Here is a 128,358-nt window from a genome sequence, read left to right as displayed (position 1 = left end):
ATACAGTTAAACCAAAATCTTGACTTGATGCCGAGTTTTCGGACACTGCCCCAGGAAAATCAACCATCAAGGATTGGTATGCTAAGTTTAGACGTGGTGAAATGAACACCGAAAACGGTGAACGCAGTGGACGCCCAAAAGGGGTTGTTATCGACGAAAATATTTTAAAAAATCCACAAAATGATTTTGAATGACCGTAAATTAAAATCGAATGAAAAAGCAGACAATCTAAAGATATCAACTGAACATGTACATCATATCATTCACGAATATTTGGAAATGAGAAAGCTCTATGCCACTTTTGACCAAAAACAACGACGAGTTAATGATTCGGAGCACTGTTTGAAGACGATCAAGCGTAATAAAACCAAGTTTTTGCGTCTATATATGACAATAGATGAAACATGGCTCCATCATTTCGCTCCAGTCTAATCGACAGTCATTCGAATGGACGCAACAGTCGGCTGGCAAGGTTATGGCGTCTGTATTTTGGGATGCGTATGGAATAATTTTCACTGACTACCTTGAAAAAGGCAGGACTATCAACAGTGACTATTACATAGCATTATTGGACCGTTTGAAGGACGAAATCGCTGAAAAATGGACCTATTTAAAGAAAAAGAAAGTACTGCTTCACCAAGACAATGCACCGTGTCAAAAATCGATAAATTGGGCTTTGAATTGCTTCCTCATCCACTGTATTCTCCTGATCTGGCCCCCGGCGACTATTTCCTGTTTTTTCGAAACAAATTTCATCGAATGAGGAGGTGATCGCCGAAACTGAGACCTATTTTGAAGCAAAGGCCAAATCGTACTACAAAAATGGTATCAAAAAGTTGGAGGGTCGCTATAATCAGTGTATCACCCTTTAACAGAATTATGTTGAATAAAAAAAATTGCCAAAAAAATGTGTTTTACTATGGTAGGCCGGGGACTTTTCAATTGACCTGTTATGTCATAGCCAAAATAAATTAAAAGTCAAAGTTGATTGCGGCAATATAGCGACTTTGTTAGGTCATACATTTCGATGACATAAATTCGCTGTTATTTTGATAGGATTATATAAATAGTTGAACATTCTTTTGGACATTTGTATCGACAAATATCATACATGAGTAAATCCATTACGCCAATGATAATAACACAATAACAAACTTGACCTCCTGAAAAACCAACGCATGTGATTACATTTACAATTTATAGTACGATCAATTTATAAACAAGACGTACTACTCGACAAAAATGCCGTGAAAGTACTCAATTGATCGCGGCCATGACAGTGACCAGATAAATAAGGTCGACCACTTATCAATACTGGATGGCGCCCATGGTTTTAAATCACTTTTTTATGTTAAATGAAATAAACAAATGTAGAACAATGTTTTCATCGTAACATAGGTTAAACCACATAGTAAATTAAATCAAGGTAATAATAGCATCCATTAAAAAAAAATGCAATAGGAAAAAGTGACGAAATACAAAAAATACATAAATTAACGTATACGTAAAGTTATTTGCGGTATAACTCATCTGGGGTTGGTAAAGCTTGCCCCAGAAAAGCAGATTTCTACTTAATCATCTACAGAATTAAAATAAACAACTTGTGAAAGCACTTTTTCGGTCAAACCAACGGAACAAAAAATACACAGATTTTGAATGAATTTAATTAATTACTATGTCATTCCATTAACATTTTCTAGATATAAATGATGTTTTTTCACCTGATTATAAAGTCACGTGATGGCCGGTGACTCATATTTGACATTTTCGAAATGTTAAATAAAACTGTTTTAATTTATTGGTATTAAAACACTGAAAAAGCGTCTATACTTGTTATATTATTTAGATGTGTTTTAATTTTTGTTTTAATACGGTCGGTTTTCAGTCACGTCTACCTCTTGGGTTTTTTGGTCGTTGCTTAACTTAGCAGCTTACTAACTGATGTATCTTGATCCAAAACTTCGCTGGAATGAACTTGTAAAAAAAAGAAAGAATTGGAGTTGAAATATAGGACAATATATTTATGTCCAATGTATTGGAACAAAATCACAATTATTAGTACATAATAAATTGCTAATATACATGCAAACATTCAAACTGATATCGACATACATAAAAATAATACAAGTTAACACAAATTTTTCAAAATCAAGATGTATTGTAGGTGCACCCAAATACTATAGGACCAATTATATACACCAAGACCAAGAAGAAGAATTATATACACATAAACTATCACTCAGGAAGTCAAGAGAATTGCAAGGAGACGTAGAAAAGACTCCAATCTCCTGTCAATATCAAAGTAACACAACTCTTGGATAATACCAGAACAGGACATAGACTCAAAAGAATCAGACGATTTGATCTGTAATTCTGTAATGTAGTGAGATGCATATACTGGAAAAATAGCTGTTTTAGTAAATAAATATTATTACTATAGACTAAGATGGGGCCTTCTAGATATATACCTAGATTTAAGTTATTGTAAAGACCTATTTTAGCTCAGTCGCCAACCACTAGAACAATTACAAGTTACAATTGGAAACCAAACTCATAGAGTAATATAGAATATGAACTCTGTCGATGACACTGGGCTAGGGATACCGAAGAAATATAATTGACCGATATATCTATATATCGATATTTTGGTTCGCCGATATTTTGCGATAGTTACAAAAAAATAGATATTTCTTAAGCATTTTAAAAACATTTTAATTGATACTTAATTTTAAGCGTTCATATCAAAATGAACCATCATTTAAAATATCGATAATTTCTCTAGTTATTTTTAAAACAGAAAAAATATCTTATTATTATTTTCCTAAACTAATGTACCTATTTGCATCTAAACATCTATTAGCCGGCTTGGTGGCACAGTGGTAAAGGCGACAGGACAGTCTACATACTGTTGCGATAGTCGCGGGTACGAACCCTGCTGGGGCATGGTCGTAAATTTATGTTTGTGATTGTTTAATATTTGTGATTGGCCTAAGCAAGAGTGAAAATCCGACAAGAAAAATGATCCCAGACACGCCAATAACCAGGCCGGTTAAGACCGGATGTCTTCTGGCATTTCTAAGCTGGTAACTCGCCAGTCAGTAGGCTTAATACCGAGGATCGTGTTTCGAAGCCCACGTTAAACTGTAGGTCCTGTCCAGATAAACCTCTAGTTGGTAAAATGAGACTAATATATATATTTAAAAAAAAACTTCTTTTAACACCTATCTTATGATCCAATTAGCTCTATAAAATCAGTGAAAAATGGTTGGTCTACGGAGCCATAATAAGATATAAACAAAAATTACTTTTTCCAATAATTATCTCAAACAAACTTGTTGAAGAACGAAGATACGTATGGTCTATCCAAAGTTTTTTTGTACATACATCAAGATGTTTAATGTATTGCCTGGCACAATTTGTATATTCGTTTTCCTTCTCATTTTATTCTAGTTAAAAAGAGACACAATGCTGTCTGATATATTCGATAAGATAAGAGATTATAAACCGGCAAACGCTATTTTAATTCTTTGCCTGTTTTGATATATTTCAAATCGTCCGGTTGATCAAATATATGAAATGTGTAGAAACAGTGAGTTTTTCAATATAAACATAATTTAATATGATTAAGTATCGAAGAGATTATTTCAAACATAGATATTTCAGAATGGGACCAATATACCCAACGGTTATTATGACAACAAAAGTTGATGGAAAAAGGTAAATGTTGGAATAAAAACTGTTTAGGTTTTATTAGATATTACTTTTATTAATAATTCATTGCAGATATATTGTACTTCATGCTGGAAGTAGGAATGGTTAATAACATCTTCGATTGAAAAATTTACATATTCACTTGAATGAAACTTTCTGAATATGATGTGATTCAATGCTGATAATTTCTAAGACAGGGTGATGGAAATAAAAGGTGAGTATATAATTAATATATAATAAATGTAGAAGATATTTTTGTAGAGTGTAAAATATTTATGTGCACAGATATGTATGTAATGTTCAGAATATACTCATGTATGATGTAAATGCTCATGCAATTAGTTAAAATGTGTCAGTAGAGAAAGAATAGTAACTGTTTAGCAGATATGGCAAATGCATTAAGGATAATGCAGCGATTAAATCTAGTTTTATCAAGAAAGATGTATACAGGTATTAACAGAACAAACGAAGGAGAAATACAGTGATATCAAAATGTCTTTACAAGATAACACTGTACCGAAGGACACAAGAACTAAGCGTAAAAGGTAAATATTCTCTCTAATAAAAATAAAATATATTACTTGGATATACAATTGTTAATTAGGTGGATTAGGCCTCCAGGGGATACAATTACAAACGCGCCTAGAATTCTAACTCATAGGTGGTGTGGAAAAGAGTTATATGTAAATATGATTATAGAATGTAAATATCATCAAACACAACCCTAACTTACCTAGTTTGTAAACTATTATAACTGTGTACATAATTGTAATTTTAAGTCCTTCGATAATATATGCATTAGATTTACTATAATGTTAAAATAACAGTATTTTTGTTTAACTAATTTATTTATTAGAATTTTAAGATTGGAATTTTGTAGTATGTCAAAGCCAAAGTTAACTAAAATTCAAAGTTGATATGGCAACATTGCGACGTTTTGACGTCACAAATTTAGATGACATATGTACAAAATAACCTTGGACTGACTGTACATACAAATTGAATCCATACTTGGTATATTATTCGGTTAACGTTAAAATTAATTGATCTCTTAATTGATGGTGTTTTAAAAAACTTCGTCTTAATTTGACTACCTATCTTAGTATGTTCTGGGCGCCACCAACACCATTTATTCGGTAATTTAACGTTAAAATAATTGATATCTTAATTGACGGCGTTTTAAAAAACTTCGTCTTAATTTGACAATGTCTTTTTTAATGTTTGGATATACGCCGGATACACAACACTTCAAATCGTTGAAACCACAACCGAATTGAATATAATCGAGCGACATCATTGTTAATTTTTAAAAGTATTTGATGGACTACTACGGCAGCAGTTCTCTTTAAATCAAACTAACAGTAATGAATATCAAAAATGCAATTTTGAGCTCCCCATCGTTGGTAATATATATGTTATTAAGCCATCGTAGAATAACTCAATAATAAAGAATGGAAAACTATTATTTTACATAGACAAATATCAATATCATGGAATATAACAGTTAGAACAGATTGTTAATTTGATCAATATACATGCATCAATTAATACTTCAAAGCTATGCTATAAATTTTAACAAATAATAGACATTTTGTGTTTTATTGACTAATTACTGGTATATCTTCAACAATGCATATATAATAATAAATATTGTTTTATTTATTCAAAATGTCAAAAATAAATAAATAGTGTAGTGTAAATATTGTTTTTAAATGCTTGAATCATAATCACGTGCTGTTCGAGAAAATTCCCAGAACAACATTAATATACAAAAAAAAATGTAAATAAATTAACGTTGTATTCGATTATATTCATTCAAAATGCGTAATGAATGCTTTCGCGAAATCGTTATTTTAATTTATTAAATTGATTCGTTCTTTTTCGTTTAACATTAATCTTTATAGGATATTTCTGTGTCGTTATCGTATCCTATTCAATTATGTAAATAGAATTGTGGCCAAATTATATTGTCCGACAAAAAAGAGACTGTTGATTATCTGAATTATATTAAAATAAGTTATTTATAATGAAATAAATACATAACAGTTGGCAATTTAGACAGTTAGCTGATAAATATTCATGCCTCCTTTAGACACTTTCGATATGTTCCATAAAAATTATAATTCTCATATAAAAATATTATAAACGGATAATGTAAACGACCTTTAATATATCTGTCTGCCAAAAATAACCTTGAGGTATTAGCGATTTTGTATCAGAATACGAGCTTAATGCTCAATCAGCATAATTTGCCAAGAACGTTTCTTTTAGTTGTGTCAGTTTGGCTTCAAAAATTTTGCAGATTGAAGACCAGGAGCAGATCAACTTTAAACCCAAATGACATTGCATAGATTATATTTTCATTACGTCAGATCCCATAGGAACGTATTAGATGTGGAAAGCGTGCGATTATAATTTTTATAAATTTTCGTTTTGCTTTCAACTGGACCCTAACTTTGGACATCTTTAGGGAAGCTGAACATATTACGTTGAAATTTATATCTGCTTTAGGCATCTTACGATGGATCGGTTAACTATGCCCGAGTGTGAAATGATTTTTCAAATTCATTTAACATCCCAGCCGACGTCCGCCAAGGAGATGTTATCTCTCCACTCCTCTTCGACATAGTATTGGATGCAACAGACATGGCTTCCCAAAAAATTGGAAACATGCGATTGTCGTTTTTATTCTAAAGAAAAAAGGCAAGTCAAATCCATCTGACTCTAGGCTCATCAGCCTGTTTAGTTCACTCTCCAAACTTGCCGAAAAAGCGATATTACACGCTCTCAATATTTTCACTTACGCACACCATATAATCCCGAACGAACAATTCGGTTTCCGTGACCTCAAGCCTCCATCAAGCTGCTCAAGTCGCAGCAACCGTTCATCAGGCACTTATAAAAGGTCGCAAAGCTCTAGCCATCTTTTTAAACGTATCCAAAGATTTCGATCAAGTATGGCACAACGGTCTAGTCTTTAAAATAAACCAGCTAGGTTTACCGAATAACCTAATTTCTCTGGTCTACTCATATTTGGATGATAGATCCTTTCAAGTAAAGATCAAGGGGTGCTAATTTTGTTCCTATTGAATCAGCGTTTCGGAATTTTTTATGTATTAAACAAGTAATTCAACATGGTCCTTCCAGGCGAATAGAAATAGCTATTCGGCTGGATTCAACATAGTCTCTCGAGCGGGATAGACGTAGCAAGTGACTCAACAGGTAATATTTAGTATTTTTGGTGTTGGTTCTATCTGGTTCTTACCAGCATGAAATTTCCAAAGAGCGGAGAAATTTTAAATTTTCAAACCTCTCAATTTACTTCCTTTGAAAAATATATTTATATACTATATATTTATATATATATTATAGTAAATGACGTACTATTAAAATCGCTTTTATCGCACAATTAAAAGTGGCATCTTGGTTAAGTAAAGATATTCCATATTATTCCATCATATCATCTTGTCTGTTCTGTTCAAAACCGTTTCTGCTCTAGAGCAGAATACTTACATTGTACCATCACATCCTGAAAAATAATACTTATATTATGATTTTGTACTTAAACAAATAATATTTACCTTAAATGCTACAAATACTACGTCATCACAAAAAATGTTCTTACAATTATACACAAAAGGGAAAAACAAATATAGCCTGTCACAAAGATGCCATAAAAATTCAAATCGAAGAAAGAAAAGAAACCTATAATGTTTTTACTTCTAGTGATTCCGACGGGCAAAATATGGTTCCGGTATGCTCATTTAAGTTCCCATTCGATATTTCTATGTTTTGTGCATCCAACTATCCTAAACGTCAATTTGGCCATCAGAATCTGAAGGAAATACCTGAAGGAGATCTTATTTGTATAATTTTTATAAATAGTTTTCCAACTACTGGTTGGATCCTTATTTTCTGGTAGATTTTCAATCTTGACTATCATATATTTTCAAATTTAATTCATAATTAAGGAATCTGTTTCTGCGTTGCCTCAATATTAATGTTGATTTAGTATCCAGGTCTACAACCAGTCATAATCAAAGTTAATCAAAATAAAATCAAACAATATTGAGTTACTACATTTTGAATATTTCCGTAGTGACTGGCGTTTTAAATAATGTTGTAATTGTTGTATAGGAATGGAGAATATTTAAACTAATAAGTTTATTTGAAGCTTTAATATCCAGTAAGAGGATAAGAAAACGAATCGCCACTAACCAGCCTAGTATCTCTCTTTATACAGATATTTGCAATAAGGTCTCTTAGGAATTACAGTTTCTTTTCTTCTTCTCGAACAATGTATCTGTATGGACAATATATTGACACAACAAATAAAGAAAGGATATACAGGAAGACATTTCCAGTTTGATTCCCCCTTTCACATCACTCGTACTCACTGAAGCAGATCAATCTCTCACCGGAGTCGTGAGAAAGTTAGTCATAAGTATCTACTGTTGAAAATCAAGTACTAAATTTAGTGCTTTTAATATTTCTTTTCTGTATCATAACTCTATTATCGAATTTGACTTCAATGGCCTAACACTGGTTATTTTGAAATCAATAACAAAAAATCACCTAGAGAAATAATACAATTTTGCAGAGCCCAAACTCTCAAACAACTTTCAGATAGGTTAATGCCAAATGGAGCGAAAATGGCTACCATGTGAACTGCCAATGATGACCGCTGCCAAACAAAATCGTTTTTTATCAAAGTATCATCATAAAGATTAGGAAAGGTTGCGGAAAATTATTGAAAATATTCTAATTTACATATCATTATGTATCATTTTTTCTCAATAAATGCCGATATTCAGGATTTTTTAAAGTTATTACTGATTTAAATTTTTAAAGTAAAATAATTATAACAATAACTGCAAACACCTAATATTTTCTATAAAGTAATTGAAATAATATGCTTAATATATTTATATATTTATATGCAAATATATCGAGAAATAACCTTATAATGTAGATAGTATATAAGAAAAAGATCTCGTGAGGTATTAGAGCATTAAATATTTATATCAAGACTCGTTCCCAGTCTTTCGGTTAGAACTTTAATTAACATATTATAATATTTGATTCAAAAATATAAAAAAGACGTTTTAAGGTAAAAACATTTAAAACAAACAAACTCATTTTATATACATTGTACCTAAGTTATTATGTCAAACAAAATTCGCCAAAACATGGCACCAATCGATTTAACACGGGTTTAATAACAGAACAAATTGATTTAACTTCTTTCGTTTGCAAAAAATGCTTTTCTAAGTGCACGTCCTTATAATAAACGGCAATTATTCAAGCAAAAAATAAACACGTGATTTGCATATTACATTTAATACTGTTGCATTTGTTGCATGTAACAAATATTGTAAACGTGAATTGGTTACGTAATCAAGATTTTTTTGTATCTTGTACGTTGATTCTAAATGTCTAAATTGTGTAAATGTATTTAAGGATATTTTGATTTTTGTTAAAGAATTTTCTAATATTCACTGTTGTGACCTATTTGGTATGTAGCGCCATTCTACTAGAATTACGTGTCATCCACCTCCTTATTAATCAGTTTGGACCAAAAGAGGAATAGGCAACTTTCTGCATCCTCTCTCTCTATATATATATCTCAAGATGATGATGATATTATGACTGTCAGATATCATTCGATCCAATGCTATTTTGAACATTTTTAGTTCTTGGGTAAGAACACAATGCCTATAAATAACCACATTCGGATGACATCTGTGAGTGCTAATGGTACCTCTAATAAATAATACACTTACCCTTATACCTGCAACTGTTAAAGATTTTGTAAACTTATTTCTGAGGCAAATTTCAAAACCGAAAAACTTTTATTGTATAATACCTTGAAAATGAAAGAAACAACATTTAGAAACAACTATTATATTTTGACTGTTAGCCAAGAAGTGGTTAGAATAATTTTCCATCACAAAAACCAATGCGCGATAGCGAATGCGGCAATTTTAGAAACTTTTAGTAGCCTCTGGATATGCTCGATATGCATAACATATTTTTCCTTTTTTTCATTCCAAATCCTAAAACAATCCATGTCAAAAAATAGCTTATCGCATATAATCGTTTCATAGCGCTGAGCATTTTTGGAATGGAGAAGTACAGATCAATGACGCCGGCCACTCTAAATCCATATTAAGCTTGACGAATCTTATGTAGATTGATGCTTTTTCACATAAGACAGCTATGGTTGTCACTAAAGATGCTTTTTCGATCAAAATGAAGCTTCCAAATAGTCCAATAGTAGTAAATTGAGCTTTGAGTCAACCAACAAACGGTCTCGTACATGTTCGTTAACTTTGATCGCCTAGGTCAGCTAAACGTTGTATAGATAAAGACCCAAGGCCTAACGCCAAATTTAACAAGTTAAAACCTACGAAAGGTCAAGTTTTTATGTGTGATATCTTACCTGTGTTCATTCACATAAAGAGACCTTCGAATGCTGCAAATGTCGACCCGTCCCAATAAAAAGAAGCCTTATGTTATGTTATATAATGCAACTGATAGGATCGTGGGTCTTCATAAGAAAAACGATGTGTTATTAAAATTTTTCGTGAATCTATAAGCTCACAAAAAGTAAATTGAAGGTGCTCAATGTTCCCTAGCCATAAACTAATGGTTAGAGATAAATAGGCTTTGAAAAGCGACCGCAAGTCAATAGCTTTCTGGCAAGTATGGCATTTCAGAAGGCAAAGCCAACAAAAGTGGACTGAAGTTACTATGAACTTCAGACCTAGTCTACTGGAAATTGGGCAGAATCTTACAGTTCAGGGTATACGGCCATCAAGGACGGATTTCAGTAGCTCAGTGATTCAATCAAAGACTATTGGAATTTTGAGTATCCAAAACAAACAGGCCAAAGAAATTTGGGTAAAAAACAGTGAAGTTCAAATGATCAAAGACAAGTAGGTGAAGATACAGTCCAATAACCTTATTACAAATATAAGCTGTGCGAAACAACAGTTCCTCCAAATACATTTTCTTGATCTTTTCTTTAACAAGGAAGTATAGGTAACTGGTGGCCCTGGTTATAGAAGAAGGTTAATTAGAATAAAATGATTCATTATATATATATATATATATATATATATATATATATATATATATATATATATATATATATTAAAATATTATTTGATGTAGTACTCTATGTATAGTCATTAAAGTCGCAATCAAATTAGAGTTTTTACTTTAAGCTTTATATTTTTCACAAATTATATAGTTGTTGACAACGTTGGAAGGAGCCTATGAAAAATAAAATAATAGATATCGAATTAAAATACCAAAAAATATATTGATTATTTGGAAAAAAATCTAAAATATCCATACATAATAAGTTACTGCTATACAAGCAGATATTTACACCTACATGGACCTATGCAGTTCAGTTATGGGGGTGTTCTATGAGAAGAAATATGAACATCATACAAGTATTTCAGAATAAAGTCCTGAGAAGTATGTTATTGTGGATGCGTCCATATGCTATAGGATCTGGGGAAAGACTCAACTCCCACATAAACACCAAAGTGGTCCTACTTTTGGACAACACTGTGTGTAGTTGTGTAATGCAATGCACTAAATGATAAAAACAGTGAAATATTCATTTAACTTTTCTTTTATCAGAGACTATGTAAGAGCCAATGGGTCTTCCTAAATAACTACCCAGACCAATTTTTAATTAGTCGGCAACGACTAGTAATATATTAATAAATAAAAAGAAAATGCAAATCGAAACATTTTTCGTTGAACTCGTAATACGACCTCTAGTTTAATAATGTTGCAAATTTCTTATTAGATATTTTGGGTAGGTTATTATTTTAAACGAAATTCGCCAAAATAGCATAAAAATCAATTTGAAATGGATTCAATAACAGAACCGATCATTTTCTGGGTCTTTGATTTTGCGAAAAAAAGGTTTTTCGTTAAAGTATAAATATACAATCCTTGAAGCTTTGTAATTGCAACAATTACAGAGATTAATATTTTTTACATGACTAGATCGAATACGCGATTGTTAAAAAGGATCTATTGAAATGCAAATTATTTCAATTATTAAGTTAGTCGTGTTAACTAGTCAGTGTAATTTCATATCGTATAATCATAATTTTTAGTTGTTATGAAACTTAAAAATAGATGTTTATTGATTTATTGGACAGGAGAAGAACATGTGTTAGGTGATTTTGATTCTCTGAAAACAGGATTTGTAAAAAAACAGGACTGCCGTTCAAAAGCTTGGAAGAATGTCAACTGACAAAGAAAGATTTACTAAAAGTTTTAGGTATTTCACATGACGCAATATTTTAACTACAGTTATGGATTTTCAAAATTTGCGTACACAGGGGATATCATTTAAAATATTTATACATTGTTCCATCACTATGAATAAGGCTTGAATTTACCACCATATTTCTGTATTAATTATATTAAATGTGCTTAGTACAATCTTAATTTACAAATAAATTTATTACTATTGTTCTGTTATAATTGTACCAAAACGCAAGCACGAGATAATATCAGTGTGTATGTCTCAAAATATTCCTTAATGAAATTAAGTCGCTAATGAATAATATAAAACCAATATTTCATTTGGTTTATATCTAGAAATTATCCAAGAAGTTGTTAAAGTAAGCGATTTAGAAGGCAAAATGAATTTTATTGGGGGTGTTATCTCTAACTGACAAAAAAAATATATAAAACATTATTAAATCGATTAGATAGAGAAATTTGTGATAAACAGGCCCAGTTAACAGAAGAAATATCAAATATCTATCAAAACAACTTCACTAAGACCTGCTTACCTAGGTTCAAAAAAACATCACTAAAGTCAATGAGCTAAAATAAAAATTGTTGCAAATCCTACGTTATTCACCAAATTTAGCTAGTTGGAATAAATGTATTGAAGTTAATAAAAGCATTATTTTTATAACTACAATTATTTATTTCCTTTCGCTGAGCTTATCGCACATCCCCTTTTAGCTTTTAATAGTACACAACATGGAGTATTCTCAGCAAAAGAGGTACCGATTCATCTATTCTTTGGATGAGGTTTCAAAACGAATGAATGATATGAAATGAAAAAAATTAATTAAATGAAAATAAAAACCATATAATATTGATATTATAAGTAATTTTGAATTATCCAAATATAATAAATCAAAACGGTACAGTTGACTTATGTATCATTGATTGATGTTTCAAATTTATACGAATATAATTGTTTTCTCAGTTCATATGATATGATATAATAAAATAATAAAAGACAGAAAATAATCGGGACAAGTAATAATTGGAAGTGACAATATCTGATGACTACAGTCGGTAGAAAGTACTACCTATATTATATATATATGTAACATAGGTTTTTCCAGATTCGAAAACGATTGTAACTTAAATTAATTACTATAATATTCATAGTATGCCTCAGGATCTCATAACTTACCGAAACTGTTGCGTAACACATTTGTTACTTAATGTTTTATTTTAATGAAATTACTGAAATTGTCGCTTCATACTCTAACAACCTTCATTGTCGGATCTGGGAAAAAGTTCGTGACTTTTTACTATTGACTGATTTGCCATGTATGTCCTTCCATTTCTAGACTAAGGTCATAACGACATATATGATAAATTGCTGCGATTTCTGGAAAACGAACTAGTAGGTGATATTGTATTATATATATATTGATATAGTATATATATATATATATATATATTGATCAGCGGTATCCATTGGTGAAAATGCTAAGTTTCAATGTAAACAAGTATTAAACGACTAAACATGACTGAAAATTTTAATGATATTAACATTTCTGTACATAAAGTAACAATTTTCCTTTCACTTCTTTTTATATTTACTATTACTGAGTTACTCAATGTATATAGATGCTAATCATCGAATACTCAAATTGTATTTTTGCTATTCATTATCTATGTTCTTTGATTTAAAGGAAGCTATTGCCCTAGCTATTGCCTAAAAACAGTCTGAAGGACCGATCAAGCTAGAGCATAATTCCCAAGCACAAAAAGTCATGAGTTATTTCAGTAGAATCATTCACATCTACAAGAAAGTGGAATACTCATGGGGAGCAAATTTGTCATTAAAATAACGTAAAATATATAGTAAAAAACTTTTTATCCACTAAACCTAGATACAATATAATCAAAATTTGAACTTAAACTATAAAATTTGAAATTTTAAAGACTCTAAATAAAACATCAAGTTATATCAAAATAAATATTTATTCAAACTTTGTAAATATAAAATATATCACAGCCCCTTTGAATAAAACATAATTAATGATCTATTTCCTAACAATAATAATTCCATAAATATTTACATCAAACTTTTCATCGATCAGATTCGTCAAATTGTCTCTTTATGGCACATTTTCATTCACTAAAATTAAATATACATATACTCTACGCTAAACGGTCTTAAATTCTCCATATATTGTGACGATAATACTTTAAACTGAGAGCCCATTTTCATTATCATCATTTTCGTTCTTCGCGTTTCCTTTTAGTTCTTGCTGGATCACTTCCAATGTTTTTCCTTTCGTTTCTGGCAAAACGAAATAGAAGAACAGGACGCTGACAAACGTGGTAAACGCAAAGATATAAAATGGTACCGCCAATCCGACGTAATCAGCTGTCAGTTGGTACATCTTCGTGCTTATGATCATCACGATGGCAAAATTCAAACTGCCCAAAGACATAGCTTTCGCTTTAATGCTGGTGGAGTATATTTCGCTAATGAATATGTTAGTGACCACACCCAATCCACCTCTGAATGATAGATAATTGATTATCATTATTAGAAGTGGCAGCCAAGAGACAGAGGAGAGATCCAGAGCAGTGTAGTCGCGTAAAGATAAAAACAGTGCTTGAGCTAACAAGCTCAATGCTGTGGTAAGCGCAGAAACTATTAGCGTCGGTCTTCTTCCAAATTTGTCCACGTACATTGACGATGTTAGTACCATTATCGCTCCAGCTACAATCAGAACTGTCGATCCAGTCACTGGCGATAACTCAGTCGCTTGAGATATCATTATTTGCACGTACGACATCAGTGCGATACTGCCCGTGAATACTTGAAAGATCCTAGTGGCGGAAACCAGCAAGAATGCCTTTCTGTTCGACTTAATCAGGAACAGATCCTTGTACGTCCCTTTCTCGGACATTTGACGATCTACATCAGCTGATAACTGAATAACTTCCTTGTCGACGTTATTTTTTCTCCTCAGCATCTGCAACGCTCGTCTGGCCCCATCTACGTCCTTTTTCATCAAGCAATAGTACGGACTTTCTGGCATATGGGCGAATGTCAACCAAAACACCACCGGAAATATTATACATATCATCGCGGTGTCGTGGATAGTCAGGAACGAGCCCACCGTGTTGATAAACAGTTGACCGAAAAGAAGAAGCAGATTGACGAAGGTCCCGAGGGTTCCCCGAACCGATGGGTCAGCAACCTCCGCTATGTAGCACGGCAGAAGTGCAAGAGAAGCTCCTTCGCCGATTCCACCAAGGATCCGTGCGATATAAAGCAAGTACACGGTATGGTACGAGAAATATATCAGAAGAAATGATATAACCTGAAAACAAGAAACATATCATTAGAAGGACGATGACACAATCAACAATATGGACTGTTTATCGCACGAAGAAAAAAATGGTAAAGATTTTTTAATATTCTATAATGCATTCAAGAATTACCATAAAGTTATAAAAACAAACGTTTTATTATAAATATCTTCGATTTATGGGTTTTTACTTCGGCATTCTGTCTTTTATTTCGAACATAACAAATTAACTCGAAAGATTATTTAAGATGTAAAAATGTTGTCAATATGTAAAATGTCAAATTTGACAAGTAAAGTAGATATAGAAATCCGCAAAAAAATCCTATTAATCCTTTAAAAAATCGCACTTAAATGAGTTTTCTTTCATTGCAATTGTTGACTATAAAAATGGTAGTTAAGGAATCAGTTCCTTATAGTTAACAAAAAATAATTAACTTTTTTCTAACAGATACATTCGTCATTATTTACAATTATTTATATTATTTACCCTTCAATTAAAATTTTAATAAGTACGACTGCATTTTAATTATCTAAGAGCTCAGCTAGTTGTTATAATGTGATTTGGTGAAAATGGTAGACGATTAATTAAAATTTAAATGCAAAAATACTTTATCCTCTTTCATTCGAAATGCAACGAGATTCATATTTTGATGAAATGGTAGCATTTTTTATAAATTTTAAGTAAAGCAGTTTTATGTATTCTAAGAACCATTAGATATTTCATGTAATTCTATAAATTTTAATTAGCATTAAATAAAGCTAAAGTGGTATAGAAAATTGTATTTTTGAAATAAAATGACAACATTACAACATTTTTTTTCAAAAAAAAATTATTTCTTCTCAGTTTTGAAGCTCTTAATTTTTCCTTCTGCAGTCCCACTGCAGAGAAACTGGTATAGTAGATTGCTAACTCATCAATAAAAAAAATTGCAGTTAACAATAATGTATTACATGGATAGAATGCATCTTAATCGAGTATTTTATAAATAATCTCTAAAATGAGCGTTTTCAGTACATATTGTTTCAATGTCCAGCTTATTTGATCTATTTAGATCCCTCTGACTTTTCACTTTTTCACACCTCGACCAATTATTTCACTGAACACTCTATTCAGGTAATATCTAAGGTAGAATGATATTAAATAGCAGTTACCGAAAAGCACTACAGTGGTATAATTTATAAAAGCAAAATCATTTTTACAGTAATAATATATTTTATTATTTTGTTTCTGATATTTCAATGTTTCTACGAACTTGTATAATAAATTTTTAATATTATATATTATAAATAAATATTTTTATATTTATATTTATAAATTTTATTATTATATATTAAATATTAAATAACCACGTATATATTATATAAACCCAAATAAAAATAATATAATATATGGTATATATTCCCTAACATATTTCTGAAATATTCAAAAAAATTTTAAAAAAATTAATAAAGATCCATAATTACTAAGAATTGTAACAAGATATTTATATTAGAAAATGGTATTTGGCGATAATTTAAAATAATTAACAACTGTAGCAAGTGAAACCTCAAATTCAATAATTAAAAATTGCCTTTATATATTGCCGTTCAATCACCAGAACATTTAAGTTGATATAAAGAAAAAATATAAAAGAGAATTGTCAATACTACATAACACATAACAAATTGATTTTCTATGCTTTCAATACAAAACTGTTATAGTTCTTTGACCATTGTGAATTAAAAAATATTCATTCGATACCTAAAATTTCTCTGTTATTATATATATATATATATATATATATATATATATATATATATATATATATATATATCTGTCAATACTTTAAAATAATTTTAAGAAATATAATGAATCATTGATGGCAGTTTAGAGTTAGTAAAAATAGGGCATTATAAAAATATACGATGTTAAATAATATAAATTTAAATAAAGTTAAAAAAAAATAAATTTAATATAAAGTTAAATAATAATATTTCAAAAATAATTAAAATTAAAGAAAATAATTGAAATATACAAAACTCAAAACAAGATCATATGTTAAGGGCAAAACCTAATGACCATGCACAGCCAAAAAAAATTGTTTATTGAATTATTGAAAAATAAATGGATATTGATTTTTAGCTAAATTGCAGCTTGATAATTTCATTAATCATCAAAAATTTCTGAAATGAATGTGAATGTGAAAATCATTTGAGAGATGACCACTTCCTCAAGTACATGCCTTGGCATCCTTTTCGGTGATCAAAATATACAAAATTAGTCATTAGACGGAACATTTCTTCCAACTTCAAGTCAATAATAAAACCTACTTGGACTTAAATGATGAGACTATGGATTTAAAATGAGACGCTGTTAAAATAAAGTTCTTTGATTAATTATCAATGTTTATTACCACGCAACCAATGAAGAACTACAGGAGTACCTCCAGATCGAGTGGATCTACAAATTTATCCAAGATTTCACCATAAAATATGAAATAAGGTTACTAAATCACACCAAAGTAGAAACAGTACAGTTACAAGACAAACACAGGTAATCAGAACATTGAAGCGAACCGATTAAAACTAACTTGTATAAAGTGTTACTATTGACTTTAGTTTTACTAATAGAAAATGTTGTATTAAAAAATATCTTGGTCATGTTTTCAACCAGTCTCTAAGATCATATGATATAGCACTACTAGATTTCCTATTGTAGAATCTATGCCAACCAGATCAACACAACTACTAGTTTATTAAAAGAAACGATTCAATGAAACATCATCAAAGTACAACCACATTTGTGATTCCAGACGTAAACCGATACTGTATACTTTATGCCTCAATTAAAAATATATATAAAAAGAATAACTAACTATTTAATTTAAATCTTGCGTACCTTTTGGAATAGGCTGTAGTATTTTACAGCAATTCAAAGAAGATGAACTCAAGTCAAACCTCACTTCAGTCATTCAGACACACTACAATATATTCTTCAATATGTTTATAAACAAAACTTGTGATAAATTTTAATTTTTCGGTTTAGATCATACCAAATCCTTAGGCCATTGAGCATTATTGAAAGACTGTTCAACAAAAACAGTTTCAAGAAAATAGACTATTAAACTAAAAAAATATTATCTATTTGCATTTAGAAAGTTTAAATCTAGCCCTAAAAAAAGAGTGGTATCTTTCAAGACTTGATGATTACATCAAGTTTAAAATAAACCAGAAATAAGAACAACCAGACACGATGATGTAATTATCCAAACTATTCTATTCCATTTTTAAACAAATTCCATAAATTATTACATGAATTTGTTATAGGCTCCAAATACATGATATTTTCTCGCCACAGAACGTAAATGTTTACCCGAAAAATAGGAATTAATAGTACCTAGCATTGTACAACACTTTTTCAGTGTTCCCATTTTATCAATTCAGTGCACTATCTTTAAAATTTGTAAAATTTAATAAGAATAGTAAATATTGTACCTGTGGAATTCCAATGGATAACACTGTATTTTTTCGCCCTATATAATCAGCCAGATAAGAAGCCGAAAAACCTCCAATCACATGGCCTACCGGACCAATAATTGTAATATAAGAAGCCTCCTCCGCTGTTACATCAATCGGATACTCTTCGGAGAGGATCTTTAATAACGACGGTCCAGCCCATCCTTGATATATACCAGCAGTAAATAAAGTTATAGTAGCTACAATGACAAAAAAAACAAAATGTAGACATTTTACGGAAGGGTAACCTCCACAATCATCCAAACTCACCGGTTATCACAACTAAATATTGAGTCACCTTGCTACCATCTTCCTTCGTAAGAAATCTCTGAATTATATTGATCTTCATCGCTGGTCGTTATCGGAATCGGTCACGATCCGTCACCTCACTGGTCAATATTCGATTGTCGTTGCTCGGCTAGTCGTCACTCCCCAATGATATCCATCAACAGGTAAAGTACGAATTTTATACGATCCAAGTTCCGAATTTCCTGTTTATCTAACCGTTTGACAAAAAAATAATTAAATTTGTTTGCAAACCGATTAAGAAGAAGCGAGATAAAACAGCGTCTCGCTTTTCTCTTCTTCCGCTATCACGGCTCGAAATTGTGGTTTTTTAATGTTTGCGATGCTTTTTTTTCTATCTCGTTGTGTGTCGAAGGAATCTCGTAGCGAAATACAGGACGAGCTACGGTCGCGAAAATTTGGTTCGCGTTAGAACGAATCTCGCGCTTCTGTTAGAAATAAATAGCAGCGTTCGAGAAGGAGAACGAAAAGATACACATACACACAACAAACGATTTAACGGTTAGCGTTGATTTTAAATTTTAATTCGGCAGGTTTTGGGAACTGGTTCTCGATGCACTCGAAAGGTTCAGTATTTCCTCGTATTCGCGAAGATTCCTGATATTATTTTTATTTACATTTAACCTGTTTGGTTTTAATAAGTTTTAAGTACCAAATGTATACATGAAATATTGTTATTTATGTTTTAGTGCTAGCGCCTTATTGATATTGCTTTAAATGTTTCGAAATATATGAATAAAATGGAAATTACTAGCGTTGGAAAGATCGACTGAAAACTGTCGAAACAGTCGATAGTCCGCTAAACAGTCGATAGTCAAAAAACTAGCGACTGAATATAGTAATTACTATTTTCAGTCAAATGCACGGTTCGACTGTTTTTTTTTATTCGTGATGTCAGACGAAGGTATATGAATCCTTTCCTGTATAAATAGTGAGAGAAGAAAGGACGTAGATAATTGCTTAGGATAGTTAAATTTAATGGTTATATTTTCCAACGGTAGTATAAGCGAGATGGAGATGTATAAACTGCTTCATGAAGTAACTTCAAAAAAGAAAAGGAAAAAAATAATTACTGAATATTATAATAATAATAATACAAAACATGCAATTTATAATTTAATTTTAAACGAAGTAGAATTACTTTTATATTTGAATGTTCTGTAGATCTGTAAAAAGGAATGGACTTTTTCTATGGAATGGGATAATACCCCACAAATGTTTTATTGTATTTTAATATGTTAATTGCTATTTTTAAATAATATACTATAATAAATATAGACAATACAATAGAGCTTAAACAAAACCTAAAAACTAAAGATGTACAATAACCATAAATACTATATAAAACTAATCCATGACATAATTACAAATGATCTGAATGAAGTGATATGAATGCTTTATTTATTATTGATGGAAATATTTTTTAACAAAAATCGAGGGAGTAACCGAAATATTACCTATTATTGTCATAAAAACAATAAAAATACTTTACTATTTATCATTCCCAATTTTAATCTTTTTACCCTATTACATTAACATTCTTAATGCAAAGTGCTATAATATTAATATACAATACATTGTTAATTTACAAGCAAACTACGAAAAAATCATAAAACTACATATATTACATATAAATCTATGTAAGCATAAATTAGGACGACCGAGCCAGAACGTTAAAAACCAGTGGAATTAAACAAGTAGAACCAAAAATAGTAACTAAAAGTACGACTGAAACAGTCCATAGTAAATAGTAACAAAATCAGTTGGACCGAAAATAGCGACTGAAAACCGACTGGTAGAAAGTCGTAAAATCAGTCGAATCAAAAATAGCGACTGAAACAGTCGATAGTAAAAAACAGTCAATAACTAAACAGTCGATAGTTCCCAACATTAAAAATTACTTTTATTTGAAAATTATTATATATTGCTACATGTGTTCTGATAATATAGAAATTTATTGGTGACATTTTTTTACAATTTTTTTCCATTTTTCCGACAACTTGGCCATACCGACCCAATCATCGGTCAATTTTCGCATTTCTTCGTCATTTCAAGTAGTGTGCTAATAAAGTATCTATCTGAACAAAAAGTAATCAGAAGGCGCTAAGTCCGGCGAGTACGCTGGGTTCTGCAGAATTTTCCATTCAAGCTGCAACAGTATATCCGTCACAAATCTTGCCGAGTATAGCCGAGCGTTGTCATGTAAGAGGACGACTTTCTGTAATGTGACTTGGATTATACGATTATATGGATGGAGAAACTTTAGAATCACGAATATACCACTTCGGCGTTGATGCAGATGACTATCCTGAACTAACTCATGACTCATGATATGTAAAGCAAATATTTTTGCTATGAATATATTTCTTAGGTATCGATGTAGATGGTTCTCTTGAACTAACCCATGATTATTCTCTTTTTGACTAGCTAATAATTAAATGTTAAAATGCTATGTTGTTAAAATGGTTCGAAATGTAATTCTCAGTCAATGAGACTGAGATGAAGAGTCAATGACCTTGAGGTGTTGAGCTGCTTTTCATTCAACAAGTCAAATTTTTATGGTCCTCCAAAGCTGTTATCTGTCATTGACATCAAAATCATCACCTTTAAATCGTTGAAACTGAAACCGACAATTGGGACAGAGTGACAAAATGGCAATAGTGACGGAACAGCATCTTAATCCACAAGCATAAAAGAAGGACACAAATAAGTACAACTATTCAGTTTTAATAGATGGAGGTCAAATTCTAATAAACATTATACAAATATATCATATATAAATCAATATCAATCAGATCGGGGAATCATTGACAGAACAGACTTCTCTTCGTATCTTAAACATGTATTTTCTCAGTTCGATATCTGTCTAGATATTTAGATATTGCATCACAGTAAATTTATGATTCAGATATTATGAACTTCTCAATTGACAGTAAATTGACATTCGTATGACGGTGATAACCTGGAATCAACTGGTTTGGTAGCCACAGCTTAGTAAATAACAGGTTAATTGAAAAGTCCCCGGCCTACCATAATGAAACACATTTCTTTGGCAAAATTAGTTTAATTTATTCAACATAATTCCCTTCACGGTTAATGTTTCCCTTTCCATCAGGCCTCCGTTTCGGCGATCCCCTCTTCATTCGACGAAAATTTCTTCCCAGCGAGCATTATTTTGGATCTGAGAACATCGAAGCCCAATTCATGGATTTTTGACACGGTGCATTGTCTTGATGAAGCAGCACTTCCTTTTTCTTCAAATGGGACCATTTTCAGCGATTTCGTCCTTCAAACGGTCCAATAACTCTATGTAATAGTCGCTGTTGATGGTCCTTCCTTACAAATAATACAGACGCCATAATCTTGCCAGCCGACTGTTGCGTTTTCCCACGCTTTGGAGCGGGTTCATCGGGTGCAGTCCACTCTGATGACTGCCGATTGAACTTCGGAGTGAAATGATGGAGCCATGTTTCATCCATTATCATATATCGACGCAAAATTTCGGGTTTATTAAGCTTGATCATCTTCAAACACTGCTCCGAATCATCAACTCGTCGTTGTTTTTGGTCAAAAGTGAGCTCACGCGGCAACCACTTTGCACAGAGCTTTCTCACACCCAAATATTCCTGAATGATATGATGTACACGTTCAGTTGAGATGTTTTAAGATATATGAGAGTGTCTACTATTTCGTTCAATTTCAATTAACAGTCATTCAAAATCAATTTGTGGATTGTTTAAATGTTTTCGTCGGTAACAACCTCTTTTGGGCGTCCACTGCGTTCACCGTCTTCGGTGCTCATTTCACCACGTCTATACTGAGCATACCAATCCTTGATGGTGATTGATTGACATGATTTTCCTGGGGCAGTGTCCGGAAACTGGACATCAAACCAAGTTTTTGCTTCAACTGTATTTTTCCCTTCAAAAATCAATATTTCATCAACACGCGAAATTCCTTTTTATCCATTTTTTCACAGTAACAAAAGTTGCTTCACTCAAAGTGCTATAATTCACAAACTAATGATACGGCAGCTTTCAAATTTATACACGCATCTTTTGGGGGTTAGGACTAACTAAAAACATATGGATTTAATTCCAGTCGCGCCATCTATGTCTCAGGCCGGGGACTTTTCAATTGACCTGTTATAATCAGTAAAACTTTCTATTCTTGAAATAGCAATTTAATTAATTTTCTCTTCACAGACATTCTTCAAATTTTACTTCCAGTGATTTCAGAATCTACCATAGATACTATTCCTAGAATAATCCAGTGCTATTTGAGGAATCAGTTTTTAAAGTCATTATTTATGTAATTATTATCCGTATATGCACTTAATCGTTCTGGTACCCATTCGAATGATGGTGTAAAAGATCTGTTTTCAATAAAAAGAGCCGATTCTTGTAGTTTTTGTAGTGCTGTAACTTTTCATCACATGTCTTTAAACTAAAATTATTTCGCGCATTTTGAATCGTCGATCACTTGAAATATCTTTTCTTCACTCTATGAGATGTAAACCACTATAAGAAATAATATATTCATTTCATTAAAGTTCAGCAACCACAGTTTTCTCTATGTTCAAATTTTGAAGCTGACTTTGTAAAATATACTGCCATCTTATTGAAATATTAGACACTTTTAGAAAGCATTAACTGGCAATTGAAGAGACGTAGTTTTTATTTGATCATAACTAATTTAAAAAAACAATACAATACTACAATTTACATACAAGTCTGTTCAATCTTTGAATACATTATTTTAGTTTCTTTCATCCTTCAATTAAAAATATCCGGCTAGTAAAAATATTTAGTACCATAAAAATTATCTTGAGTTATCTATACCAAAATTAGGATATATTTTCCTTAAATCTTAAAATAGAATGTATTATTTCAATAATATAATATTAAATTATATTAAAAACAATTATAATTCGATTTAAACTTGAAACCCAATAACTCAAATGACTCTCATTTATCAAAAAATATGTTTAGAGCTGTTACATATCATCGCTTTATTAAAAACACTTATTTATTGAATAATTCTTAAAAAATATATATATGCAATTTAACATTTTTATCATCAGATTTTATGATTAAGTAATCTTAATCTTGTAAATTCTGTTCGTATATTTTCCCAGGCATATATATTTCTCAATTCTTGTTAATTAATAGCTTTCAAACTAGACGCATTAGATTTGCATCATGACGAATATATAAATATATTTATATGCTTTTTAGATCTTTGTGTCTTCAGGTTTTAATTGGACTTCGAACTATGACGATCGACTATAAATTAATTTTCAATCAGTATATTGCTGTGGATTAATAATTAATATTATATTTTAATTATCTTGAAACCCTCGGTTTCTGTCTGTCGCGGGATACTGTAGAAAAATAGAAAATTTCCAACAAAAGCAAGAAAACTGACAAAGACACACAAAAATGAACTGAATTTATACAACAAGGAAGAGAAAACAAACACTAAACATAACACACCTATAGTTTATTCAAAGTTTTTTTTGTACATACGTCATCAAAATGTTTAATGTATTGCCTGCCGCAATTTGTAAATTCTTTTTATAATGAGACAATATTTTCCTTGTCATCTTATTCTAGTTAAAAAGAGAGACAATGCTGTCTGATTAGTTGGAACACGTAAGGGAATGAGTCTGTCAAAGTCGTCCGGTTGTCACATGTATACAACATTCTTGAAAGCAATAGTGATAAGAGATTATAAACTATTAAAGAAAAATGGGTTAGGAATATAAACTAACCTATAAACTATTGTGGCTGTATAATTAACTGTAGTTTTTAAATGTACTATAATGTTAAAATAAATTATATTTGATAACATTTTTTCAATTATTTTATTTAGAATTTTGTTGTATATTAAAGCCAAACTGAAATAAAACTCAGTGTTGATGTGGCGACATTGCGACGTTTCGACGTCACAAATTTAGATGACGTATGTACAAAATAACTTTGAATAGACCATATACTACTTAATGGACAAAAGATATTTTACTCATTTTGTTCAGGGTCATCTTGGAATAAAATTAAATGAATACGTGACATATTTATTTATTAATAAGGTATTGAGCCACAAAATTCTTTAAACAGTTACGATTATTCGCGGAATAGATTCGTGGAGTATCTGAACAACTTTCAAGGATTGTTGTCCCATTCCAATACCAATTGTTTCAGTGATGTTGGAGATGGAAATCTATTTCTCATACCCTACTCTAAAACCTCTGTCATTAGGACAGAGGTTTTTTCGTGATAACGATTCTAAAAATATTCATATTTATGAAATAACAGGTCACTTGAAAAGTCCCCGGCCTGACACATAGATGGCGCTACTACAATTAAATCCATATATTTTTTAGTTAGCCCTAACCCTCAAATGATACGTGTATAAATTTGACAGCTATCTGATCATTGGTTTGTGAATTATAGTATTTTAAGTGAAGCAACTTTTGTTATTGTGAAAAAAAAAAAATATATATATATATATATATATATATATATATATATAAACATAAAGCCAATTTACTTTTCTCCATATTTATTTTTATTATTACATTGTTACTTTATCTATTACAAATCTAGTTGTGTGCCAAATAGAATTAAATTTACATTACATCATTATTAACATTTAAAACGCAATATTTAAGCTAATTTAAGTTTCTTCAGTTAATTTTTTATTGTAAAAAATGCAAGGTACTTCAAAATGTGATTAGTAAAATATTAAATGTCACTATAATTAGTGCCAGACAGGGGTGTGTAACTCCAATGATAAGTAGTGGGGCAAAATTTTGCTTAATTCAATTATTAGCGGCGCTAACAACGTGAATTTGATTGGTTAGTTTAAAATAGTTATGTAGAAACCTGAAGGAAAATCCTTTGCTTTGATTGGTCCGCTATTTCGCCTGATTACCTTGTGACGTCATATTTATTGAAATCGATTTTAATTTTTAAAATTAATTTATTAAAATAAAATCCTATAAAAATATACATAAGTGTACATAATATATATAAACAAAAAGCAAAAACAACAATTATGAAATCTATTCTAGGCAAAATTAAAATATCTATAATTCTTCTATAAAGCCTTCCCATATTTGTTTAGTGCCATCAATTTTATCGGATCTATTAGAGTTCTAACTTATCTTGATATACTGACGATAAACTTTAAATCATTCCCTGTTGATATCGCATTAACTTCATTAAACCAAAAATACAATCAGACTTCATAATAACTTTTAAAATTTGGTCTTGAAAATCATTATGAATTGGACAGTTAAAACACTAAAAATGTATCTGTTTTTTAAAGATATTTAGATTTTAGAGCATTTAATCTGTGGAACTACTTAATATAGAATATAGACAAATATTGCATGTTGTCTCTTTTTCAGAAGTTTTGTTGAATAGCCTGAAATAAGACTAAAATACAATATTAGACTCTTGTTTTTCACAGAGCAAAGTTCTCTGGAACTGAAAATATAGACTCAACTGGTGATTTAACAACTTCAAGTGATACTAGATCTCCCGTTAAAAAAGAATATCTAACATGTTCATTTTCTTCACAATTTTCTTCGCGAGAATTATGTGAAAAAATTGAAGTGATATGCCCTTTTAAATATTTCTAGAACATATTAGGTGAAGGATGCTGTTTCTACCTTCATGACCTCTAATAGATCCGACAAAATTCTTTAAACAATCTTGGTTAAGATTTGTTAAACAAATGTAGTTATTTATAAATTTAAACAAAATAGATAGGTAATAAATCCTTTAAGAGTAGCAATTAAATTTTTAATTGATGGCACCGTAACAAATATTTTCTTAACAAGGAAATCAAATTTAAATATACAATAGCTCTACTATAAAATTATTGAACACTGATTTTTCTGAAAAGTTAAAGTATTACAAATATTTTAGGGATATTTTACAATTAAAAGTTGTATTTATTACTAGAGACATCACACTGACAGCATACGAACCACTTGGTAGATTAATTGAATTTTATTACTACTAACATCTTCATAAGTAGTTATTCTAATTCTAAAAGTAATTCTTTACCTCACTTGAGAAACTCATGAGTGATATTTAAAAACTATCTTGGTAAAAACAACTGTTCTAGCTTATTTTAAATTGCATATTACATAAGTTACTTTTATTGTTTGATTTGTAGAAGTTTTCTCATCAAATACATCAAATAGAAATTATGAATATATCCCAATTTTTGTTTGAACGATTTAGAAGTGGTGATTTTGATACCAATGATGAAGAACGGTCTAAAGGATGAATTGCAAGATTTATTGAATGAAAACTAAGCTAAAACTTTAAATCTGCTTCTCGTACAACTTATAAAATGAGATGCAGATGCGTATTCGAAGCTCTTGATATTCAAATGAATGAAAATCTGTACTACCAGAAGAAAGAAAGAAACATCATCTACGCAGGAGAGGGTTCTTAGTAGTCTTAGCAAAAAATGATATATGTTATCGCATGGTCAATAATGCAACAAAAATATTATTAGTACTCCATCAAATTCAAGATTGGATCATAATTATGTATATATCATAAATATATATCATATATATCATAAATATATATCATGGCCAAGTCAAACAACGTTAAGTTATATAGTACTGCCATGGAAGAAATTTTAATGTTTCACCATTCTCAATTCTCATCTAATTTATTTAAAATTTTAACCGTAGTTTTTCGAAGAGGTTGTTGAAAGACAAATATATAGTTATGTGTCCGTACATCATAAGACACACAGTACGTCCGTAAGACATGCACATCAAAGCTATTTAAACCTATTGAGTAGTTTTCGCGAAAAAAAATCCATAAAATGTATTTTTTCCTTAAACCCTTGAAAATCTATAATAAAAAATTAATGACATTAAAAACACATTAAATTTCAATTACTTTTTTAGTTAATGCACGTATCATCCTGTAGGAAAATGATAAAACATTGTCACGCTTTGTCCACACAGTTTTTAGGTCGTATGCAAACAGAACATGTGAAAATCCCCCTTTATTAATCATTAATGTGAAAATATTAACCTTCTTACGTCAGAGTATTGTCTAAAACTCGAGACTGTTTGCACTATATTTTAAAGAAAACGGGTCTCCAACAATATTATATTATAAATGGTCATAAATATTAGAATCACGTCTAAGAATCTCAACAAAATCTGGGTAAATTCTCATAATTCTTCAAAAATGAAAACACATAAACAAATAATAAATATATTAAATGTAATATAAATTTATAAATATTTAACACACATAATTAACAATAAATATAAATCGGAATTGGCTGCTACATCTCGGTACAGCTCAGGTCACTATCAATCTTGTTTCCCACCATCACAGCTTCCAAAAGAGTTAAGGAATTTTTATAAATCACTCCTAGAACTTTCCTAGGTTTTGGGTGATATTTAATTGGTAACTCCAATTCGAATAGTTTGCTGGCTTGCATTTTGATAGATGATCGATGTTTAAATCCTTCAACACCTAGGAATATAGAATTAATATAGAATTATAAAGCAACAATTGATGGCTACAACTATAAGTACGCAGAACACCATCTACTTGTCAACGGTAGAATTAAGTATTGTAATCGGTAGCATCTCAATATTTTACTTTCTCTAAGAAAAAAGGCCGTTTAAAATTTGATGTCATATTATTTGATTTAAATAATCTGTTGCCGAAGCCCATCCAACACTTTGTGATAGTGATGCTGCTCCGCCATATTCTAATTGTTTGTTTTTTTTTCAACTATTTAAAAATGACGACATCACTCACAAAGTACGACCCAGAGGATTAAAAATGTTGCAAGAGCAAACTGCAAGAGTTATTGGACGAAAATCCATCTCATACTCTGAAAGTAATAGCGAGAAACTGATGCAAAATCATTCTATTATATGACAACACTCGACCACGTATTGCAAAAGTTTAAAGAATATACTGTAGCAGCTCGAATGGGAAATGCGACTGCATCTAGCGTACTCACCAGAAGTAGCGATTTCTGATTATCATATACTCTGTATATTCTAAAAAACTTTCCGAAAACCTACAACGAGAATAGACCCTTATCTAGGAGAATCACCACGATAAGCATAAAAACTTTAGTAAAGAAAAACGAGGTAATTTTTCACAAACTTACTGAACAAATAAGTAAAGAATTCCTATTATCTAATGGAATTCAGAAATAATTTTTTAACAAAATATGTTGTTTCCTTTAAATTATTTATTAATTGGATTGAATTAGGCAATTGTGAATTGTTAATTCATATTAAAGGATTTGAAATAGATGAAGTTACTTGTTATGTAATATTGAACGCTTCCCCAACTACATTCACATTAATACTGTAAAACTTTACATTTACATTTTATTAAAAATAATATAAATTTTTGAATATAGTTCGGTTTTTAAGAAAAAAAATTCATCATTAGCAAATTAAACCGTTCGAAGTACAGCTTCCTATTGTATGGTCGAACATTTATCAATAATATAATAACATTCAAATATTAATGATTTGAGTCAGCATATTGTTTTCTTTAAATGTTGAGCCAAATTTCTTTTCTTAGAAGCTTGTGGTGATACCGGCTGAATATAGAGCAAACATAAAAAAGACGCAGAATTTAAATGTTAAAATCTTCATGAGAGATTAATAAACTCGACAGAATAAGGTAAAATTGATATGTTTCAATTAAAAGGTGAGAAAAAGCGGCAGAATTCCTAGAAATCTATATAAAAATTCTTAAATGGAAATCCCTACCCCACTCATGGCATTTATCACAAAACACCTATGTCAAAATTGATGATTTAGAAAATTTAGAGATGTTTATTTATCTATTGAAAACCACTGAAAGCTGTAAGAATTTTACAGCCAAAATATTCAATCCATAAAATTGTGTGAATATCAATCAAACCAAAGGAAACCGCTTTGGAAACTTACTATCAATTTATCTAAATGTAAACCTCATTTTGCAACTTAATAACCTTAAGAGACATATAGCAAATTAAATAAACAATAGGATTAAATAGAACGTATATTCACTATATTCACCAAACAGTGAATACAAACTTTTTAGTAATACTTATTCTGATAGAGGCTACATGATTTGATTGACTTAATTCAATACATTTATAGCATTTTCAGAAATAATGTGGTTATAACGGAGAAATGGGAAAAAATTGATGGCAAGTGATGGAAAATAATTTAAAAAAATTAAATTTACAAAACACTCCAAAATTATTTTGCACAGATCTGGGAGATCAGGCAATACTGTATGGGTTTTAAAAGGGGATCGAGGTGTACAAATATATAAAGTAAAATATAATATTTCAATTTGGAAGCCAAAAATTATCATTGAACAAAACACAACTGGGTTACTTATTTCTCCAACTGTACTTCGTCCCATTCGAAACATACACAAAGAACCGCGTGAAAGAACATGTCCACCAATTAAAATCAATAGTTTCCAACTCCACCAGACAGAAAATGTTAAATATCTTGACATGAATCATGAGCGGCGAACAAGATAATACTTAACGAAAATGACTTGAGCTCAAATTAAACCAAATGTCTATAAATGGCTATGGTATTGCTGTACAAATCACTAGTTAGGCCCATTTAGTCTTCCGAAATCCACTTATGGGGCACCGTGAATAAATTTAATATAATCCTCATTCAACAGTTCAAAACCACATTGCTGGGTGTCATCCTTGATGCTCTATGCTACGTCCCTGAAGTGCTACCGCACCATATCCCCCGCCATAATCCATAACGAATGTAATTCAAAGTGTTAGTGTTCAAGTAATTTCGAAAGAGTGCATCCCAATGTACTCAGATAATCTACAAATTATGCGTGATAATAATGAAGTGCATATACTAAAATATTCACTGCCATCTAATTAACAGACAGATATAGATTTTATACTGGAGACTGAGTATGATAAGATATACTTATTGTCTTTCTTCTAAATTTATTCTTTTAAACCACTAAGTGTAATAAAAAAAATGAACCCACTCAAAGTAAACTACCTTGAATACAACATGTTTATACCAACGTTTTATCCAGTTTGAAAAACAATCGTTGTAGGCAATTTCTGAAATGGGCTTCAATGAAACTTCGATCCTATTTTAATATGGACAACCGGTTCAAAATTATGCCCTAGAAGCCATTTGATAAATTTAGGAAAGAGCTAAAAATCCAACAGAGCAAAATCAAACGAATAAGGCAGTTGTGAAATGGTATTAATGTACAAGAGACCCCATTTTATCCAGTGAAAATAATTCATGATAGATAACACCATAATTTTTACGTATTACTATTTTTACTGATACCACAGTAATAGTTCTTACTCAATCTATGCTGAGTTAAAATGAAATTTTATAAAAAAGAATTTCTTGAATTGTGGAGAGAAGACACCAGATAACTGGTGGATTTGGAAAATTCCCTTTAAAATTAACTCACGCTTTATAAACTTTAATAAAAGGGTGTACGTGATTGTAAAGCCAGACAACAATGCTTCAAAATATTTGAGGTTGTTCGAAATAAAAATATACTTGATATTCTTGATCACTAGTACTTTAAACTCATCGCCCCACCATTAATTCATTCTACCAATCAAATATTTAAATAACATTTATGAATTAAAATATGTGATTAAGTATTATTTAATGTATTAAAAAGAAAAATTAAGAGCACTAAATCTATGTTAAATATCAACACAATATTTAAATTTGCGTTTCGAAGTGTGTTCAAGTATAACGTTCACCCAAACAATCTTCAAAATATGTTTGGATAAGCTTAAGATAACAAATTATTCCTTGCCAACATGTCCTGTAAACAGAAATATTGGAATTCCGATTGTTTAGTTAATATTTGTACTTAAATTATCGCAAGATTATTTGTTAAAAAACAATGAAACTTGAGAAAATAAATTCACAGGAAATGTAAATAAACAACCATGTGATTATTCCAGAATAAAATATCATAAAAACACACTAGGTTGAACATGTCGAATAATTATCCACAAAATATAGAAACATAGAATGGTAAGTTAAAAAAGCGCACTTGTATGTTATATATTTATATTGTTTTTCCTGTTATTGTGTACAATATTAAGGAAATTTGTTGTTACGACTTAAGTTTTTTTAATATTTAAGGTAAAAATTATTTATTTAAATTAAAAAATAAAACAAAAGTGTTAATTTCTGGTATGTGAAGGTTTCTAGGATGTTAATGTGAATGGATTATTTTCCAAATCACTATTGTCTAGAGCAGAAATGGTTTTTAAAACTAAGCAATGATAAACTTAAAGGAATCTCTTTTGAGAACTAACAGGTCAATTGAAAAGTCCCTGGTGGCACATAGGTGCGTGCATAAATTTGACAGCTGTCGGATCATTAGTTTGTGAATTATAGCATTTTGAGTGAAGCAACTTTTGTTATTGCGAAAAAATTGATAAAAATGAATTTCGCGTGTTTATGAAATATTGCTTTTTAAAGGGAAAAAATACAGTTGAAGCAAAAACTCGGCTTGATGCCGAGTTTCCGGACACTGCCCCAGGAAAATCAACCATCATAGATTGCTATGCTAAGTTTAGACGCGGTGAAATGAGCACCGAAGACGGTGAACGCAGTACACGCCCAAAAGAAGTTGTTACCAACGAAAACATTTAAAAAATCCACAGAATGATTTTGAATGACCATACAATTTAATTGAATGAAAAGCAGACACTCTAAAGATATCAACTGTACGTGTACATCATATCATTCACGAATATTTGGGTATGAGGAAACTCTGTGCAAAGTGGGTGTCGCGCGAGCTCACATTTAACCAAAAACAACGAGTTGATGATACGGAGCAGTGTCTCAAGATGATCAAGCGTAATATACCCGAGTTTTTGCGTTGATATATGACAGTGGATGAAACATTGCTGCATCATTTCACTTCGAAGTCCAATCGGCAGTCATCCGAGTGGACTTCATACGATGAACCCGCTCTAAAGTGTAAGAAAACGCAACAGCCGGCTGGCAAGGTTATGGCGTCTGTATTTTGGGATGTGCATGGAATAATTTTCATTAACTACCTTGAAAAAGGAAAGACCATCAACAGCGACTATTACTTGGCGTTATTGGATCATTTGAAGGGCGAAATCGCCGAAAAACGGCCGCATTTGAAGAACAAGAAAGTGCTGCTTCACCAAGACAGTGCACCGTGTCACAAATCAGTGAAAACGATGCCAAAAAAATGTGTTTTACTATAGTAGGTCGAGGACTTTTCAATTGACCTATTACATCAGGCTTCCGCACAGGATTTTTCTGTTTTTGTATACTAGGACAGATAATTATGGACGTAAATCTGAAGAGAATTATTTAACCGACACGCAATTCCTAATTGTAATTTCAATAATAAGTTTTTATGAGTTTATATCCACAATAAAAACACATAATATACCTATATTACAGATTTTCAGGCGATTCTCAGATTCTATCTTGAAAGAACGATGTATCTATTGAGGTTATCCATGATTCGACCCATTTATTGGTATCTTTCGCGCACTGCTTGGCTCAGTAGTATCAATTATAGTCTATAGCGATCCCAACTGTTGATTTCGTTAAGTTTTTGTAGCTTATGATATATCACACCAAGCGGATACCACCAAATAAAAATCTTAGAGCTATAGATATTCGACTACGCTATTGATATTGGTATATGACCAAGTGGCTCCATAACTTTTTTTGCTTTAGATTATCGTAATGGGTCCAATTTTCTTCAACAGCAACAAGACAATGCAAAAAACTTTTCCGATTTTAGGGTTGAAGCGCCATTTTACATATGACCAAAAGCTTTTCAATGTTTCTTGGTTTCAACTTATATGCCAAATATCTAAGCTTTTGAATCATTCCCATATTCTTCAGCCGATTGTAAATAGTTTTTTAGCGACCTTGAGGCGATCTACAAAATACCCATAAATATTATCCCAGATGTTGAATAAGTACGGAGTGCTAGCAGCAACGATCAGTAAACGACAGTGAAGATCTGGTAACCAAAAAATATTTATCTCGGATATTTAAAGAAATGAATTGAAGCATTCAGTCACTGACCAGCATTCAATTCAGATGGGCCAACATCGACTGCTCAAGCGTTTCTTCATGTAACAATGCGCCTTTTTATATCTATATGTATATAATAACTTTTTATAACATGTAACATATAACGGTCATATAATATTACTATCAGTTTTATTTCGTCTTACTCCATTCACTGTGCCATAAATCCCATAATTTCTTCTGTTACTCCCAACAATTTGGCATATTCTTTTTACATTTCACACATCATTATCGAGAACAAACCCTCAAATTTTCGTCTTCATATTTTATTGGTTGCCTTTGACTTGGCCTCGAAACCAAAGCAAAAACATAATGTTCACATGTTAAAATTGATGGAGCATGATTACCATAAGCTAGACACGGCATTGGATAACCTCCGGCGGGATTGTTCTTCAAGTTGAAGTAAAAACCCGCAATTACGATTTACTCGGTACAATTTCAGACATATTCAGTGCACTGAAAAAAATTTTGTTCGCACTACGACGAGCTAACACATACTGAAAAGTTATCATGATTGAATTAATTTGATTACAATCTGTAAAATTAATTTATAGACCGAATATTTAATTACAAATATAATATTTTCATCAAAGGAATTATATTGAGAAGTTCGAAAACTGAAGATTTTAATATGTATTTCTCCACTGATTCCTTTAGAACACAGGAATATACCTTCATCTTTATATTGGAAGTCAGACAACACAATACCAACAAAACTAAGAGCTGTTAATAAGAGCTAAGTGTATATGTAGCAGTCGAAATATTATATAGCTATATATATATATATATATATATATATATATATATATATATATATATATATATATATAGAAAATCGCACTCTATGTTTCTATATTTATGTGTAATTATCAAAAACAAACAATTAACCATATTTTTATCCCTATATGTAACACAGCCAAAATTACTCACCTTTATATTCATAAATGTGTAGTACTTTGTTGTCTTCTATAAATGCCAATAAAGTTTCTCCATTATTGAATTCCATCGAAGTAATGGAACTAGGTTTATAGGCTGATATTTTATCAAACAGTTCGTTTTTAAACGGATCGGAATATATCTATCAAAAAAAAAACCAATGATGATGAACCAAGATATAATTATTGAGAATAGAAAGATTGATACAAATTTTTAATATTTATATTGTAGATATATTTAAATTATTGTTTATAATAATAAACACAACCATTGCATTCTTCCATAGTTAATGATAAAATATATGTTATATGAGACACAATAATCGATATGATTGTGTGTTCTATTAGTTGTTACATGTCAAGTGTCAATAAATAAGTGATAAAAATATACGAAAAAATTGCAGTAATATATTTATTTGGAAAAAATATAGTGAAGAAGGGGAGTTTAGAACAGATGAGAAAAAAAAGGAGAAAGTCATTTAAAAAGTCATGAAGATTTAGGAGCAAATTATTAAAAATCGTCCAAAATCAGTAGTAGACACTAACAAAATCGCAGAACGGGTGTCGAACGGAAAAAAGTATATAAGACCATTTATTGAGTATAGGATAACACTAGTGGAAAAACTTTAACCCCAAAAATAATATCTAGCATTCACTGATTCGGACAATAAATATGAAGGAATGAGATGAAAAACTCTATGGGTTATGTTAAAACAAAGAGGTGTGAGCAATAAAATTGACAACATGAAATCAAAAATCTTCAAGGCAGGACTAAGGAAATTTAGACCAACCCTGTTTATATAATAAATTAATTAATTGAATTAATTGATGAAATAATCAAAAATATGTAAAAATTATAAAAATCTGCTAATATGGAAAAAATAGAAATGTTTGTTAGGACTTTTGCAGATTATGTATAACAGCAACTGATAGACCAGAATACGTAAAAACGTCTTAAACAAATAATATATAATAAAAAGAAATTGCGAAATGATAATGATAAAATAAACAAAAGGAAAATCATGGTATTAGGAGAGCTAGAAATAATATATATCCTAATTGAGAATGTAAAAAAAGAAAAAGCCAGGGGATGAAAATGAATGCCAGATGTGGACAAACCATGAATTTGTACTTCGCTATAAATAGTTAATTCACTAATCAAAGGGAAATTTCAAGTAAATTGTAAGTGTACAAAGTAATTTACAGTCTAAATTTAATATTCGATTACCAGCTGTGGGCATTTTCAAAGAGAGGTACAAAGACACAAGGTAAAATACAAGCAACAGTATTGGAACAATTCAGAGTCAGGAATGAAACAAAGATGGACAGGATGAGTTGATATTGAATAAGTGGAAGACTACATAAAAAAGACAACTCAGTTGGTAGTGACCTAAGCGAACCTAGGGTGAATATATCAAAAAAATACTCTAAGTGAGAAAAAATTATTATATATATCATGTCTCATTTGATACTGATATCACTTATTAAACCTTAAATTTTGACTCTATCATCTCATAGATAATTTGATGTATGAACAAGGTTACCAATCGTCGATTTCAAAAATTCTCTGGAAACAATTCCCTTTCAAATTTCCACTAAAATTTCACAAAAATAAACTAGCAGGTAAAAAATCATTTAATAAACTATTCGCTTTTCGTAATTTGCTAGATGTATCTATTCGCAATAATTATATTTTAACTATCGTATGTAGAAACAACCAAAACTTACCTCCACTAAATCGAGATTTTGTTGGACCTGAGCTGTTTTATGGACTGACACAACGAGCATAGTCTTTGAAGAACTAATGGTTCCAACTTTAGTAACAGTGAGTTCAGCGCCATTTTTACCAGGAATGATGGAATTATAGACTACCGAAACATTTCCTATGATAGGCGCTTCAGTATCGATTCCAAAGTCGTCTTCTACTATAGGATCATTCCTTGTGAGAAATTGAATGATTTGACCGTTTCTCATGGCGAGGCCTGTTTTAAATCCCCTCGGAAAAAATGCCACATTTTCTGAAACATTATTATAATTAGTGTTGGGAACTATCGACTGAAAATAGTCAAAACAGTCTATAGTCGCAAAATAATCTAAACAGTCTATAGCAAAAAAACTAGCGACTGAAAATATTAATTACCATTTTCAGTCAAATGCACGGTTAGATTGTTTTTTTTAGTTGTGTCAGACGAACATGTACAAATTATTTTCTGTATAAATTGTGAGAGAGGAAAGGACGGATATAATTGCTTGGTATCAGCCAGACGGAAATATACATATTCCTTCACGTACTAACTTTAAAAAAGAACAGGAAAGAAATAATTACTGAAAACTATTATCATACTATAAATAATTTCATTTTAAGGAAGTAGAATTTCTTTTATATTTGAACGTTCTATGGATCTGTAAAAAGGAATGGAATAATAACCCCACAAATGTTTTATCGTATTTTAATAACATATTAATTGCTATTTTTAAATAACATACTATAATAAACTCACTATAATGACTATTGATCAAAATCAATATAAATTGTTAATATAAATCAATATAAATATTAAGGAGTCTTCCTCTGAGAAAATTTATTTATTAGAAATATTTAGTATAAATATTGAATATAATTTATCACCTCTTTAACTGCCACTGTAAAAACTTGTTCAAATCGTTTCGAATCGATGCAATTTCTGGAACCTTTTTTAGGCTGGAATCTCTCGAATCTAAATTTAGTTTTTAAGATTTTTAGGGAAGAAGTTATGACAAAAAAGACTTGAATACCAGCTAGCCTCAGAGGCAAATAGTAGCTTGAAATGAATAGATTTATTATCAATAGAAGATTTCAAATGCTTTTTGAAAAAAAAATAACACCTAAGTTTTCAAGTTATTTTTATAACACAATGAAGATGTAGGCTTGCTCGTTTTCAGTCTAGTCTTTATTCAGGTAGTTGATTTGTGTACATTCTGCAGGTCACAATTTTCATCTGAAACACATTTTAAAAAAAAAATTCAATTCTTTTTTAAAGATGTGTAAAATTTTATAACATTGGTTAAAACCTCTAAGAGCTAGAATGTACACAAATAAGAAAAAAAACTTCTGATTTGACACTACTGTCGGGCAAAAATTTTGATTGCAGGCCATCTTGGTTATGTGACATTTAACTCAGTTTTACTTTAATCATTTTGTCGTGTAGACGGCCAAATTTTATTTTGGATAAATATGTGCCACAACATTAGTGACAACATTTATTGAAAATAATCGTTCCATTATGGTATGATAGCGGGACTTTTGCCACATCCTATATAAACAACTTACTAATTAATATTGCAGTGCTTCATATTTCACTATCCGCTTGCTGTTATTCTTTTCGAGCTGTTCGAGGTTCTTTACTGTCCAGAGAGCTGCGTCGATTTTATCGTATTATGCGCCGATTATCAACTTCTTAAGCATAATTTAAGCTTCAATTACCAACGGTAATATTAAACTCGTTCAGAATAGTTAAAATACTTAAAGTTCCATCATTAAATAAGCACGCAGCCAAATATGCCGAGACCTCAACGGTTTTTAAACCAGAATGAAAATGTTTTGGAACCAATAGCCAAACTGTTGAATTGAAGCTTTCGTTCGCATTTTGAATATGACCGCCTAAACATTTATCGGGTAAATCATCTCCCGATGAATCTTCATGTTCACCTTCTTTCTTTTCTTCTTCTTTGACTTTCCCATCTTCTTCATTTTCACTACAGTTATATGAATTCCGTTTTATATACCGATTTCCGTGAAATGATCTTTTACGAGGTCACTAATACGAGATATTTATATTCTGTAATTTTTATCCAAAATCTCCATTCTCAGCCATTAGACAGGAGGACGCTTACTAAAACGCTTATAACTATAAATGGTTTGGAATTTTAATTTGAAATTTTCAGAGTATATTCTTCAATAGTTATGTTATCGATTTAGGAAACAAAAAAGGCATTTTTTGAAGCACCTTAATAAATTAAACTCGAAACCGACCACTGGCCAACCTCTAGTCTCTCCAACATTAACTGTTTTCAGTTAAACTACATACAGTTATTCCTTACCTGACTCAATCTTCCATCTCCTGTAAGGTCGAAGATGCTTCAGACCATTAACGACGACCTTGAATTCTGTTACGGTGGAATGTCGTAATCCGTAGACCGTTAGCGGGATCTCGGACGAGTGTAAAAGTTGCTGATCATCGTAGCTACCTAAAAACTGAATCAAGGAAGAAAATTAAAAGCAGTATCGCCCAATGGTCATCAGGTTTGAAATGATGCCGTTAAATTCATCCGGAACACCCGATATAAAATCGAACAAAAAATTAAATTTAATCTTAATTAATCAAAAAACAGTTCCGTATTTTCAACTCAGTTAATCTACGCTTGATTACTAATTTGAAATTGCTAAAATTAAGAATTCACATATTAATCAACTGACCTTGTACCGATTCATTGTTCGATATTGTAATTCAAATATAATTTAAATATATATTTTTAGAATAACAATTGAAGTAATCAAACCAATAAATAAAATAGATCAATTGAAATGCCATACCAATACTACGAGGGTGGTTCAAATATGACAAATACTCTGACACCTTTATTTACTATTGAAAAAATGTACAGTTTTTCTAGGTATTTCCCCTCACTAGTTACACATTTTTTCCATCTTTCCGGAAGTTTTTTTTGATGCCGGTATCGAAGAATTCCTTGTGCAACTCCTTGTGTTGGTAGTCGCAGGGTGATAAATCCAGACTGTAGGGGGTATGTTCCAGTACCTCCCACACTAATTCCGATATTGTATCGAGCGCGGTATGAGGGCGCGCGTTATCCTGAAGAAGAATCGCACTTCGTGCTGGAATGCTCCTCAGTTTCGAGCAATAAGCGGGTATCACGTGTGTTTTCAGAAAGTTAGAGTAGTATGCAGCATTGACGGTACGATGGGTGCGCAGGAAATCGATGTACAGTACGCCCCGCCGGTCCCAGGACACCGTACATAGAACCTTGCCCACGGTCTTGGTTGTTTTCGCTTTGACTGGCGCCCCTTCCTCCTTCTTCCTCCACTCTTTAGCAGACATCTTGCTTTCAAGAGTGTAATAATGTACCCATGTCTCGTCTGTAGTGAAGATTCGCGTTAAAAACCATCCCCCTCCGCCTCGTATCATATAAGCAATCGGCCACAAACTTTCAAGCGCGTAAATTGTTGCTTGAAGTTCAACAGTTTAGGAACTCATCATGCCGTTATTTTGCGATATTGAAAGTGTTCGTGGATGATAGACTCTACACTACCAATACTGATGCCGAGTTCAACCGAAATGTCTCGAACAGTCATCCTACGATCCTCCAAAATGAATTGTTCTACGCGGCGATGCTGGTTCTCGGTCGACGTTCATGCAGCTCATTCTCGACGGTTTCACGATCCTTGTATGTTTTGGCCCATTTAAACCCGGCAGTCCTACTCAGGCACTCACTACCGAACTGATTTCGCAAGCACAGACAAATTTTCGTCTTTTAACGCCTTCCCACACTAAAAGAACGAATGATAATACGTTGCGCTACGGCGGTCGGCACTTGACGTTCACTCCTGGTCGTAGCTCGCGTGTGAAACATGCGCCCCCGACGAAAACTATGCCACATTGTTCATAAGGGACACAGTTATCACATACTCAAGCCACGACATTTCAAATTGCGCCATCTACAGCGTTTGTCTCCATTATATTTGAACCACCCTCGTATATATCTAAATTATTCCAATGCTATGTACAAAATAGGCACATAGTAATTTCAATTTTTCTTAATAGATGGCCTTAGAATCACACATTTCTAGTTATACTTATTCAATGAATCCATATTATAGCGCGTTTAAAAGATTCACAGAACATATTAAATATTAGGTGCTTGCATGTATTTTGATAAGCGATATGGAAAGGTGTACCGGAAAGTTATTACCGGTTTAACAAAAAACTACATAACCTTCGTGAAAATGGAAAATTTTGTTTATTCAAAGTATTGGCCTTTTGATTCTATTACATCTTGCCTATCTTTCAGACAATTTATGGATGTCATCCCAAAAAAACTGTCATGTTACATGTCAGCAAAAACAATAATCGAGCCATTTTCCAACTTCTTCGAAATTAGCGAAGTGCTGCTCTGGAAGCGTGTGTCCCATTGATGCGAAAAGTCGGACGGAGGAAGATCTGGAGAGTACGGCGGGTGTGATAATATTTCCCATCCAAGTGCTTTCAACGCTTCCTTAATCGGTTTTGGTTTATGAGACGGCGCGTTATCGTGTTGTAAAATGACTTTACCGTGTCTTCGGACCCACAATGGACTTTTTTCAACACACAAAAGAAGAATTTGACGAATGGTGGAATCGTGAAAAAGTTTTAGGTATATTTGAAATTAACAGCTTAGTGACGAAATGAATGTTTCAGAATATGTAATAATAATGCAATGCTGAAAATTACTAAAACAGGATGATAAAAGTGGAAAATAATATAAGTGTGTATATAACTGTCGAAAATTGTATTGTAGGGTGTAAAATATTTGTGTGCATAGATATGTGTGTAATTGTTCTGAATTACACATGAGCATTACCTGTTTTTTAAATATGGTAAATACATTAGGGAGAATGCAGTGATTAAATATAATGTTATCAAGAATAGTGTACACAGGTAGTAACAGAAGAAACTAAAGAGAATTACAGTGATATAAAAATAACTTGACAAGGAAACACAGCATCTAAGGAAACAAAAACTAGACGTAAAATGGTAAATATGCTCTCTAATGAAAAAAAAATACATTACTTGGATATATATTGTTAATTAGGTGGATTAGGACTCCAGTGGGTACCACTACATAAAAAATGCGCCTAGAACCCTCCCTCATGGGTAGTGTGGAAAAGAGTTATATAGTAAATATAATAAAACAACTCAAACCTACAAACTATTGTGGCTGTATAATTAACTGCATTTTAAGTTCTTCGATAATATATGCATTAGATGTACGATAACGTTAAAATAAATTATATTTGATAATATAATTTTTGTCTCATTATTGTTTTACGTTAAAATTTTATTATGCGTCAAAGCCAAACTAAAGTAAAAGAGAATTGAGAGTTGATGCGGCAACATTGCGATGTTTTGACGTCATAAATTTAGACGACATGAGTTCACTGCTATTTTGGATAAAATTTATATTAGTAGTACATATGCTTTTTAAATAAAAGAAATAGTAAAGTTTTATCTTTCATCACGACAACGCCAATTCATGCAAATATTTAGTGATTCGGCAAACATTAGGAAAGATTGGCAGAAAACTTTTGTATCTACCGCATAACCATAATCTGTCTTTCACGATCAGACTACCATGTGTTCCAATCTTAGCAAAGTTCCCTTAATGGTATACACCCGGCTTCAAAATAGAAGATGACTTGGTTCAGTTCCTCTTCCAAAAATATCAGAACCTTTACGATAACAAAATTATGTTTTTACCAGAAAAGCACCATGATGCAACGACCACAACTGCATCTGTGCCATTTATTAGTGTTTGAAACTTATATCAATAAACCAGCTTTGGGGTACATGAAAAAAACCGAAATTATCTTGTCCCCAATCTGTTATTGTTAGTCTCTTTTATAACATTATATAAGCTTACCTCCAATGTTTCATTCAAAAATGTCCACACAACTGTGCTATACCGTATTTTGCAAACTAAATTTTCCCTCTCATCACTTCGAGTGACAATAAACAACCCCTTGTTGCTTTTGATGATTTCTGCTTGGCCAATGCTGCCCGTGTCAGTACGTTCGACCTTATGGTAACCATCATCCGTAAACAAATATAAATCTGTATAACAACTGCCCGCTTCCTGCACGAGCAAGTAATGCTTGGTTTCGTGGTTATAGGGTTTAACGTATTTTATGTTCTGGTTTAAATATATGGTCTGGTATCTTTTGAAATATTTGAACTTGTAGATCTGGTTCTTAGTCTTCTCGTGAATATATGATATATCCGTACATATATTGTTATAATCATCCTAAAAAAATATATTGTTAGAAATGTATGATTGAAAACAAGACTAGGGCGTGTTTAAGTCATATTTTATATATATAAAATGGTTTTACTATAAAGTATAGTAAATATGAACGCAAACGTAAATTAGATTATGAAGACCTAAGACAATAAGTAACACAAGTAGGCAGGGTTTTGGATCAGAGCCACCAAAAGCTTAGCCCTTTATAAGATAAATTGGGCAGCTGAATCCAAATCAGCAGCACATTTTCTAAAAATGGTTCTATTTTGCGAAATATTCAACAAATTTATTATTTTACTATGCTTGTTACGTTATTATTTTACTATTTTACCATTAACCACCATTTATTGAATTAAAAACTATAAATCAGAAATGAATAGAGGTTTAACCGAGTTTTTATTGGGATCTTTTTCAACCATTAGGGTTCAACACTAATAGCTCATCATACTTTCGTCCTAAAATCCTTGGCCTTTAGATTTTCGCCATATCTTGGTGTAGCCCCTCTCCTTGTTTGTCGTTCTTGTCGGCCAAGTTTTGTGAAAAAAATTTTAAATGAATAAAATATTTTAAACATTCAAAGCATTCAAGCTACAATTTTGTGGTAAATTTGCAACAAATTTTCGATTATGTGCTTGTAATCCGGTCATTTGTAGTTGCCGTTAATGTTCAAACAACACTTTGAAATAACTTTCTACTTTTGCCGCTACTTTTTTTAGGCTTTAAATACTTTGTAAACTTTGCGTCATTAGCTTTCGAATATCAGGTCCGACATATATTCGTTTTTGATTATTGCGTATGACAGTTTTACACTTGTACCTGGATAAATTGGCAATAGATCACTGTCCGTTCGAGTAGTAGTTTTTGTATTCATTTCTATGATTTTTTGTTCCCTCCATAATGTTGGCACAGAAAATTAAAGGCATATATTTTCACCAAATGACAACTTTGTTCTGCAAGCGTTACAAGACAATATCGGTACCCATGGCTTTTCAGTGTTTACTACAGCAATAACCGAAGTACTGCAAATATGTATCTTTGAGAGCATTTATCATGATGTTTCTAGGTTTACCGAGCGTATAAGATCTACAAACGTAACATAAACAGTTTGAATCGATTTTACAATGTTGTCTTTGCAATTTCACACGTTCCGAAGCATAAAAACAAGCTCCAAATTATGTTTAATGCAACATCGTCTGATGGTAGCCGTTATAGGAGCGTAGTGCTGCCTCTATGTATGAACTTGAAAACTAGAACCAATCTTGACACGCAGATTGAATGTATAAGTTCAGAACATCAAACAACGTTAAGAATCGTTCTCATTTGCTCGGGTTCAAAAGTTACCTGACCTGAATTTATAAACTTCTGTAATAGGGTGATATAGTAAACACATAGTTAAGGTTTAACACACACAAGGGTTTAAAATAACAGAAATCTTTATTTCACTTTAAATAACTATTTAATTTTATGGAAATAAGAGTCGGCACTTCTTTCATGTTGAACGGTGATACAAAACAATATTGGGAGTAGCTTCAATATCTAAACCTTTCGGTCCTAACTTAAACAAATCGTCTCGCTCCCTTGAATATACAGACCGTATTAGTCGCGCAATGTAACATCTCCTAAAGAAATGAGCAAACAGGTAGTAGTTATCCCATCTAGGCAGCATATAGTTATAATAAAATCATTTGCGAGTATCGATTGTAACAGGTCAATTAAAAAATCTCCGGCCTGACATCCCTGATAGATAGCGCTACTAGAATTAAACCCATTTGTTTTTAGTTGGCCCTAACCTTCAAAAGATGCGTGTATCAATTTGACAGCTGTCGGATTATTATTTTATAAATTATAGCATTTTGAGTGAAGCAACTTTTGTTATTGTGAAAAAAATGGATAAAAAGGAATATCGCGTGTTGATAAATATTGCTTTTTGAAGGGAAAAAATACAGTTTCAAAGAAACAAAAACAGAACAGACTTGGCTAGATAAGGCAAGATACAGAAGCAAAAATTTGGCTAGATGCCGAGTTTCCGGACACTGCCCAGGTAAATCAACCATCAAGGATTCGTCTGCTAAGTTTAGACGTGGTGAAATGAACACCGAAGACGGTGAACGCAATGGACGCCCAAAAAAGTTGTTACCGACGAAAACATTAAAAAAATCCACAAAATGATTTTGAATGACCGTAAATTGAAATTGAATGAAATAGCAGATACTCTGAATATATCAGCTGAACGTGTACATCAGATCATTCACGAATATTTGGATATGAGAAAACTATGTGCAAAGTGGGTGCCGCGCGATTCCACTTTTGACCAAAAACAACGATGAGTTGATGATTCAGAGCAGGCAAAAATCCATGAATTGGGCTTTTTCTGTTCTCAGATCTCAAAAGAATGCTCGCTGGGAAGAAATTTTCGTCGAATGAAGATGTGATCACCGAAACTGAGGCCAATATTGAAGCAAATCGGAGGACAAATCATGGTATCGAAAAGTTGGAGGGTCGCTATAATCAGTGTATCACCCTCGAAGGGAATTATGTTGAATAAAAGAAAATAATTTTGCTAAAAAAATGTGTTTTACTGTGTTGACCCGTTATGTACGTCGACCACCAGCTTGCCTTTACTGATTTTCTCTGAATAGCACTCAATTCCCAACTTTTGGTGACACCAAAATCTAATAGTCTACGGCAACTGAACTACTGCAATCCACCTTGGACAGCCGTACATTCTAAACTGCAAGCTAATGTCCAAATTTCTGCAAACTATGCTAGCTCACATTAATCACAGTCTGCCTTTATTGCTTTTACACTTTGCCTGGGCATTCCACGAACTTTGAAGGTTTTTCAAAACCTATAATATATCCTACTTCTAATAGTTTATAGAAATCCACTTAACTATATGAACTGCTTCGATACAATAAGAAATGATTTCCAATCCAACATTGATCTGTTTTCTTTTCTTGATAAGTAAGTTGATTCCGGTTGACTGAATGAATCAAAAGACAAAGGTCTCGTGACTACCAAGGAATCCAAACCAAACCTCTCAAAATAAAAGGTTGAAAACAATTTTATTTAAACGGAAAGAAGACTTATTGAATATAGACTACAAAGGCCACTACAAACACTAGCATTCATCAAACTGATTTCGTTAAAGTCTTCAATTCATTAAAGTTTCGAACACAGAAGCTCTTCAAATACATAAATATCGAATCGTATAAAAATGGGCATAACATTTTAAATATATGCTTTATATTTATATACAAATGTTCAATTGTCCCTTAGTGTTGTAACGTTTTAATTTATTTCTATTATTCTTTATCTTTATTTTCTAACTGATATTTATCCGTACTATTATGGATATATATTTTACACATAAATTATTATATTAACTTTCTATAATTGTTGAATATATATATTGACGCAAGCTAAAATAATTCCCCACAAGCTGTGATGACTGAGACCTTGCATTGTCATAGTAAAACATAAATAGTTCATGGTGGAAATGCGGCGAGAGCAATATGGTGGAGCATAATCGTTGATCGTAAACAGATAGACGCATACCGCAACTATTGTTTTTTTTTGTTTTAAAGTTTTGCAATTCACGTGAGTTCTGACATCAATAAGATCTAATTATGTTTGTATTTTTCGATAAAAACAGTCTATTCAAAATAACAGTGAATTCACGTCATCAATATATTTAATGTATTGCCTGCTGCAATTTGTAAATTCGTTTTAGAATCAGGCACTATTTTCCTTCTCATTTTATTTTAGACAGAATGCTGTCTGATAAGTTTAAGCATGTAACCGAACCAGACTGCAAAATTCGTTCGGTGTAAAACATTCTTCATTACGTTAGTGATGAGAGGTTATAAGCTGGAAAACTTTGTTTAGACGCTTCGCTTATTTTGATAAATTTCGATTCGCTACTTAATATTTTTGACTATATGGTTAAAAATGCCGAGGCCAAATAATTAGTCAGTCAGAAACAGATTATCTCTCTAATCAATTACTTCGACCATGAATGAGATTATGGCAGCCTGTCCTTGCCAGTAAAACGCGTTAGAGAGGTAAGTATGGATACTATTAAATATGAAGCTGTTGGGGGTTTATTTGAAATATTTTTATTGTATTGCAGCTACACTGAATATTAGTGTAGCCGCTATATCTAAAATATCTCAAATTAACTAAAACTATTATATAATTTTGGATTTACCGAGAAGAAAGTATCTACATACCTTGATGTTAGCTCTATTCAAGATTAAATTATCAGATATTAATTAAGATTAAATTTGGGTGAGTAGTTCTTTCAATATAAACATAAAAGAATAATAACAAATAGAACAAACAATAAAACAATTATTTCAGAGGAAACTATTAATTTGGGAAGTATCCATAGAAAACATAGCAATATGCAGCTCTTTGAGGGATATAAGTCATCATTTCAAACACTGTTAGGAAATATAGGGTTTAAATAGTATAAAGATAACCCAAAGTCATCCAAAATAATCCAGACATTGTTTTTAATCGAATTCATTTTTTAAAAGCATATAATAAACTTCAGGAAGGCTTCTCATTTCAGTTTGTGTATAGAAATAGTTATTTCAAAAGAGAACATTAGGCCACCCTTAACAGGATGCTAATAAAAAGATTCTAAAGAAAATAAAAGTTGATTGAAAAAGGTAATAGTTAGATTTATAAAATTTGATTAGGTGTTATTCTTTATGATAGCTGAAGGCTGAAATTAAGGATCGGCTTGCAATACATCAATTAAATTTTGAAGATACCATGTTAACGAGTGAAGTATTTCAAATTACCACTTAGTGAATATAAATGCAACATTTTATTGTGTCTTATCCAATTTGCTTTTTTAGAAATAGGCCTGAAAAAAGATACACAGTAGGTCATATGGTTGAATAATATGGCTGTAACGTCTTCCTCCCTATCACTGCATATTCAATCAAATCGAATTGTTATGGGATGTGGCAAAAAATAACTACAGTAGATATGCAGGTCGTGAAAGATGTACAAGCAAGAACTGCTTAGATATGTGGAAAGGATTGTCTACAATAACACATTTCAGTTGGAAACAGTTCAAAATGAACTCCATCAGGCACACAGAAGAAGAAATTGACAAATGGTGGAATTGTTAACTAGTGTTTCGAAATTAACAGCTTAGTTATTGAATGGACAGTGAGTGAAACTTTTTGGGTGGGGAACTATGATTCAATGTTGATAATGCCAAGGCAGGATGATGAGAATGAAACAACTAAGGTTAGTATATAATTAATATAGGATAACTATAGAAAATCATATTGTAGAGTATGAAAGATCTGTGTGAATAGATATGTGCGTAATTATTCATTTGGTTAAAATGTACGGGGAGAGAACGAATACTAACTGTTTTACAGATATGATAAACACATTGAGGGAAATGCAGTGATTAATTCTAATTTTATCAAGAAAAATGCACACTGGTAGTAACAGAAAAGACTAAGGAGAGATAATACAGTGATATCAGAATGATTTGACACGAAAGCACAGCAATGAAGGAAACAAGAACTAAACTTAAAAAGGTAAATATGTTCTCTAATGAAAATAAAATTCACTACTTGGATGTACAATTATTAATTATGTGTATTAAACCTCCAGGGGATACCATAGGTGGTTTAAAAAAGGTTTCACTGTAAATATAATAAAATAACTCTAACCCACAAACTATTGTGGCTGTTTAATTAACTGTAGTTTAAGTCCTTCAATAATATATATATTAAATGTACTAAAATGTTAAAATAAATTATATTTGAGATGACGTGAGTTCACCGCTACTTTGTATAGACTATATACTAAATACTTCATAAGAATAGAAAAACTTACAGTTAATCCTTTGACCAACCCAAACCTCCTATTCTCTTTGAAGTTGGCATCGGTAATGAATTGTTTCAAGTTAATCCCGTTTAGGGTACCATTACCTTCCACCACATCGATTAAATTGATGTTCTCGATGATTGTCCAGGGATTCTGAACTATCTCCATTTTGGTTGAGTTCAAAGGGATAAAAGACCGATTCCACTGCACTATGTCTATGCCGTTAATGAGACCATGAATATTCAAATTACTGGCGGTCCAATCTTGAGCGTTGAAGCTATAAATGCCGTTAAGTATTTGATCAGTGTTGGTATAAACGATTTTCGAGGTGGGCTTGTTGTTGATTGCTGGGGTGGTAAGTTTGTTTTCTATTAATACGTTGTTCAGAAACACTATATCGGATGGTATGTCTTGTGGAACGTTAGCCTAAAATATATGATCAAAAAAATTACGAAACATTTGGAAACCATGCATACCAAAAGAGTTCGACTTTTCTCAGTCATGAGATCAATTCCGTTGACTTTATTGGCAACTGATACATTATTAGCAACAATAAGTTCATCAAAGATTAAGTTTTTAATAACCTGAGTTGATTTTAAGGGAACAATAGCATCCATACTGATATTATTAACATATTTGGTGTTCAAATTTTCATGAATAAAGACGTTCTTAAAATTATAAGTACCTTAAAAACAAATGAATTAACGATATTTCTTTATTAAAACACAATGATCCAACCTGTTAAACGTCCCTTAGTAACAAAAACCGCGTCATTTAAATAATCCGTGAGACTTTCGCCAAATAACTTGTTCGTTTCTAATTTCCTATCGATGTTAAAGGTTTTCTGGATACCAACAGGTGATAGAAATTTCACATGGCCTTCTATAATAGCGTCCTTAGTAACAAGAACCATATCATTGGCAAAATCAGAAAGTTTTACTCCATTAATATCGCCACTAATAACCAAGTTCTTGTTGATACTCACCTAAAATATGGTATTGTCTTTTAAATTTTTTAATAATTGCTAAATGAATAACTTACAGAATTTTTAAAAATAGTACTTTTGCTGAGGGTTATGTCTTTATCAGTGTAAACAAGATTATCGAGGAGGTCACTCATGTATATACCATTGATATTTCCGTGTAGTGTTAAATTGTTAACATATACATTCCTTCGAAACATCACTTCACCTAAAATAGTATTTTACAACATAGAAGGGACTTTCAAAACTTAAATCACTTTTTTAACACATTGTTACTAGTCGTTGCCAATTCATATAGGATTTGTTTTGACAATAACTTGAAACTACATATACAGGAGATGGACAAAATAACATAACAATTATATTATTTATTATTATGACAATAACAGGTCAATTGAAAAGTCCCCGACTTGGCACATAGATGGCGCTACTAGAATTTAATCGTTATGTTTTTTAGTTAGCCCTGCCTCTCAAAAAATGCGTGTATAAATTTGACAGCTGTCGTATCATTAGTTTGCGAATTATAGCATTTTGAGTGAAGCAACTTTTGTTATTGTGAAAAAAATGGATAAAAAGGAATTTTACGTGTTGATGAAATATTACCTTTTGAAGTCAAAAAATACAGTTGAAGCAAAAACTTGATTTGATGCCGAGTTTCCGGACATTGCCCCAGAAAAATCAACCATCAAGGATTGGTATGCTAATTTTAGACGTGGTAAAATGAGCACCGAAGGCGATGAACGCAATTGACGCCCAAAAGAGTTTGTTACCGACGAAAACAATAACAAAACCACAAAATGATTTTGAATGACCGTAAGTTGAAATTGAATGAAATAACAGACACTCTAAAAATATTAACTGAACTTGTATCATATCATTCACGAATATTTAGGTATGAGAAAGCTCTGCAAAATGGGTGCCGCGCGAGCCCACTCTTAACCAAAAACAACGACGAGTTGATGATTCAGAGCAGTGTTTGAAGATGATCAAACGTAATAAATCTGACGAGTTATTGCATCGATATGTGACAATGGATGAAACATGGCTCCATCATTTCACAAGTCCAATCGACAGTCATCCGAGTAGACTGCACACGATGAACCCCCTCCAAAGCGTGGGATAACGCAACAGTCGGCTGGCAAGGTTATGGCGTCTGTATTTTGGGATGCACATAGAACGATTTTCATTGACTACCTTGAAAAAGGAAGGACCATCAACAGCGAGTATTACATAGCTTTCTTGGACCGTTTGAAGGACGAAATCGCCGGAAAACGGCCGCATTTGAAGAAAAAGTAAGTTCTGCTTCACCAAGACAATGCACCGTGTCACAAGTCAATGAAAATGATGTCAAAAATCTATTTCTATTTCCTGTTTTCAGATCTCAAAAGAATGCTCCCTGGGAAGAAAATTTCGTCGAATGAAGAGGTGATCGCCGAAACTGAGGACTATTTTGAAGCAAAGGATAAATCATACTACAGAAATGGTATCAAAAAGTTGAAGGGTCACTATAATCAGTGTATCACCCTCGAAGGGAATTATGTTGAATAAAAAAAACTAATTTTGCCAAAATGTGTTTTACTGTGGTAGGCCTGGGACTTTTCAATTTACTTGTTATGTATTTGTTAATAAGGTGTTTAGCCACCATTTGTTCTGAAGGCAGCTGCAATTATTCACGTAATAGATTCGTGGGGTGTCTGAATATAGTTTCAAATGGTATGTTGTTCCATTTTTGTACCTAAACATACACCAATTGCTTCAATATTCTCACCTCACTCTCTGCTGTAAAGCTCCATATAACGAGTCAATTATATTGAGATCTAGAAATTGTTAGATGGTGTCAGTCTTTTCGGCTGTGCGTCATCATCCTGGAATATGGCAGAGTTCAGCAGCAATATTCTAGTAAAAACTAATCTAGTCATAGTAAGAACTTCATTATAGGGGATGTCGAAGTATTCATACGCAATAATCCGGTAGTTGATATGAATGAGAGGGCCAGCTGAATATCAGCATAAGGAATCCTGTGCCATGCTTGACTATAGGAAGCAGTCAGTCCGAATCGTAAGAGTTGTCTTTAAGTTCTCCATACATAAACCCGACTATTTGTAACTTGTTAACTCCCGCCGTACTGTATCAGTAACGTTTATATATGTTAAAACACAATTTTTTGGCAAAACTAGTTTTTTTTATTGAACATAATTGCCTTCAAGGGTGATTATAGCGACCCTCCAACTTTTCGATGCTATATTGTAGTACGACTCACTGACTTATGACACAGTGCATTGTCTTGGTGAAGTAGCACTTTTTTTTTCTTCAAATGCTGCCACTTTCGGCGATTTTGTCCTTCAAACGGTTCAATAACGCTATGTAATAGGCGGTGTTGATGGTCCTTCCTTTTTCAAGGTAATCGATGAAAATTATTTCAAGGGCATCCCAAAATACAGATGCTATAAACTTGCCAACAGACTGCTGTGTTTTCCCACGCTTTAGAGCGGGTTCACCGTGTGCAGTCCATTCGGATGATTCTCGATTGAACTTCGGAGTGAAATGACGGAGCCATGTTTCATCCATTGTCACATATCGACATATCGAAAAACTCGGGTTTATTACACTTGATCACCTTCACACACTGCTCCGAAACATCAACTTGTCGTTGTTTTTGGTCAAAAGCGCGGCACCTACTTTGTACAGAGCTTTCTTATACCCAAATATTCGTAAATGATATGATGTAAACGTTCAGTTGATATCTTTAGAGTATCTAATATTTCATTCAATTTCATTTTATGGTCATTCAAAATCATTTTGTGGATTTTTTTAATGTTTTCGTCGGTAACAACCTCTTTTAGGCGTCCACTGTGTTTACCATCTTCGGTACCCATTTCACCACGCCTAAACTTATCATACCAATCCTTGATAGTTGTTTTTTCCAGGGACAGTGTCCAGAAACTCGGCATCAAGCCAAGTTTTTGCTCCAACTATATTTTTTCCCTTAAAAAATTTGTCATAATTCACAAATGATCCGACAGCTGTCAAATTTATACACGCATCTTTTGAGGGTTAGGGCCATCTATGTGTTAGGCCGGGGAGTTTTCAATTGACCTGTTTTTCTTTTCCTACATTTTACGCAAACTGCAAACAAAGAGTTTTCCGTGGTCTCTAAATATCATTTATCTAGTTTTCGAATTCTTATTAATTTTTATTGGACTTGCATTCAATTGTTAATGCTGGAGGAGCTTACTCTTCTTTTTAACGATCAAAATATATAATTGAGCTCGCTTTGTCCGATATGAATGCCACTTACAACATATAGAAGAGACCTGTTAAGAAAATCTGGCTATTTAATGAGAAAATCTAGATAACGACCTAAGCGAACTTGGGACCAACACAAGAGCAACCCAGGTATCCAAGATTTATTGCAGAAAAGAGGAAAAAGTAAGAATATTAAGCAGAAGCAATAAAGAATGAGGCAAATTTGCATCCGGAACATGAGGCATTAGACATTAAATATGACATATCTACACCACTTAGTGTACCCGTTTTAATTATAACAATAATTACTATACTATAAATTAAACAGTATAGACGGAATCCTTAATATATCGACCTCTTCCGCAAAAAGAAAAATGTTTAGCCTCGAAGACAATTGTGGTTCTCAATATCTTGAATAATGTCTAAAAAGACGAACAACAAATCATTGAAAATGAAGGTTCTGCTTATATTTATAATATTTAATATATTGATTAAAATACATACTGCTAAATAATTTTAAATAATTAGAAATCAAATAATATCTCTTAAGATATTATTTTAAGATTTTTTTAAAGATATCAATCACTACGGCAAATGACTAGTAAGAATATAATTTAAACCATCTACCAACCTTTCATTATTATTGATGACTGGTTAAAATTGATGTTGGTAAAGACCTCATCAACGTTCACATTATTCAACAAGCCACTGATGCTTAAATCATCTTTTATTGATACATCACCCTGGATAAGTGTAGTACCAACAATTTTTTGTTTTCCCTCCTTGCGTAACACATTTTCCAATTTGATATCGTTAATTTCATCAATTTCCAACAATTTCTTAACGTTGATACCTTTCTCGAACACTAAACCATCCTGGATTTTCACACTGTTTTCATTCTTAAAAACAATGTTGTCTACTAATTTGTCGAAATTAACTGATGATAAAGTTCGTATTTTTACTGAATCAAAATAGGCGTCACCCTAAAATATATCACTACATTTTAGATTAACACTACATCTGTAAAAGATAATTAAATATATTAAACATTGTTATAATACGTGAATCAGAAAAATCTGCTCAGATGAATATATTTATATAGTATATCTAAAGTTATTTTGGACATATGTTATCAAGATGTTTAATGTATTGCCTGCCGCTATTTGTAAATTCGTTTTAGAATCACCCAATATGTTCCTCTTGAGTCACAATGCTGTGTGATAAGTACACACGTGTAACTGAACTAGCCTACCAAAGTTAACCGGAAAACTTTGGACAAACGTATGCAAAATTCTTCAAAACAACAGTGATAAGAGATTATAATTCGGCAAACATTATTTTAATGCTCTGCTTGTTTTTAGAAATTTCAAATCGCTGCTTATTATTACTCTGATTGAAAATTTCGAAGCCAAACAGAACAGATTGCCCCTCTAATCAGTTACTTTGAACACGAACGAGATAAGGGAGGCTCGCTCTTGTCAGTAGAATTGGGAAAGGTAAACAAATATACTGTTAAATATTAATTTGCTATTTTTATTATTTTTACTGCTATATTTTTAGCGTGTTGCAGCTGCCCTGAATATTAGTATGGACACGGTCACTGATATATCTCCGGATATTACTTTTAAAAGTATACAATTTTAAAAATCATATAATAAAATGAATGAAGACTTATTCCAATTTACTTCTTTAGATGAGTCATGGATATATCAAAATGGGACAGATACACCCAATGGCCACTGATGGCAAGAAAATAATAAAAATAGTGTTATGACAACAAAAGCTGATGGAAATAGGTAAACGTTGAAATAACAATTGATTAGGTTTTATTAGTCATAACATTTATTAATAATTCATTGCAGATATATTGTACTTCATGCTGAAAACAGGAACGGTTAATAACACCGTCGTTGCAAATAAATAAATTCGAATAAAACGAAACATGCATAAATCAACCATGCATAACCGCCAGATCGGTAATAAAACACATACACAAATATTTAGGCTCTAGCCGATACGCTTTTAATTATATGAACCCTTAAACGGTAGATTATTGGTTGTTTCTGTTGTACGTAAATCAGCCACACTTTTATTCAATCAATCAATTTTAAATTTGAAACTATATTAAAACGGAAAATGAGTGCATTAAACCTTAACAAAAGGAATCGGACGTCCGAATAATCGTCTGTCCTCTTTTTTTACAAGATATTTAGAATTTCGAAATCAATATTTGATTTAATTTGATGTCTGGTGAACAGAAAACAGCTAAGAAAAATTGTTCTTGCTTAAGGACTGATAGTAATTGTTGTTTCTGGAGAGAGCAAATCATTGCACTAAATTAGTGCTCGCTGGGTTCCAAGGTTGATGACCGAAAATCAAAAACAGGTCAGGTCGGAAACCCTTGAACATCCTCCTCATAGCTCTGGCTTCTCACCTTGTGATTATTTTTTGTTTGCGCCCTTGAAAAAACATTTGGACGCAAAAGATTTAATGGCAAGAATCTATCATATTCACTTAATTTAGCTCCCCCTAATTATCTTTTGTTCCAAATTAATTATGTGATCTTAATTGTTATGTATATTAAAAAAATAAAAAATCAATAAAATGCAAAAGCCACAGAAAAATAATACTGTTAAATGTAAGTTAAAGTAACATAGAAAATAATCAAGTAATATATCAAGAGACAAAATTGAAAAGAGGAATGACTCTTCATTGTGAATTCGCAAAAATAAATCAGCAACAAGTACTATACACTCTAAAATAAAGAATAGAAATAAAATATTTTTAACAAACACTTATATTAACTTAGATTTGTTTTGTTGGTAATTTAATTTTTTATATATGTAACAAAATTATATTATTTTTGTATTTTTTGGTCTTGGTACCGACTTCAAAGTGATCAGTTGGTAGTAGTTAAAATAATATTGTAAATAGGGTTAGGTAGATATTAAGCTAAATTATGTGTATATAGTAAAAAATAAAATACCTATAGTAGATAGGTTAAATAAGGTTTTTTATTTTTACTTAGTTATTACAACGATTATTATGTATATATTTTATATTAAATTGTTTTTTTTTGTGTTAAGTTTGATTATTTTTTTAAATTTTAGTGAGTTCTTTATTTATTTTTTGAAGACGGTTCAATTTTTTGTTAAAAATATTTTATTTTTCTCTTTTTAGTGTTAGATATTTACTCAATAAATTAAGCAGTTATTTTATTAACTGTTATAATCGGTAGGCTAAGTATGGGGAAAAATAGGAATAAAGAAACAATGATTGAAAATAAGGAGCGCTTCAGGACTACGCTACTTAGCCTAAGTGATTTGACAAATGTTCTAACTAAAAACAACAAAAAGTTTAGGAGAGAGGTCTTATATGCTATAGTTAGTGCTTAAAAAGTAAACTTAATGGCTTTTGCACTGAACGACTTCCGATTTTCCGTCAGATCAGCTCATAAATAATATTATACACAAATATTTGATTATTTTAGTTAAAACATATGTGAAAACCTTGTACGTGCCTTTAAAATTTAACCACCACCACCAAAATAAAAACTAGAGAGATACAGATCAAGGCTGATAACACTCCAAATCTTTTCATAGGGTATTAACATAATAGTAATTGCGTTTTAAAAACCGATGGCCCTCAAGTTAGATACATTCCTAAAAAGACAGTTGGAGCAGATGGATGCTTTAGATCCGGATTTTTTAGGTTTATGAGTGAGGTTAATAATGCTTGAAGAGGGAGTTCTGGAGTTTGAAGAAACTGCAGAGTTTATTAGCTGGTAGTTAGAATGTCTTCATGGTTATTACAATTCGGGATTTATGTTTTATCAAAGTTCTGATCAAACTGGGAGTTGACGGAGACACAATTGACGGAGAAATCGATTAACATAAATTTAAAAGATATATACAGCCGAACATAGAACCTCCTCCTTTTTCGAAGTCAGTTAAAAAAACAGTGAATGAGATGGAATAAGAAAAAGCGTCAAAATAGAAGGATGTCTTAACAAGCAAAATAAAAACTATAGAGAAACAGATCAAGGCTGATGACACTCCAAATCTCTTCATAGGGTATTAACATAATGGTAAATGCGTTTTAAAAAGGATGGCCCTCGAATTAGATAAATTCCTAAAAAGGACACTTGGGGCAGCTGGATGCTTTAGATCGGGATTTGTTAGGTTTATGAGTGAGGTTAATAATGCTTGAAGAGGGAGTTTTGGAGTTTGAAGAAACTGCAGAGTTTATTAGCTGGTAGTTAGAATGTCTTCATGGTTATTACAATTCGGGATTTATGTTTTATCAAAGTTCTGATCAAACTGGGAGTTGACGGAGACACAATTGACGGAGAAATCGATTAACATAAATTTAAAAGATATATACAGCCGAACATAGAACCTCCTCCTTTTTCGAAGTCAGTTAAAAAAACAGTGAATGAGATGGAATAAGAAAAAGCGTCAAAATAGAAGGATGTCTTAACAAGCAAAATAAAAACTATAGAGAAACAGATCAAGGCTGATGACACTCCAAATCTCTTCATAGGGTATTAACATAATGGTAAATGCGTTTTAAAAAGGATGGCCCTCGAATTAGATAAATTCCTAAAAAGGACACTTGGGGCAGCTGGATGCTTTAGATCGGGATTTGTTAGGTTTATGAGTGAGGTTAATAATGCTTGAAGAGGGAGTTTTGGAGTTTGAAGAAACTGCAGAGTTTATTAGTTGGTAGGTAGAATGTCTTCATGGTTATTACAATTCGGAGTTTATGTTTTATCAAAGTTCTGATCAAAGTGGGAGTTGTCAGAGGTATTTGAGAAGCGATCCGCTAGGATAGAGGCGTTATTTTAGGACCTGGGATTCTTTTCATACGGGAGATTTTGGATTTGGGGAAGACAGTAATACTTACATTGATGGTTAAATCAACAATATTAGAATTACTCCTATACAGCTTCACCCACATATCTTCATTTAAACTGCTTTCGAAGTCGTGGTTATTTATCGAATTGATATATAAATATCCATGCACATATAAATCTATAAACACATAAACATAAATATATCACAACTAAATCATCAACCAAACACTAACTCACCTACAATATTGATATTATCTAAATACATCAAAATATTACTTATGTTTCCTCTCAATGTTTCATAAGACAACAGAGATTTATAATCGAAATCATTTATTCGAGTAATCTCAATATCATCAACAGATAATTTTTCAGTAGAATATAATGCATCGATATCTTGTCTTTCAACATAACTTAAATAATTTTCGAGTTGTTCCACATCAAAATTAACAATATTTCCTAAGAAATCTCCTTCAATCACTAAATCATCAACCTCCACATTATCAATAAGTTCAGTCTCATTGAAATCATCATCAATGTTATCTGTCTCAGTTGCATTCCAGTTAAAATCGTTTAAAATATCGAATGTCATATTTTCAACCACCACTGGTTCTTTAAATATAAATTTCGAATATTTTGTTGGGCCTCTATCACTATTTATAAAATGGTTGTAAATCTGGGTTATATTTTCACCATTTAATAATCCATCAAGTGTTAAGTTCTCGAAATCTACTGTACTCAAGAAGTTGGTTATTTCTAGATATTGTTCAGTATCTTTGGTAATGAACGAACTGATTGGAATGTTATTAATAGTGTTTGAATCAATGTTTAAGTTTTTACGAACAGAAAAGCTTTGAGTGAATTGTTTCTGTCCTTTAATGATAACAGCAGTTTCATCCTGTAAAAAATGACTTTATATAAATAATTTATGTATCAACAGATTCATTACTTGGAAAATGAAATTATTGAAAAAAGAATCGACATCAGTATCGTTGATACTATCTATTATAATGTTGCCCTCTACTTGTAGCTGGTTAAACGAAACGTTTGCAATAATACGTCGAGTATCCTGAAGATCTAAATTCGGTATAAATTTTTCTAACTGATCTCCTTTAATGTCCCCATCAATCTAAAAAGGTTTATTAATTTATATATTATTTTAATTAGTTAAGCCAAAGGCAATGCTTTCTTTTTAAAGTAAATCTATCAAGCAAGAAAAGCAGATTATTATTTTTGTGCTCAATTAAATATTTCAGTTGTAGTATTATTTAAAATATATAGAATTAAATTAATCAAATTTCCAACAATATATATTCACAACAAATAATCTTGTACATAATCGATATAATAACTTGGGAAGGGGGAGATTAATTGAGTCTTTTCATGTCATCCTGAACTAACTTATTCCTGCAATTTTCAAAAACTTGCTTGAAAAAACTTTCGAACTCACTTCCAACTCAACCATCAACCTAAAAACCATTATGAAACCGACCTAAGATGATAAAAACTACTACGCTTATCCAAATAGCAGATTACACGCATGGTATAGATTATTCATTGAAGATACAAATATTAACCAAAGCCATGCCATGCTGATGTATCGACACACATATGATATTTTTTGACCGATATATCGATATTTTAATATATATATATATATATATATATATATATATATATATATATATATATATATATATATATATACATATATATATATATATATATATATATATATATATATATATACATATATATATATATATATATATATATATATATATATATATTTCTAAAACATTATAAAAAACCATTTTATTATTTCTGATAAACTGAGTATTTCAGTACTTATTTTTAAAGATTTAGTAGTTTTTGATACTTAATTGTATGGGTTTATTAAAAATATTAATATATACACAAAAAAGTGTTGATATTTTTCTACAATATATCAATATATTTTTTTGAATAACATCTCTATTAGATATGCTTAGTACAATCTTAATTATAAATTAATTTATTACTATATATCATTTGTATTTGTATTAATTCACAAGTAAGACGAGTACGAAATAAATACATCAATATGCATCCCTCAATTATAAAATTATAATAACTTAAAATAGTTTACACGTTTAAATATTTTTAACATTTTTTGTGATTGGGGAAGGCATCATCTCTGACTTCCTCTTTTTATCCCTTTTGTTTTATACCTCGATCCAATCAAACTGTTCCCTTGCCTCTAATGCTTCGTCTTCATCAGTAGGGTAATCTTCTGTATAATTAGTATGCGCTTTTGGTGTACCTTGCGTGTCACTTTGCATTTGTAAACGGATAACAACCATATTCTTAGTTAGTTGCAACAGTTGTTGGTTCAAGGTTCAGACGCTCGTTATTCGTCCTTAATTCCTTGTTTTCTTTCATTATTAACTTTTTTAGATAGCCCTAACCCTCAAAAGATGTGTGTATAAATTTGACAGCTGTTGGATCGTTAATTTCTGAATTATAGCATTTTAAATGAAGCAACTTTTGTTCTTGTGAAAAAATAGATAAAAAGGAATTTCGCGTGTTGATCAAATATTGCTATTTGAAAGGAAAAAATACAGTTCAAGCAAAAACTCGGCTAGATGCCGAGTTTCTGGACACTGCCCCAGGAAAATCAACCATCAAGGATTGGTATGCTAAGTTTATACGTGGTGAAATGAGCACCGGAGACGGTGAACGCAGTGGACGCCCAATAGAGGTTGTTACCGACGAAAACATTTAAAAATTCACAAAATCACAAAATGATTTTGAATGACCGTAAAAATTGAAACTGAATAAAATAACAGACACTCTAAAGATATCAACTGGACGTGTATATCATCTGATTCACAAATATAACTCACTTTTGACCAACAACAACGACGAGTTGATGACTCGGAGCAGTGTTTGAAGATGATCAAGCGTAATAAACCTGAGTTTTTGCGTCGATATGTGACAATGGATGAAACATGGCTCTATCATTTCACTCCGAAGTCCAATCGACAGGCATCCGAGTGGAGTGCACACGATGAACCCGCCCCAAAGTGTGGGAAAACCCAACAGTCGGCTGGCAAGGTTATGGCATCTGTATTTCGGAATGCGCATGGAATAATTTTCATTGACAATCTTGAAAAAGGAAGGACCGTCAACAGCAACTATTACATAGCGTTATTGGACAGTTTAAAGGACGAAATCGCCGAAAGACGGCCGCATTTGAAGAAAGACAATGCACCGTGTCACAAGTCAGTCATGGCAAAAATCAATGAATTTGGCTTCGAATTGCTTCCTCATACACCCTATTCTTCAGATATGACCCCCCCCCTCGACTATTTCCTGTTCTCACATCTCAAAAAATGCTCGTTGGGAAGAAATTTTCGGCGAATAATGATCGCCGAAACTGAGGCCTATTTTGCCAAAAAAATGTGTTTTGCTATGGTAGGCCGGGGACTTTTCTGTTGACCTGTAACCTCACTTTGGATAGACCGTAATATATCGATATATCGATATTTTTTTAATATCGAAGACGATATATCAATATTTTTAAATTATCGATCCATCGAAATATCGATATATTTCTCGGTGGCTGACCCCCTCAGGAATCCACGCGTTTGAGTCAGTCCTGGCTGTCCCCGATCACTGCACCTAGGCAGTGGCTAATGTATATACTCCCAACCAAGAACAGACGTATTACACCACCAATAGTAGTGATGACTTAAAATTTTAAACTATCACACTAGTCACCCAAAAAAACGGAGGAGGAGATATAACTAAAGAAACTACCAGGATTCGATCTAATCGCTGGAGAAGAGTTAAAATGACTGCCTAAAAAAAAGCCATATTAAAACTCACATTTGTATTTAATGTCGTTTTTAGACCCATACATATATCTACCTAATGGAAAATGGCGCAAGTGATTAGTGACAGACTTATTTCTCTATTGACAATTATGTCGAAATTTTTTGCGAAAATATTAGGAAATAAGATATTAGATATAATATTGGAAATATTTATAGAAAATAAGAGGATGAAGCCATTAATAAAATGTATAACCTAATCTCAACCAATTAGGAATGAAAAACAATAGCAGAAAACCAAATATGGTCTGTGTTTTCCTAAACGTAACACAAGCCTTCAACATGTATTTTAAAAGTAGTCGAAAATTACAAGTATAGACACAGCCATATTGTCTTCTTAAAAAGAAATCAAAAATGTCAATACATAATAAGATTTTCAGGTACGGCCAAATGTTAAAACCAATATGGTTATACGGTATATAACCCTGAAATTGCACCTGAAACACCAACATGAAGAATATTCAAATATTTTAGGACAAGATGCTGTATAACACAGTAAATACACTTACTACGCAACACTACGCAATGAAGGCTTACTACAGCCAAAGTAGAAATCGAAAAGTTCATTGGAAAATACTAAGCCATGTTACACCTGCATAAAAACTTGGAAACTCTTCAGCTACTAGATAAACCAAACATCGTATGTAGTAGACTGAAGGGAACCAAATTATGGGAACCTGTAGATATGAGCAAATTGAGCGTAAAATGGAAGACGTAAAAAAGAAGCCTATAGATTATAGTTGCATGAACTATAGGGTATAGTAAATAATACCTGTTTAATATAATACCAACATAATTCCAAATAATGAAATATATCGATATTTTTAAGAAAGAATAAAAATATTGATATAACGGCAAAAAAATCGATATTCTCACTCGATATTAAACACTTTAAGAAGTAGGCAAATTTTTAATACATTTTTAAAATTAAGTACCAAAGTGTACTGAAGATTTAAAATTAAGTTTATCGTTAAAAATATCGACTAAACAAAAACCTTATTTAATCTATCTACTACATATATTTTATATTCAACTATATACACACAATTTAGCTTAATACCTACCTAAACCTATTTATCTATTTACAATATTATTTTAACTACTACCCCGAACTACTTTGAAGTCATTATATTTTTTATTTTTAGTGAGTACCTCATTTATTTTTTGAAGTCGGTTCAATTTTTTTGTTGAAAATACTTTATTTTTCGGTTTTTAGCTTTAGATATTTACTCAATAAATTACGCAGTTATTTTATGTAATATTACAATAGGTAGGCCAATTAAAGGAGCAATCCATATGAGAATAATTAAGAATAAAGAAACAATTATTGAAAATAAAGAGCGCTTCAGATCCCGAAGTCCGCTACCTAACCTAGGTGATTTGACAAATATTCTAACTAAACAACAACGAAAAGTTAATATCCCTGCCGGGAATCGAACCCGCGACCTCCGCTTCGGAGCTAAACGCTGTAACCATTACAATATAGAAGCAGTTTTATACAATATTTTTACGAGGTCTGCAAGCAAACTGAATGGCTTTTGCACTAAACGACTTTCGATTTTTCCGCACATCAGCTCAGCAATAACATTATTCACAAATATCTGATTATTTTAGATCAAAAATATGTGAAAATTTTGTACGTGCCTTTGAAATTTAAACGTTTCTCTCGGTTTACCCCCGCCCCCTTCCCCCAACAGATGCTGATTTGGTTCCAATGGGACCGCCTCGGAAGTACACTGTTTGGAATAAAAAAAGAAATTTGAAAATTGGCCCACAATTGACAGAGAAATTGGCGAACAAACATTTTTTTTTTAATTTACAGCCGAACATAGAACCTCCTCCTTTTTCGAAGACTTTTAAAAACAGGTTTTATTATGTACATTCCTGGCATATACATTAAATAATCAAATTTTGTATCAATTATTATTTAACGTAAAACTACTTCCGATTCGATCAAACCAAAATATATCGATTCGAAATATATCGCAAATCAGTAATTAATATTAGTGTTATTCGATTACGAGTTATACAATCAAAATACCATCACTTTCAATTTAAAAAATTTCATGATATATATATATATATATATATATATATATATATATATATATATATATAATCGGCTGGTACATGTTATATACGTCAGTTTTATTTTTTTGTTCTTCGAATTTACATTTTAAAGCTAAAACCTAAAGTTAACTCGACGAACTTAAAGAAGGATCGAGGCTAAACAATATAGAACTATAACAAGAATTCAAAACTCACTTCCACAAAGCTAACATTCATCGAAGGGCTGTGCTTGCGAAACTTTTTATAATAAAAGTACTACGCTGCTAAAGAAGTGGTGTAACGATCATAAAACCTGGACACTTGATAATAAGAGGAATGTAATAGGTCGATGAATCGTCATTTACATTGTGTCCTACAAAATCCCGAAATATTCTATAGAGAATCATTAAAGGGGTCTATGATACGGACTGCCTGTTTTCTACAGTCAAGCATTGGGGAAGTTCCTTTATGATTTGGGCGGAAATATCGTGGTATTCAGGTGATGCTCTCATTCACATCACTCGTCAGATAACTTTAAACAAATATCTTGACCTCCTTAATGATAAAGTTATTAATATGATATTGCAATGATACACAAAACCATAACATTTTCATTCTTGGTTTGAGGAGCACCATAATATCATCAAACATCTTCGCTGGACAACACAATCGCCAAACTTCAACATAATTGAACTATTATGGGGAGATTTAGAACAGAGAATGAGGTCTAGATTTGTATCTCCAATATAATTGAAGCAATTAAGGAATGTTTTGGTACAAAAATGGAACAAAATTCCATTGGAAACTATTTAGATACTGTACGAATAAATTCTACTAAAAAGCTATAACTAAAAATACTCAAAACACACTTGAGTAATACTGTTTCGACAAAAACGGTACGAAGGGAGTTTCACGAAGGTAACTTTCATCGACGGGCTGTGCTTGCGAAATTTTAATAATGGAAGTACTAAGCTGCGAAGGAAGTGGTGTAACGATCCTAAAACCTGTACACTTGTTAATAGGAAGAATGTAATATAGGTCGATGAATCGTCATTTACATTGTGTCCTACAAAAGCCCGACATGTTCTATAGAGAATCATTAAAGGAGTCTACGATACGGACTGCCTGTTTTCTACAGTCAAGCATTGGGGAAGTTCCTTTATGATTTGGGCGGAAATATCGTGGTATTCAGCTGATGCTCTCATTCACATCACTCGTTAGATATCTTTAAACAAATATCTTGACCTCCTCAATGATGAAGTTATTACTACGACTGGCATTTGAAAATGGATGACTAGCAAGATGATAATGCGCTGATACATAAAACCATAACATTTTCAGTCTTGGTTTGAGGAGCACCATAATATCATCAAACATCTTCGCTGGACAACACAATCGCCAAACTTCAACATAAATGGACTATTATGGGGAGTCTTAGAACAGAGAGTGAGGACTAGATTTGTATCTCCAATATAATTGAAGCAATTAACTAATGTTTTGGTACAAAAATGGAACAAAATTCCATTGGAAACTATTTAGATACTCTACGAATAAATTTTACTAAAAAGCTATAACTAAAAATACTCGAAACACACTTGAGTAATACTGTTTCGACAAAAACGGTACGACGGGAGTTCCACGAAGCTAACTTTCATCGACGGGCTGTGATTGCGAAATTTTCATAATGGAAGTACTAAGCTGCGAAGGAAGTGGTGTAACGATCCTAAAACCTGGACACTTGCTAATAGGAAGAATATAATATAGGTCGATGAATCGTCATTTACATTGGGTTCTACAAATGCCCGAAATATTCCATAGAGAATCATTAAAGGGGTCCACGATATGGACTGTCCGTTTTCTACAGTCAAGCATTGGGGAAGTTCCTTTATGATTTGAGTGGAAATATCGTGGTATTCAGCTGATGCTCTCATTCACATCACTCGTCAGATAACTTTAAACAAATATCTTGACCTCCTCAATGATGATGTTTTTACTATGACTGGCATTTGAAAATGGATGACTAGCAAGATGGTATTGCGTTAATACACAGAACCGTACCATTTTCATTCTTGGTTTGAGGAGCACCATAATATCATCAAACATCTTCGCTGGACAACACAATCGCCAAACTTCAACATAATTGAACTATTATGGGGAGATTTAGAACAGAGAATGAGGTCTAGATTTGTATCTCCAATATAATTGAAGCAATTAAGGAATGTTTTGGTACAAAAATGGAACAAAATTCCATTGGAAACTATTTAGATACTGTACGAATAAATTCTACTAAAAAGCTATAACTAAAAATACTCAAAACACACTTGAGTAATACTGTTTCAACAAAAACGGTACGAAGGGAGTTCCACGAAGGTAACTTTCATCGACGGGCTGTGCTTGCGAAATTTTAATAATGGAAGTACTAAGCTGCGAAGGAAGTGGTGTAACGATCCTAAAACCTGTACACTTGTTAATAGGAAGAATGTAATATAGGTCGATGAATCGTCATTTACATTGTGTCCTACAAAAGCCCGACATGTTCTATAGAGAATCATTAAAGGAGTCTACGATACGGACTGCCTGTTTTCTACAGTCAAGCATTGGGGAAGTTCCTTTATGATTTGGGCGGAAATATCGTGGTATTCAGCTGATGCTCTCATTCACATCACTCGTTAGATATCTTTAAACAAATATCTTGACCTCCTCAATGATGAAGTTATTACTACGACTGGCATTTGAAAATGGATGACTAGCAAGATGATAATGCGCTGATACATAAAACCATAACATTTTCAGTCTTGGTTTGAGGAGCACCATAATATCATCAAACATCTTCGCTGGACAACACAAGTTTTTGGTACAAGAATAGGTCAAAATTCCAATGGAAACTATTCTGACACTCTACGAATCCATTCTGCGAAAAATTGCAGATATTTTAAAAGGCAAATGGTAGCCCAACACGTTATTAATAAATAAATATTGTATATATGTCAAGTGTTCATATTATTATGTTCATCCCCTGTATATGCCCAACACCATGGACAGCCGTTTATATCATTCTATGTCGGCAATTAATAAAATATTAATAAGAATGTAATAAAGTTTTACTCACATTGATCTCAGATATAATTTCCAAATTGTTAAACGTTATGTTGCCAGAAATCTTCTGATCAGTGTTTAAAGTTACTAGATCATTCAAATCGATGTCATTGATCATCGTCTCAGTCGAAACTTTGTAGCCCCTTACTACATCATTAAATATTTTTTCTCCTGAAATCATAAAACTTATACTTTATACCTATAATTAATATTAAGATGCTACACACCTGTTATTAAAAGTGTATCATCATTTGAACTAAGACTAACATAGTCTTCGGGATATTTTAATTTATTTAAATAATCAGTAGAGGCATTCCCGGTAATATTTAGCATCTATACAAGAAAGATTAATATGTTTTAAATTAAGTAAAAATTAACTTACGCCAGATATAGAAAGATCCGTAATATGACATTTGAAAGGCTTATAACACAAAGTCTTGAAAAATTCTTCAACATTTTGGACCCCGTTAATATTTTCCACAGTCAAATTTCCTGGAATATAGATCTGATCTTGTTTCCAAGTTAGTGGTAATATTGAAGGAGACATCGATGAAGTGTTAAAATTATTCAAAAATTTTATGTTTGAATTATTACTGGACGTTAACATTTCAATATTCAAGGGATCTTAAATTATATTTAATAATATAGTCGTATTAAAAACACTCTTAGATCTACCTTACCAGTTATATTATGTATATCAACCCATTCGCGTGTAATATCTATATCATTTATAACACCCGAAGTAAGAAGAACGTTGGAAACTTGGGTTATGCTGGATATATCCAAATTACCATCTAATTCATAATGATTTGACGAATTGTAAAGAAATTGGTTGGCTTCTACACCATTCACATTTTCAAAAACTATATTATCAACGGTTAGGATTTTAAATAATTTTTCACCAGTAACATTTTGTAATAAGTCTTTCCTAAAATAATTGTTATATATAGAAATATAATATATAACACATTGAACTACTACATTATTCAATAAACATTGTCATCTAAGAAGGAAACACGATTTTTGTTATGTAAAATGTGTTAAAATAAATAAAAATGGTATGAGATATTATATGGGCATTGATAGGTAGAAAACTTGAGAAAGGCTAGACGAATTCGGCTAAGTCCTGTTAAGCAAGTCAAACATGGGGTATTTTTCCGTTAGACGTGCTAGTCAGCTGGTCTTCTTATTCACATCACTGGTCGGATTACAGATATTTTGGTACAAGAATGAGACAACCTGCAGACACTATAAACCTATTCTGAGAAGAATTGCAACTATTTTAAAATCAATTGGCTCAATACCTTATTAATCAATAAATATTGTGTATATGTCAGGTGTTGCTGACGATACAGCGGGTTTATCATCACACGAGGATGCTTTATTTACCAGAAGCCACAATAAGAAGAAGAAGCCAGAAGCCACCACAGATATCAGCCACAAGAAACCTCCAACTTCATCTTAACAAAGTCGAATCGTGGTTGAAAACGTGACGTATCGAAGCAAATGAGACAAAATCTACCCATCTACAGCAAGCATACAAAGTTAAATATCTGGGAATGCATTTCGATCGACGTTTGACATGGAAAAACATATAATTACAAAACGCAAACAGCTTGGGCTTAAACTAAACTAAATATAATAACTGATTCTCCATAGGTTCTAGAAGTGTTGCGAGTCATCGTCGATGCCCCATATTACGTGCCCAACAAACTGATTCAGCGGATAATTAGGAGATTAATAAAAAAATTTATGTCAGGTGTTCATGTTATTTAGTACCTATTTTTTATTAATAGTTGTGTTGAAGCTTTAAAAAAATATATTACTCTTGAGAATGAGACCAATAATAAAACAGAATACTCTGATTAGTTTAGATTCAGACAGAAACGCATAACAATCTGATCAACTCCATGATCTACAGTTTTGCTGGATATATCACAAGCCTTCGATAGATCTTGGCGCAAAGTAAACTAAAAGTAAACCGACGATTCAGAATCAAACTAGAGGACAAATATTTTATATTAAAGGGTAGGGCTTTAGATATAAAATAATAGACTAATCCAAACAATGGCACATAAAACTAAACAAACTTAAATATATTCTTATCAGCTTTCAAATGACTAAACAATCCTGTTTTGTAAATGGCACTACTTTACCATATGAGAATAGTGACAAATACATACATTAGGCATTACACTTGACATTAGGTAAAAAATTAGTAGAGCTAAAAATTAAATCCCCACCTGTCAAAGAGTTAATCTAAAAGTTATCCAGGAAAAACGAAGCCAAGCTACAACTCCATAAAAACTCACAGACTTTGTAGCTACTAAACAAAACTTACCTCTGTATTGGTGCATGAGTGAAGCGAGTGTAAAGCAAGAGGACAGAACAAAAGCTTATAGTGTCGGACGAAGTATAATGTGATCACATGTATGATAAATTAATAGTTGGTCTACGAAACCAGTTTAATATAGAATTAAATTTTAAAATAAATATATTTTAACTACGTGTTTTAAGCATTTCAAATAAATTTTAATTATCCAATAATTAGTATAAGTAAGAAACAGAATAATGTAAGACAGCAACAATCAACAATAATGTTAATCAACTAACCTAGCAATATCTTGTAAGAGTGCAGTAGCATCTTCCTTGCCCATATAAATAGTGTCAATTGAATCAGTCTGTAATTTTCCATTTATTTCGACCAAGTTATTAAACGTAATGCTATCGAATTTTCCTGATAATGGTTCAAACTTAAAACCATCGACTTCTGCTTTTAGTGATTCGATTTCCATTTTTAACTTATTCAGTTCGTCGTTAGATGAGCCTTCGTCTAGAGATAGTTTTAAAATTGGAGAGCTAGAAACGTTCTGTGATTCTTCAAACCGGTCACTATTATGTGATTGGGGATTAATTATATTTTCGTATTCGATTTTCTGTTTAGTTATGATTTTCTGTAAAAGTAAAATGTCAAAAACGTAAAGTTTGCATAAAAATTAAAGTAATATTACAATATATAGGTTTACGAAAACATTTATATAAATTAAATGTATTCATTTTTTTTTAGAACAATATGGTGATAGATATTTAAAATAAATATTAAACCGACATGGTGAATGCGTCATATTACTGAATATTTCTCTATCAAAAAATGTTCAACTTCAACATTATTAAAAATATTCTAATGCTAGTAGTGAAATAATTCAATGCTGCTCATAAAAAACAGAATATTAAATAGCTTTGCAAAATAACTTTGAGAAATATGGTGAAAAAAAATATCTAAAATAAAAAATTAGACAATATGGTGAATGCACCGTGCTCTTAATTTCTCTCAATCAAAAAATGTCAACCTTTATATCATCGACTAGTCCAGACCATTACGCCTACATCTACATCATCCATTAGTGCAAACTTAATAATAATCCAATGTCAACCATAAAAATAACTTTCAAAAATATTTTTCTTTTACTTTGATATGGTGAATGCGCTTTTCCCTTATTCGAACTCTACAAAGTATCTTACACATACTTACATCCAAATTATCTCTGAGTTGTTTCAGATTGTTCATTGTCTCTTCCTTTGGATGATCTATCTTACGTATGTTAACATCAATGTTTAAAATCAAAGAAGCATTATTCACTTTCGGTATCACTAATCCTAGATAATCCAGTAGAGTTATAAAACCAGAACCTACAAATTAAGTGTAAGAAAGACAAGAGTATAATATTTAATCTAACCAATAAGTCCAGTGGATAAATTTGTTTCCAATAAACAACTTAAACCATCATAGGTCTCATTGAAAATAACACATGGTATATCTTCATGTTGTTCAAATCTAATGAAAAAAAAAATCGAGAATAATTGATTATAAGTAAACAGTAATTTTAGAATAATATTATAATTTTAATCAAATATATAAATGATTATTTTCTAGATACTAGTTTAAAAATGCTACCTGTTGCCATTATACGTAAATACGTCCACCTTCAAAGAAGTATGCAAGTCGTAGCTCACTTCTCTTTGAGCTAATAATAAAGTCTCATCTCTGTAAGTTTGTATTGGTATAGCCTTCAAATACTGTATACCATACATATGCGAGTTCTTAACATCTTCCTTGACCATTTCTGATTGTCTAATCTGATAAATGCTCGCATTTAATCCATTGAATGCAATAAATGACTTAAACCCATTTTCAAAGGCAACTACTTGATCTACTTGAAAAGAAGTGATGTTTTGAAATGGGATAAACCGATTTTTGTCCAGCTGATATATTTCAACAAAATTGAGAGACGGCTGTGGTACTGATAAATAGCAGTGAGTTCCAATATTGTTGATCGCCACAGAAGCGGCTGGTTCATATAGATGTATTGCCTGATAAAACCTAAAAAACGAAAGCTACTTTTCTACCTGTCCTATATGTTAAAACAAACGTATTACCAACGATTGAAAGGTTTAATTGTAAATTCATAAATATCTAAGGAGGTTGTATTTAATGAGTTAGTACCAACTGTTACTAGTACATCTCTATTTCCAATTTTAGTAAATGAAAAGTGAGATAAAGTTTTCTCCAGAGTCCAAGTCCACACATTAATCTAAAATAATTCTATATAATGATATAATTAAACATTGTTTAAATACATACCAGATCACTTGATTGTAAAGTATACCATAGCAACTTGTATTGTTCTCTATTATATACAATTATTATACTTTCATCCTTACCATTTTTTCTTGTATGGTAAATATTTATATCCGTTATTGATGTATTTAGGTCTAAAAAATTAAAAATTATTAGAATATTTATAATAGAATATATGGTTTCTACCCTTTGTTAGACTTCTTATTTGAGGTAAACTTCTCACTTTTTCGGCAAATATTATAGCCAACGATGTTGCATTTAAAATACCTACATTATAAGATACTTTTCCATTATTTAACGATTTCCACCTTAAAGCTGTAAAATTTAATTGATAAGATGCCGCAACTCGTTCTATATATATTTCTAAAACAATAAAGAATTAATTCAAAAATATAGTCTTAAGGCAAACTTTACCTTCTCTATTAGTGTTTTTAAAAGTATTTTCGTATGCAAGCCAATCATTATCTAACGAAGAACACGGTACAAATATTAATAACAAATTACAAATTTGGTATAAACTTTTTAACATTTTATATAAATAAATTAATTAAACAAAACCCATAACGTATGATTTTAAGGCTTATATTTTTAACATCGACTGTTAACAACTACGAAGAAGATAAATGTAAAATTTAGAATTTAAAAAAATATAGTAAAAAATGTAAAGGGAATATTATTTTAATATTCGAGTATTTTTAGTTGCATAACCACCTAGCAAAAACAAATATAATTTTTATATATTATTATTGTAAATATTATGTATACAAACATTATTATCTTATCTTCATATCATATTTTTGTACTGGAATGTATATCTTACAATTCATAATAAATTATAAATGAACATTTTTATATTTATAGAATATGAGTCATGTTAAGTCTAATCACTACAAATAGATGGCATTTCTAGTCCAAAAATAAATATTATTTGAAAAGTTAACCTAAAAAAAGTAAAAGTTGTTTGTAACGTTGTGTCCGCTGTGCCTTACTAAAACGGTAAAAATGCGAGGAAACCTAACAAATCAGTCGACCGTAGAAACTCTCACATTTGGAGAAGTTCAAAGCCCGTTTAATTTAAAGATGGATCAAAAGAATCCAATAATAAACGTGTCTGCAAATGTATATTATGGTTACCAGCTACTAACTAAGGCACAGGACGATACCGAACCGATGCATTGTGATGTTCAATCCCGCAGTAAATCTTGTGTTGAAATGGAAGTTTCTAATAATGAATATACTTTCAACATGAGAAAACGTGTAAGAGATTATTCTGAAGCACATTATCCTATTTGTAAAAAAAGGCGCCAAAATGGTAAGCATTAGAAACATTGCTACACATGCCTTTTTTCAATTTCTATATATATATTTATGTTCACAAAACTATATTGAAGTGTATTTAAATATATAAAATAGTATATTACTAATTAATAACAAGTAAATTTGTTGGTGATGTCACTGTTCTATTATGAAGTCAGCAACACAACTATTTTTAAAAATGATTATGTTTTAAAAGTAATGTAGTAATTCTGTTAGAGGTGCCAAAATATTCACAGAGATGCTCTTTGAATAAAGCATTGTTGGAAGAAGAGCTTTTACAAGAAACTCATGGTTGCAGCTACTATCATTGGGTTGCAAGTAATATATAGAAAATTTTTAAAGAAAGTTACCAGGTTCACAGTACAGTAAAGTTGTGAAAAACTTCTGTTTACTGCATTTAATGCATATATGTACAACCTAAGTATAGATTTTTGTATACACTTGATTGTATTATATTTTTGTACATTGTAAAAACTACTGTTATATTATCTATATGTATTTTCACGTCAGGATAATAACATAGTTTAAAGATTTATTATTACTAATTTAATATGAAAGAATTTAACAAATGTATTAGTAATAAGGACATATTTTGTACATTTAAAATTAATAAATGATCAAAGTCATGTGTGTATATTTACGTTATTGGAAATAGTTTTAGGGATAAAAGTAGAAATCAAATAAATTACAACTGATTCAGAATATGTTTATTTGTAAGATTATTATTTGATTTTGTTTTAAAACTTTATATTTCATTAAAAATAGAATTACCATAATTCATAGAAAACCAATAACAATATTTATAATTTCTATCTAAATTAACTCTAAAAACATTATTAAGCCAATAAGAACTGCTTCAAAGATATCTTGTTATGATTCGTCAACTTGAAGACACTTTTTTATGACTTAATAAACACAAATTACATAATACAAGCCACAAAAACAAAATTCTCATAGAAGTATTAATTATCCTCACAGATTTAGTGTAGAACAATAAAAAAATATAACTCTATGAAATTATGAAACTTTGTAATTTAATATATATATATCACTTCATAGATCAGAAGATCATTGTAATGGTTATATTTTATATAAGTTTTAGAGCAATATTCAATTTCTCAACTAACATTGTTAATCACGTTAAAGAATTTAGAATCGTTACAGATCCTGGAAATTGGATAATTTTTTTTAACTAACTTCTCGTCATTTATTCTTGAGTACACAAAGCATAATGTTAAATAAGGAACTTAGTCGATTGCAGTCTAGTATAGTAAGTTTTCACCAATATATGTTGTGAAGGGTGGGTTGTGATATTAGCCCGCGTGGAAAATAGGTCTAACCTCTGGTCTGTTCTCTGTTATCTAAAATTACATTTCATGGTTATTGGGAGGAATTTAAAAAAAATCACCTTTATTACCTTTTGTTGGCGTAGCGGCCCCAGACTTAATTTTGGTAGGCAATCTTGTTGGAACTTGATCTAGGCCTTCTCCGTTTGGAGGAAAATCAATTGTTGGTATGTTTAGAACTTCTTCAGAATGACCCTATAAGTTGTAATAATCCCAAAATTTTGGTTACTCTCTGTATAATAGGTTGGAGGAAAAGTAATTTCGGTTTTTACTATTAGATGGCTCTAATGTTACATATCACTATTAATTAATTCAATATTTAATGAAGCCATACTATACCGTTTTCAAAATGGTTTCAGTTTAAGAAGACCATTTTTGTTACGTTTTGCATCATGCAAATGCAGTGTGATATTTCGATATTCAAGACATACCTCGTTCTGGTCAACAATAGTTAAAGAAGTCCATTAAATGTTTGAAAGTATCGAGATAGTCTCGCAACATCACTACTGAACTAAACGTTGGAGCATAAAATAGTTTTGAACTATTTATTTACATGTACCCAAATAATTCGTGCTATTTTTGAAAGGAATAATTGCGATAGTCGAACATGGTCAAGCTATTAATTCGACTGTTTACGGCCGCCTTCAACTAATTTGATAAAAAAAAACGAATTGACCAATGGGAAAGGTGTTGCCAGAGCAACTTAATAACTCGGCAAAATTGGGAAAGATGCGCTGAGAATTTAAAAAATCTATCGTATATAGCCCGGATATTGTCCTGTCCCATCACCACTTGCTTTATAATACTATTAAGTAAAGTGGCCTTCAAATCCAGCTTGTGAAAACCTCGGGTCAATTTAAAAGTCTTCGATATTAAAAAAAATGTATTTTTGTTAATATGTAAAATACATCGCTTGCTTTGAAAACCTATTGATAATTTTTAAATTCTTTATTTTGACGCTCTGACTGAAAGATCTCCTTTCTGGAGTTTGAGAGATCCACTGATAAGTTTAAAAATGTCCAGCCACCACTTGCTGTATAATATAATTAAGTAAAGTTGCCTTCAAAACCAGCTTGTGAAAACCTCGGGTCAATTTAAAAGTCTTCGATATTTAAAAAAAATTATTTTTGTTAATATGTAAAATACATCGCTTGCTTTGAAAACCTATTGATAATTTTTAAATTCTTTATTTTGACGCTCTGACTGAAAGATCTCCTTTCTGGAGTTTGAGAGATCCACTGATAAGTTTAAAAATGTCCAGCCACCACTTGCTGTATAATATAATTAGTAAAGTTGCCTTCAAAACCAGCTTGTTAAAACTTTTCGCGCAAACGTTTTTGGCCGATGTTTAAAGAATATATTTCATCTATTTATTTATCGATAATTTATAGAATTGTTACTCGCGAAAAGCAAAACAGATTACTTGTCTGTAACATATATCGGTTCCTTTGAAAACCTATCGAAACTTTTTAGATTCTTTATTTTCACAACCAAAAAAGCTCTGACCACAATATATCGGTTTCCGCTTCCGAAAAATATAGCGGTTTGTTGAAAATATATCGTTTTTGACACCTTTTCGATATGCAGATAAAATATATTTTCCTATTAAAAAAATGGCAAAATATAATTAATGATAGACGACAAAAAAACAATCTCAAATATAAAACATTTGAAAAATATTGATATTTATGTAGATGTTTTCTTGAAAGCCAAATATAAGTTAATGATTTGTGAAATATATCCATTTGTTACTATAAAGACAAAAAGTCACCGATTTATTAAAAAATATGGATGTTCGGCATTTTTTCGGGAAGCTTATCTCTCAGTAGTTCTACACTGACGGTATAGTTATACCAGCAAACGCGGTAAAAACCCATCAATCAAAAAACCACATATACTCCTTCCAATAAAACGACCAAGTCATAAATGACGTCATCGAATATACTGCCAAATACAGTTTGTAAAAATATAAAATTCGTTTTAAACTCGCGAGATTTTTCACTATCATTTTACTAGTTAAAAAGAGGCAGAATACGTCGGATGCGTCGGAACATGTATCCGAATCAGTCTATAAAATTCGATTTGTGTTGGTACTGATCGGCGCTGTTGTTACACGGCTTCAAAGCATTAGCGATAATTAATGGAGGTTATAAACCAGCAAACGTAAATCAAAAGTTGATGCGTCGTACGGACGACATAAATTTTGATATATCATATATTGGCTTTAAATAACATGAAAAAAACCATAATTACTTTCTTTCAGTACATTTTATAATTAAATTTTGTATTAAATCGAAAACCACACCTGCGATAACACTGAAGAATCGTCTTCGCATTGCTCCAATACACCTCCCACGGCTCCCTCTTCATCCAGATCATTTTCTTCTATGCGGCTCTGATCAGCTTCAGCCAGATCATCATTCTGTATGTTATCCCCATTTTGTAGAGAATCTACTTTTTATTAGTAAACAAGATAATATAACTTATGTGAATATATGTATGTATATTGAAGATACCTTGGTTTGGAATATCAAAAAGAGTACTAGCAACACTGTAAGCGGCGTTAGAATGAACTGAATCCTTTCTTTCTGCTTGTGTGCAACTTTCCGGAATCGTTTCTTGGATTAAATGAATAAACGATAATTCGCCTTGTAATAAGTCCCCAATAGTTTGGATAAGACTGATTTTGACATCATGAACCCTAAAAAATCACAATCGTCAAATAAAACAGATCATGTCGAACCATTTTCGATCATACTTTTTGCCTCGATATTGTTCTAAAACGTCATCCAGTACATTGGAAAAATGCTTCAGAAAAACTGTATCTTTAACGGACTCTTTAAATAACTCCGACTCTAAAAACACCTGCTTAATGGTCGATAACAGGTGATTTCCTATGATATCTTCTTCGCAATCTTCTAATATAGAAATCAGTTCCTTATAAGTGTTTTGTAACAATGGTTCATCAGATTCCTAAAGTGTAATCGAAAACTAGATGGTTGTACTGACAATATATTGGATATAAAACATTACCAAACGCATATTTAAAATATCTGAGGAGAACTGTTTAGTAGGCCTTGACCAAACTGAAGCTTGCTCATATGATTCTGATAATGTTAAGGGATCTGGTTCTGCCAACTAAAATAATGTATTTCAGTAATGGTTTAAAGAGAATTCTTGTAGGTTTCTCTAAATTATTCCTAACATGTAGTTTTAAAGTCATGACACTGGGATAATGATAAAACTTAAGAGCATCGTTACGGCTAGTATGGCAAAAATTTCCTACAATAGTGTTAAAAAATAGTCTTTAACTTTCCAAAAGTGGCGTCAAGCCTATTAAATCCCAGAATATATTTCGGATTATGAAAATACATTTGTTTTTTTATTTTAACAAAGTTCTTGGGTTATTTTGATTATAGGTTATTAGGCTTGGTATCATGACTATAATGCCATTTTTAGAAGGCTAACAAAAGGTTTCATGGGACGCTTGTATATCCTACATGAAAAATTTGACGATTTTGGCATAAATAAATAAATATTAGAGTAAGTAAAGAAGAAAAGCTGAGATTATTACAGTATACTGATACATAGATGATTAACAATAATTGATTATTAATGAATAAAATGGGGAAGACCATTAAGAGAGGAAAATCCGTTTCATAACAAGTCTGAATATTAAAAATTTATGGAGTCACTGAACATAGACGAGAACATTGCAACCCGCATACTAGGTAGTCAGATAGCCAAAATGACTTTTCTTGCACAATACTTGTATAAGTATTTTGTTTTGTCCCAGTATAATAATAGCCACATATAAGAAAGAATGGGCTCCACATTAGGAAAGATAAGTTCACAAAATAACTAAGTTGATTAAGTTGTAAAATTGTAAAAAATATGGATCTAAAATATTTTCTACCCAAGATCTACCCATTTATGAACATTTGTTTATGGATGATTCATTACAGAGATACTTGGGTGTTCGTGCCCAAAACGCTAAGAAGTAAATAATTAATAGTAGTGAGCTAATCTTATCTTCAGCGATTATCTTCAAAACAACTATATTCTGGGATAAAAATTGTTGAAATTTCAGTCAAAATTTGGTATTTAACAAAGACATCGATTCCTTTCTCAGAATTATGGATGAATTGAACATAATTGCTTGCACCTATTCAAAACTTGTTAAGATTACTATAGATAAGTTTCTTACTTGTCTTGAATTAGCATTTTGTAGTGATTGTGTTAAAATATTTTGAATGGACTGCAAAATTTTTAGTCGCAAAGAATCAGATTCTATCTTCTTAAGATCCTTGAATAATTGTATTAAGAAATGAGGCCTAGCTTCGTTAGCTGAAATAAGGGATGCCACTTCTTTATAGACATTTTCGCGTAGTTCATCTACTAGTTTATTTCTAAAATAAAATTATGTTTGTAAAAATTATATCTTTATATATTTCACTTATTCTACTTACTTTTTCGGGCGTTGGCCATTTTGTTCGTTTTGCCACTCGTTTCTTTGTCTTTCTGTAGCTGTAGTGTTTCGAGATACATTATCGTCATCCATATTGTCACTTAATGCTCGGGGTTGGCTAACTTTGAACAAGCGATGGAGGCCTACATCTAATTCTTCAAGACTGCGTTGCTCGAGTTGTACTAAACCGGCTAATTCCGACTGATCGAAACCCGATTTGTGTAGATTTTGATTGACGTTCAGCACATCTGGGGGAGGCGCTTGATGATCCAACGGCTTCATTACTTCCATATTGTGCCTAACCATTTTTAGGATACGTTTGCGTGGCGTATTTTCATGAGAGTTGGTCGATGAATGCTCCGAATTACTCTTAGACGTGACGATGAGCGGAAAAGGATTTGCTCTGTCGATGCCAGATGGTACGTTTTGAAATCCGGTATCGCTATTTTTTGACGAGAGTTGGTTTTGACGAGAGTAGCTATAACGAAATGAATATTTTTCAATCTATTGCCATTTTCAAATCTTATCCCTATAATATTAAAGTGAAATCGATACGTATAATTGCAATTCCAAATGGAAAATGACCTTCATTAAATTATATTATGCAATTCTTATTATATTCTATACAGTAGAAGGTCCTTATTCACAGTTCCAATTCCAGTTTTAAAAAAATGCCATTAGGGTTTTTTATTAACACATCGACTTTCTTGAAGCACCGCTGGCGCCAGATATGGTAACAATTACAATTATTGGGTACTACTTTGACCTATTCAAAATGAGAACAGTATTGATTGACCGTTTACGGCTTGGCGAGCTACATATAATATTGAATTAAAAATACCTTTTATCAAATCCGAAGAGAGAACTTCAATCGCGAAGACTAACGCAGCAGAATGAATAATCCTAAAAAAATGTCAAACTTAACTTTTAATAATGAAGGTGCGATCTAAAGTGTTAAGTGTTCAACATATCATAAATCATGTTTCATAACTAAAAGTCACCCCTACTTGGATTAAGGAAGCAAAAGATACAATTGCACTGCTGATATATTCTGATCCGACTGTGTAAAATCAAAATAAGAACAATCTACCAGTGTTTTGTCGTTAGTTATATAGCGCGTAGTTAGTACTATAAAAGAATTACAAATCCAGACCTTTAAGTTGTATTACAGTAGATGAATTTTCAAAATCATACGGGACACAATGGTATTTGATCCTGATATGAATATTATGCAATAATGAAAAAAACAAATTATATTTCTAAGTGTATTGCTAAGTAAAATAATCGATGAAAAAACTGAAGCCATAAATATTTGAAAATATAAATTCAAGGGTCATTCAAGAGTTGCTCGAATTGCAGGATGAATCTGCTGAAACTGAAGAGGTAACTTTACAACTAGCAAATAAACGTTAAATCTTCATGGAAATTTAAATATGGATAGAAGATAAAAAGTCTTTAATCCCTTACTTAATTCTGCTAATAATAATAATAATAATAATAAAGACATTTTTAAAAATCTTATATTGAATTTTTATTATTTACCTTGAACATGGAATGCATCCATACAAATAAACCCTGTAACTCCCCACAAATTAACACTCGTTATTCACGGTACTCCCACTTAAACATAATGACAAACCAGAACATTTCCTAGCCTTCTTTAGTACGCTAAGTAATAGATTTATTTCCGTAGGAGATTACAATGCCAAACATTTAATGTGGAGATCAAGAATAGTAACATCAAAAGGTAAGGACCTGCTGAAAGGGATGAAGACAGATAATTTACAACATATGTCTACTGGAGAACCAACAAATTGACCGTCAAACAGAAATAAAAAACCCGATACTATAGACTTCTGTATCACAAAAAAATATTAATACAAAAAATCGGACAGAATCATGTTTCGATCTGTCTTATGATCATTCACCAATAATAGTAACAGTTTCTTCAAAAATTATCTTCAAAGATAAACCTCATTCTCTGTGTAATAATTATTTAGAGAAAACCCATAACAGTGAAACATTTCCAAAAAAACACACATACACACCATGTACAATTCGAAAAAAAAACTACAGAAAAAATAAATAGCAACAGCTAGAACTGAAGAAAATAAAATTTAATAAAGCAATAAAAGAGTTTAAAGAGTTGATGGAGAATGAACAAAACGGTCTAAATTCGCCATTTCAAATGGATTTGCCACATAAAAAAATCAGCGTCAAAGAAGTTCAACAAACAATAATCAGAGAGATTAATTGCAAAAAAGCTCCTGGATATGATCTAATAACCAATATGATGAACAATAATATGATGGAAAAATATTACAAGTTACAACTATCAGAGGAGGGCGTAAAATTATTAACATTCATATTCAATGCTATATTACGAATTAATTATTTTCTTGGCATCTGGAAAGTAGCTCAAATAATAATTATTTTCAAACAGGGAAAACAACAGAAGATTTCTCCTCCTACCGGCCTATACGTTTCTTACCGATAATCTCGAAAGTTTTTGAGAACTGTAAATAAAGAGGTTCAATTATATAATAATAAAAAAGAAAGATCATCAAGATCATCATCACAAGATCAAGATACTACTGTATAAATCTATACTCAAACCTATTTGGTCTTATGGAATCTAACTATGGGGAACCGCTAGCAAGTCTAATATATCCATCATACAAAGGTTCCAAAATAAAGTGTTGCTGTCATTGTCCATGCTCCGTACTCTGTTTCATAAAACGCGATATTTCTCCAAAAACCAATATCGAGTGTAATTCAACGTGTTTGTGTAAAATACCTCGAAAGAGTGTCAATGCATCCCAATGTACTCGCTAATCAGCTAAATATGCGAAGCAATAGCGAAGCGCGTAGACTAAAACGTCTAACACCATCCGATCTGATTATTGGACATATATAGACTTTAGAATAAGACTAATTAATTAAAATAGTATTTTATACAGGAGATCAGTTCATGTAGTGATTTTCTACATGCCATATATATATATATAAACATAAGAAATACTTATTGCCCTTTCATGGGCGGATTGTGAAACTACTAAGAGTAATAAAAAAATTCACGGTCCTTATTCCGCGAATAAGGAGCTTTTACTGTAATATATCTACTTCATCTCCTCTCCCTGAAAATTATACCCACCTGTAACACATCTTCTCTACACTGCAGTAAGGATACTTAAGGAATAAAAGGATAGCGTAAAAGTAACTAACATAAACATAAACAAATACAGCAAACACACATATAATATTGCAATATTAAGTTAAGAACGTATATTATTATGGATGTTACCTTCGGAAATTATCCCAATAATTGTTAGCTCTATTTCCAGGCGCCACTTGATTGTTCAAGGCCTGCCCATTCCACATTTGGGCAGGTATGGCCTGACTGATGTTAGACGAGTTCACGGCATGCAGAACATTGTTAGCGTGGTCGAGGCCTTGCGTCGCGCTGAGCTGATGATTGATGTTATTAAGACAGGTTTCCAATAAGCCGCTATTAGGAACCGCGGCGGCGTTAGCGAAAGCCAATTCGCTGTTAGAAGCGATCGGGTTGAATTGGTTTAAGTTGGGCATGGAACACGCTGCGGATACTTGATGGTTAGTTTTGTGAACCGGAAGGGGGCGGGGATGGTTATTGGGGATTTGGTTTTGAACCGTCTGGGCAAAAGGTGCTTGTACGTTCGATGATAGATTTCCTGGTGGCGGGTAGGAATGAGTATCAATTCTTTCTTGCAACTGAAACAAAGTGAGACGAAATTTAAAATCTAGCATATCACCCGTTTTTCGCTCATAAATAAAATGAAACTCACCACGCCGACAGTGTTTCTTAGAGTCGCCAACTCCTTTTGTTGCAACCACAACATCTGACAACAGTGGTTCAATGTATTCAACATAAACGATTGGGTTTGAAGGGTGTTCGTCGCCAACCAATTTTGGTAATTATTCGAGTCATTGTTGGCGCTACAATTATTAGCCTGCATCTGGTACCAGGGCACGTCACTATTCGGATTGAAGACATTGATTTGATTGTTTGGCGTGCGAAAAGGGCTAGCGGAAGACGAGATTCTTTGTTGTTCAGAATAAACGGACGATGGAGTTATGTTGTTTCTAACTTGTTGGAAATTAGTGTTCTGTTGGTTGTTTGGTATATCTTCTAGCACAGAGTCACAAACGCTCTTAATAAGTTCTAATTGCTTTTGAAGCTGAAACATTAATTCATTATATACATATACACACATAACACACATTTATTTTACTTTATCCTTTTTGTTGCTACTTGATAACCTTGGCTGTTCTCTGATTAATTCAGAAGTGTTAGCAGATAAACTTCTCAAATTCCTCTCTGGTGTGCGCGATAGTGATGGAACATTTTCAATTGGTATTTCACTCATTGACTGACTTTCCCCTGATCGTTTACATCTGTTCGATTGGTAATAGTTTGTATGTGGAGTAAATATAATATTTTCACTATCCTGAACTTCAGAGTATTCATTCTCATCACCATCACTAGAAAGTCTGCCATCACTGCCTACATCTTGACAAAAGATTGGAGGCTTCCATGACATGTCATTGTCAGGATTGCCAATAACATCATGATTTAGGTTTGATGTTCCAGCTAGGATTCTTACATTTCAAAAACAATTACTTCTTTACAATTAATATGCTTTACCTTTATGTTTGCCCATTATTTCTTCTAGTTCCCTTTTTTTAGCTTCCAGCTCAGACTGTAATGCTATTTTTTCATTAATACTACTTGTTCTCTGTTTTGGTCTAGCCCCTTGATTTCTTTGTGACTTGTTCAATTGCTTATGGTAAGTTTCATTCGATACATTATTATCTAAACTGGAATATTATATTATTAAATATACCAGCTCTGATACTAAAGTAATAATTACCAATTCTCCACATAACTATCATTTCTCCTACTGGTTGGTTTAGATATTTCATTCTGGAGGTTTTCAGCTCTTAAACATATCTCATTAGCGGTAGCTTGAACTTCCGCAACTGAAGCATTTTCAGTAGTGTTATTCACAATATCCAACATGTCTTTTAGCTGATTCAACTGATCTTTCATTGTAACTATATTACGGACTTGCGAACCTAAAGAGATGAAATGATAATTTTGGTTTAAATTAACAATTCATTTCTAACACACCTAAGTCACTTTGATCATTATCTTCAAAATTTTGAAGTTGCAATACCAAACTATCTACTTGGTCTTTCTTAATTTGCAATTCAATTAATTTCTTTTTTAATTCCTGTTGCTGCAATCTCAATTCTGCATCTCTGTTATCTAACACCTAAAATAAGTTGTTATCAAATAACTTTTAATAAAAATATATTTATATATTCAAATAATATTAAAACGTACTTGAATAAGTTGTTCTCTTTCATTGTTAGCATTATGCATGCTCACTATTTGACTATGTAAGTTTTGCATTTCAGACATTAATTTATCAGTGCCATGATTCTGATTTGGTCTATTTCTATTTAAATTCCTAGTTCTTTCTTCAAGGTCTTTTATGGCAGTATCAAATTCAGATAGGGTTAAATTTTTATTTGATTTTTCATGGTCAATATTAACTTGATTACTACCTGAAAAGAAAATCATACCAAAATATAAGAAGATAACATGTTAAATTTATCATACAATGTGGCAATAACATTTTTTCTTGTGCCTGTCTAGCTTCTATCAACCTATTCTCAGCTTTATGTTGGACTTTTAATAAAGACAACTGCTGTTCTCTCAACGCTGAAATATCATTATCATAGTGGTTAATGTCAGACTCAATCTTTATTCCATCACCATTGCTATCAGATGAGTTATCCATTGTGCTAAGACCCTATAATAAAAAGCAATTAATTATTATATTTTATAGAACAAGTGATTATACCCAAAAACTATAAAAAAGTAGTTAAAATAGTATTTTTAGTAATAGCAAGCACCATTATAAAGAACATTGAATATTAGTAACACAAAAATATATTTTTTTAGTATATGGTTAGTTCAACTTTGCACACTTTATTAAAAACAATATAGTCTTTTCAGTAAATCATTTTTTAATTAAAACATTCCCACAAATGCTATGTAGTATAAAACACTCATATAATCCAACCATCACCTGTGGATCTGCTGCCTCCTCCAATTTTTCACTTTTATCTATTTCTTCTAACAGATTCACCAATTTTTTTTCGCTATCTAGTAAATCATTCCGCATTTGAAGCAAATGAGTTTTCTCATCTATGTCAAATGTCTTGACAAAAAATATTATACATAAAAATGTTAAAATAGTTCAAATTATATTTACCTGTTCTTCAGAACTCCTAATACTTGTCATAAGAGAACTTGTTACTTCCAAGTACTCTCTAATTTGAGTAAGTTTGTCCTCAATTTGCTTACGATCTGGATACTTAGTAACATTGTCACATTTTAATGTGGAGCCAACAGAATTCCTTCTTGAAGTTGAAGAACTGGTAGTAGGTGTTGTGCCATTTGCTATATACATTATTAAAGGCCATTATTACTGGTAAACTGTGTTAATTACTATTAGAACTTACCTGAATAATTTGTAACTCCATTTGTTAAGTCCCTACCATCTAGTGCAACATCCATGCTTATATATTTATTCCTGTGATTTCGTCTTTTATTTTGAATGAAATTGCACGAATCTCCATATGTATGCCATGAGGGAGACTAAAAAATAATGCGGTTAGACAATTTACCTATTTTCTATTTATAAATAACATTATTTTTAGAACACCTTCAGTAACATTGACGTTATTAAATGTTACAAGTAAATATAAACAGGTTACTAAAGAAAGTTTGATCTTACCAGGTTGTTAGACATTCTGGGGCTTCTTGACTGATCTTTTGCGGTACGAATTGCTGCGGCATTATTAGAATATTTAATTTTTGGAACTGTGCCTGTATTGGATCTATTTATGTTTCCAGTACCATCAGCCATTTTTTAATTTCACACTATATTTTTACAGATGTAATACAAACTGATTAAATAAAATACTGCATTGAGTCCGTCTCTGTTATTTTTTATATAAAACAATTATTTATATGGCACAGTTTCTGATAAAACTGATATTTGTGAAAACTATTTACTAAAATGACATTTAGTTCCTAGCCTAAATTTCCCTCTTTCATGGGTACTTTATTTACAACGTTGTAAGTTTTAAATCTAAGACCGAAATGAATAATCTTTCACAACTTAACTTTCAAAATATAGTAGAGTTATTATAAATAGATAAAATGTAAAACAATTAAAATTCCATCTAATTATGATTCCTTATTATACATTTTGTAATATATTTATCTAAATATTATTTCAAATATTATAAAGAGCAAATAAAACAATAATTTAATTTAGATATATAAACATTATATCTATACTTTAACAAGCATAACATAATATATTTTAAAATTGTGAAATTTAAAAACTATTTATATTTAAAAATAGTATCTACAATTTTTTGCATTTAAAAATATGCATATTGGCAACACTGATTTTAAATAAATAAACTTACTTTCAGTTGCTCTATAATTGTTTTTCTAAATTATCTCATCATAGAAAAAGATCTCATTACATATTACATTTTTAAGTTCCTATCGATAGTATCAGTAATTCCCTTAAATTCAAGAGAAATAGGTTATTTTATATAAAGCATTTTTTGACAGATCAAGATATTAAATGGCATGTTCAATGTCAAAATTTGGACAGCTATAGTAAGTAAACTTACTTCGGTGAAAAATGGCGGACAACGATATAGATCTGTACGCCGATGATATTGAACAAGATTTTGCACAAGTAGGTATTTTATAAATATAACAAGCACTTTTGTTTTTATATATTTACTGTGTTACTTATTTTATAATTTCCCATTTAAACTCCAGTCTCAATTTTTCATGTTTACCGGTGAAGCGTCCTTTACTTTTAGTAATGTTTTTCTTATTTGAAAATTTGTATTTTTTCAGGATGAATATTCAGGCGAAAATGTTGATTTATATGATGATGTTATTGCAACTACTTCATCAGCAAATAATTCGGAAAACGCCGAAACTAAATTTGACCCTCATCCTTCCAATGAGAGTACTAATGGAACTGTAGTTCCAGCTGTATCACACAATACTTCAGGAAGAAGACATCAATTATACGTGGGAAATCTTTCATGGGTATGTATAATAAATTAAAGTCAATATAAATGTTTATTTTGATTATTTTTAGTGGACGACCGATCGAGATATTGCAAATGCCATTCATAGTATTGGAATTAATGATTTTCATGAAGTGAAGTTTTTTGAGCACAGAGCAAATGGACAATCAAAGGGATTTTGTGTCATATCTCTTGGTTCAGAAACTAGTATGAGAAAATGTATGGAACTGCTTCCGAAAAAGGAACTTAATGGTCAAAACCCAGTTGTTACAGCAACTACAAAACAGGTAATAACAGTATATTATAATGTATATATTATGTTTCTTTCATTTTATTTATTTTATTATTTTTTTTATTTCATAGGCCCTTTCTAACTTTGAGAGTCAATCAAAGATTAGACCACTACCAGCAAATAATTCTAATTCAAGACCACCTCATCCAAGTGCACCTAACCAGGGTCCAATGCCCAATTTTGGTGGCAGAATGCCAATGAATCAAGGTCCCATGAGGGGTCCAATGGGTCCTCCTGGAATGCAAGGTATATTTTTAATATGTGGTCCTAAGTAATATCTTAATTATGTTATTGCCTTATAGGAGGGCCTAGGATGCAGGGTCCACCAGGATTTAATGGTCCGCCTAACATGAACCAACAGCCACCTAGATTCCAAGGACAACCACAATGGAATGGTCCACCCAGACCAAATGGTCCAGGTCCTAATATGGGTCCAATGAGACCTGGACCACCACCGGGTCCACAAGGTCCACCAAGGCCTCATATGGTATATATTTATCGATTCTAATTTTTTTTGTTTACATACAGGGTTTCAGTTTCAAGGACCGCCCCAAGGTCAGGCGCCCAGAATTCCACAGCAAGGACCACCTCCTGGTGGCCCTGGAATGCGTCCGGACTGGAATCGCCCACCAATGCAACAAGGATTTCCACAAGGACCACCACCGATGCAGGGGCCTCCTAGAGGTCCACCTCCAATGCAAGGACCTCCTGGAGTACCGCCACAGGGACCACCTCAAGGCCCAGCTCCTCATGTTAACCCTGCATTCTTTCCGCAAGCAGGGGGACCTCCACCTATGCAGATGGGGGGCCCTGGACCTGGGCCAGGTATGGGTATGATAATTATTAATTTATTAGTTTCATTAATTTTAATATTATATGATAGATTAGCTTAGAACTAATATCTGGTTGTAATTCTATCTGTTTTTAGTTATGCCTCAAGGACCTCCTCATGGACCACCACACGGCCCGCCAATGGGTCCCCAGCAAACACCCCCACATGGCCCTCCACATGGTTATGGTCCACCTACTAGTATGTCACAATCTCCTTATGGTGGTCCTCCACCTGAACATAGACCTGATATGCCTCCAATTAGCGAACAAGTAATACATTTCTTTGTCCATATATAACATACTCATTTGTTCTATAACTCAATTTTATTCAGGAATTCGAAGATATAATGTCAAGAAATAGAACAGTGTCTTCATCGGCCATAGCAAGAGCAGTCTCAGATGCCGCAGCTGGGGAGTATGCAAGCGCCATTGAAACATTGGTGACAGCTATTTCATTGATCAAGCAATCGAAAGTTGCTAACGATGATCGTTGTAAAATACTGATCAGTTCGTTACAAGATACTTTGAGAGGCGTGGAGGATAAAAGCTACAGCTCATCGCGCAGAAACAGGTCTAGATCAAGGGACAGATCACACAGAAGGGGTAGGCGTGATAGATCATCATCAAGGTAAGATAAGGGATTTTCAATTTTACTTAAAATTTTATATACACACTAAGGAATTATGCTTTCTTTGTCTTTTATTCCTTAGTAATGTTAATCTAATAGAAATCGAGACGTAATATTCCAACGCTCTAGGCATTTTTCTTAGTTCGTTTTTGGATAGTGATATACAATATTTAGTTGCTGAATGTTGACATAATATCAAGTGGGCTTTTGCCATGTTTGTTGTTTTTATGGATTTTCCGATTGTAACTTGATTACATGGTCGTTGTTAATGTTTTGAAATATTTTTAAAAATTATTTAGATACCGTGATAGAAGTAGAGACAGGGAACGTGAAAGAGATCGCGACCGAGAACGTGACAGGGACAGGTACTACACTGATAGCTACAGGGAAAGAGAACGGGATAGGGATCGATCCAGAAGTCGCGAAAGAATGGATAGAGACAGGGAAAGAGACTATCGCGACAGAGAACCAGAAGAGTAAGTAGCGATAAGGCACGTGTTCATATATATAAAAGTAAAGTTTATTTCTGCAGGCCTAGGGTGTCCAGGCCAAGGAATAAATCGCCGGTAGAACCGCCGGAAGCTGGTGGTGACACTTCGTCCAAGTCGCGTTACTATGACGAGCGTTCGTATCGCGAAAGAGAGAGAGAATCGGGCCGCGGGCGAGAAAGTGAGAGAGAACGGGAGAGGGATCGGAGGGAGGAGTCTCATCGATCGCGCCACTAAGTGGTTTAATGATGAATTTTCTGCGGAACAAGTCAATTGATCAGTGACTTGTTTTTATTAATATTAGGTTTAACAACTACATGTTTCTTATTCTTAAGAAAAATGTTATCTTTGGTGTATAGACGCACCTAAGTCATTCGAGAAAAGTTTTTTCAATTTTTTTTTAATTCATTTGCATAATCTATTAGACTTAGAAAAAGTTTGTTTTTCCGTAGTAAGTTTGGATAAAAACTGCTTTCCTTGTGTTATTTTATTTTGATTTCAAAGTACATATTTTGTGTACTGAATTTACATAGTCGGTGTTCTTATTTAATCGTATATATATATAAAAATATATATCTCCTGGATGATTTTTGGACCAGATTGCTAGAAGTGTTTTCAAACAAAACAGGAACCGGAAGAAGAATGTACAAATTGGATTAAAAATATTATTTGGAAATACATCATGATGTTTTGTGTTTTATATTTACCTCACCCTTTTTGTATATAGGTATATTTTTTGATAAACGTAGTTTTTTGTAAGATTCGCCCTTATATTGTGATATTTTCTATAAGCTTACCAAACTGGATAGTAGGGCGAATGTTGCAGCTATGTTTGCTTTTTAAGTTTATGTCTTAAGTTCATTCAAATTGTATTATTATACATTTTAAAAAGCGTCGCATAATTGGCATTAATTATGATAATTGTATTTGTTGGCGGTATTTAATTTTATTTTTTTCCTATTCAGAACCCGCTGCCGACAAATACAACTCCTGTGATTTCATATAAATGTATTTTTAAGAGAATGTTTAGTCATCCCAATACTTTTAACGCTGCAGATACAGGGTATGATTCGAGATTTTCATATTCTGTAGAGTTTATTTTAATATGGTTGCTTCTTTGATGATAATGTAAAGAACAAATTAATTAAAAAATAATTGTTATGATCAAATGATTATCAACTGACATTCATTCAAGACTATGGGAAAAAGTGTCTATTGTATTGAATATTTGTAGTCTCTAAATTATTAACAAAGGCTGTGATAAAAATATACAAGAACTCTGTAACAAAATGTTGCTTCAAAAGACTGCTAAACTATATATAATTTGTTAAGTATTATAAGATTATTTTTATATACCAGGGTTTTGAAAAAATCTTTTTGTTTAAATTTCTCAGTACCTTTAAGCATATTGTACCAATCATGTTGCTCTACATAAGAGATTTAAGGAAAATAATTTTGGTAATATCAATAACGAAAGCCTGATATAAATATAGTTGTAGTCATGATTGACTTTTGTTTCTATAAAAATGTTTTTATTCTAAATTCATAAAATAAGCCTTGAAAAAATGTATTACTAACATTAGTATATTAGTTTTGGGGTATTAAGTAGAGATAAAAAGTAGATATCCAAGAATTATTTGATGTTTTAGAATTAGGTACTACCTGCATTTGTTTTCATTTTAAATTGATATTGTCTACAGTAATAATAGCGACAGGTTTCGCTTCTTTAATTATTGGATGAAATTTTAAATTTATAACAGTATCAAATGTGTGAGCCGTGATTTCGAAACAGTTTTTATTTTATAAGCATATATATAATTTTCCATCACTCCATTCATGCGCTTTATCAAATTATAACATTTCATACTATTTCACAAATTTAATATTTGAATCTAAATTTGATTACTGTGTACAATTAAAAAGCAATCGGAAAATCACAAATATTCACTAAGAAATATACTTGGATCTCTTATATAAGCTCAATACTGTGTTGAATTTAATAAAAAGTCATTTTCTCCTGAACATTGTTTTACTTTTATTTAAAGCTAATATGTAATTAATTTTCATTAATAATATGTTTACATTTTTATTTTTAAACAAAACTTATTAAAAAATTTAAGGTAATATAATAGCCAAGCGGGAAAAAGAAATTTAAAATAGGATTTTTACATTCCAAACTCGATATTGATTTTCAAAAGTATATAAATAAAATTGTGCATTTTAGAGACATGTGTACTAGTTACGGTAATCTGAAGAATTATATTTTATTAATTGAAACAAGTCTGGTATAACAAATGGTCCCAATTGTTTTTTTTTCTCAATAAACGTTTCTATGTTTTAAAATTTTAAATAGTCACTGATTAATTTATTGCTAACATTCCTATGTTCATTTTGAGGTATTAATTATAAAGTTAGAACGTTCCATATGATCTTACATATTTAATACTTGAATCTAAATTTGATTATCGTCTACGATGAAAATCGTAGACGAATCGAAATTTTTACACTACATAAAAATATGTTTGGATCTCTAACGTATTATTTTTATATTCAAAACTCTTGAAAAACTTGAATTTTAAAAGTAGTTGTAGAAGATTATGCATTTTAGAAGCTCGTGTACTTATCATCTTACTCGACATGAGATTTAAGGAAAACTCAATAATTTTCAATAATATAATTCATTTATTAATAAAAACCTTCCAGGTACTAGTAGTCATGATTGGCTTTTGTGTCAATACATCTTTTTTAATTCTTCAAATAAGCCCTGAAGACGTATTGCCAACATTAGTATATTCATTCCGAGGTAGTAAGTAGTGATAACAAAATAAATATCCAAGAATTATTTCATATTTTAGAACCATTGCATTACAGTATGACTTGGTTCTATAAAAATGTTTTCACTTTAAATTTATTAAATAAGTACTGAAACATTTATTGCTTATATGTTTCATTGCACAAAAATATATATTCATTTGAGTCTACGGTAGTGATAAATGTAGTGATTTATTCATTTTTTAAAATTATAACGTTTCATATCTTACAAATTTAATATTTTAATCTAAATTTGATTATTGTGTATTGGAATTCATAAATATTACTGGGAATTATACTAAAGCTATAACAAAAACAATATTTTCATCTATTGAATTATTTTTTTCATTTATATACTTTTTATTTATAAACTAAGCTTATTAAAATTATAAGGGGCCGGCTTGGTGGCGTAGATGTAAAGGCAACAGGACGGTCCTGCTGGGGGCATGGTCGTAAATTTATGTTTGTGATTGTCCTGGGCAAGAGTATAAAATCCGACAAGGAAAATGATCCCAGGTTGAGTAAGACCGGATGTCTTCTGGTATGATTTCTAAAGTTAGTCACTCGCCAGTCGATAGGCTTAATGCCGAGGACCGTGGTTCGGAGCCCACGTTAGGTCCAGATAAAGATAAACCCATAGTTGGAGACTTTAAAATATGTAAAAAAAATGACAAGGAGATATAAAGCTGAAGTTAGTAAAAAATTTATAAAGTAGAATTTATGCCTTGAAAACTCGTTATTAATTTTTAAAATAATTAGCCAAAATTATTGAATCCACAATTTTGTATAATGATGTATAACAAAATGTGTTAATGATGCTGCTCCACACAAGAGATTACAATTATATTTTCAATAATATAATTCATTCATTAATAAAAGCCTTGTCATTATAAACTCGTTATGCAAGCCATAAATTTTGTTTGCAATAACACATTTATTTTGTGTTATTTAATAGAAATTGTAGTTTTTTCCAAGCGATTTTAGTACCAAGTAGTAGTAACTTTTTATTTTAAAGGGATATGTATTCAATAATATGAAATAGATATATTTCTTTTGTTTGATAATTAACTTTTTATTGTATTCAATTATTTCTATTTATGAAAATTTATAATTTTAATCCATTCATAATCCATACATCTTACTACATTAACAATTTTATAAAAAAATATTTCATTTCATACTAACTCTCAAGTGTAATATTTGAACCTAAATTTCATTATTGTTTGTGACTAAACTTGTAAATTCAATTATTTACATATCACAATTTATATATTAAGAAATATACTTGGATCACTTATTTAATACATTACCATGTTGAATTTAATACACTATTTTTTTGCTAAATATTGACTTTACATTTATATTATTTTTTATAATGTAATTAAAAATATAAGGAAACAAAAGTTGCAGTGAATAAAAGAAAATATTTTAGAATTAGGCAATATCTTAATTTGTTTGAAAAGCCATTTTGTCATGTATATTGCTTTATTTTCTAATTATAAACTAAAATTATTAAAAAATAAGGGGAGATACTAACTAAAGGAGATAACTAAAGTGTAAATGTTGAATAAATTTAATAATCTGATATTATTTATTTAAAAAAATGTCCAATTTTTTGTTTGTTTTCCAGAATATTTTAGAATCCAGATTTTTATGGATATATTTGTTGCTTTTTTCAGTTATAAAACAAACTTATTAACAATAGCAACCTAAAGCTGACCTAAGTAAAATAAATATACAGTAGAATGTTGATAGTAAAAAGACAGTAGTGATTTTTAAATGAAATTAAAGATAATTGTGACTTTATTATATTAAATGAAACATTGTAGAAGTTATTTTACATATCTTCTGTATCTGATTCAGAGTCTGCTTCCATTGCCATTTTAGCAGCACGTTCTGCTTCTTGAAACACAGTTTCTGAGACTTTTTGATGGAATCCATTGCTTTCCTTGCATACCCATGAAAGTTCTAATTCAAAGTTTTTGTCCTTTAATTCATCATGAACCAAATAAATTCTAAAATAGAAAGGTAAAAACAAATTCATGCTACATTACTAATATGCCTTACATTTTTGCAGCTTCTTTAGCTAATTCTTTGCAGGAGAGCTGTGCTAATTTAAGTTTTTCAATTTCTGTTTTTGCTGCTTGTTTAGCTTTACCAGCAGCACACCCATGATATCCCTATAACACCAACTTAAGATGTAATATAATTCAAGATATTTATATTCTTAAAGACAACTTACATAGCTAACTCCTGAAGGATCAATTGTATACATAGTTGGTTCTCCATCTTCATAACTTGCTAGTATTACACTACAACCATAAGGGCGAATAGCACTGTACAAGGTATAAGCATGCATGTACATGCTAACACGATCATTTAAGTATTTCAAAGGAATACTAACACCATACTGCTGTCTATAATCAGCAGCTTCTCTCCTTGCAATTTGAACAATTTGACGGGCATCTGCGATTAAACCAGAAAAAGCCTGCAATTACATTATGAATAAGTTTAAGTTGTTAATAATTTTTTAAATTGTTTTATTTAAAATTATTTACCATTCCAATGTGTTTATCTATATTAAATATTCTTTGATTAGTTCCAGGCTCATGTAACTTTGAAAGTATCAGTTTTTCGGCAGCTAATACTATTCCATCGGTTCCTTTTAGACCAATTACTGTACCACTATTTTCTACAGCTTTCATAGCATATTCTACTTGGAAAACTCTACCATCGGGCGAAAACTGGGAAGCTGATAAATCGTACTAAAATACATCTTAATAAAAAAAATGTAATTGTTTTTTCATTTTACTTACACCTGTACCAATTGAACTCATTTTGGATTAATATTTACTATTCAATAGTTTAGAATGACAAAGCTCTTTCAACAAATTTTCACTTGTTTGTAATGCTTTACGGTTATGTTATCAATTTTCTTCTTTTCAAAAGTCAGGAATATATTTTTCTAGAATAACATTTAACTTTTTAAGGATCATCATTGTTTGATTATTCATTATTAATTATAATTTGACATCATTAGAAAAATTTTTACTTTACAATAGAAATAACAAAATGGATTTTACTATAATGTAATTATGGGGTAACTGACTACCGGTTTTGACAACAGAAAAATAGGTTAAAGTAACTTTATTCAGTTTGTTAACGTTTTGTATTTTTGTTTCTACATAATGGAGCCCCAGTTAAGTACTTTTAGTACCATATTAGCTTATTCAATATTTATTATAGCTTCTCCTATAGCTACATTTTTTGTGACAAAATTTTTCTTTTTTGAAGGTATACAATGCTAAATATTAATATTAAATAAGCCTAATACAATCATGATTTTATATTTAAGGTTTGTTAGGAGTATCGAGTACGGGTGCGAATATTTGGTCAGCAGTTATGGCTGTTGTAATGCTTCACATAGCAATGGGTTTATATATTTACAGAGCATACTTTGAAGCAGAAAGAGTGAAACCTGAAAAAGTAGACTAGTCATGTGATGGATATAGTATTGTCGTATTTAATAGCATTTGGAAGAAAATTGTATATTTTTGTGATAAGTGCTAGTTTTTAAGTGGAAAAGAAAAAGCATTTTGTTTTTTATAAATTCTGTTTTTTGTTTTCATAATTATGTTAACCCATTTTTTATTTTATTGCATGGAGTTACATATATTATAAAATGTAGTTCATTATGTTATTATTTGTAGTTAAAATATCCTAATGTAGTTATGTGTTATTAATTACTTTATGAAAATACATTTTTATAATTAAATATTCAACTTAATCAACAATGTTAATTTTCTTACAATGAATAAATAAAACAAAAATCATAATATATACACAAAAAAAGTTTAAACATCAAAAATGGTGAATTGGACAAAACCACATACCCCTCACATATTAATTCATCATCAAGCATCTCTTAAATACTCATGTTTTCACCCTGGTTTGGTCATTGTACAATTGAAAATACTGGAGTTGTGACTGAAACAATGGGAGGTCTGACAAATCATAAAAAATTATCCCTATTTTCATTTGGCATTTTACAAAGAAGATTAAATGCTGTGGCTCCATTTAAACACATCAAGTTTTAATGTAAATACATTTTGTTGTCGAAAAAAAAAACAGTTTTTTTTACCTTAAATGAAATACCCTCTACCCTGTATAATAGAATGGGTAAAAATGTTAAGGTTTATAGGTTGAATGTGTTTGACTTCATATTGAAAGTAATTGGATTTAAATCAATTACCTGAAAAAATGTTTTAATCTGAGGAATTTTATTTATAAATATCATTAATTCAATAAAGTATTATTAATTATAATGGATATCCCAATATGTAGTATAAAGAGTTGCCTACATTATGTTAACTTGCCAAAAAGTCATTGATTTACTTGAAGAGAGTTTTAATGATTTAATTAAATTACTTTAATATTGTTTACTGTACAAAGATTGTTAGTGAAATAGTACTGTTAACATTACTAATATTTAGTATGCCTAAATACGCATTATAAGGTATGACATAATGTATTAAAATGAATTCATTGCTTAAAATTGCTATTTTTTGCGGCTCAAAACAAAAAAAAAATGTTTTATTACTCTTATGGAGATCAGCTAATGTTTTAACTTGGGTAGCAAGTTTTGTCCATAAATTTTAATCATTATAAAATATTCATTGCCTATATAATTGAGTAAAAATTTAAACAGTTCTGTTTAATTCAAAGGAGAAACGTAATCTGTGACGGTATCAATTAATATTAAGCCTAATCCTTTGTCCTTCGCTTCGAATTTTAAAATTGTATTTCGAGATTTTATTTCCACTTTGACCGACGGTATGTTACCTAAATTGTCCGGCTTTTAACAAACCGGACCATGAAAAGTAAGATAAATCGCAAAAATTAGATTTATTTTTATTTTACGCTAAGCTAAATGAGATTAAACACTCTGCCGAGTTGAAAAATTGCCGTATTCACCCAAACAATGCTTATAATATGAATGCTGGCCCGATGAGCTATTATATTCCGTATTTTTATGCCTTTTTAATGCTTAATCTTAATATTTAATTTTGCATTGTTGATGTTCTTAGTTGAGACAGTTGCGTATGTTTCGATCACATCATTTTGAGCTTTTAATAGTGTTGGGTATAATCGATACAAATTATTTTCAATAATCGGTATATAATTCGATTATTGTAGGTGTATGCAACGAGACTATAGGAATACCAATAAGGTGTCGTATATGATTGGCTATTTGAACGCATGCACATTTCAGATAACATACAATGAGTAACATTTCAATTTAGTTGGGTTATGTATAGAATATCCAAAGATGCAGTGAATTTATGATGTCAAAACGTTGCAATGTTGCCACATCGACTTTGAGATTTAGTTTAATTTACCTCCGATATATAAAAAAATTTTAGTTTAAATAAAATAATGAGACAAAAATTCTATCAGATATAATTTATTTTAACATTATAGTACATCTAATGCATATATTATCGAATAATTTAAACTACAGTTAATTACAGAGCCACATTTTTTTATAGGTGAGAGTTATTTCATTATATTTACGTTGAACTCTTTTCCACACCACCCAAGAGGTAGAGTTCTAGGCGCATTTTTTATGTAGTGGTTAATCACCTAATTTTCCGTAATGCATTTACCATATCTACAAAACAGCCAGTATTCCCCCTTTTCTAATACATTCTAACCTAATACCCTAGAGTAATATAGATGTAACTCAATAGGGGACTCTGGTACAACGTTTTGCCTTGCCCAACGTCCAGAGGGCGCCATAATTGGCCATTCAAGTAAATTGATTGGTCAATTTAAATCTCCATTGTAGGCCCCTGCAACAAATATTTCGCTGTGAGGACATTTGATTGGTTCTTTGATAAAGTTTGCCACGTAGATGTGACACAATAGCACGTCACGTTTAATTGTTCAATAAAATTTAAATTTCATTTCTAAAATAATTTTATTAATTCAACGAATGAATTATATATATATATATATATATATATATATATATATATATTATGTGAAAATAAATATACCTATAATATATAATATTAGTAATTTTGATTTGTTCCAAAGTTCTTTACATATGATTATATATATATATATATATATATATATATATATATATATATATAATCATCTCAATTTATGATGTCAAAACGTTGCAATGTTGCCACATCGACTTTGAGATTTAGTTTAATTTGCCTCTGATATATAAAAAAATTTTTGTTTAAATAACATAATGAAACAAAAATTTTATCAGATATAATTTATTTTAACATTATAGTACATCTAATGCATATACTATCGAACAATTTAAACTACAGTTAATTACAGAGCCACATTTTTTTATAGGTGAGAGTTATTTCATTATATTTACGTTGAACTCTTTTCCACACCACCCAAGAGGTAGAGTTCTAGGCGCATTTTTTATGTAATGGTTAATCACTTAATTCTCCGTAATGCATTTACCATATCAACAAAACAGCTAGTATTCCCCCTTTTCTAACACATTCTAACCTAATACCCTAGAGTAATAGAGGTGTAACTCAATAGGGGACTCTGGCGCAACGTTTTGCCTTGCCCAACATCCAGAGGGCGCCATAATTGGTCATTCAAGTAAATTGATTGGTCAATTTAAATATCCATTGTAGGCCCCTGCAAAAAAATATTTCGCTGTGAGGACATTTGATTGGTTCTTTGATAAAGTTTGCCACGCAAGTGCGACACGTAACAGCTCTGACGTCACGTTTAATTGTTCAAATTTTATTTACTTTAAAAAATATATTTATTTGAAATAAATTTACATTACATCATTATTAACATTACTTCTGTCATTAATTTAACTTATGTTAATTAACTTATGTTAAGCGCTTCAAATGATTTCTAAAACATACTAGCCGAGGATGTATATCCCTGAATCCGTCAGCTAGATCCAAAAAAATTATCTTGGTTAAGTAGCCTTAGGCCAATATATTTATTTAGATACTTACACTTTTTTTTCTTTAATGAAATGAACCCCTCAATGTAGTTATTAAATTGGCGACACTTTAACAAATTTGTTCTTACTTGGGCAATAAATTTTACACCAAAATTCCTTGTGTATTGAATATCGGCTGATCCTCTCTTAATAGATTTGCTTTCAGGAGCTCTTATTTTGTTCTAGCTACAACTATTGATCCAAGAAGAAAAGTATATAGCCCTTTGCACAGCTTCTTTCGGACGGGGAATAATTTCTAAAATTAACAAAAAGAAATGTTTGATATTTATATATGCGAATAAACTTACCCCAATTTACAACAAAAAAATATACTGTAACGATCATAAATCTCCTTGATACTTAATCTAATCGGTTTGGGATTCTTAACATTATCAATCATTTTTTAATAAGAGCTAAATATTTCTTCGAATGAAAATTATTATACACATCTATTAACACTTCCTAGATCTATAATTTACTTTACTTTTTGTACTACCGATCTATATATTAAGGAACTAATAATTTAATCTCTAAACGCACTATTTCTAATGTCAACCATACTGAAAATGGCGCTAAAATAAATAAATAAGTGTATTATAGAAACGAAGTGAGCCAATCAGGGCCCGTCGCGGCTTAGAGCGTAGCGATTAAATTTAATAAATTAAAAGTAGCGACATCTATATCTTGGACGTCGCGAAACATTTTCCCAAAATTTTCTATAAAGTTAAATCTCTATTTCTCTATGCCTAATACTATGTATAATTACACACATATGCATAAAAATCGTTCACATTCTACAATACAACTTCCTACAGTTATTGTATATACATTATATATACATTTATTTCCAATCTCATCGTCCAGTCTTAGAAATTGTGAGATGAACCACATTCAGAAAGTTTAATTCAAGTGCATAACTATGTTATTAATTTCCAATCTATCTAACATTTGTTTTATTATCATCTTGTCATGAGTGACCCAATGTCCCATTCAAAAATACCCATCTCTCATCTAAATACACAAATTTAAATAAGTTCTATTACTATTACTATTCTTATTATTAAGATTTTATTATATGCTTTTACAAATTTTATTTTTTTAAAAGCATTGTCTGGAAGTTCCATAAGACTTCTTTGTGGGGTTTCCATATAAATCATATAGTACCTAACATTGTATGGAATAAGGAATATTCTACATATCCATATATATATATATACTTTCCAGACAGTTTCCTCTGAAATAATTGCATTAAATTATATTAATATTGAAAACACTACTCACTGTTTTTATTCATTTCACATATATTTGATCTCTGATTGATGTTAGATCAAGCTGATCTTGATTCGTCACCCGCTTCGTATAAGGGCCGTTTCTTTTCGGTGAATCCATGATATAAATTTTTATTTTTTGAGATATTTTAATGATCGTGCCCATACTAATATTCAGTGAAGCTGCAACACGCTAAAAATACTTTCAATAAAAACCGTTGCAACTTAATATATAACAGTAAAAATGTTTACCTCTCTAACGAATTTTATTGGCAAGAGGGGGCCTCCATGACCTCGTCCCTGTCAGAAGTAACTGATTAGAGACGCAATCTCTTCTGTCTGGCTTCGGCATTTTCAATCAGAGTAATAATAAGAAGTTAGTAATAATAATAAGAAATTGTAGAAGTTGTTTCATGGATCCCTTCAGGCCAGAGAGTGAGTCGTCTTTGGAGTGCGTGCCCTTGGCATTCAACTAGGAAGTGTTTGATTCTCAGACTTTCTCATTTGAGTAGAAGCTCGTGAGTCAGCCGACAATGGCCTATTCTGAGTCTGAAAAATACCCAATTTATGCCTGCTAAAGTTATAAAAGTTGAGACCTTGGTAAAACTCCTCTTTTATCTCGCACATTTTGTTATTGATCATTAAGTCCCAGTTTAGTTGACCCAGTTTTTTATAAAATGCGGTATATTATGTATTCAGATCCCTTCTCTAGCATAGATGGTTTTCCAAAAGTGATCCCTCCCTTTTCCCTTTTCCCAGCAAGATGATCAGCTCTTTCGCTACCTTCGATTCCCATGTGGGATAGTACTCACATGTAGGTAATATTCTTGCCGCTATTACGAGCGGCAGTGTTAAAAATGTGTCTCGTCCTTGCGCACGGGACATTGACATGATAGGCTAATCTTCTCCGTATCGTTCCAATTTTAGTATATGTACCGTAGAGGCGAGTACGGAATAAAATGAGAAGGAAAATATTATCTGATTTTAAAAAGAATTTACAAATTGCGGCAGGCAATACATTATACATCTTGATGACGTAGTTCACTGCTTCTTTGAACAGACTATATGACGTTTTTATTGTTTAAGATTAAGTTTTATTGTATAGGTTTAAGGTTTTGCTGAACAGTAAATTTAATTAACTGTATTGTTTACATTATTAATTAAGGTGTTCCTCTTTAAAATGCAATGCATCACAATGCGATTATAATAACAAATATTTACTATATACGACTTATAAGACAATTAAAGGAATTGAAAGTTGATAAATGTATTTTCAATATTGAAGTAACAGCATCAATATATATTAAACTGTGTATATTCAGGTATTATTGGTTTTTCCACATCACCTATGAGCCCTGTACATGCCTATTATGTCTATATTCTTTTCTTGTAACTTTATATTATTCATAGAGTAGCATAGATAGTTCTTGAAATAAAATAGCCAATGCACGACGTCATAGGTGACGTCGTATATACTGCCAAATGCAGTTTGTAAAAATGTAAAATTCGTTTTAAGCTCGGACCGACTTTTTCCTTATCATATTACCCTAGTAAAAATTCGAATATTGTTGGTACTGATCGATCCTGTTGTCAAATTTCTACGAAATTTTTCTAATAATTAGTGATAAAATGTCAAATTATATATATAAAAAATAAAATCATATTGTGTGTAGAATCTCATATATACTAGTCATCTAGCAACTTTTAACTTATTACTTGCTTTAATTGCTACTCTATAGGTCGAGATGGAATCTGATTGGTTCACTTCGTTTCTATGGGTCGTTTGTTGTTTATTTATTTTGAGCGCCATTTTCAGTACGGAAGACATAGCAGGGGTGTGCAACTCCAATGATAAGTAGTGGGACAAAGTTTTGCTTAGTTCAATCATTGGCGGCGCTGACAACGTGAATTTGAGTGGTTAGTTTAAAATAGTTATGTAGAAACCTGTAAGGAAAATACTTTGCTTTGATTGGTCTGCCATTTCGCCTAATTACTTTGTGACGTCACATTTATTGCCCAATAGTATTTAAATATCTATAATTCTTCTATAACGTCTTCCTATATTTGTTTAATCAATTTTCATCAATTTTATGGGATCTATTAGAGTTCTAACTTATCTTGATATATTGAAGGTAAACTTTAAATCCTTCCCTGTTGATATTGCATTAACTTCATTAAACCAAAAATACAATCACACCTCATAATAACTTTTAAAATTTGGTCTTGAAAATATTATGGATAGGACAGTTGAAACACTAAAAATGTATGTGTTTTTTAAAGATATTTAGATTTTACAGTATTTAATCTGTGGAACTACTTCTTCACAATTTTCTCCAGGAGAATGATGTGAAAAAATTGAAGTGATGATATGCCCTTTTAAAGATCTCTCGAACATAGTAGGTGAAGGATGCTCCATGACCTCTAATAGATCCAATAAAATTCTTTAAGCAATCCTGGTTAAGATTTGTTAAATAAATGTAGTTATTAATAGATAATAGAAGTAGTTCCTTCTTCACAATTTTCTCCAGGAGAATGATGTGAAAAAATTGAAGTGATGATGTGCCCTTTTAAAGATCTCTCGAACACACTAGGTGAAGGATGCTCCATGACCTCTAATAGATCCAATAAATTTTTTTAAGCAATCCTGGTTAAGATTTGTTAAATAAATGTAGTTATTTGTAAATTTAGACAAAATAGATTTCTTTAAGGTAATAAATCCCCTAGCAATTAAATTTAAATATAAAATAGCTCTACAATAAAATTATTAACACTGATTGTTCTAAACAGTAAAGTATTACAATATTTTAGGGATATCTTAGCATTAAAAGTAGTATTTATTACTACTAATTATCCAATTATCTTAATTATTACCTTCTTGTAAGACTTCTTTATGTAGAGACATCACACTGACAGCATACGAACAACTTGGTAGATTAATTGAATTTTATTACCACTAACATCTTCATAAGTAGGTTTTGAGTTTTTGTAAACAAACAATATATAAACAGACATGTAGTAGATAGATAATTTTATATGCACCTGATAAAAACAATGTTGGATATGCATTTACCCTAATACCTGTTCGTGAAGAAGGGTAATTCTAAATTTTTCACTAAAATGTCCGTGATAGACACATGACGTTGATATATTTGCATTTTGGTTTATCCTGGTAACTTACTACTATTTACTTGATCATTTTTGGAAAGGAGCGAGATAATTCTTTGGGAAACGATGTCTAATTTCCGTAGTAGATTTTTACCCCGGTACACTGCATCTTTTACTACACTGACCCATTGTCATCAATTTTTATATTATTACTCCATAATAATTAATATAAAACAGAAAATATGCACAACGTAAAACGAAGATTTCTTGATCTAAACAAAAACACAAAAACCAAAACCTTCAAACAACAAACTAAAAAATGGGCGCCCATAGAAAATGCTGACTTCACACAATTTGATCGACCAATCACGTTCCATGTTAGTGGCGGCACCAGGAATTTAAACTATTTCCAATCACAATTAGCGATCGCAGCGCTACCGTTGATTGAACTAAACAAAACATTTCTCCAAGGTCGCCTATACCGTAAAATTTCTATTTTTTCTATGGACATAAGGAATAGTGCGTTTTATGCGGAATAGTGAGATTAAGATAAGTCGGTAGTACAAAAAGTAAAGTGAATTATCAATCTAGGAAGTGTTCTGTACCCGAATGCATAGATAGTAAAGAACTGCAGAATCGTTTCCCTTAGAAATATTTGGCTGTCATTAAAAAGTGGTTGCTAATGTTAAAAATCCCAAACCTATTGGATTAAGTAACAAAGCAATTTATGAACCATTATAGCATGTTTTGTTGTTGTAAGTTGGGGTAAGTTTATTCATATATATAAATATCAAATATTTATTTTTTTAATTTTGGAAATTATGTACTTTTCTCTTGGATCAATAGTTGCAGCTCCAATAAAATAGTACAAAAACTGAATGCAAATCCATTAAGAGAGGATTAACCGACATTCAATAGAGCAGGAATTTTGGTGCAAAATTTATTGCCCAAGTAAGAACAAATTTGTTAAAGTGTCGTCAATTTAATAACTACATTGAGGGGTTCTTTTCATTAAAGAAAAAATAAGTGTAATTATCCAAATAAACATATTGGCTTAAGGCTACTTAACCAAGATAGTTTTTTTTTGGAGCTAGCTCATTAATTCAGAAATATACATCCTCGGCTAGTATGTTTTAGAAATCATTTGAAGCGCTCAAAATAAGTTAATTTGTTCATCTCATTGGCCTTTAGGAAATTGTGAAGAGGATGAAGATGAGGGCTCTTTAAATAATTTATTTCCTATACTAATGGGGGATGACTATAACTTCAGTTCTAGATGTTCCTATATGAATAAACGAGTCCAGGCAATATCTCATGCCCTAAAAAATTGTTTTATTATACTGTCAGTACATCTCTTTATTTTAAACTCTTTTATTTTATCCCACGATATTGCCACGCAGATAATTTAACATATTTTTGTCAAATATCTTTAAGAAATATAAATTTAAAACCTTTTAATTGTACACTACATAATGATTTTCCAGATAAAATATTACAAATAATAAAGAGTGTTGTATATTTTTGGATAAACCCATAAAAGATTAAATTCATGGCTCTAAACAAATATAGAAAAGTGAAAAGTCTGAAGAAATAGTTTTGATTTGTTCCAAAGTTCTTTGTTTATGATTTTATATATACAATATTTATATTTTATAAATATATTTATTTTTACAGATTATATTTATTTCATTGGTTGTATTAATAAATTTATTTCACAAATAAAATGGTTTTTATTTAAATTTTACTGGTCAATTAAACGTGACGTCAGGGCTGTCACGTGCCGCACCTGCGTGGAAAACTTTATTAATGAACCAATCAAACGTCTTCACAGCGAAATGCTTTTTTACAGGTACCTATAATGTAAATTGACCAATCAAATTACTTGAATGGCGGATATAACCACATCTGGATGTTGGACAAAACAAAACTTTTTGCCAGAGTTCCCTATTGAGTTGACTCTCTATTTCTCTATAGATATAGCAAGATATTCTCATTTTATGTGCTTGCCAAAAATCCAATGAGGTTTCTAAACGCCCAATAAGGGGCGTTTCCAAATACTGCTTAATCTGTAAAGTTGTTGTAGTACCTGGTGTAATTATTTCTTTCATTCTAGCTACTTTTTATCCAAATATCTTTAGATGTAATACATTCTTCATCAGTAGTTCTGTCTTGAATTTCAAATTGCGGAACAGCATTTGTATTTTTTGAAGTTAGAATGGAAGATACCTTTTTGGGAGAATTTTTTGTATGAAATCGGATAAAAAAATTGATTGAAATTGAAATAAAAATATTGATTGTCTTTTATTGATGCCATCCAAATACAGACAGTAGAACTTGTATGTAGAAAATGTATTTATTAGAAATATTTAGCATACATATTGAATACAGTTTATCACCTGTTTACCGTTAATATTTTTTTGCGAGATTTAACTGATAATGTAAAAACTTCTTCAAATCGTTTCAAATCAATGCAATTTCTGGAACATTGCGAAACTAAATTTAGTTTTCAAGAATTTAGGAAAGAAGTTTTGACAATCAAAAAACTTGAACAAAAATCGAGAGATGTATCGTGACGAAAAAGTTAATTAAAAAAAATTAACTAGTATTGCCATAAAAACAGTTTAATATTTCTTGCATTATTAAATTAATAATCTTAAAAAATAGTGTTCCAAAATGCTGCTATATTAATACACAATATATTGTTATTTACAAGCAAACTATCAAAAAAATCGTAAAACTGTATGTATTACATATAAATCTATGTAAGCCTAAATTCAGCACATTTTTGTCAAGGTCGCGGCTAGGCTGACAGAGCCAGAATGTTAAAAATCAGTCGAATGAAACTAGTAGACCCAAAATAGTAACTAAAAGTACACGATTGAAACAGTCGATAGTAAATAGTAATAAAATCAGTCAGATCGAAAATAGCGACTGAAAGTAGTCGAATGAAACAGTTACTAGTAAAAAGTAGTAAAATCAGTCGAACCAAAAATAGCGACTGAAATAGTCGGTAGTAAAAGGTAGTCAATTACTAAACAGTCGATAGTCAATTTCAGTCGAAAGTTCCCTACGCTAATTTGTACTATTATTGGGTTTTTCTGAATAAAATTGCCGTGTTATATGTTACTATAATAGTATTTGTTATGGCCGGCAGATTATTACTATACAGAAGATACAATGCTGGATCTAGTACACTATTTTGTAGGACTACTGAATATATAGGTTGTAATTCAGTTCATCATCTCATTTTGTAGTAAGTGTCTATTTGTAACATAAGATTTCAGTAGCTGAAAGAGCATATGAGAGATAAGCTTTTTTACTTCAAGCCGCAGTCTTGCGTACCATACTTTGTCAAAAGCCTGAGATCTATCGAAAAATGCTGTCGAGAAATATCTATTAGCATTTAGATCTGTATTTATCAGGTTTTTCAATATGTGTATTTATTCAATAGTTTCGTTCTTATTAAGGAAGCCACATTGATATCCTGGAATAATATTGTGTATTTACAATTATTTTATTAAGCATCTTGAACTTATAAGACCGAAAGCTGGTGATCTCTCCTGTTTTTTTAGTTTTCGAATCATAAAGGTTTCAGTTACGTTCTAACTGATAGGGATTCCTCGCTCTTTAACTTAGTTTTCATGATCTCAAGTATCAAATCAAATCTAAAGGTTAACATTTATTCAGTTCAATCATTTTTCATAATTTTATCTAATGTAACCGATTAATTGATATATTGCAATTTCTTAAACAATTCTACTACAGTTCGATTACATGTGTCATATATTTTCGAAAGAAAATTTATTTTTTGAAGGGTCTCTCTCAAGACTAAAACCCATTTTGGCTGAAGTTCCGCAGGGTAGTATCGTAGGATCAATCCTGTATCTGCTCTACACTATTGATATCCTAACAGCAAAAGAAAGAGTACTTGGAACTTTTATTGATGACACAGTTGTAATGGAAAAAGATCTATCTCTGCTTAAGGCTGTAAAAAAATTACAAGTGACAGCCAACAAGATCAATAACTAGGCTTTAGACTAGAAAATATAGCTTAGTAGTCCATTTTAGTTTTGCGTTGTGGTGAATTGACAAAAACTTTATTATATCACTTGACGTATGCCCTATTACTTAAGTAGAATCAGTTAAATACCTATAGTCTATTCAAAGTTCTTTTCTACATACGTCATCTAAATGTGTGACGTCAAAACGTCGCAATGTTGCCGTATCAACTCTGAGTTTAGTTCAGTCTGGCTTTGACATACAACAAAATTCTAATCTAAATAAAAGAATTAAACAAAAATACTGTTATCAAATATAATTTATTTTAACATTATAGTAAACCTAATGCATATATTTTCGAAGGATTTAAAACTACAATTAAGTACACAGTCATAATAGTTTGTAGGTTAGGGTTGTGTTAATATTTACATTGAACTCTTTTCCATACCACCCATGAGTTAGAGTTCTAGGTGCGTTTGTGGTTGTATCCCCTGGAGGCCCAATCCACTTTATTAACAATTGTATGTCCAAGTAATACATTTTACTTTCATTAGAGAGTATATTTACCTTTTATGCTTAGTTTTTGTGTCCCTCGGTACATTGTTTCCTTGTAAAAACATTTTGATATCACTGTATTTCTCCTTAGTTTGTTCTGTTACTACCTGTATACAGCTTTCTTGATAAAACTAGATTTAATCACTGCATTCTTCTTAATGGATTTGCCCTATCTACAAAACAATTACTATTTTTTCTCTTCGGGCATATTTTAAGCAATTGCTCTTGTATGTTTTGAGCAATTACAAACATATTTGCGTACATACATCTTTTACACTCTACAAAAATATTTACTACAATTATCATATATTAATTATATACTCACCTTGATTGTTTCCTGTCACTTGTTTCCATTCTCATCATCCTGTCTTAGAAATTGGCATAAATTTTCGTTCAAGTGAATAAGTTATCCTGTTAATTTCCAATCTACCTGACATTTGTTCACAATTTCATCATTTGTCAATTTCTTCTTCGAGTCGTCTAAACCGAAGGTGTTACTAAACATTCCTATTTCCAGCACGAATTACTATATATCTGCAATGAATTATTAATAAATTTTATGACTAATAAAAGCTAATCATTTGTTATTCCAACATTTACGATTTTACATCAACTTTTGTAGTCATAACACTATTTTTATTATCATCTTGCCATGAGTGACCGTTGTATATTGGTCCCATTCTGAAATATCAATGTCTCACTTAAATACATAAACTGAAATAATAAGTTTTCCTTCATTTTATTATATGCTTATAAAAATGTATTCTTATAAAGCAATATCCGGAAATTCCATTTGACCTCTTCGATACTTTTCAGACTAACAGTTTACTTTGAAATAATTGTATTAAATTATGTCTGTATTAAAAAACTAATCATTGCTTCTAATTTAATCTCTGATAGAGCTAACATCAAGCTGATCTTGATTTGTCATTGTGAATTCAAGATCATATTTTAAGATATTTCAGTGATCGTGTCCATACGAATATTCAGTGTAGCTGCAACACGTTAAAAATATTTTCAATAAAAGTCACAGCAAATTAATATTTAACAATTATGAACAGAAATGTGACCGACTCTTTCAAATTACCTTCTATATCATTTTGATTTTGATCCACTTTTATTTGTACATATTCTGTGCTCGTGGTATTATTTTCACTATCACTAAATTTTTCTTAAAGTATTTAAAGGAAAGTTTAAATGTATCACAAAATGTCTATGACACACTCGGTAACAATCACAAATCTGTTTCATGTTTAACCCAACCAGTTTAGGATTTCTAATGTTTCTTACTCATTTCTTAAAGATCGCCGTGTACTTTTTTAATGGAAAACGATGATGCATTTCCTCACTATCTGTGCATCCGGGTACGTTACACCAATACAATAAGATAATAATTTAATGTATAAACGTTATAAAAAGCTAACCATACTCTTCTCTATATAAGGTACATTGAAAATGTCGTACAAAAAAATAATCAGATCCCGTTGCGGCTTTTAGCATAGCGAATAAAACAAGCAATATGTTAAAAGTAGCGACATCTATATGTTGGACGTCGTGAAACATTTACCCAAAATTTTTTATAAAGTTAAATCTCTACTTCTTTATGCTCTTATATAATGTTTTTAACATAGCCGATGACAGAAACTAATGTATTTATTGGTTTTAATATTAAATGTTGTAATTTTATGTCGGTGATTTTGACATAACTTTATAATCTATATAAATTAGGTCGAATCGCGACAAAATGTCCACATTAGTGTAATATATGTTTATTTAATTAAAATTAAGCGTGTAATATGTGAATATATAAATGTTGTTATTAGTATTTCATGAAATAAAACAAATTTCCGACAGGATCAATATAATAATGCTTTTAAAACATGTGCGTGTTCATATGAATATATTCAAAATTAGAAAAAATCTGTTCGTAATGCAAAATTTCATGTACATAAAGCAGCAGGAATATAAATTACATTTTAAAAATAGAATTTTTTTATGTAAAGCGATTATACGACCGCAGCCTAATGAGAATTGAACTAGGAACTTTATGCACCTAAGATTATTTACTTTACGTTAATTTGTTAGTACGATAAAAAACGTATTTCCTTTTGGTTGTGTTTTAATTATTTTGCAAATTTTCTCCGACAATAATCATAACCAATAAACACTTCCGTCGAATGCCAATGAATTAAACATCCTTGCTTACCCACCGGCAATTGGCGACGTTATGTTTCAGATTCTGTTATTCTGATGAAGAAATGTTTGAACAGCAGTGAACCTACGTGATCTGCCAAAACGTTGGCAATGTTGCCGCAGCAAGAACTTTTAGTACATTTTGACTTTTAAATATAACAAAATTATAATCTAAATAAAATAATGAAACAAAAATATTATGTATTATAATTTATTCTAACATTATGGTACATCTAATGCATATATTATCGAAGAACTTAAAACTAAATTATACAGCCACAAGCGCGTTTTTTTATGCAATAGTATATCCAGAATGCCTAATCCACCTAATTAACAATTGTATATTTGGGTAATGTATTTTACTTCCATTAGAGAGCATATTTTCCTTTTACTCTTAGTTCTTGCTTCCTTCGATGCAATGTTTCTTTGTAAAGTCATCTTGATATTACTATATTTCTTCTTAGTTTGTTCTGCCACTACCTGTATACAGCTTTATTGATAAAACTACATTTAGTTACTGCATTCGACTTAATGCTTTTGCCATATGTGCAAAACAGTTAGTAATATTTCTCTCCACATACATTTTAAACAAACGTTCGTGTATATTCTGAACAATAACACACATGCTCATAAAGCATTCACACTCTATAATACAATTCCCTGCAACTAAAGTATATTAATTCTATACTGACCTTTAGTGGCACTTCCAGAAACACTAATCAAGTGAATAACTAAGCTGTTTATTTCCAATATATCAAAAACTTGCTTACGACTCTACCATTTGTCAATTTCTTCTTCAATGTATCGAGCTCATTCAAACTGAAGGTGTTATATTCGACAATGCCTCTTTCCATAAATCCAGACAGTTCTGGTTTGAATATCCTCCTCGACCTGAATGTCTGTTGTAATAATTCTTCGCAATACCCCATATCAACTCAATTGGATTAAATATGTAGTGATAGGGAGGAACATCATCTTTTTACTTTTATTGAAGCCTCTCTCGTTACATTCAATAATTTTTGAGCTTCTAAACCTGCAATTATGTATTCGGCTTCCATCGAATACAATGCTACACAGTTCTGTTTCCGAGAGTGCCACCCCACCGGGTTACCATTGTGAAATGCCATGAAACGACTAACACTTTTTCTTGTTGTACGATCACCTCCCCAATCTGCATAGCTCATGCCTTCTAGTCCACTGTTGCCTTTACTATATATCAATCTTTAGTTCTTGTCCTATGTTGAGGTATCGTCTTACTCTTTTAGTCTATCTAGATATCTTCTCAAATATGAGGTACCATACCAACCGGCACATCTTGAATTATTTCTTCGCATTCATAAATATTAAAGTTGACTCCCATTGGTGTAACTATTGTTTTGCCATCTCGCATATTGAATTCGTTTAATATTTGTTGAATGGTGCTCCTGTGGTGTATCTTCACTCTTCTTTATTTCCATTCCGAGAAATCGTTTAGTTTCAGTGATCTTCCTAACCTTGAACGTTTCATATAGATATTATATCAAGTTGCTGTTTGCTCTTTAGGACCTGTTATTAACGCTTCATTAATAAATATAACAAGATGAACACTATTTTTTGAGTACGGACAATCTTCAGTCACAACACTTCAGAGTCACATCTTTTAAAATTCAGCTTGTTGATTACTTCATTAAATTTTGTGTTCCAACATTTTGGTTAATTTCTCTGATTCTAGATCATCCGGTTTCTTAATGTAGATGTCCTTATCTATTTTACCATTTAAAATGCTGTTGGAATTTGCTGTATCTTCCAGTTCTGTTGAACGGACACTGTTATTAGGGTTCTTATGGCTTGCAGCCTGCGCATTGGTTCGTAAGTGAATTCTTTTCCATTGGTTTCATTGGCTTCTTGACCTACCTATAACCCCCTTGGACCCCATTTTTCTAGTGCTTCACTGGTCCTTGCAAATTACATATGGCTGCGTTACTAAACACTTCTCTTGGTTTCAATGTTCCTTTTTATCCTTTCGGTAACTTCGGATCCCATGTTTCTAGTATTTTAGTGTTTCATTGGTCCTTGAGTGCCCTAGTGCTCCATAACTTAACTCCAGCTATTGCATACACCCATTTTTTACTAGTGTATATATTTATATGTTTACTTTACTGAATTCGAACTTTACGTGACCTCCATACTTCTGCAATCTCTATCCTCGACCCCCTACTTCTTCCTATTTATGATGAGAGATCTGGGCCCATAACACTTACGAATCATTTATCATTAGGGACGGGACGAAATTAATAACACCACTTATTGCTTTGGAACAAAAGATAAATTTTATTTACACCACTGGCCTTTCATAGTATTTGGAACAGCCTCTGAACAGACTACAACGCCCTCTACTTGTTATTCTTCTTCTTTTCTAAATACTAGGAATGTGCCTTTGTTCACTCTTGGTCAGCACAATCGACAGACCTTCACATAGTTAAATCGTTGTAGGAAGTTTTGAGAGTGAAGAGTAGATTTACATCTCTAACATCAATGAAGCAGTTGGCGGATGATCTGGTACATGAATGGGACAATATTCCATTGGATATCTAATGAATACTAATCAGCCACACTCGATTCGAATCTATTCCATAACATGCAGCTGTTTTAAAAGTAATTGGTGACTAAACATGTTAATAAATAAATATTGTGTATATGTTAGGTGTTTATTTTCTCCATCTTCTGTATTTGTTAAATATAAATATTATCATTAATTTTAGTGTTGGGAACTATGGACTGAAATTGACTATCGACTGTTTAGTAATTGACTCCCTTTTACTATCGACTGTTTCAGTCGCTACTTTTGGTTCGACTGATTTTACTACTTTTTGCCAGTAACTGTTTCAGTCGATTGTTTTCAGTCGCTATTTTCGGCCCAACTGATTTTGTTACCATTTACTATAGACTATTTCAGTCGTACTTTTAGTTACTATTTTTGCTTCTACTTGTTTCATTCGACTGATTTTTAACGTTCTGTTTCTGTCGTCCTAGCAGCGACCCTGACAAAAATTTACCCAATTTATGCTTACATAGATTTATATGTAATATATGTAGTTTTACGATTTTTTGGTAGTTTTCTTGTAAATAACAATATATTGTATATTAATATTATTGTATTTTGATTACGATATTTTTCAAGATTGTTAATGTAATACGGTAAAAAGGTTAAAATTGGGAATGGTAAATAGTAAAATATTTTGACTGTTTTTATGGCAATAATAGGTAATATTTCGATTACTTTCTCGATTTTTGTTAAAGAATATACCCGTTCAATAATTAATAAAGTAATAATAATAATAATTATGCCATGGATAAATTTGTTTTCTATGATTATGTATATGTTTAATTTTTATATAGTATTTATGGTTATTGTACATATTTAGTTTTTATTTAACTTCTATTGTATTGTCTATGTTTATTATATTATTTTACTTAAAAACAGCAATTAACACATTAAAATGCAATAAAACATTTATAAAGATCCACAAAACATTCAAATATAATGGTAATTCCACTTCGTTTAAAATTAAGAATTTGTGTGAGTGAATAATCTACGTCTGTATTCTAGTTAATATCCTAATCATCATTCAGTCATCATTTTTTACTCTTTGTGATTCCACAATCTGCCCTAAAGGCAATAAGTATTTCCTATGTCTATATTATATTTACATGGCATGTAGAAAATCACTTCATTAAGCAATCTTCTGTATAAAATATTATCTTAATTAAGTAGTCTTATTCTAAAGCTTATTCTAAAGTCTACATATGTCCAGTAATCAGATCAAATGGTGTTAATCGTTTTAGTCTACGCACTTCACTATCACGTCGCATATTTAGCTGATTAGCGAGTACATTGGGATGCACTGACACTCTTTCGAAGTACTTCACACAAACACGTTGAATTACACTCATTGTAGATTCTAGAGGAATATCGTGTTGTATCATTTTATTTGAATTATAGTACGGAGCATCAATAATCGCACGCAACACTTCATTTTGGAACCGTTGAATGACGGATATATTAGATTTTCTAGCGATACCCCATAGTTGGATTCCATATGACCAAATAGGCTTGAGTATAGACTCATACAGCAACACCTTGTTATCCAATGATAACTTGGATTTGCGCCCGATGAGCCAATACATTTGATATAATTTCAGCCGAAGTTGTTTTCGTTTAGAGAGTATGTGTTTCTTCCAGGTTAGGCGTCGATCTAAGTGCATACCAAGATATTTAACATGCTCTACTTGGGGGAGTTGACGATGATTGATATTCAATGGTGGACATGTTCTTCCACGCAGGGTAAACCTTACATGGGTGGATTTTGTTTCATTGATTTTAATGCGCCATATCTTCAACCAAAATTGTATTTGATCCAGGTGGGTTTGTAGGTTTATTGATGCTATGACTGGATCTTCATGGAGTGCCAAGATTTCTGTGTCGTCTGCGTATGTTGCCACAGTAGTTATTTTTGTGGTTGGCAGATAGGCCGTATACAGAACATACAGTACTGGACCCAGTACACTACCTTGCGGAACTCCTGAATAACCGATAAATGACACAAAATTTGAATATCTAACCATTTAACAGAAATTCTGAAGTCATTAGTAGTTGGAATTTACTTATTAAGAAATTAAAATTTAATTCTAACAAAACTCAACCGTCATAGGTCGCAATCCGAAAGACGAAAATCCTTTAAGCCGCGTTATTTGCAATTATAAATCAATAAAATCAATTTAAATTAACGCCTCGAACTGAAGTTAATTAACAAATCAAATTGTTTTACCTCTCGTAATGGCGAAAGTAACAGAAAATTAATTGGATAGAGAAAAACTTAATAATTAGTTCTTGAATGCACGGCTTTTTGGAGAGCGACAGTTCACATTATCGATAAAAGTTCGTGCCTTCGACAATTTCTTTGGCGTTCTCGTGAAAAGATATAAATTGACTGATATAAGGTGGAAGCCGTAGTAGCACAGAGCCACCTTTTCAGATGCTATTAGGAATGAAATTCTTATAAAGAGAACGACACGGTCAAGAAATACGTTGGTCGACGGACTTTTTAGCGAAATAATGTGATATTCTACAGGATGTTGTTGCAGTGGAGGAAAGGGACTGTAGCTGAAAACGAACAAGTTAAGATAATATATTGATTCTGGAAAAACGTTGACGTTTCTTTTTTGCTAAAATTCCAGTGATTTTTTTAAATATGTGACAATGAATTTATGACAGTAACTTACCATTTTTAATGACACCGAGAGAAATTATAACAAGAAAAGACACTTCGTACAAACAAAATTCTACGTTAAGACATATAAATTACAAATGGAATAATATTCCAAAAATTAAGAGTACTGTTAAAGGAATTAATTATTCGAAACTATGAAAAAAAAATGAAAACAAAATATAGTCTATTCAAAATAACAGTGAACTCACATCATCAATCTGTTTAATGTATTGCCTGCAGTAATTTGTAAATTCGTTTTAGAATTTGATAATATTTCCCTTCTAAATTTATTCCATTTAAAAATCAGCCTGCAAGGGTCATCTGCGTCTGGTTGTCAAACGTCTGAAAGATTCTTCAAAGTATTAAACTACATGTTATAAACGGACAAACGTTGTTTTAACGCTTTGTTTGTTTTAATAAATTTAATTTAAGTCACTGCTTATTAATACTATGATTGAATAAGTTACTTCGAACAAGAACGAGATAATAGGGGGCCCCTATTGCCAGTAAAATTTGATATAGAGGTAAGAATTTTTAATGTAAAATATTAATTTGCTGCGGTTTTTATTGAACATATATTTTAGCGTATTGCTATTGTACTAAATATGGAAATGGGCGCGGTCACTGAGATATTTCAGATATATTGACAATTTATAAAAAAAAGGAAAAATATAATCTTGGATCGAAAAACAACCGTCTTCATACGAAGCGGGAGACGAATCAAGATTAGCTTTATGATCTATCAGAAATTGAGTATATGAAATATATTAAAAAAGTGAGTAGTTTTTTCAATAAAAACATTATTTAATTCAATGATTTTAATTGAAACTGTTAGACTGAAAAATATCGAAGAAATCTAATGGAAATTCCAGGCATTTCTTTTGAAATAACGCAATCTTTAAAACCATATAGTAAAATCAAGGAAAACTTATTTAAATTTGTGCATTCAGATGAAACATGGATATTTCAGAATGGGACCAATAATACCCAAGGATCACTCAAGGCAAGATTTTTTGATAACATTTTTATTATATATGCTTAGTACAATCTTAATTATAAATGAATTAATTACTACTTTTCATTTATACTTGGATTAATTCACAAGCAAGACGAGTGCGAGATAAATACATCAATATGTATTCCTCAGTTATAAAATTAACTTAAGCTTAGGTCACGTAGCGATAGGCATTGGTAATTAATCGACGAATTTTGTTTTGATAGTGTTGGATGACTAGTTGATTTATATTTTTAGTGCAACCCGATATTTGAACCCCGTAGGTTCAAATTATCTTTTTTATTTATTATATATAAAGTTTTATTTATTTGATTTTAGATCAAGTTGAGAGCATATTCCGACTAACCACTGTAGTTGTTTTATTTCGGTTTTAATGTATTTTGCCTTTTAGCTAACATGATGTTTCTCATTTAATCTACCGTTAAGATGGATGCCGAGGTATTTAGCTGATTCTGTTTGAGGAATCCATTGAGTGATCCTTATGGCAAGATTATAATAAAAATAGTGTTAAGACAAGAAATGTTTTATGGAAAAAGGTAAACGTTGGAATAAGAATTGATTAAGTTTTATTGGTAATAATGTTTATTAATTATTCATTGCAGATATATTCTTCTTCATGTTGGAAACACGAATGGTTAATGATACATTCGGTTTGATTTGGTGAAAATCAAACAGTTATTTACGAAAACATTAAAAAATGCGCAAAATGATTTTGAATGACCGTAAATTGAAATTGAATGAAATAGCAGACACTCACAAGATATCAATTGATCGTGTACATCATATCATTCACGAATATTTGGGTATTAGAAAGCTCTGTGCAAAGTGGTTGCCAATAGAGCTCACTTTTGACCAAAAACAACGACGAGTTGATGATTCGGAGCAGGGTTTGAAAATGATCAAGCGTAATAAACCCGAGTTTTTGCGTCGGTATGTGACAATAGATGACAGATGGCGCCATCATTTCACTCCAAAGTATAATCGGCAGTCATCCGAGTGGACTGCATACGATGAACCCGCTCCAAAGCGTGGGAAAACGCAACAGTCGGCTGGCAAGGTTATGGCGTCTGTATTTTGGGATGCGCATGGAATAATTTTCTTTGAGTACCTTGAAAAAGGAAGGATCATCAACAGCGGCTATTACATAGCGTTATTGGACCGTGGAAAAATGGACGCATTTGAAGAAAAAGAAAGTGCTGCTTCACCAAGACAATGCAGCGTGTGACAAGTCAGCAAAAACGATGGCAAAAATCCATGAATTGGGCTTCGAATTGCTTCCTCATCCACCGTATTGTCCTGATCTGCCACTCGGCGACTATTTCCTGTTCTCAGATCTCAAAAGAATGCTCACTGGGAAGCAATTTTAGGCTGTAATTTTAGGCCTATTTTGAAGCAATCGTACAACAAAAATTATATCGAAAAGTTGGAGGGTCACTATAATCAGTGTATCACCCTTGAAGGAAATTATGTTGAATAAAAAAAAACTAATTTTGCCAAAACAATGTGACTTTTGACAACACGCACTTTTAAAAATAACATTATATAAAATGGTGTGATTTAAAAATATCCCGTTTTGGTTCATTGAAGAGGCGTATGAATAAAACAAACAACAAAAACCAACACGAGTGGAATAGAGTGTGTTTTACGCGATCTATAAATGGAACCGGTATCGAGTAACGATATTCCTGGACACCCACTTCATTAACTGTCCATTTCAACCTCAATTTGCTGTTTTTATAAATCGCCCCCTTTTTATTGTACTCCCTAACCGTACCGTTTTCTTTATTAGAATTTGATTTCGAGTGGCACTTGACAAAACAATCAATACGCTGACGCCTTCGCCTTATATCAGTCAAGTTATATCTTTGCGAAGTATTTTTGGCATCGAAGAAATTGCCGGAGAGAAAATATTAGATAAAACTGCAGCAAAAAGTGACGGCTATTAATATAGATTGAAACATGATTAATGTTTTATAAATATCACTGACATAAGATTAAGAACTATTATTTTTTAACACACTGTAAGATTAAGAAATAATATAACTTTTTTATGGATTGAAAGATTTTTCATAATTTTTATTATGAACTGGTTTAAAGCAAATATTGTTAATATATTTAACATTTATCTATTTCTAAGTATAAATTGTTTAACCTATTTTGATCAGCGATGTCTATTTGTGGAACACCAATATAAACAACTGTTAAACAATCTAATGTAAGTATTAAAGTTGACAGTTCTTTGCTATTTTTCGAGATTCTATACTGTATCATTATTAGAAATTAACATTTTTGTGATTCTTTACTACAGTCATCATATCTATTATTTTATTTATTTTAAAACATTAGTCAGTGATCTATTAATATAGATTGAAACATGATTAATGTTTTATAAATATCACTGACATAAGATTAAGAGCTATTATTTTTTAACACACTGTAAGATTAAGAAATAATATAACTTTTTTATGGATTGAAAGATTTTTCATAATTTTTATTATGAACTGGTTTAAAGCAAATATTGTTAATATATTTAACATTTATCTATTTCTAAGTGTAAATTGTTTAACCAATTTTGATCAGCGATGTCTATTTTTGGAACACCAATATAAACAACTGTTAAACAATCTAATGTAAGTATTAAAGTTGATAGTTCTTTGCTATTTTTCGAGATTCTATACTGTATCATTATTAGAAATTAACATTTTTGTGATTCTTTACTACAGTCATCATATCTATTATTTTATTTATTTTAAAACATTAGTCAGTGATCTATTAATATAGATTGAAACATGATTAATGTTTTATAAATATCACTGACATAAGATTAAGAACTATTATTTTTTAACACACTGTAAGATTAAGAAATAATATAACTTTTTATGGAATGAAAGATTTTTCATAATTTTTATTGTGAAGTGGTTTAAAGCAAATATTGTTAATATCTTTAACATTTATCTATTTCTAAGTATAAATTGTTTAACCAATTTTGATCAGCGATGTCTATTTGTGGAACACCAATATAAACAACTGTTAAACAATCAAATGTGAGTATTAAAGTTGATTGTTCTTTAATATTTTTCGAGATTCTATACTGCATCATTATTAGAAATTAACATTTTTGTAATTCTTTACTACAGTCATCATATCTATTATTTTAGTTATTTTAGAACATTAGTCAGTGTTATATAATTTACTTAATAAATTCAACCGTGGTATAAATACAGAATTACACTCGAATACATTCTAACATCATTATTTTCTCTTTTTCGTTCCTTTGGCAGAAAACCCGAGAGGCAGGGACCGTTTTAATTCTTATTGCGTTAAACAAGACGCAATCCTTTGAAAATATCATTATTTAGCTCAAAAATAGAATGTTTCAATTTAAGGTCTTAAAACTTTGAACTTAATACTGAATAAATTTATTATCCCCGCAGTAACAGATTCAATTTAACTCCCTAAACTTTTACGATATAAATAACCCCCCTCCAGGCCGGGGATTATTAATAAATTTACTTTCGCAAACAGGCTTGAATCGTTTTTGTTATTATAAATTCATTTTTGTTCAATGCATTGCGATTGTTTTAACGCCTAGTGGCTGGGGACATTTATTGGCGAGTAATTATCTCTGAATTATAGGAAGCTCTGAAGGTAAGCGCACAGTTGTACGCATTGGATAGAAATTATGAAGAAATGTGTAGTGATTAATATCATTTGATTAATTTCTGCTATTTTAATTTAATGAGAGATAAGTCTAATCGTATTCCAACATTAATGGAACCCTTCACTCTTCACAATCTAACATATTCTGTTCTCTAGTAAATGCCCTGTGGGCGATATTTGAATGAAAATATTTTATAAGGTGAGCATATATTATTGGTCGACTATTTCACGTGACTAACCTCTGACGTCACATTCTACTGACCAATTAAATTTTAAATAAAACCAAAATATAATTTTTTAAAACCATTTATTAATATAAAATTCTGTATAAATACAAATATTACAAAATATCAAAGAACTAAGATATAAGAATATATATAATAATGTATATAAATACAAAATATGAAATATAAATATATAAATAGAAAATAATTAAATGTGGATATAAAAATGGCTGCAATCTAATTGAAAACATAACATATCTCGTGGGAAACATAATCAAAATTGTCTATAGCTCTTTCCCTTTTTTATATATCTTTAGTGCTATCAATTCAAATAAGATGTATTAAAGTTTCTATCTTATACTGAAAGCAAAGCAGGACAGCTAAAAGTCTGTTAATATTTTACTTACTTACTTACGTATTTTATCTAAGAATTTATTGAGGCAAGTTATTATTACTTTTACAATGTTATTGCGAAAATTATGGAATGGATAATTAAAACAGTTAAATCGTATGATATACGCCAGAATGGAGAAAACATACCAAAAAGTAGTACTTTAAAGAACAGCAACAAAAAATTAAAACATATGATATATTTCAAAATTACTGCTGTGCTCTTATAATGGTAAAATCGAGGAGCTAAGAAGACAGCTTAAGCATCTATTAACAATATAATAAAACAAGCATGATAATATATTGTTTATAAAATCAAGCTCAACTTATTGGTTTGCAAATTGTATTATACTATATTGTATTAATGTATTTTATTAACATTCTTGTTGAAAAAGTTATAGAATATATAAAAGTATAGAAATGAACCAATCAAATGCCTTTGTAAGCCAATTTTAATGAACCAATCAAAAATGTGGTCTCAGAGCCGCCATTGAATGGACCATGCAAAACATTTCTTCGGTTTCGTCTATTTTAGTTAAACCTCTATTTTACTCTATGGACTGTACCGATCGACTCAAAAGGAATGTGCTGCCATTAGAAAAGGAAAACAATACGGTTTAATCTTTTCTATCGTTTACTCTATGCGGGATAGTGCGCATGTACCAAAACCGGAGATGACTGAGAAGTAACGTACCTTTTCGAATGCTGCTGGGTCATGTTCGTAAATTTTGTGTTTGTGATTACAAACAAAATTAAACAATCTTTTAATATTTGTTATTGTCTTAGGCAAGAACGCAAAATCGGTCAAGGAAAATAATCCTAGTCACGCCAGTAACCAGGCTGGGTAAGACTTAATGCCGAGGAATCTGGTTCCCTTCCCTTATTGGGAAGGGCCATCAAGCCAATTGATATATACATTAAAAAGGCATCATAATGCACAAATAAAGTGCAACATATAAAATTTTGTTAAGATTTTGCCAGTAATTAATTTCGAATATTTAATTTGTACCATTGAAAGTTTCTTAATTGAACTAAAGAGCAAGGAAAATGATTATTTCCCTTCGTATAATAAGCGAGCTGCAGTTTTTCACCACCTCCCGTAATAAGGCAGCCGCAACCCTTTGAAAAACCTATCTCCCGGTGGTAAAATAGAATGTTTCGGCTTTAACGGTCTTAAAACTTTGAATTTAATACATACCCAACGAATTTATTATCCCTGCAGTAATAGATTCAATCTAACTCGCTAAACTTTTACAATATAAATAACTTTCAGGTCAGGGATTACTTAATAAATTCAATTTCCAAAGGGCTTTATTTATCGGGTTTTCTTGAACTGATTGGAATAATTTTTACCTTGGATTTTTGCTCTTTTGCCTCTCCGAATTTTTAGAAATGTGATTTGAGATTTTTTAGGATGATTATTTGGTGAAGGCGGTATTTCGGTCTAATTATATAAATTTCTTATAATAAAATTAAATTAATTATATAAATTAAATTATATATTCAAGTGAAATAAAAAACGATACAATATGTCAGATACAATTTTTTTTATCATTTGTCTCAAAAAAACATATCCCTTCGACGGCCTAGTTGACTTTTCAGGTTATCTAAAAATAAAAAGATAGATTCTTAATTACCTAATGTATCGATAGGCTTTTAAGCTATGAAACGTCTATAAATAAAATAGAAAATATGTTCTTGTCTCTAGCATTCGACACTTTAATTTAATACCAAGTTGATTCGACTACGAGATAACTACTCTTATTTTAAAGTGAATATAATTAAAAACTAGTTTTTGTTCTTCTCAGTTGTTGCGCCTTGGCAATCTGTTTCAAAAAAATAAGCTAGTGTGTTGTTGATCTTGGTTGAGTGGAAGACTGGTTGTTTGAGATGTGTTCAGTTCTTCAGTGGAATTCAGGATATTACGCTAACGTCATTACTGCCGAGTTAACAATTTAACACTTAACAGTCCATTTAACCAAACAATTTCTTTTCTAGATGCATTTGCAGCTACCGGCTCAGCTTCAGTAGTTGACGTTGTCACAATCGCTTGTCTCTGAGTCATGAAATGATTCCCCCGGGATACTCGATGACAACTCTGGATTTTGATTTATCTATTTTTGAGCAACAGCACTCCAAGCAAGCACCTTCAATTTCTGCTACATAACGAAGAATTCTTTTAAGTCCTTATACATCTTCAGAGGTAGTATTTTTGAAGCATCCAGATAGGACAATTATACTGTAAGCAAGATCTGTTCTGATACTTTAGACTTTTAAGTATATTAACGGTCCGACTGTTTCTCTAGAAACTTTTACACTGCGTTATCTTTTTTCGCTGGTTTCTTTCATCTTCAACACTGGAGTATACCGCTTTGAACGTTGAAATGTTGAAGCGTTTCAAAATAATTTTAGCGCATGCCGCTTAATGAATCTTGATACTGCTGTTTCCTTCCTTTTTGATTTGAAAACCTAAGAAGTAAGCTGCGGCTGCTCTTGTTATTTTAAACTCTTCTTTCAGTTGTTTGAAAATCTCCAAGTTGCTTTAGGGGGTACCACTAATCCGTTGTCCACATAGAGAACTACAAACAACTCTTTACTGCTTTTAATTAAAAAGTGCTTTTTTTTTAAATCCTAATAGGTTTATTTCTAATTTACGCCCTATATTGTCCCATCATTGTAGCATCTTGACTCCACCCTGTTAAATATTTCCTTTAGTTCTCCATGCAAAAAGGCAGTTGAGAATGAGATCAAACTGTGCAAGATGCATCTTGTTTGCAGAAATGCTCAACATGGAACGATTCATTGTAATTTTTGCAAGTTGACTGAATGTCTTGTTGTAATATATACAATTACGTTTATTAAAACCTTTAACAAATCGGGTCTCTTATATGATATTTAATATTAATATAATTAACCGTTACAATTAAATACCAATTCTAAAGTTTTATTAAAAAAAATTTAACGTTTAAGAAGTATCTTTAATTTTATATAATTAAATTATTAAATAAATTAAATTATTAATTAATAAATATCGAAACAAAGATATTGATATATATTTGTAATTTATTTAGTTAGTAAATGTCGGTGAATTAATAGTAGTGAATTAGTTCAGTTAGGCTTTACTTAAATAATTAAGTAGATTACGATAAAGGATGTACCATTAATCTAATATTTATATCGGCATTCATATAATTACTTACATATATAAAAGTGGATGAAAATCAGTATTCAATTTGTCTAGAGAAACTCAATTAAAACTTAATATAGAAGATGTTATATTAGAAAATCAACACTTTCTTTCTTTCCAGCCGCAAAAACACTCTATAGATCTATAATTACAGATTGTTCTCGGCATTCGAATCGCATCGCTGAAACAGAAATAAATGGGATTTTTTCTAATCAATTAAAAGGAGGCTGGCAAATCTGCGGAGAGTTTTTGAAATATTTCCTTCCCCAGCACTACTTATTCGTTTAATTAATTTCCTATTTTTATTTAATCCTCACGACTGTTTACCGAATGCCCCTGAAATCTTTCGCAATAAATTACGTTTAGTTTGCGGGAGACAGAAGAGAAATCCTGCGAAATCATTAGGTTGCCGTCATTGTTTGAGTTGATGAATACAAGTTAAAAAAACAGTAATGTTTAAAATCAAATATTTTTATTTTACTTTAAAATTATAGCCCTTCCAATAAAACCATAAATGCACGTCATAGATGGTGTCGAAGCTTTTGATCGGGTTTGGCATTTGGGATTAATCTGTAAGATGAGCAAATTGTTACCGCGTAACTATTGTCAATTGCTGGAGTCATATTTATTCGGAAGAAAATTTAGAGTATCGCACGAAATGGCGTTCTCGACATTTAAAAATATCTCGGCTGGAGTTCCACAAGGTAGCGTCTTAGGACCTCTCCTGTATCTGCTCTACACTGCTGACATTGCAACAACAAAAGAAACACTTCTTGGAACATTTGCTGATGACACAGTTATTATGGCAAAAGATATATCTCTGCCTAGGGCAATAGAAAAAGTGCAAGTGGCAGTTAACAAAATCTACAAATGGACAAAAGATTGGAAAATTCAACTTAATAGCTGCAAATCTGTCCACGTTAATTTTGCATTAAGGCGAAGTAATAAAAACTTAATTATATCACTCAACGGATGCCCGATTGCTCAAGCAGAATCAGCAAAATACCTTGGAATCCATCTTGACGGTAGATTAAATTGGAAGCATCACGTTAGACAAAAAGCAAAACACATTAGAACCAAAATAAAACAACTATACTGGTTAGTCGGAAGATACTCTCAACTTGATCTAAAATCAAAGAGGTTGATCTATAATACAATTATAAAGCCAATTTGGACCTATGGGGTGTAAATATGGGGTTGCACTAAAATTTCAAATCAGTTAGTCATACAGCGCTGTCAAAACAAGATTCTTCGATTGATTACCAATGCCTATCGCTATGTAACCAATGAAGAACTGTACGATGACCTGGAAATCCAATGGATTTGCGAAGTTGTGCAGGATTTCACCTTGAAACACGAAAGAAGATTACTAAATCATTCTAACGTGGAAGCAATACAACTGCTGGACAGCGCACAGGATGTCAGGAGATTGAAACGAACAAAACCATACGAACTTGTGTGAACATTTAGTGTGTATTATTAGTGTAAACTATAGCTATAAGTTAATAATTAATAAATAATTGTAATTTTATAATTGAGGAATACATACTGATGTATTTTCTCGCACTCGTCTTGCTTGTTAATTAATCCAAGCACATAGGAAAAGTAGTAATAAATTAATTGTAATAATAATAATTAAGATTGAACTAAGCGTATCTAATAAAGATGTTATAAAAAAAATAGATGGTGTCGAATATACTGCCAAATGCATTTTTCAAAAAATATAAAAATCGTTTTAATCTTGAAGCGGATTTTTTTTCTATTTTCTCCTGGTTAAAAAGAGACAGAATGCTGCCCGATACATCGGAACAATCTACTACAAATCTAATTAAATCTGTTAGGTACTGCTCTACCATGTTGTCAGATGTCTACAAAATTTATTAAAATATTAGCAATAATAAATTGAGGGTAATAAACTGGCATCTCTAGTTAATTAGTTAGAGAAAGAACAAGATGATGGGGGCCCCTCTTGCCAGTAAAGTGCGTTAGAGAAATAATTATTTGTATTTAATATTAACTTAAATATTTTTAGCGTACTGTAGCTGCACTTAATATTTATATAAACACTGTGTTTAAAATCTTTCAAAAAATGGAAACCAATATAATGTTGGTTTCACATAACCAAAAGCGTCCACATACGAAGAGGGTGACTTGGTCAGTCACAAAGATCATCATGACAAGATCACCTTGATGTTAGCTCTATTCCAGATCAAATCTATGAAATAAAATCAAACAATTATATATGAAAAAACAGTGAGTAATTTTTTTCGATATAAACACAACTTGATACAATTATTTCAGCGAAAAGTTTAGTTAGTGTTTTTAGTGCTAGTTTTGGAAGCATCCATAGAAGACTTAAGGATATACAGTTCATTAAGGGATATTATCCCTTCATTCACTATTAAGGAACTTCCAGGCATTGCTTTAAAATAATACAATTTTTAAAAGTATACAATAAAATTAAGGAATATTTGTTATTTTAATTTGTATATCTAGACGAGACATGTATATTATAAAACTGAATATTGGACAACAAACGTTTATGGAAAAATGTGACATTTAGAATCATATTTGATTAGGTTTTGTTAATAATAATACTTTTTGTAATTCATTGCATATATATATAGTTTTACATGCTGGAAATATGCACATTTAGAAAATACACCATGCCTCTATAGACTTGTGGAAAAGATACCAACAAGTGGATCGACAAAGGCTGTAATTAAGGAAAGGCTTGGTAAACATAAAGTAAGTTTTGCACATACTATATTAATTAGTGAAGTATTTCAAATTGTTGCTCAGTAAGTATAGCGAAAGTGTATAATTAAAACACTTTATGTAATTCATTTTTTAAAAAATAGTCCTGAAAAAAGATACATTGTAGATAAGATGCCTGAACAATATGGGTAATGAGTAATAAGTCCTCCCTATGATTGTATATGTGTTCAAATCGAATTGGTATAGGATGTGGCAATAATAACTACAGCGTACATGCTCGTCAAGAATTCTAATTTATCTCTTTTTAATACATATACAAATTTTGCTCAAAAACATTAATTATATTTGTTAGCGTCAAACCGTTTATAATATAACAAATCATATTGATTACGTAATCTTAGATGATGTTATTTTTTATATCAGTAGCAGGATGTTTATATTAATCCAAAGCACCATTAGTGCTGAATTAGTGTTTATGTTATTGGAGATTTGCGATAAGTCCAGGGAGCCAAATGAAGATACATTAAAAATCATCGTGGTCCGGTAGATTAATTATAATGCGTTAGCGAGCGTGTCCCCAGTGTTAAAAATATTTGAATTTTCTCAGTATTGCTTGGGACGTCATTGGTAGGGCTGCATCTTATCTATAACCAAACTTCTGATATCGGCATAGTGTTAGTCTCCGATGCGTAAAATATACTACGTATTAAATTAAAGGGTAATGTTCATAAGTTTTATATTAAGCTATATATACCATACATATGCATATATAGGAAAAATTACCTTTAAAAAAAAGTAAGAACATGACATTAATTTACGAAACATTTTAGGAGGTAAAAAGAATAATACAGCGTAATACTAAATTTTTATATTATATTCATTTATATATTTTAAAATTTAATATTAATTTTAATATATAAATTAGAGGATATAAAACAATTAGTTAGTCTTTGAGACGTAAAATATACTACGTATTAAAATAAAGGGTAATGTTCATAAGTTTTATATTAAGCTATATATATCATACATATGTATATATAGTAAAAATTACCTTTATAAAAACAGTAAGAACATGACGAAACATTTTAGGAGGTAAAAAGAAAAATACAGCATAATACTAAATTTTTATGTTATATTCATTTATATATTTCAAAATTTAATATTAAGTTTAAAATTTTTGAATATTAATTTTTGTTTTTAAAACAACTTTCTTGTAAATAGAGTCCTTTATACTTCTCACACTAATTACTGGTTAATTACAATATAATAAAAAAATTTCCAAATAAAGGCAAGGTTAATATATTTCATGGAAAATTATCGTCTAAAAAAAAATACCATCATAATTAACGAAATCAAGGACTCAAGTAAAAAAACTCAATGATTATAATATTTTGTGTTTCATTTTAGTATATATATATATATATATATATATATATATATATATATATATATATACCTTTCAACTATTTTCTTTTATTTCTGCTTTTCTTTTCTTTGATATTTTGGCAAATTACTTTTCCTTATCAACAAAGCATACAGCTGTAGCAAGTACGATCCTTCTCTCAATAGCTAC

At 31.2% G+C, this 128,358-nt stretch overlaps 6 protein-coding genes, 1 long non-coding RNA gene and 1 pseudogene across 13 annotated transcripts; 2 read left to right on the top strand and 6 right to left on the bottom strand.

Moving 5' to 3' along the window:
- Window positions 1-13,964: 13,964 nt before the first annotated feature.
- LOC143205116 (facilitated trehalose transporter Tret1) lies at window positions 13,965-20,004 on the bottom strand. The gene is made up of 3 exons (XM_076418198.1): window positions 19,095-20,004; window positions 18,804-19,024; window positions 13,965-15,341 (listed from the first exon to the last, which is right to left on the bottom strand). The coding sequence occupies exons 1-3, from the start codon at window positions 19,171-19,173 to the stop codon at window positions 14,211-14,213; spliced, it is 1,431 nt and encodes a 476-aa protein (XP_076274313.1). The 5' UTR covers window positions 19,174-20,004; the 3' UTR covers window positions 13,965-14,210.
- Window positions 20,005-28,376: 8,372 nt separating this feature from the next.
- fs(1)N (female sterile (1) Nasrat) lies at window positions 28,377-72,449 on the bottom strand. The gene is made up of 25 exons (XM_076417131.1): window positions 72,275-72,449; window positions 72,047-72,223; window positions 71,864-71,994; window positions 71,659-71,813; window positions 71,177-71,602; window positions 70,959-71,056; window positions 70,754-70,911; window positions 69,835-70,175; window positions 67,902-68,149; window positions 67,604-67,845; window positions 67,449-67,554; window positions 67,235-67,392; window positions 59,151-59,330; window positions 58,442-59,099; window positions 58,255-58,382; window positions 53,981-54,332; window positions 50,163-50,311; window positions 49,860-50,106; window positions 49,598-49,806; window positions 49,131-49,547; window positions 42,882-43,262; window positions 39,288-39,441; window positions 36,936-37,225; window positions 35,203-35,350; window positions 28,377-28,657 (listed from the first exon to the last, which is right to left on the bottom strand). Exons 1-25 carry the CDS (start codon window positions 72,387-72,389, stop codon window positions 28,464-28,466), a joined length of 5,862 nt encoding a protein of 1,953 aa, XP_076273246.1. The 5' UTR covers window positions 72,390-72,449; the 3' UTR covers window positions 28,377-28,463.
- Window positions 72,450-72,781: 332 nt separating this feature from the next.
- Window positions 72,782-73,803, top strand: LOC143204542 (uncharacterized). The gene is made up of 2 exons (XM_076417130.1): window positions 72,782-73,172; window positions 73,394-73,803. The coding sequence occupies exons 1-2, from the start codon at window positions 72,863-72,865 to the stop codon at window positions 73,504-73,506; spliced, it is 423 nt and encodes a 140-aa protein (XP_076273245.1). The 5' UTR covers window positions 72,782-72,862; the 3' UTR covers window positions 73,507-73,803.
- A 64-nt stretch (window positions 73,804-73,867) lies between these two features.
- cmb (combover) lies at window positions 73,868-86,713 on the bottom strand. Of its 4 annotated transcripts, none has more exons than XM_076417120.1 (20): window positions 85,840-86,713; window positions 85,565-85,700; window positions 85,315-85,502; window positions 85,129-85,260; window positions 84,657-84,849; window positions 84,378-84,601; window positions 84,162-84,306; window positions 83,902-84,106; window positions 83,676-83,848; window positions 83,263-83,621; window positions 82,816-83,208; window positions 82,296-82,741; window positions 78,993-79,469; window positions 78,731-78,932; window positions 77,557-77,661; window positions 77,282-77,496; window positions 77,040-77,224; window positions 76,829-76,977; window positions 74,595-74,718; window positions 73,868-74,538 (listed from the first exon to the last, which is right to left on the bottom strand). In XM_076417120.1, exons 1-20 carry the CDS (start codon window positions 85,969-85,971, stop codon window positions 74,513-74,515), a joined length of 4,209 nt encoding a protein of 1,402 aa, XP_076273235.1. In that variant the 5' UTR covers window positions 85,972-86,713; the 3' UTR covers window positions 73,868-74,512. The 4 variants fall into 4 exon arrangements, with proteins under 4 accessions (XP_076273235.1, XP_076273236.1, XP_076273238.1 ...); XM_076417121.1 differs by having other exon boundaries at window positions 76,829-76,974; XM_076417123.1 differs by lacking the exon at window positions 85,129-85,260 and having other exon boundaries at window positions 85,840-86,166.
- LOC143204540 (cleavage and polyadenylation specificity factor subunit 6) lies at window positions 86,119-90,088 on the top strand. 4 transcript variants are annotated; one of them, XM_076417126.1, is made up of 11 exons: window positions 86,119-86,183; window positions 86,694-86,823; window positions 86,991-87,188; window positions 87,241-87,456; window positions 87,533-87,707; window positions 87,764-87,948; window positions 87,998-88,286; window positions 88,390-88,562; window positions 88,625-88,920; window positions 89,220-89,396; window positions 89,453-90,088. In XM_076417126.1, exons 2-11 carry the CDS (start codon window positions 86,767-86,769, stop codon window positions 89,643-89,645), a joined length of 1,959 nt encoding a protein of 652 aa, XP_076273241.1. In that variant the 5' UTR covers window positions 86,119-86,183; window positions 86,694-86,766; the 3' UTR covers window positions 89,646-90,088. The 4 variants fall into 4 exon arrangements, with proteins under 4 accessions (XP_076273241.1, XP_076273243.1, XP_076273242.1 ...); XM_076417128.1 differs by lacking the exon at window positions 86,119-86,183 and having other exon boundaries at window positions 86,675-86,823; window positions 87,764-87,928; window positions 87,990-88,286; XM_076417127.1 differs by lacking the exon at window positions 86,119-86,183 and having other exon boundaries at window positions 86,675-86,823; window positions 87,764-87,928; window positions 87,990-88,292.
- Window positions 90,089-93,988: 3,900 nt separating this feature from the next.
- On the bottom strand, window positions 93,989-95,189 carry Prosalpha7 (Proteasome alpha7 subunit). Its single transcript, XM_076417129.1, has 5 exons — window positions 95,036-95,189; window positions 94,778-94,984; window positions 94,462-94,707; window positions 94,287-94,399; window positions 93,989-94,234 (listed from the first exon to the last, which is right to left on the bottom strand). Exons 1-5 carry the CDS (start codon window positions 95,054-95,056, stop codon window positions 94,057-94,059), a joined length of 765 nt encoding a protein of 254 aa, XP_076273244.1. The 5' UTR covers window positions 95,057-95,189; the 3' UTR covers window positions 93,989-94,056.
- Window positions 95,190-101,324: 6,135 nt separating this feature from the next.
- LOC143205389 (uncharacterized) lies at window positions 101,325-101,441 on the bottom strand (annotated as a pseudogene).
- Window positions 101,442-107,947: 6,506 nt separating this feature from the next.
- On the bottom strand, window positions 107,948-108,948 carry LOC143204938 (uncharacterized). Its single transcript, XR_013007702.1, has 3 exons — window positions 108,475-108,948; window positions 108,162-108,322; window positions 107,948-108,101 (listed from the first exon to the last, which is right to left on the bottom strand). It is a non-coding gene; the product is annotated as an uncharacterized LOC143204938 (long non-coding RNA).
- Between the last annotated feature and the right edge of the window lie 19,410 nt (window positions 108,949-128,358).

Source organism: Rhynchophorus ferrugineus, unplaced genomic scaffold (genome assembly GCF_030347505.1).
Source record: "Rhynchophorus ferrugineus isolate W39M unplaced genomic scaffold, kcgeb_rfMv2 rfM11, whole genome shotgun sequence".
Taxonomy (NCBI): Eukaryota; Metazoa; Arthropoda; class Insecta; order Coleoptera; family Curculionidae; genus Rhynchophorus; species Rhynchophorus ferrugineus.
Note: the sequence above shows the minus strand (reverse complement) of the source record. Positions and strands in the feature narration are given on the sequence as shown.

Excerpts from the sequence above, each read along its gene's own strand:
- cmb (XM_076417120.1), bottom strand. The coding sequence starts at position 85,971 with ATGGCTGATGGTACTGGAAACATAAATAGATCCAATACAGGCACAGTT. Across the intron at positions 83,209-83,262 it reads GTAGCAACAAAAAGGATAAA|CTTCAAAAGCAATTAGAACT; the intron begins GTAAAATAAATG and ends TTAATGTTTCAG. Across the intron at positions 77,662-78,730 it reads AAAATGCTAATTCAAGACAA|TTGGCAGAACCAGATCCCTT; the intron begins GTAAGAAACTTA and ends ACATTATTTTAG.
- Prosalpha7 (XM_076417129.1), bottom strand. The coding sequence starts at position 95,056 with ATGAGTTCAATTGGTACAGGT. Across the intron at positions 94,708-94,777 it reads TAGATAAACACATTGGAATG|GCTTTTTCTGGTTTAATCGC; the intron begins GTAAATAATTTT and ends ATGTAATTGCAG. Across the intron at positions 94,235-94,286 it reads GCTAAAGAAGCTGCAAAAAT|AATTTATTTGGTTCATGATG; the intron begins GTAAGGCATATT and ends TTTCTATTTTAG.
- LOC143205116 (XM_076418198.1), bottom strand. The coding sequence starts at position 19,173 with ATGAAGATCAATATAATTCAGAGATTTCTTACGAAGGAAGATGGTAGC. Across the intron at positions 19,025-19,094 it reads ATATTTAGTTGTGATAACCG|CTACTATAACTTTATTTACT; the intron begins GTGAGTTTGGAT and ends TTGTCATTGTAG. Across the intron at positions 15,342-18,803 it reads TATCCATTGGAATTCCACAG|GTTATATCATTTCTTCTGAT; the intron begins GTACAATATTTA and ends TCTTGTTTTCAG.
- LOC143204540 (XM_076417125.1), top strand. The coding sequence starts at position 86,767 with ATGGCGGACAACGATATAGATCTGTACGCCGATGATATTGAACAAGAT. Across the intron at positions 87,189-87,240 it reads ACGTGGGAAATCTTTCATGG|TGGACGACCGATCGAGATAT; the intron begins GTATGTATAATA and ends GATTATTTTTAG. Across the intron at positions 88,563-88,624 it reads TGCCTCCAATTAGCGAACAA|GAATTCGAAGATATAATGTC; the intron begins GTAATACATTTC and ends AATTTTATTCAG.
- LOC143204542 (XM_076417130.1), top strand. The coding sequence starts at position 72,863 with ATGCGAGGAAACCTAACAAATCAGTCGACCGTAGAAACTCTCACATTT. Across the intron at positions 73,173-73,393 it reads TAAAAAAAGGCGCCAAAATG|AGGTGCCAAAATATTCACAG; the intron begins GTAAGCATTAGA and ends TAATTCTGTTAG.